The 121896-nt window shown below is 35.8% G+C and overlaps 1 pseudogene; it reads right to left on the bottom strand.

Moving 5' to 3' along the window:
- Positions 1 to 1170: 1170 nt before the first annotated feature.
- On the bottom strand, positions 1171 to 85994 carry LOC128066492 (growth hormone-regulated TBC protein 1-like; annotated as a pseudogene).
- Between the last annotated feature and the right edge of the window lie 35902 nt (positions 85995 to 121896).

Genomic DNA, 121896 nt, shown 5'->3' with positions numbered 1-121896 from the left:
CTCTTTATTTCTACCTACCACCCACCATAGCCTTCTTACCTCTTCTTTAGCAAGCAGTCGATGAGATTCCACTGAGAACAGAGCTTTGATCCACAGACAGAAGGCCTTTTTTTTCCCTTCAAGCAACAATATTTTGAATTAAAGAAATCATATTTAAATATTACTAAAAGGATTAACATATTACATATATACCAAGTTAGAAATACATCCAGAAATCTGGTTGAGGAGAAAGCAGATATGGAATGGATACAAAAAGTTATAAATAGCAGGAGGTATAAATACCTTATGAACAATTACAGAAATGAGGACTGTAGCAAATATTCTTTGTTATATACATATTTGTGTTCATTAACCCTTTTTTCCCTGTCCTCTATCTCTACCATTTTGTGTAAAAGGTATATTTACATTTTAGGACTTACCAGCAAGAAGCACATGTAGAATGTAGCGGGTAAAGAAGAGATCAGTATAGCTCCAGCAGTGATAGCTAGGCAAATGGGCTTTCGACTATGGAGGGTTTCAACTTCCCGTGAATTACAGACTTTTTGTCCTTACATCTCACATTTCATACATTATTAATGTCTCAGATTTTAAAAATTAAAAAAAAAAATCTAGAAAGGTGACTTGCAGCTCACAATGAAGAGAAGAGGTACTTTCAGTTCAGTTCAGTCACTCAGTCGTGTCTGACTCTTTCGACCCCATGAATTGCAGCACGCCAGGCCTCCCTGTCTATCACCAACTCAAACTCATGTCCATTGAGTTGGTGAAACCATCCAACGATCTCATCCTCTGTCGTCCCCTTCTGCTCCTGCCCCCAATCCCTCCCAGCATCAGGGTCTTTTCCAATGAGTCAACTTTTCACATGAGGTGGCCAAAGTACTGGAGTTTCAGCTTTAGCATCAGTCCTTCCAAAGAACACCCAGGGCTGATCTCCTTTAGAATGGACTAGTTGGATCTCCTTGCAGTCCAAGGGACTCTCAAGAGTCTTCTCCAACACCACAGTTCAAAAGCATCAATTCTTCGGTGCTCAGCTTTCTTCACAGTCCAACTCTCACATCCATACATGACCACTGGAAAAACCATAGCCTTGACTAGACGGACCTTTGTTGGCAAAGTAATGTCTCTGCTTTTTAATATGCTATCTAGTTTGGTCATAACTTTACAGAATGATAATTAAATTGCTCCATTCCTGGCTGGAGTGTAGCCGTGTTGTTCTTGGCAGCAGAAAGCAGGTGGAAGCTCCTTTGCCCAGACAGCTGAGTCAGCCCCATGTCTGCAGCCAGGCCGGCAGTGTCCAGTCATGCTGGCCCTGGACAGGCTCCCAAGCTCTGGGAATACTGTCTGCATGACGGTGTGGCACTGAGTCACGAAGCTCCCTCTGGTGATCTTGAAATGTTGGAGACGCTGTTAACTTTCAAGATCAACACCTGATGTTGCTTGTTGAGGGTTAGGGCCTCCTGGAAGGTGACCTTGGAGCCCTCCTTGAACAGACTATCCCAGATGCGAAGCAACGTGGGCTGGAGGTTTACAAACAGGCAGACAAAGCTGCGCAACACGACCGGAGTACATAGCACACTGTGCCTGTCCCTTCCTGGCCACCACCGCCAGCAGCTTCGTCTTCGCCAGCTCCGGGAGGACCTCCTGGCCTGTCTTGGGCTCAGCATCGAGGGGCCGCAGTACTCTGGAAGTATTCCGTCAACTGGGACGTCCAACAGCCACAGAATCAGATATCCCGCTATGAAGTTCACTCCCTGGCAACAACCCACCCCACAGCTGTGGTGCGGGCCAGTTAGCAGCACATGATACAGGGTCCTCTGCAAGCAGGGGCCCGTGTCATGCTGGAACTTCACACTGTCTGGGAAGGCACCGTTCATGCGTGTTCTGAGGGTCTCCTCCAGGCTGTCATTCCTCTCTCCTCCGAGAACACAGTGGTAGTGGCCAGGATTCCACTCCATCTGGGCCAAGGCTTCGCTTCACCGCCACCCAGGCGCGGGCCCAGTGCTCCAGCGGGACGCCCTTCCGGATGTGGTGCTTCACTGTCCTCATCTGGACACCACCGCTTCCCTTTAGCAGTTTGGACCATGTTATGGCCCTTCTGGTATCACCGAAAGGGTGGGGTGGGAGGGATTAATTCTTCAAAAGCTGCATAATGGAAGTCCTCAGGCCTTTCCAACACAAGAACAGATTGATCCCTGGATGCGTTCCCACACCACCTGGGCGCCCCTCTTGCGCGCGCCTGGAGGACCCCGGGCACTGCTGGCGGGCGCGGCGGGGGCAGCGGGGGCGGCGGGGGCGGCGGGGGCGGCGGGCCAAATCCACCACTCAGGACTCACCGCGCCTCGCTTCCTTACAGAACTTTCGCAATTCCGTGCCTTCTGAATGCCTGAATATTGGCAGGTGTGTCTCTTTTATTCCTCCAGCTCTTTCAACAGTTTTTTTTTTAGGCCTATCATTTATGGTACGAACTCTTTCCGCTTGATGTGCCTACCTTGTTTTCTGTTTTCCTGAAGAAAACTCTGTAATACGGGAGAGCCAATATTTTTGAGGAAAGCTCCCTTCCTGTTTTGCTCCTCTCCACGACTTCTTAGAGTTGTTCACGGGACATTGAAAAACTGCGGAAACATTTCCGTGGCTTTGTAGAAGCTTTTAGCCTTGTTCCCCATTCTGTTTACTGCTCAAAATGTAGCATTATTCTGTGAAGGAGAAAAAAAACAACTGACAATACATTTCAGGCATTTGCATTTTCCAGGTTTTTCAAAAGAACCACTGAAAGCTCAGTTGATCTTTCTTTTCTCTATCAAAGGCCCAGAATTCTCCACCCAGAATCAGCAGATATACTAAGGGGAAAATCTTCCTGGTGACTTTTTGCTCACCTAAGAATGGTTCTGCGTCTCTAGATTTTTTTTTTTTTTTCTTTCCATTCCTTCCATGGTTCTCAGATGGTTTTTAAGGCTCTTAGCTAGGTTTTTAAGGTTTTTAGCTACATCCCCTCACCGCCCGCCCCCCCCCGCCCCCCCCCCGCCCCCCCCCCGCCCCCCCCCGCCCCCACCCCGCCCCCCCCGCCCCCACCCCGCCCCCCCCGCCCCCCCCGCCCCCACCCCGCCCCCCCCGCCCCCCCCGCCCCCCCCGCCCCCCCCGCCCCCACCCCCACCCCCAGGTCCATTGGCTAACAGCTGAGCTGCCTTCCAATGTAGTTAACTTTCTGTTACCAGGAATGCTAAACTGCAAGCTGGATAAACATGTAAGCCATTTTACAGGGAGGAATGGGATTATCATGTTGATAATGGAGAGTTAATCTACTCTAAACGTGGTGGGTATTTTCCAATCTGTGGCTTTATAACCATATTTTTAAAGTAATTACTATATTGCTAAAAGTTATTAGCAGCATTGCATATCACGTGTATATTTTTTGTATTTATATGCAATAGAGTTTAATTAAGTTAATCTTGCCAGTGTTATTTTCTCTTGTTATAAATTATTTGTATAAATCTTTCTAGAAAATCAACGATGTGTGCATAGGATATTACATGTTTGGGAATTAAGACAGCAAATATTGATTTGAGAAGGCAGTGGTCTTAAATTTGAACCTGCGTTGGAATCACCTGGGGGATTGCTAAAACATATATTGCTAAACCCACCCTAGAGTTTCTGATTCAGTATGACTGGAGTGGGGTCTTAGTCATTGCACTTGCTAACAAGTTCTCACACTAATGCTGCTTCTGGGGAACACAGTTTGAGAGTCACTGGTGTAAAAACATAAAACAATTGCATGATTGTATTTCTTTTATGTTTTATGTAAACCTGAAATATGAAAAGTGCAAGTGAGGGCACAATGGCCTCCATAGCTTACAGTTCTGCTCTATAATTTGCCCTTACAAATGGCCTGTCAAGCTGGTTATATGATCAACTATTCAAATATTGATGAGACATTTTTCCCCTCCCTGCCGTTCCCAGCTATACCAGCTCGGAACTGTAAGCATATCATTTTGTCAGTTTTCAATGTGCATTACTTTCTCTTTCTCCCCCTCACTGTACCTCCTTCCAATAATTTCCTGTAAAACTTGCTGCTTACCTCTGATGGGAATAGCAGAAGCTCAGGTCATCCATCAAACCAGAGCTCTGTGTCAGCAGCTTCTCAAATGATATAAGGTGATTCTTATATGACATAACCATCAGAAGGCCACAAAGAAGAAGTCACAGTTGTCAACTTGGGTCATAAACCACAGGAAATCTCAATGAGCCATCTAGTACCTGCCAAGACTAGTATTAAAGAGACAGGAGAATGGAAAGATAGCATGGCTACAAATGGCAGGTAAATGTCTTTCAATATTATAGTGCATATGTTACAGCATCTATATTATATCTACTGTTACAACTATGTCACCATTTTCCTGATCTCTAGAAGTGGAATTTATATAAAGCATACCATTCTGAGATAATTCACATGTGGAAAATACATTTTAAAATTTTAACTACAAATTTAAACATCAAGGATTAAATTTAGATAAAGGTAATAAAGATGTTATTGTTTGGGGCTTACTACTTAGGTACATATATTCCTGCCTATAAAATAGCCTTTGTTTTGAATTTTCCACATAAACTATATTTGATAATATGACTAGTCAAGTTTTATTTCATTGTAATTTGATAATTTAAAGGGAATAAGATATTTGTCTTGCATTTTCTTCCTTTACATTTACCTGTTACTATTTTTTTTTTAAATTTGGCATTATTTCCAAACTAGTTAAAGAAAGAAAAAAATATTTAGGGGTTTTTGTGTCTGAATTCATGGAGGTCATGTTTGCCCATGCTTTGTAACATAAAGAACATGTTTTGAAAACTCAGTGGATTAGGTACTATGAAAGAAGAAAGAAACAGAGAGAGAGAGAGGAAAGGAAAAGGGGAAGAGAGAGGAAGGAGGAAAGAAGGAAAGGAGGGAAGAAAAGATGAAAGGAAGGAAGGAAAAGAATAGGAAAAACTCCCTTGACAAAAAATAATGCTGGGCAACACATAAATTATTAAAGTTGAAAAGAGTGAAACAGATATGAAATACAATTTTAATATAAAAGTAGACACTTTCTGAGATTTTTCCATATTATCATAATGGGCAAGGAAAAGTAGGAGAGGAGGGGAGGGAAGCACAGGAAGAAAGGAAGAAGGGAGGAAGGGAAAGACAAGTAAGAAAACTGGAAAAAAAAAACTTCCATTGACAAAAAACAGGGTTGGGCAACCTGTGAATTATTAAAGTTGAAGAGAGTGAAACACTTAGATGTGAAATGCAATTTTAATGTAAAAAGTAGACTCTTGAGATTTCTCCATATTATTATAATGATCAAATGTAGACTGAGCCTCTTTGTCTCTTCACCTTTCCATATTGTTAGTTTCTTTGCTGTGTTTGCTATAAAAGCTGTACAATTATCTGAACATATTTTCAAGGTTTCAAATATACTTTGTTAGTAGTTATTTTCTAATATTTTTTGATTGTGGCTTTAATCTCAAAAGGTTTTATATCCTTTATACTCCATATAGCATATATATATTTTTTTAATTTTTTAAAAATTTATTTATTTATTTTTTATTTTACTTTACAGTACTGTATTGGTTTTGCCATACATTGACATGAATCCGCCACGGGTGTACATGAGTTCCCAATCCTGAACCCCCTTCCCACCTCTCTCCCCATATCATCTCTCTGGGTCATCCCAGTGCACAGCCCCAAGCGTCCTGTATCCTGTATCGAACCTAGACTGGCGATTTGTTTCTTACATGATAGTATACATGATTCAATGCCATTCTCCCAAATCATCCCACCCTCTACCTCTCCCACAGAGTCCAAAAGTCTGTTCTATACATCTGTGTCTCTTTGCTGTCTCGCATACAGGTTTATCATTTTTTCTTCATTTATTACAATGCTTATTAATTGACCTATGTTCTTTATTTCTGAAATTATCTTCCTTATGATATTTTTTCATGTGTATGATTAATTATTATCACTGATATTTACATTTAAGAGAGAAGAAATAGATAATTGGCTGGGTTTCCTGGCAGTCTGAATAGTAGGATCGTTTCTTGACATATTTTTCCATGGGTGGTGCATCAGGAAAAGTAAGTTAAATTATGCTGTAGTGACAAGCATTTAGTGGCTTGACACAAAGGTTTATTCCTTGCCCGTGTTGAATTTCCATAAGGGGTTTGGGTCTATACTGTGTTTTAAATTGTCCTCACTTTGGAACTTGAGCTGCCACAGCACTTCTATTTGGATTTTTATTGATCATTATGGCAGAAAATGAACTCTAATGACTCTTCTGACAACAGTTAAATGCTCCAGTCTGGAAGTGGCGCTGATTGTCTAGAACTAGTGACAGGGGCCACATTCAACCACAAGAAGGCCCACGGATTGCACTGCTGTCATTTTCCCCTTGAAAGTCAGAAGATTAAGATGGGGATTTATAATAGTCATTAATCACTACTATAGGTCAGGATTTGATCAAGAGCTCAACGTATGATAGAATGTGGTATATTGATTCCTAGACCTCAATTTATGGTGCATTAGGTGAGAGAGTTCTGTGAGGAAATGAACTTTCTATGTGCCAGAATGAAGAAGATTTTTCTCTAGGAAACAAAATCTACACTAGATCCCTAGTTTTCTCCAGATTCTTTAATCAATTGCATTAAAGAAAAATGAGTTGCTAGTCTTACTCAATTCTCATTGCCTCAGTTCTGCATAATGAATAAATGGCAGAAAGGGATTGGAGGTGCATGCTTGCAGAATTTTGTACTTGATGAATCAGAACCAAGACCATGTTAGGGTATCAATGTGAGGATTACAATACAATTTCTCTTGCACATCCTCAGAGCTTACATTAAACAGTAACTTTTTATGTGTTTCAGCCACTAAATATGCTCCATCTAACATGATTTGAAGAAATTTGCTGTTATAGGTCGATTCTAATCTGTTTTTACATTTTAGTCTCAATAATGTTTCAGGAGAGAGAGCCATATGTGTCCAGTATCTCTGCATGAAAGGAGAAGCTAAAGTGTGGAGTATTTGTTTGTATTTTTTGGTTTTGTTTTGTTATTTAATTGGTAAATAAGTATTTTATTTTAGAATAATTCAGTTTTATGAAACTTTTATGAAGACAGAAAGTTCCCATATACCCATACCCAGTTTCCCCATTAGTATTTTATTTTATTATAGTACGTATATTTGACACAATAGGTGAACCAATATTAATATATTATTGTCAACTGAAGTCCAGTATTTTAAGTAGATTTCCTTAGTTGTTTGCCTAATGTTCTTTTTGTCTGTTCTAGGATCCCACCCAGGATACCATGTTACATTTTGTTGTTTTCAATCCATGGACTCCTATTGGCTGTAAGAGTTTCTCATATTTTCTTTGTTTTTTGGTGATCCTAGAAATCCTGAGAAATACTGACCAGATATTTTGTAGGGTGTCTCTCTCACATTTTCCCTGTTTTTTCATGGTTATACTGGAGTTTTTGAGATGGATATCACAGAGGTAAAAAAAAGCATCAACTTCATCACTATATATCAAGAGTACCTATTATCAACATGCAGTCATTGTTGATGTTAGCCTTGCCACTCGACTGAGTAATACTGTAAGTTTCAACACAGTAAAGTTACTTTTTTCCCTCTTTCCACACTCTACTCTTTGGAAGGAAGTCACTCTCCACAACCTTACTTAAAGACTGGGGAGTTAATAATCACCACCATGAAGGTGAAATAACTACCTGAATTTAGAATTACTTTGCACAAAATATTCCATCAATCATTTATATAAGTATGAACTAATTTCAACAAATACAGAGAGTAATTTCTGTTTCATTACAGTCTTACTTCTTTGCTTTCTATTCTGTTCCACCGATCTGGGCATGTGTGCCTGCTGTTGCTTCAGCTGTGTCTGACTCTTCACAGCCATGTGGACTGTAGCCCGCCAGGCTCCTCTGTCTGTGGAATTCTCCAGGCAAGAATACTGGAGTGGGTTGCCATTTCCTTCTCCAGGGGATCTTCCCGACCCAGGGATCTAAACTGCATCTCATGTCTCCTGCATTGGCAGGTGGGTTCTTTATTACTAATGCCACCTGAGAAGCCCTCCATTGATCTAGGTGTCTATTATTTTGCTAATGCAATCTGTGTACTGTAACTTTACAGTAAATCTAAAATCTGATACTGTGAGTCCTTCAACTTTGTTATTTTTCAATATTATATTAAGTTATTCTAGGTCTTTTGTCCTTTTGTATATTTTAGACAGACTTCCCTGGTGGCTCAGTTGGTAAAGAATCTGCCTGCAATGCAAGAGACCTGGGTTGGGGAAATCCCCTGGAGAAGGGCATGGCAATCAACTCCAGTATTCTTACCTGGAGAATCCCCATATTTTAGAACACTTTATAGAGGTCTATACAGTAGATCACTAGGATTTCAGTTGGTATAGGATTAGATCTATAATAAAATTCTAGAAGACTGACTTCTTATAATAGGGAGTCCTCCAATGCATGACCAAGGGATAGTTCTCAATTTGTTTAGAACTCATTATTTTAATATGCATGTTGTAGATATCTGAATATATATTTTATATGTACTTTTAAAATATTTACAACTAGGGATTTAATGGGAAATTTTATATAGTATTTTTAAAAATCCAATTGTTTAGTAATTATTTTTGTATATTGATTTTGTATGCTGTGACTTGCTATACTGACTTATTAGAATACCAGAAAGTATTTTTGAGAGTAGATTCATTGGGGGTTTTATACATAGGTACTCATGTCATTTGCAAAACAAAATAGACCAGAACAATTACTTCTCTTTTTCTAATTTGTATAGTTCCTAGTACTTCCAGGGTGATGTTCATTAGTAGTGATGAGAGATAACATCCCTGCACTTTTTTCTGAATTTAGCAAAAATTTTCCATTTTGTCAAACTGTAAAAATAAATTTTGATAGGTGTCCTTTATCAAATTAAGGAAACTAACTGCAGTTCCTATTTTGCAGAGAGTGTTTATCAGAATAGGGATTGTATTTAGTCAAATATCTTTCCTACCTCTAATAATATGTTCTTATGAGTTTCATTCTTTAGCTTGTTAATATACTGGGCCACATATATTACACTTTAAATGTTGAATAAATTGCATTAATGGGATAGATCTTACTTGTTTGTAGTGTATTACACTTTTGTATTAATTTTGCTAAACATATTTCAGCTCTGATTCTCTGCATTCACCTATATCTCTAGAATTTGGGTAGTGATTTACAATCTCAGTTCTTGAATGGATCTAAGTCATTGATTTTTTAGTGTTTCCAAAGTTTTCTAATTGTTAGGATGAACGTGATAACATCTAGGTCTTTACATGTTGGAGTTAAAACCAGTAGCCTCTGTGTACCCCTATAGTTTAAAAAAATTAGTATCTTATTCCTCACAAATTATTGAGTAATTGCACTCCCCAGATCACAATAAACTGTGGAAAATTCTGGAAGAGATGGGAATACGAGACCACCTGACCTGCCTCTTGAGAAACATATACAGGTCCGGAAGCAACAGTTAGAACTGGACATGAACAACAGACTGGTTCCAAATAGGAAAAGGAGTACGTCAAGGCTGTATATTGTCACCTTGCTTATTTAACTTCTATGCAGAGTGCATCATGAGAAACGCTATGCTGGAAGAAACACAAGCTAGAATCAAGATTGCCGGGAGAAATATCAATCACCTCAGATATGCAGATGACACCACACTTATGGCAGAAAGTGAAGAGGAACTAAAAAGCCTCTTGATGAAAGTGAAAGAGGAGAGTGAAAAAGTTGGCTTAAAGCTCAACATTCAGAAAATGAAGATCATGGCATCTGGTCCCATCACTTCATGGGAAATAGATGGGGAAACAGTGGAAACAGTGCAGACTTTATATTGGGGGGCTCCAAAATCACTGCAGATGGTGACTGCAGCCATGAAATTAAAAGATGCTTACTCCTTGGAAGGAAAGTTGTGACCAGTCTGCTGCTGCTGCTGCTAAGTCATTTCAGTCGTGTCCGACTCTGTGCCAACCCATAGACAGCAGCCCACCAGGCTCCGCCATCCCTGGGATTCTCCAGGCAAGAACACTGGAGTGGGTTGCCATTTCCTTCTCCAATGCATGAAAGTGAAAAGTGAAAGTGAAGTCACTGAGTCGTGTCCAACTCTCAGCAACCCCATGGACTGCAGCCCACCACGCTCCTCCATCCATAGGATTTTCCAGGCAAGAGCACTGGAGTGGGGTGCCATTGCCTTCTTGTGACCAACCTAGATAACATATTAAAAAGCAGAGACTACTTTGCCAACAAAGGTCCATCTAGTCAAGGCTATGGTTTTTCCAGTGGTCATGTATGGATGTGAGAGTTGGACTGTGAAGAAAGCTGAGCGCCGAAGAATTGATGCTTTTGAACTGTGGTGTTGGAGAAGACTCTTGAGAGTCCCATGGACTGCAAGGAGGTCCAGCCAGTCCCTTCTAAAGGAGATCAGTCCTGGGTGTTCTTGGGAAGGACTGATGCTGAAGCTGAAACTCCAGTACTTTGGCCACCTCATGCAAAGAGTTGACTCATTGGAAAAGACTCTGATGCTGGGAGGGATTGGGGGCAGGAGGCGAAGGTACAGCAGAGGATGAGATGGTTGGATGGCATCATCAACTCAATAGACATGAATTTGAGTGAACTCTGGGAGTTGGTGAGGGACAGGGAGGCCTGGCGTGCTGTGATTCATGGGATCGCAAAGAGTTGGACAAGACTGAGCGACTGAACTAAACTGAACTGAAAATAGTTTATGTGGAATTATTAGAGATTAATAGCATTTCCTCCTTCAGCTTTTCCATAGTCGCAAGATTAAAATGTTTTTCTTTGTATCTTCTTTTAAATTGCTCACTTTTTTATTCCTTTAATGTGATAATGTCTAAACAAAAAAAATAGATTAAATATGGTCAAGAAAGCCAATCTGTAGTGTTACCAGAAACAATGATTTATTGTCAAATTGCAGAGAGGTTTCTAGACATAGAATTCTCCTCTCAGTTCATACTTGGCCAAGGCATTACTTGCATGTATAAGTGATGATAATATTTGCCAGTGAAAGTAAATGAGAGATTATCCTAGTACCTATGTTAAATCTATATCCCAAAACATATAGATAGTAAGGAATGATAAGTCTAAGATAACAAAATTAAATTTGATTCAGATATCCTATATTATATTCTGAGTCACAGTTACTACAGTGAAAAAAAAATCAAATTCATTTACATTCAACAGACTTCCACAGTTACAGTAAAATGTCCTTCGCATGCATCGTTCATAGAATTTTTAACCACATAAAAGAAAAAGCTGTATAATTATTGTTATAATAATATAAATAAACTGAGGACCCAAAAGTTTACTTTTCGTAAAAGTGAAAGTGAAGTCGCTCAGTCATGTCCGACTCTGCGACCCGTGGACTGTAGCCCACCAAGCTCCTCCGTCCACGGGAGTCTCTAGGCAAGAACACTGGAGTGGGTTGCCATTACTTTTCATGATTCAAAGTCAAATAGTTAAATAGTATTAGAAAAATAATTCAATTTATGCCATATAAACTCACTATGAAACAAAAAGTAGAAATATAGTTTTTTTTTTGTATCACATACAAAGTTGGGTTGAATTATTTGTCGCATACTTATACAAAGCTGGGTTGAATTATGTATTTTGTTTGCTGTTAATGATTTTGTAAAACATTTGGAAATTTTCAGTGTACACAGAGTAATGTATACAGTATGAATAAATACTTGGAAGGACATTGAAAGTACAATGGTTGAGGATGCTCAGAAAAGGTAATGATAACTCTCATCATATGAAAAACGAATGGCTTTAGAAGAATATTGGTGACAGAGTGGGGTTTAGGTCCTTAATTTCTTTTGTTTTATTTCTGTTTTATGTATTAGATCTAAAAATAAATGACAGAAATAAAGGAGAGACTACTTCTTTTAAAATTTTTTTCCTGAAACTCACTGAATGGCAAGCTAGCCATTTGGCATGTGTGATAGGAATCTCCTTCCATTTCATTCTTATTTCCTGGAAAGCTGGCTGGGATCTATATCATCTTTCTTAATGTTAGTAATCCCCTTGGCAAGTACATTCTATCCGTGTGGACACATGTCTAAAAGAGATAAGACATATGAAATATCTGAATGTATTTTTGTCTTTTTGCTGCTTTTTTGTCCGTAATATTCTATTTGGCCAAAAGTTACTATCTAGATAACGGAATGTGATCTTCCAAGGGGCTCCCGGGGAGAGATTGTTAGAAATTAGAATTCTTATTGCAGGAGTAGATAAAGAAAGAAAGAAAATCTGGATTCTTAATTTTATAGCAGTATAATAGTCTGGAAAGCCAGGTAATTTTTTTAAAAGAGAAAAGTAAATTTATCCTTTAGCATTTTTAACAAACCAAGAGTGAGACTTGGACAACCAGATTGCAAACAATTTCATAGCGTAGGAAGAAATTCAGAAATTCATGATATATTAAGAATTTTGCTGACCAGTGAGTGGTAGAAGGAAAACAAACAAGAAAATAAGAGTGTGAAGTAAGAGAGGAAAGCACCGATTAATATTGAACACTCCCTATGCTGATGAATTTGAGGAAGTGTTTGTTATGTTGATAGTTTGCTATATTTGATGTTTGATGAAGAGAAATGCCACGCTGCTCTCCTTTTGGGATTCTGGGAGGAAACCTTTCAAGTGAAGAGGCCTTGCACTGATGCAGGGTGGTCTAGAATGAATAAGCAGAGACAGGGATTACTTAGTAGTCCCAAACTTCACTAATCCTGCATCAAGTGCATTGCACACAGGATTTCTTACATTTCCTTGTTGATTACAGAGGTCAGCCTAATTGAAAGCCTGTTGGTCAGATCTAAATGTCCTTAAATTGCTGCCACCAAGTCTAGCAGTTTCTGAGTTGATGGCACAGCAGAGGATGTGGCATAGAAATCCTGGGCCAGGACCTGTGGAGAGAATGTGAAAGAGGTTTAGGGGCTTGAGGTAAAGGGGACCTAAATTGATTCAGAGGTGTATATGGAGGCCAACTAGGCCTTAAACAAGACAAAAGAATGACCAGATCACAGGTTGAAACAGATAAGGGCTTCAGCAGTCTCTCATCCAGGAAAGGACCAGGCTTATCTTTTCCTATCCAGGGAACAGCTCAAAGTAGCCTCTCCACAGTGGCTACTATAAGGAACCAGTGGACAAAACATCAGTATGTGGATGCCTCACCCCTCTGCTATCACAACGTTATGGAAAGCCACTCTTTTCTCCATGTACGAGGAGCAGGAAGAGGAGAAGTATTAGAGTCAAAGGAACTTATTAGGGAAAATAAATCATCAGACTATCTAAATATAGCACAATGATTTGCTTTCCTTTTTACTCAATCTAAATAAATCAAGGAAATTTTAATCTAGCTATGTCAATGTTTTATTTGTAAAAAACATATGCAGAAATATTATTAGCAGTTTCTTTGTTTTGTTACTGATTTGTTTCAATTTTTTAAAACCAGGATATTTTGTTTACTCATAAGAGAAAATCATGGGGAGGAATGTTTGCTCAGATGTGTCTAACTCTTTGCAAGCCCAGGGACTATAGCCCTCCAGGCTCCTCTGTCCATGGAGATTCTCCAGGCAAGAATACTGGAGTAGGCTGCCATGCTCTCCTCTAGGGGATCATCCCAACCCAGGGACTGAACCCAGGTCGTCCGTATTGCAGGCAATTCTTTACTGTCTGAGACACCAGAGAAGCCCAAGAATACTGGAGTGGGTAGCCTATCCTTTCTCCAGGGGAACTTCCCAAACCAGAAATTGAACCACTGTTTCCTGCATTGCAGGTGGATTCTTTACCAGCTGAGCTGCCTGGGAAGCCCAAATATACTTATTTGGCTATGCTGGGTTTTAGTTGTAGCATGTAGGATCAAGTTCCCTGATCAGGAATTGAACTTGGGCCTCTTGCAGTGGGAGCAAGGAGTCTTGGAAGACCACATCAAGTTCAAACTTTAATTTTATGTACTTTGAGAAAGTTTGAAACAATAACATGCAAAAACTACATATTTCCATGTATCTGTTCCTGATTTTACATTCTTAAATGTATATTTTCAGGTACCTATGTATAAGAAATATTAGCAATGCCAAGATATCATATATATGTTATATTATGTAAAATCAAAGTACATTTTATTGGTAAAGTTATACAAAAAAAACAAAATACTGATTAACTATATTGTCAGTGATCCTTCATCTTTTGTTAAAGAAAAGGATGCTTATTTTCTAACGATTCTGATACAGATTGTTAAAGGATTCCAAGATAGAAAGGAATACAGAAAACAAGTGCTTCTTTTTTATAATATTCTTAAGATCACACAATTTAGCTCACAGTTTTAGGATAATTTGTTTGAATATTGCATGTGCATGCTTGTAGTCTACTAATTATGGAAGACAACTGTTCTTAATTGATGGGTAGAATGTTATTAAATGGACACCTGTCCCCCCGCCACTCTTCCAACGTACAAAAACCAAATGACAGCCCTAATTTTTTTCTGAAAATTTCCTCCATATTAACAAGCCAGCTTCTACTTCAATCCTACTCTTAATCCACATTAATGAGACTGTTTAATTCTCTAATCATGAATAAAAAGATGTTCACCTGAAAAGACACAACACTGTGTAAGCATTCAGACACCTGTTCAACATTTCTTTGTGGGTGGATTTAGCATAAAAATATTCCATGACATTTGTTAATTAAAACTGAAATCTTTAAGTCAGTAGACGTTGAAGGTAATATACAAGCTCTGTGGGAGAGGGAGAGGATGGGATGATTTGGGAGAATGGCATTGAAATATGTATAATATCATAAATGAAATGAATCGCCAGTCCAGGTTCGATGCAGGATACAGGATGCTTGGGGCTGGTGCACTGGGACGACCCAGAGGGATGGTACGGGGAGGGAGGTGAGAGGGGGGTTCAGGATTGGGAACACGTGTACACCCGTGGTGGATTCATGTTGATGTATGGCAAAACCAATACAATATTATAATTAGCCTTCAATTAAATTTAAATTTTAAAAAAAGTTGTGTGCCTCCAACTCTGCCTGTGCTCCTATATACGGTGAAGTTAAATTTTCATCTGTATGTGAAAGTTAGTTGCTCAGTAGTGTCTGACTCTGTGCAACCCAACCGTGTGGACTGTAGCCTGCCAGGCTCCTCTGTCTGTGGAATTCTCCAGGCAAGAATACTGGAGTGGATTGCCATTTCCTTCTCCAGAGGATCTTCCTGACTCAGGGATCAAACCTTGGTCTCCTGCACTGCAGGCAGATTCTTTTAGCATCTGAGTCACATAATTCTAGATATCTTATTATTGTAGGGAACACAGTCAGGTATATTTAATTTGATTGACTCTGGCTTATGACTAGATTGTTTTTAGATTTATTTTATAGTAAGATACAATTATTTACTAAATAAACTCAGTCATGCCCCAGTTTCATCTGGTTGACTGTCCTGTTTTTGTTATTACACTTTTTAACTCCCTCCTTACTCCTTTGTCCTTTCCCTCAACTATTTTGATTTCATCTTTGTTTTATATCTCCCCCAGAGGAATAATATATCCACTTTCTCCCTTTTGGAATATGAAGAATTACCAAGTCACAGGTAACCATTTTATTAGCTTCTCAGCTCCACAAATGAAAAGCATTTTCCCCCCAGGATGCATTATACTCAAATTCTCACTTGTATATAAGACAATTTAACACATGAGATTTAGGATTAATATAAGATTTTAGGCTTTGAGTTGATGTCGTAATATTTTAAGAATTTTGGGATGTTTGGTTGGAGTGAATGTATTTTGCATATGGAGTAGATAATTAAAATATTTTAGAATAACTTCTATAACATATGGTGCATTGATATAAGAAATATCTCTAAGTACTATCCCCTTGTACCTGATAATATGACCTTGTTTGGAAATTAGTTATTTGCATAGGTATTAAATTATGGATCTCAAGATGACATCATTCTGGATTTAGTGTGGACCCTAACTAAAGAGGGCTTCCCAGGTAAGGCTAGTGGTAAAGAGCCTGCCTGCCAGTGCAGGAGATATAAGAGATGTGGGTTCAATTCCTGGGTCCAGAAGATCCCCTGGAGGAGGGCATGGTAACACACTCCAGTATTCTTGTCTGGAGGATCCCCATGAACAGAGAAGCCTGGCAGGCTATGGTTTATAGGGTTGTAAAGAGTCAGACACAGCTGAAGTGACTTAACACTCATGTACACACTAACTAAGCAGTCTCTTGATGAGAGTGAAAGAGGAGAGTCAAACAGCTGAATTAAAACAACATTCAAAACACTAACATCATGGCATTTGGTCCCATCACTTCCTGGCAAACAGAAGGGGAAAAAGGAAACAGTGACAAATTTAATCTTCTTAGGCTCCAAAATCACTGTGTATGGTGACTGAAGCCATGAAATTAAGAAACACACTTGTTCCTTAAAAGGAAAGCTATGATAAACCTAGACAGCATATTTAGAAGTAAAGATTTCATTTTACCAACAAAGGTCCATATAGTCAAAGCTACAGTTTTTCCACTATTCATGTAAGGGTGTGAGAATTGGACCATAAAAAAAGCTGAGCACTAAAGAATTGGTGCTTTCAAATTGTAGTGTTGGGGAAGACCCTTGAGAGTCCCTTGCACTGCACAGAGATAAAACCAGTCAATCCTAAAGGAAATCAACCCTGAATATTCATTGGAATTACTGATCCTGAAGTTGAAACTCCAATACCTTGGCCATCTGATGCAAAGAGTTCACTCATTGGAAAAGACTCTGATGCTGGGAAAGAGGAGGAGGAGGCAGCAGAGGATGAGATGGTTGGATAGCATCACTGACTAGATGGACACGAGTTTGAGAAAACTCCAGGAGACAGTGAATGACAGGGGAGCCTGGAGTGCTGTAGTCCATGGGGTCGCAAAGAGTTGGACGCAACCTAGCAACTAAATAACAACAATTACATCTGGGTTTTAGTGCCCTTATGAGAGACACAAAATGAGAAGACACAGATATACCTAAAGGGAAAAGTTACGTGTAGGCATAGGCAGAGATTGGAGTGATGTATTCAAAAGCATGTCAAGATGCACCAGCAGCCACAAAAAATGAGAATGGAACTGAAAAGATTCTCAGAGACTTCAGAAGGAATTCAGTTCTGCTGACATCTTGACTTTAGACTTCTAGCCTACAATACTGTGAGATGAATAAGTTGATGACATTTTAAGATTCTAAGCTTGTACAAATTGTTACAGCAATACTCAGAATATTTAATCATCTTACCATATGATCTGCAATCACACTCCTAGATATCTACACAGTTAGCTATAAAACTTTTAACCATATAAAACATGTATGAAAAGGCATTCACTAGCTTTATTCATAGTCACCAAAGCTGGAATCAGCTCTTCAATAGGTGAGTGTATATATGAACTGTGGTATATCTACTCAGTGGAGTATTTAGCAATGATAAAAAAAAATGCTAGGAAGTCACAAAAGAAATTGATGAATCTTAAATATGTATATAGTAGGGTAATGAAGCCAGTCTTACAAAGCTACATACTGTATGATTCCAATTATATAGCATTCTGTAAAAGATCAATCTATAGCAATGATAAAAAGATTAATATTTGCAAAGGGTTTTAGTGGGAGTGGTATTGAAGGGGAATTAAGTAGAAGCACAAGGGGGTTTTAGAACAGCAGAACTGTTCTGTATGGCAGTGTAGTGGTAAATACAAAGCATTCAGTTCAGTTCAGTTCAGTTCATCGCTCAGTCGTGTCAGACTCTTTGTGACCCCATGAATCGCAGCACACCAGGCCTCCCTGTCTATCACCAACTCCCAGAGTTCACTCAGACTCACGTCCTTCGAGTCGGTGATGCCATCCAGCCATCTCATCCTCTGTCGTCCCCTTCTCCTCCTGCCCCCAATCCCTCCCAGCATCAGAGTCTTTTCCAATGAGTCAACACTTCACATGAGGTGGCCAAAGTACTGGAGTTTCAGCTTCAGCATCATTCCCTCCTCTCCTTCAGAATGGACTGGTTTGATCTCCTTGCAGTCCAAGGGACTCTCAAGAGTCTCCTCCAACACCACAGTTCAAAAGCATCAATTCTTCGGCACTCAGCTTTCTTCACAGTCCAACTCTCACATCCATACATGACTACTGGAAAAATCATAGCCTTGACTAGATGGACCTTTGTTGGCAAAGTAATGTCTAACATACAATTATTTACTAAATAAACTCAATCTTGTCCCAGTTTCATCTGGTTGACAGTCCTGTTTTTGTTATTACACTTTTTAACTCCCTCTTTACTCCTTTGTCCTTTCCCTCAACTCTTTTGCTTTTATCTTTGTTTTATGCCTCCCCCAGAGGAATAATATATCCACTTTCTCCCTTTTGGAATATGAAGAATTACCAAGTCACAGGTAACTATTTTATTAGCTTCCCAGCTCCACAGATGAAAAGGACTTTTGCCCCAGGATGCATAATACTCAAAATCTCACTTATATATAAGACAATTTAACACATGAGATTTAAGATTAATATAAGATTTTGGACTTAGAGTTGATGTCATAATATTTTGAGAATTTTGAGATGTTTGGTTGAGGTAAATGTATTTTGCATATGGGGCAGATAATTAAAATATTTTAGAAGAGTCAATTCTTCGCATGAGGTGGCCAAAGTATTGGAGCTTCAGCTTCAGCATCATTCCTTCCAAAGAATACCCAGGACTGATCTCCTTTAGAATGGACTAGTTGGGTCTCCTCCCAAGGGACTCCCAAGAGTCTTCTCCAACACCACAGTTCAAAAGCATCAAATCTTCAGTGCTCAGCTTTCTTCACAGTCCAACTTTCACATCCATACATGACTACTGGAAAAACCATAGCCTTGACTAGACACCATACAACTAGATAGCACAAAGATACAACCCTAAAATACATAATTTAAAAAAAAGTAGAAGTTTAGGGATTTCAGGATGGAATGCAGAATGTGACAGAAGTATCAAATTACATTTAGCCATTCTCTTGATGGTGTTCCATGATTCATGTAGGCTTTCTTCACTTTTTTCTTTCTTTCTTTTTTTTTTTTTTTTTTGATTTGTTGTACTCCTAAATAGCTAAGAGAATGGCAGCCCACTCCAGTATCCGTGCCTGGAGAATTCCATGAACAGAGGAGCTTGGTAGGCTAGCTTAGGCTATATGAGGTCGTATAGAGTCAGACACAACTGAGCGACTAACACACACAAATGGCTAACTTCAGATGATCTGTCTGCAAGTTGGTCATTTCTTTTTTTTACATGATCAAGTCTGTTGTTGAAGTTATCTATTGAATTTTTCAATTCTGCCATTGAATTCCTTTGCTCCAGAATTTTTGTTTGGCCTTTTATGGTTTATTTTATTTTTTTAATGAAATTCCTCATTTTGTTCATGCATTGTTTCCTGTTTCTGTTTTGTTGTCTATCTCCATTTTCCTGCATTTCATTCAGTTTCTTTAAGACGATTATTTTTCTTTAGGGGTAAGTTATGCAAACTTCATTAGTTTCCCTTCATGGCATCATATTTACCTGATTTTTCATGATCTGTGTAGCCTAATGGTGTCTGTGCCTTTGAAGTAGCAAACATCTCTTCTAGTCCTTACCCAGTGAATTTAGCAGGTAACAGCCTTCTCCTCTCAGTTCCCCCAGAGTGGTGAGATTACATGTAGAATTGCAGTCTTGGTGAGTTGATGCCAGTTACAAGGCTGTTGCTAAGTTTGCAGTGGGGTATGCTGTTGTCAGGCTTATTTCCAGGCTCCAGATGAGTATATATTATATCGCGTGGGTAAGTCTTCTAAATTCAGTGCCTCCTGGAGTGCAGCTGAGGGGTCTAGAACAAGCTGATGTACCACTTCAGTATCCATACCCAGGGCCAATTCTGTCACCCAACACATGGTGGGCATGACTCCTCCAGGATCTTTGTTATGTAGTACTGGTTCAGACCCAAAGCCAAATGAGGCTGCAGCAGTCCCCAAGGACATGGATGTGTTTCCATTTCTGTAGCCAAGACCATGGGTGGGCAAGCCAGACACAAGTTTGTGAACCTGACTTCTCAAAATGGCCCTCTGCTGTTTTGGACTCTGTACTGAATTTCACAACTCTTCCTGAATTAATGAAACCCCCAGGAAGCTTTTGTGAATATATGCCAAGTTTTTTGTTGTTGTTGAAGAGGAATCTTATTCATCTACTTAGATGACATCATCAGATTTAGATCTATATTTCTTAATATGTATCCTCCTCACATACAGACAATAAAAGAAATTCTTACATACAGAAAATGTTGTTACAATTTAATAATAACTTCAAGTAGTATATCACATTATAGCAACACTTTAATGGTGTTATGGTAGCAGTTAATGGTAGCAAATTTGCTGGTCTGAATTATTGAATGGCTTAATAATGCTTTTGAACTGTGGTGTTGGAGAAGACTCTTGAGAGTCTCTTGGACTGCAAGGAGATCCAACCAGTCCATTCTGAAGGAGATCAGCCCTGGGATTTCTTGGGAAGGAATGATGCTAAAGCTGAAACTCCAGTACTTTGGCCACCTCATGCGAAGAGTTGACTCATTGGAAAAGACTCTGATGCTGGGAGGGATTGGGGGCAGGAGGAGAAGGGGACAACAGAGGATGAGGTGGCTGGATGACATCACTAACTCGAAGGACGTGAGTCTGAGTGAACTCCGAGAGTTGGTGATGGACAGGGAGGCCTGGCGTGCTGCGATTCATGGGGTCGCAAAGAGTCAGACACGACTGAGTGACTGAACTGAACTGAACTGAATAAATATATTAATAACTACCAAAGGATCATGTGAAAAACCAAATTCAAGACAATTTTGGATTACAATACTAGGTATAAAGTCTGCTTACAAAGCGGGTAGTAATACATTGCAAAATTTAGATGAAATAAACATTTTTAAATATCTCATTTTAAAAACATTTATAAATTAGAATAAAGTTAAACATGAAAACAAAGCTAGGTAGTTCAGAAATCAGGTCATTGAAAAATTTGGTTCTGAGACAAAATAAATGCAAGAATAATTACGTTACTTTTTAGTATTGCTAGTGTATCATGTAATTGAATGATGGTTCAGAATATTGAAGACATCTTTGAGTTTGGAACCTACTACAGTATTGTCATGAGGCAGGTGTATTAAATGAAGATGAGTACACTCAACAATTAAATGATATCCAAAGGAGATAGTCAATTCAATATTTTTCTAGAAAAATAAATTTTTCAATCTAAATTTGGGAGTTAGGTAGAGGCAGACTTTGGTTCAATGTAAACCATGAGCCTAAATTCTGGACACTGGAGTTGTGTCAAAATTTGTTCTTGATTACCAGAGATTTTCTACAGTAGATAGAGGGCTCTCTCCCAATTGTAAGATAGTGAGTATCCCTATTTTTTTGTTGTTGTTTATTTGCTAAGTTGTGTCTAACACTTTTGTGACTTGTATTGGGGTTACCTTGGTGGCTCAGCAATAAAGAGCCTGTCTGCAATGCAGGAGATGCAGGCTCCATCCCTGGGTCGGGAAGATCCCTTGGAGAAGGAAATGACAACCCACACCAGTACTCTTGCTTGGGAAATACCCTGGACAGGGGAGTCTGGTGGGCTTCAGTCCATGGAGTCTAAAAGTTGGATGGACACTCTTGGTGAATAAACTACAACATCCCTTTATTGGGTCAGGAATTAGAGCAGATATTTTGTATTATGATGCCTTCTAAATTAAATATTCTACAATTGTGTCTTTTTTTTTTTGCTGAATATCTCAGTGTATAATTATAAATCAGGGGTTATATCATTTGTTTGTGTTCAGTTGCTCAGTTGTGTCCAGTTCTTGGTGACCCCATGAACTGTAGCCCTCTAGGCTCCTCTGTCCATGGAATTCTCCAGGGAAGAATACTGGAGTGGGTTGCCATTTCCTACTCCAGGGGATGTTCCCAACCCAGGGATCGAACCTGCATCTCCTGCACCTCCTGCGTTAGTATGTGGATTCTCTATCACTGAACAATCTGTGCCTTCCTTATATCATTTACATAATTCTTTTCCAGATGTAACTCTCAAATTAGGTTTGATGAAGCAGTGAGTATTCTTGAGTTATTCATGAAACAACATAACCTAAAAATAATTTTCTTCAAATAAAGTTGCCATTATTGAATTATAATAGTAAGAACATTTGTATCATCATAGAATGTGCTTCATTCTTCTAACCAAAATATAAACATATTGTGAATCTGTGAGTTACAATTTTTATTGGTTTTCTTTGCCTTATTTCCTTCCTGCAAAATGAGCTAGAAATTAAAGAGTATTTCTAAGTAAAAATTGCTTATGAAAAGAAATTGTACTTTATCTAATTCATCAGCAGCTTGTCTTTCACCTCTTTAGAACTGAAATAACCTTAAAACATGTATTTGCTTTATAATGAGTAGATGGCAAATACAAAAATTTGAGCAGCATTGTAGGTGGTAACCTTTTTAGTTTCTAAAAGTAAAGTAGATACAAAATGTCTAATAATTTGCCACTTTATGTCAACTGCATTGTAATAAATAGCAATTATTCTGAACTCTCAGCCCAAATTCTAGTTATCAACTTTCTTTTTCTCAAATAGAATTTGGTTCTGAGACAAAATAAACACAAGAATAATTATGTTACTTTTTAATATTGCTAGTGTATCATGTAATTGAATGATGGTTCAGAATATTGAAGACATCTTTGAGTTTGGAACCTACTACAGTATTGTCATTTATTTAATGACAGCATTCTGTATCCTCTCTGTCTCCCCTTGTGATTAAAATTAATTATGTGGAATGAGACTTCCTTTCAATAATGACTGATTTTGTTTCCACTGTAGAAAATTTAGTACTCTTATCCTCTACATGAAAGCATTAAAATATAAAAATATTATTTTCTACATATTCTGTAAACTGATCAATTTAAATAAGAGATGCAGCATTTTATCCTATCATTTCTTATACATGTAACCAATAAAGCAATTAACTAGCCTTTGTCTTTCAAATATATGATTTAATTGCTCCCTCATGCATTTCATCTCTCTGTGAAACCATAGCCAGAGAGCTGATACTTATGTTCATTTTAGAGAGCTCAGATAAGCCTATATTTCATTTCTATTGATGCCAGTTTCTTGATTTCTTATTGAAGAATACAAACACATATATACAATACACAAAACCAACTATAAGAAACTTAAACACATTTTCTAATTGCTGTAAGACAGAATTATATTACACTATAATTACGTGAATGCTTTACTAAAAGTAAAGATATATTGATCAAGAATGCAAAGAGTTTGTAGTACTTTAAGATTTATAATAGTGATTTGATTTACATAATATTTTCATCTCTGATTAACTTTTGTTGTTTTCCAGTAAATTTTACATGTTCTTTTCAAAGGTCTTCTCTGCTTGTTATATGTCAGCAGGGAAATTACTTGATTCAATAACAATTTTTCTATTATTCTTTAGTACATGAATATGAGATCTACCTTTTTTCTCTTAGCCTAGTCCATTGAAGCATACATAATCCAACATATTCAGAGAAAATCTGAATACACTTAATTTAATTTTGTTTATATTCCTAAATTCTCCATTAAAGCTATTCAGACACTTGTATCACAAAGTCTGCCTTATTTTATGCGCATTTACCCACATATACAAAGATAAGCTTAAAAACTGAAGTATATACCAAATTCTAAATGGAATATGTATATACTAATTCATTGACTCATAAGGACATCTCATTTAAACAGAGACTTCCCTGGCTGTCCATGGTTAAGCCTCTGCTTTCAATATATGGGGTATGGGTTTGATTCTTGGTTGGGGAACAAAGATCCTACACATACACCAAAAAAAAAAAAAAATTAAATGTATAGAGATCTTTTCTTTCTCATGACTCTAACTACTTATAAGCTCTAAACCTGTTAATTTCTACTTGAGCACTGAGCATTAAATTTATATGGTTTTATGCAACCAAGCACTTAACTTAGAAGTTCTTGGGGGAAACTGCTGGTTAGCAAGGATGGAATAGGAATAATTTCTAGCCACTAATTTTAATTCTTACACTTGAAAGCATACTGTGGATTCTAAAATATTAGATGACTCTAGTTTCTCTTATAGGAAAGATATAAAATAAATGAATATAACTGAACCCACTTAAAAATAATAACTAAGCCTATTTTGATATGGAATGTGAGAAGCTGTGAAGTAGAAAAAGTGTGGCTGATAGCACTCATAATCTTTCCTGGAGAAATTTGAGTTTTTCTCAGAAAGCCAAGAAGAATGGCCTTTCCCTTCATATTTGGAAGGAGATTACTTTACTTCTCTTATCATCTTTCTCTGTGAAAGCACATAATAAAAATTAATGTAAAATTGAAAGCAGCTCTCCTCCTTCACAAGTAAGAATCAGGTTGATTAAATGAGTAAGACTTTGAAGTAAAACATGAAAACTCTCTGTAAAACTTGCAATGTTTTAATTTTCTATTCAGAATTTCAAAACCTCTAATAGATTCCATGCTATTTAAAACTTGTCAGCAATGCAGTTATTCTGAGGAAATGACAATAAATGTCAGTGAAGAGAAATTTTAATAAGTAAAATAGTTTCTGAGTTAAGCATATTTTCATCCCCTCAGAATTTTACCACCTGCTCAAGAATCACATTATTCTGTCTCAGAATAAGGAATATTCATTTCCTATTTCTTCAAATGTGACAATTAAGCTATTGGAATATTAGAGTTGTTTAAACCATCCAGCTAGCTTAACTTAGCCAAGATAGCCAAGATAGCATAAAGGAGTGGCTCAGGTGCTCTGGGAATATGCTGACTATATTTGTATTGGATCACTGGTATCTCTAATTTTGACATTAGATAGCTTTTCTTAATAACTCTTTGTTTAATCTCTTTACTGAATCTACACAAGGGAAATGTGTGTAATTGCCTAAATTCATTAGCTCTTAGACTAAAAATTGTAATGAGAATAAAATTCAACAACTATCAGAAAGTATTTTGAATATTTAGTAGACTAGATATAGAGGGTTGGCACTTCCTTGTTTCCTTTTTGCATTCATTTGCCACTGAAATTTCAGATGACTTTTTTTTTCATTTCTTACCTATTGTTGCATAACAAAGTATCCCAAAATTAAGCATCTTAAACAACAATTATAATCTCACCATTTCTGAGGGTCAAGTATTTGGGGGTTAACTTAGCTGGGTGATTCTATCACCTTAGGTGATGACAATCCAGATGTCAGCTGGGACTGCAGTCAATTGAGGGCTTCACAAAGCTAGAGAACCTACTTTCAAGATAGTTTTCAGATATAGCTATTAAAAAGAATTCTCAATCCCTTAGTAGCACATGGTAAGAGTTCCACGTCACATGAACAGCACAGGGCTGTTGAGTGTCTTCATAATATCCTTATAGTGAATGATTCCTTAAAGCACAAGGTGGCATAAGGGCTTTGATTACCTGGTCTCACAATCACATACCATGACTCTTGCAATATTCTGTTGATTACACAGGGTGCTGCTGCTGCTAAGTCGCTTCAGTCCTGTCCAACTCTGTGCACCCCATAGATGGCAGCCCACCAGGCTCCGCCATCTCTGGGATTCTCCAGGCAAGAACACTGGAGTGGGTTGCCATTTCCTTCTTCAATTACACAGGTTGATCCTATTTGATCTGGAAGAGAATTATAGAGCAGTATGAATGCCAGGAGATGAGGTTCACTAATGTCCATATTGGAGACTATGTTTATTTTTAATTTAGCTTTATTAAAGTAATATCAAGGAAGTTTGGAAACAAAATTATTGCTATTTTATGCACATCACTTTTTCAGAAGCTCCCCCATTAGAAGTTGATGAGATTGGGTTTTAAAGAATTTCAAACTATCCTTTCAAAATTATTTCTCATTTTCCCCAATTAAAAGGGCTCATCAAGTGAAGAGAGCTATCTCATATACTTTACTCATTTTCTTCATTTTTTCTTCTTAATTTATTTTTAATTGAAGGATAGTTACAATATTGTGTTCGTTTCTGCCATACCACCATTTTCTTCTTTACAGTCAATGTTTTCATCCACTAACTCATATATACCCCCATTCTTCTGGTATTTGAATAATTTCCATCTTTTCAGTCCTCATTAATATATTCCCTAATTGACTATGAGACCACCAAAAACTAACTTACTCTAAGCATTCTAACCATCAGTATGGACACATACTGTGCTTTTTCCATTATTAGCAAATAGTTTCTATGTGAAGATGATTTTTCTTATGAAGAATATAATTTTCTTGAATGGATAACATATATTCTTTTCTGAAATTCCTCATTACATCACTCAGGACAATCCTGAGCACAAAGTAACGTTATTCAGCTAAATCATCTATACAAAGGTAACCATTGACAGCATCTCAGACAATGCTCTGTGCTGAAAGGACTCCAACTTACTGCTGCTGTGGCTCTTCAGCCTACACAAGCCTATTTTCTGTCATTCATTCATGATGACTTTCCTCAAAAATAATAATAAAATAAAAATAAAATTTTCTCATTGATCACAGTATGCTAGAAAAACAAAGTTCTAGTATATATTTTATCGAGCAATTCTCAAGTCAGTTTTACTTTCTTGTTAAAAGATTTCTTTTAAATTTGAACTGCTATTTTCGAAAAATCTTCATCCTGGGTATTTTGCAATAACTCAATTAGAACTGACAGCACATTTCAAATTCTACTTTTACTTGAACAAATTACTGTACCAAACTTCCTTCAGGCTGTACTTTGATTATTAATTAGCACACATATCATGTACCTAAAAGAAGATAGGCTTTTTATGGCAGGGATTTTTGCCTAATTAAGTGTAACAGCTTATTCATTTCCAGTGACTTTGAGGTTAACTTTAAAATCATTTTTTAACTCCTTCTATATTATTCTTAGTTATAGAGGACAAAAATGTCTGTGCATTTCAACTGCACTTAGTGGTGTGGTGAGTATTATTACCAGTCTTTACTCCAGTGGTTATTTTGTCCCAGAAAGGCAGCTTCCCTTTATTAGGTTATTGTTGTCAAGTGTATCTAAGTTTACAAGGCTGTGTAATAAACAGATTTTTTGGACTACAGAAAAAAGTAGAGTCTTCCTAGCTATCTTTTGGAGAAGATAGGTTTCTTGAATTGAATATACACTGTAGGAAATTTTTATTAATTTTATCAGTAGTGACTGTATTCTACTCCTTCAGTTTGAGCTCCAAACTATGTTAGCAGATGGTTTTCAGTCTTACTTATCCTATTCTCCCTCCTGCCTGGCTTTCTGCTTCCTATGACAATTCAGTTCAGTTCAGTTCAGCTCAGTCGCTCAGTCGTGTCCGACTCTGTGCGACCCCATGAATCACAGCACGCCAGGCCTCCTTCTCTATCACCAACTCCCGGAGTTCACTCAGATTAACGTCCATTGAGTCGGTGATGCCATCCAGCCACCTCATCCTCTGTCATCCCCTCCTCCTCCTGTCCCCAACCCCTCCCAGCATCAGAGTCTTTTCCAGTGAGTCAACTCTTCACATGACAATTCAAGAAGATAACTAATCTGACTCCTATTCAACAAATCAGTCAAGATTGTTCCTAAGTTTTGAGCCTGGAGTATTTCACAACCACCAGTTCTGCTGTGTCACCTGTCTTGGAGACAGCTAAGCAGAGGTCTCAAGAAATGCTTCATGGGTGTCCATTGCTACCTCTCACCTTACACACTTTTTCTCATCCAGACAATGAGGCTGCAGCAGTCTCTTCTCTTAGTCACAAGCAACTACTGTAAATGATCACCACCTCTCTGTCAAAGTATAACAGAAAGGAAAAAAAAAAGTCACCTTACCTGTCATAGAGTGGTATGAATAGGTGAGAATATTTCATATAAACTTTGGCCTGACATTTCAACCTAGTTCTAATTAGGTTTAAACTCCCACAGGCAGCTTGAACCATGCTAGATGCCAGTGTTGGCCATATTATAGATGTTGATTCATAGTCACAACTGTTAGTCTGTTTCTGCAGGATCAAGTCCATGGATTTCATTAATTTTTATATTGTGATTTTTTTTTAAATTGGGCTTCCCAAGGTGGCACTAGTGGTAAGTAACCTGACCACCAATGAAGGAAACCCAAGTTCGATCCCTAGGTCAGGAAGATCCCATGGAGGAGCGCATGTCAACCCACTCCAGTATTCTTGCCACAAGAATCGCCATGGACAGAGGAGTCTGATGGGCTACAGTCCATGATTTTTCTATCAGGGTACTCATTACTGAGCAGGATGGCTCACACTCACATGTTTGAAGAAATATACATTTCAGGACCAAGGTTATAAAGTCTTTGTTCTTGCCCTCTAAGAAGACATCTTGGCGGTTTATAATTAATTTTCTCCACTGCTCCTCAGTAATCATTAAGTAAGTGAATATATTTTTTTTTATGCAGAGGAAAACTAAGTCCCTCGTCAGCAGACAAACTGATTACATATCTGCAGATATGCATATCGATGTGCATTTGCGTTAGTTTGTGTGTGCGTATGTGTGTTTGAGTGTATATAAATATATTTTGGCGTTTGTATATAAATATAGTTTCTTGCTTTCTTTTGTTTTGTATTTAATTCATCCGTCATCAAAATTCTAGGTACATACTGGAAACATGTTAAATAAACAGCAACTGCCCATAAGCATAACTTGAGCAAGTAGACAAAAATAAGAGGTTTTTTTTTTTTTCCCTTACTGTGTATGGATGGCACTCCCTACAAGCACTCTACTTATAGACAGAAGTAAAAATAACAATGACAAAGAAAACTTATATAACTGTATGTTTTAAAAGACAAAAATAATACCTTATAGACTGTCTTAGAACTTTAAATATGCTCACTTTGAATCATGTTCTTTGCAAAACGGTAGATCAAACACCTACAAGAACAAATTTTCTGGAGTTTACCTCATCTCCCCATGCCTTGGTTATGATTTTATTAATGACAGGACTCTGTTACATTTGCTATCATGGACTTCAGATCATTTTACTTCACGGAATTGCTCACTGATGCTATTTCAGTTTGTGGTCTAGTAGTGGATTTAATGGACTGCTTAAAATACAGTACACTTTCACCTCATCTGTAAGTTTATCTGCCGTATAATGCAGTCTGTTATTGGCTCCCAAGCATCATAAGCAAAACACAACTAACTTATCTCAACGTTTCAAACAATCTATGTAAAATATGCTAATCACATCTCTCAGTTATCAGATTGTCACACAGTTATATGTTTACAAACCAGCCAATTATGTTTAAACTAATAAATTTAATAATTACTGAATATCTCACTATTTTTAACCCTGGTAACTTAGACAGTAAAGAATCTGCCTGCAATGCAGGGGACCTGGATTCGATCCCTGGGTTGGGAAGATCCCCTGGAGAAGGGAATGGACATCCACTCAAGCATTCTTGTCTGGAAAATCCTATGGACAGAGGTCCCTGGCAAGCTACAATCCATGTGGTCGCTAAGAGATGGACACGACCGAGTGACTAACACTTTCACTATCTATACCAATTGATCAGTGCTAGGAGATATTTAGAAGTTTAACACTTAATGGGTTAATACAACTATGATATAAAGTTGAAAACCAATGAAGCATAGTGATAAGACAAATTACAAGAAAGGTACTATAAATGATTTACCGATTATCCCAAGTGAGAGACATATTAAGTGAGAAAACTGATGAGTATATAATCTTACAACATTACAAACAAACTTGTAAACAGAAGAATCACCTTGCACTTTGTCTAGATAATTTGGTCATTATTATGGTTCAGATAAATCATTATTTATACTTTCAATACGTAATTGCCTGAACATTCTGAGACTAGAAAAGCATAATTCTAATGAAATAGTGTCTGAGTTTATTTATTTGTAGAAATAGAAACAGACGCATGGAAAATGTCTACTCTCTTATCTTCCCACCCAAGAGTCATGTCACCTAATAGCAATGAGGAAGCAATGCATCGCTATTCATGTTTACAATGACGCTAGTTTTGTCACTGTGAAAATGTCCAATGAGGTCTCGAAGGATTAATTTCAGTTTAAAGACTATGTGTTTATTTTCATAGGTTTCTATGCTGTTGTCTTGTTTTTTTTTCCCAGTAATTTATTTTAATGTGATATAAATATGATAAAATGCACAGAAAACTCTACAGATCAGTAAGGTGTGAAAAATGCATATAGCCTTGTAACATATACTTTTTCAAGATTGTTCCCTTCTGTCCCTTCCAGTCGATCTGCTATACCTTCTGCTTCCAGATATTATTTATATCATCATAGATTTATTGCCTGCTCTAGAGCTTCCTAATAGTGGGACTGGATAGTCTGTTCTCTTTTGTATTCCACTTCTATTTCTCACCAAAATGGTTTTCAGTGATTTTTTGGATGCATTTTTATTGTAGCATATATCAACAGTTTGTTCCTTTTTGTTGCTGAGTAGTACTCAATTTTACTAATATCCTACAGCTTATCCATTCTTCTGTTGATGGATACCTAGTGTTGGTTATTTCCAGGCTTTCCCTCTTACAAATAAAGCTACTATGACAATTCGTATTTAAGGTGTTTAGCATTCTTGTTTTTATTTCTCTTAGATAATAACTAGAAGTGAAATTCATAAGTCATAGTTTTAAGAAAATGTCAAGCTATATTTTCATAAAATAGTTTATGCTTCCGTTGGCAATTTATGAGTCTCAGTTGCACTCAGTTTTTTTGAATTACTATTCTAGTGTATGTGTACTGTTACACTATTGTGGCTTTAATTTTTCTTTCTTGCTAACAAATGATGTTGAATATTTTTTATATGCTTTTTGGCCATTTGAGCATATTCATTTATGAACTATTTAAGATTTTCTTACATAGTTTTGTCAATATAATGTAATAACAGAAAGAGTTAAAACGTTAAAAATAGGAAAATAGAAAATTATTTCTATGCCTATATGCTGCTGCTGCTGCTAAGTTGCATCATCCTGTCCGACTCTGTGCGACCCCATGGAAGACAGCCCACCAGGTTCCTCCATCCCTGGGATTCTCCAGGCAAGAACACTGGAGTGGGTCGCCATTTCCTTCTCCAATGCATGAAAGTGAAAAGTGAAAGGGAAGTCGCTCAGTCGTGTCCAACTCTTAGCAACCCATGGCCTGCAGCCCAGCAGGCTCCTCCATCCATGGGATTTTCCAGGCAAGAATACTGGAGTGGGGTGCCATCACCTTCTCCGATGCCTGTATAGTCATGCACAAATCTTTGTTCTACACCTTTGAACTAAAACTGTGTTCTTGGCTTATCTAAATTTTGTAGTAACAAAATAAAATATTCTCTGCAATTTCCCCTTTTATATGTGTATGTTTTCCAAATATATCAATGGATGATAGATATTCTTTAGATTTCAATAATTTAACCAATTTTCTATAAGTCAACAATCCAAATATATTATTTCATTATCATTTTCTTCCTATAATATTATACAGTGATATTTTACATCTATATAATTAACTTTTAAATTCTCTGATTCCAATACTATGAATTTCATGATCATACATTGAACTAAACTATCTTTGACTGTACTCAATACAAAACTTTGTATATAATAGTGATATCACTATATTAATTACATAATATTTAATGTTGCATTTTAAGTAGTAAGATTAATGCACTACACACATACTGTTGGTCGTTCTTGAAAGCTGATATCTGAAATGCTTTTTTGTAGTACCTTAAAATGTCAGGTGAAGAGCATACTGAAGAAACACTTCCTTTATATAGCTAAGATTTCTGTTCATGCAAATCATGCTGGCAACTGTATTTGTACCTATGTGGAAGCAGATGTTGAGAGAATACAAATCCAAGAAGCAGAGATGGGAAACTGGGCCATGGGAGCTTTTAATTTCTGTGTCCAGTGATCTCTTGTTCCAGATGCATTCCGTCTTTGCTATGAAGAGCCTACATTTTTCCAATATGTTTTCTGCCACATGTATGTATTAGACAATAACATAAAGAACAGTTGCTATGGGCCAGGTACCAACAGAAGCATTTTTCAATTATTGACCCAAGAAAAGTTATGAGGTAGATACTGTTATATCTCCAGTAGTACAGATAAGGAAACCTCAGAGAATTTAAGAAATCTGCTCTTTTCAGTTATCTGTTGCTGCATAACAGACCACCCAAAATTTAGAAGGACAGCTGTTTATTTGCCTATGATTCTGTGGGTCAGTACATTAGTCTGGGCTCAACTAGGCAGTTCTTTGATCAGTTTCACCTGGGATCACTCTTGCAACTTTGAACACCTGGTGGCTCTGCTGGGCAGCATGGTCTCAAATGGTTTTGTATATAATTGTCAGTTGATTCTGGCTATCAGCTGCAGTCCTTTGTTCTCTTCTGCAAGACACCCACCCCTAGGGGGCTAGACCTAGTTTTTTGTTTGTTTGCTTGTTTGTTTTACATGGATTCTCTCATAGGAATTGTTCAACACAATGGGAATATGAACCACAATTCTTCCTAAAACTTAGGTTCTACAATTTGAGCAATAAAACATATTCTATATCCTGTTGTTCAAAGCAAATCAAAACACAAATCCAGATATAAGGAATGGGAAAATAGATTATACTTCATTATAGATGTGGTAAACCTACATTATAAAAGTGAAAGTGAAGTCACTCTGCTGCTGCTGCTGCTAAGTCGCTTCAGTCGTGTCCGACCCTGTGCGGCAGCCCATAGATGGCAGCCCACCAGGCTCCCTGGTCCCCGGGATTCTCCAGGCAAGAACACTGGAGTGGGTTGCCATTTCCTTCTCCAATGCATGAAAGTGAAAAGTGAAAGTGAAGTCGCTCCGTCATGTACGACTTAGCGACCCCATGGACTGCAGCCTACCAGGCTCCTCCATCCATGGGATTTTCACTCAGTGGTGTCCAACTCTTTCCGACCCCATGGACTGTAGCCTACCATGCTCCTCTGTCCATGGGATTTTCCAGGCAAGAGAACTGGAGTGGGTTGCCATTTCCTTCTCTAGAGGATCTTCCTAAAGAAGTGTGCATTTAAGGAGAGGGCATTATCATGGTCATTTTTGCAAATATTCTAGCACATTGAACAAAGTACCATAGATAACAAGTTTTAGCAGCCATGGTGGTAATGACTATACTACAATGCTTTTCATGTAAAAAGAACCTAACTTAATAGGACACATACCTACCTTTATAAAAGGAGTATAATCATTTTTTACCTCTCTTTATCTCATGGTATAATATAAAATAAATATTATAGTATATAATTACTAAATTATAAAATAAAAAATATACACATTCATACAGGTACACACAGAGTGATTTACTATTTTATTCTTTCCCTATGTTAAAGTATTTAAGTTTATGTGCTCTTAAATTTTTGCCTTTTAAGAACTGGTATATTTGCACATTGTAGTGGTTAAATTATGTTTTTAGTACATTCACATTTTTAGTTTCTCAGCATTTTAAGCTCCTTGTGATCAATAAAATACATAACAGAAATATAAGAGTGAAATCAGTGAAAGCAAAAGTTGTTTATTTGAAAATATCAACAAAATTGACAAACATTACCTAAAATGATCAAGAAAATGAAAGATAAAATACAGATTTACAAAATTGAGGATAAAAATGGGAGACTCACTAAAACTTGTGAAAATATTTTAAAAAAAGGAAATATTACATTAAAAACTTCATGTCAATAAAATAGTCAATTTAGATGACAAGCAAAAGCTTCTGGAAAAAAAGTAAAATACCAAAACTGAATTGAAGAGAAATAGAAGACCACCTATTTTTCACAAAATCTTTCAGAAAATAAAAGAGGAACACAATATAACTGATTTTATGAGGCAACATCTGCTGGATCATCAAAAAAGCAAGAGAGTTCCAGAAAAACATCTATTTCTGCTTTATTGACTATGCCAAAGCCTTTGACTGTGTGGATCACAATAAACTGTGGAAAATTCTGAGAGAGATGGGAATACCAGAGCACCTGACCTGCCTCTTGAGAAACCTATATGCAGGTCAGGAAGTAATAGTTAGAACTGGACGTGGAACAACAGACTGGTTCCAAATAGGAAAAGGAGTATGTCAAGGCTTATTGTAACCCTGCTTATTTAACTTATATGCAGAGTACATCATGAGAAACTCAGGGCTGGATGAAGCACAAGCTGGAATCAAGATTGCTGGGAGAAATATCAATCACCTCAGATATGCAGATGACACCACACTTATGGCAGACAGTGAAGAGGAACTAAAAAGCCTCTTGATAACAGTGAAAGTGGAGAGTGAAAAAGTTGGCTTAAAGCTCAACATTCAGAAAGCTAAGATCATGGCATCTGGTCCCATCACCTCATGGGAAATAGATGGGGAAACAGTAAAAACAGTGTCAGACTTTATTTTTCTGTGCTCCAAAATCACTGCAGATGGTGATTGCAGCCATGAAATTAAAAGATGCTTATTCCTTGGAAGAAAAGTTATGACCAACCTAGATAGCATGTTGGAAAGCAGAGACATTACATTGCCAGCAAAGGTCCATCTAGTCAAGGCTATGGTTTTTCCAGTGGTCATGTATGGATGTGAGAGTTGAACTGTGAAGAAGGCTGAGCACCAAAGATTGATGCTTTTGAACTGTGATGTTGGAGAATACTCTTGAGACTCCCTTGGACTGCAAGGAGATCCAACCAGTCTATTCTGAAGGAGATCAGCCCTGGGATTTCTTTGGAAGGAATGATGCTAAAGCTGAAACTCCAGTACTTTGGCCACCTCATGCGAAGAGTTGACTCATTGGAAAAGACTCTGATGCTGGGAGGGATTGGGGACAAGAGGAGAAGGGGACGACAGAGGATGAGATGGCTGGATGGCATCACTGATTCGATGGATGTGAATCTGAGTGAACTCCGGGAGATGGTGATGGACAGGGAGGCCTGGCGTGCTACGATTCATGGGGTCGCAGAGTCAGACACGACTGAGCGACTGAACTGAACTGAACTGAATATTACCCTGATAACAAAACTAGATAAAGCCGTGTTAAGAAAATTAAAGACTAATACCTATCATGAACAAAAGATGCAAGTTCTTGAAAAGCCAGATTTAGCAACATGTAAAAATTATTGTGGGCTTCCCTGGTAGCTCAGTGATAAAGAATCCACCTGCCAGTGCAGAAGATATGCATTTGATCCTTGGGTGGGGAAGATCCCCTGGAGAAGAAATAACAACCAACTCAAGTCTTCCTGCTTGGGAAATCCCATGGACAGAGAAACCTGGCAGACTACAGTACATGCGATTGCAAAAAGAGTTGCACAAGACTTAGCAACTACAACAGCAATAACAACAACGATGATTATATACCATGACCAACTGGGATTCATCCCAGGAAGTCAAGACTGGTATAAGACCCTATACTATGACCAGGTATATCTAGTATGAACTATCATATTACATTGTATTATGTTATGTTATAATACAATAAAACACTAGACTTGGACTTTTATCTCAGGAAATTTATATTTTATAGAAAGAGAAATACAAATGAATAAAATTATATTTTGAGATGTTTATAACCACTTTGAAATTAATTGAACAGTTTTATAATTTGAAGGGAGAGGTCTACTTTAGATATTATGATTGGAGAAATCCTCTCTCATATTATTTTCTCATTATCTCACATAATTCATAGTATATATTATGTATTAATAGGCCAGACATCTTTGCTAAATATTTAAAGTCACAAATAACTTAGAATGTTTCCTGCTCAGGTGATTTTTAAGGAGATAAGTGGATATCCACTTAATGAAAATGAAACAATGGAATTTGAAAAGCAGTATTTCAATTAACAGTCACTAATTGTAAACATCTTCGAGATTAAGCATTCATATCAAGACAGACAATGTACTGAGCAAATTGCAAGCCTTATCCCTCTCATATACCTCTCACAACAGCTCTGCCATTATTTTTAGCAGATCCAGAAGCAGGACTTAAAAGACAATAGTTGAAACACTTGACTGAGATGCTCCTGAAGGGAAGGTGTGGATGTGGGTGTATAACCCAATTCCATCTCACCTTACTCTTCAGTAAGTATTCTGTGTTCTGATTGAAAACATGAATAATAGAGCAAAAGAGAATAACGTTCCTAAGGTGAAGTATAATACATACTGGATGAGGCAACAAAAGTGTACCCATGAATTAACAGTTGAACTTGATAACACAAGTGTCATTTGAGATGAAGAATCAAAACATATTACCATTATGAAAGCAGATTTTACTCTATTAATTGCAATTAATATTTTTTTCATTTTGAGATTTCACAGAAAATAGCCCACCTATCTATGTATAATTCTCTGAGCTGAAAGACAGTCATGAAGAATAAAATGTAAACAAATGATGCAGAGGAAATGACACAGAATCGTATGATAGAAGCCTAACTGTGAAATCTACTTCTAAAATCTGCTGACTTTATTGATTATACTACAGTGTCCTCCAGTACAAAATAAATACATGTAAAACTAAATCTCTAAGTCATTATTGTAGAAAGCTTATTCAATTATTTTTTAAAACTCCAATATTAAATTACTGTTTAAATGCAGTTCAATTTTAACGATTCTATTATTATGATGCTTGTATTCTTGATTTTCTAGATACTGTGGATTGTCTTTCTCAATTTCCATTTCTCACTTTCTTCTTAGAGAAGTTGGAAAGCTACAGTTTTATATCTTGCGGTCTCTTGTATCTTTGGGTCTGAATTTAAGAAAAATCTAAGAATGTGCTTAAATTTGGAAGATAAAAATGAAGTGGAGGCCAATATCCTGGATATGTTTATCTTTTGTGATGGCAAAACAGGGTTGTACACATTTGAAGGTTTCCTGTAGCCACCACTTAGTTCTCTTCATCACCTTCTGTTGTGTTAAGAGATACCTGCAGCGTCACTAAGTGGTAGCTTCTTGATACTGGTTTGCATCCCTTGACCTTCATTTTTCAGGTGTGTATGCTTGATGTCATGGCTCCAGTTCTCAGTGGTAGGTAGTAAGAGAATGGGAGTTATTCCTTACTGTTGTCTAAGAACCTGTCCTTCAGTGTTTATGATTTGTGACAGAAACTGTTTAAAACGACCTGTTTAAAAATGGCTTCTGTTTCCTGTACTTGACTTGGCTGATAACAGCAGAGGGTGCAAAAACAGATATTCAAGGATGAGAATATTTTTGTTGTCATTGTTGTTTGTTTTGATTCGTTTTATTTGGCCTGCTTGGATATGAGTTGGTCTGGTGGTTATAACTGGAGAATGACCGATGTACAGTCTATGGAAAGCAGTGACAGAAAAAGTAGTAAGGGAGACATGGCTTTAGTGAAGAGTCCCTGCTCAATAGAGTGTTATGGTGAAGATGAGGATGATAAGAACTGGGAGGTGGGCTAGTTGCCTCTGACCCTACAAAGCTTTAAGAAAGACACCTGCAAGCTCTGAGCTTTCTATTCATAATTTAAGATATATATATATATTTTTTTTTTCTGTACTTAGTAGTGTTAGGGTAAAAAAAACACAGGTCAGATACATGATTTTATCCAGTTATGGAATTTATAAATAAATTGTTGGTCTCTTATGTGAAGACTGGAACACTGACTGGGAAATAGTGGAGTTGGAGAACTGGAATGGAATCCTTTATGTGAAGTTATCTGGATATGAGTTGTGTGAATCCCTAGCCCTTGTTCTTCTCCTGCTAATGGGTGTGCATGCTGTGGTGGAGAGCTTTAGTCTTTCACCTAAGCTTTTTGCTTTGCAATGACACACCAGTTTTTCTCGCTAACTACTCTTACTATCTCATAGCCTCTAGCCAGATAAACTGATTCTGATAGCATTATGTCCCAGAAACTGAAGTGACACTGTTAGTCACTCAGTCATGTCTGACCCTTTGCAACCCGATGGACTGGACTGGAGCCTGCCAGGGTCCTCTGTCCATGGAATTCTCCAGGGATGAATACTGGAGTGGGTAGGCATTCCCTCCTCCAGGGGATCTTCCCAACCCAGGGATCAAACCCAGGTCTATATTGCAAGCAGATTCTTTATTGTCTCAGCCACCAGGGAAGCCCAGGGAATAACCAGAAGTAAGATCAAGATAAATATACTATATGCCACATATTACATTCTTTCACCATTTATTATTGGCAAAAATCTGACAAATTTAGTTGGAGCTGCATTCTAAATGTGACAGAAAAGAAATAAAATGTTAGATTAGGGCAACTTAATATGGCTATACTTGCATACTATTCTAATTGTAATGTGCCAGTCTGAGTGACAGGAGTAGTACTTCAAGCACCTTGTTCAGTTGTTTGACTAAACTAGTCTTACAGTTAGCTCCCACTAAATGTATATGAGACACCAGGCATTTATTGGCACAACTTAAACACGTGTAACTGTTCACTGGCTCCAAAACAATGTTAACCTATGCAGATTTGTAATACCCCTGTGCTCTATCAGAGGTGGGGCTTATAGTCATGTAATAGAGCTTTGGACTGAGCCTTTTTCACAGTAGATTCTGTACTAAAGATTTGCCCTGAAACCTTCCCCTCCCTGGGTTTCTCTGGTGGCTCAGATGGTAAAGAATCTGCCTGCAATGCAGGAGACCCGAGTTTGATCTCTGGGTCAGGGAAACTCCTCTGGAGAAGGGAATGGCTACCCATTCCAGTATTCTTGCCTGGAAAATTCCATGGACAGAAGAGCCTGGCAAGCTAGTCCATGGTTTTACAAAGCGGGGGACATGACTGAGCACTAACTCTTTCATCTTCTTCCCACTCCTCCCTGTCAAAAGAGAACAATAAAAGCAGTGCTGTATTCCTTGGGGAATTTCAGAGATTCTTAGCACAACTCCATTTAACATGTCTGTTTGGCTTTTGAAGATGAAACATTGCAAGAATGGGAGATAACCACATAAAATCTGATGATGACTCCAATTGTTCCAGATGTAGTCTCTTTATAGGAGCAATTAACTTTGCCCCTGGCACCTATCATGCAGCTATCAAACTGCCAAAAGATTTTGCTTTCTATCAATAAGTAGAAAACATGAGCAGCAATTGGCTTTCGACATGTAATGACAGCACTAACACTCTATTATCTCTTTTCTTTTTATAATTCTCTCTCATAATTTAGTTTATGAAATCTAGACTAACCCAGCATCTCAAAAGATATTATGCTGGCCCACCACATTAATGTCTACACATTGACAGGATAGACACAGTTTATATCCTATAACATTTGGCAAGAAAAAAAAATGCTTGTTAAAAAGAGGAATATGTGTGTGTGCTAAGTTGCTTCAGTTCTGTCTGACTCTTTGCAACCTAGGGACTATAGTCTGCCAGGCTCCTTTCTCCATGGGATTCTCCAGGCAAGAATACTGGAGTGGGTTGACATGCCTTCCTCCAGGGGATTTTCCTGACCTAGAGTTTGAACCTGCAATTCCTGCAGCTTCTGCATTTCAGGTGGACTCTTTATCTCTGAGCCACTAAGGAAGCCCTAAAAGGAGATAAAACCTATCAAATTTCAATTTTATACCTCAGTTACGATTATAGGTGTTTCCTGGCCTGAGTCAAATTAGAGTTACTCTAAAGCAAAAGACAAGGATGGTTTCTGTTATACTCCCTAGGACTAGGCAAGTGGCACATGACTCATTTGTCCTCTTTTAACTTGAGAAGTATATGACAAATTAAGTGTGCTGTATTTTGCAAATTAGTTTTTGAAGGCTACAAGGTTTTGAACTTGGGGTCCAGTCCGTAGAAAGACTCTAAGAGCTGGCCCAAGTTTTAGTGAATGCATCTTTGTCACATATGACTTGGCAGAACTAATAATACTCAAACTTTCTGTAGCAAATGAGGAAGTACCTTCATTCTATTGTGAGTTCTCAAAGAGAATTAGAGAGTGGATCCTTAGGGTTTGGAGAAAATCCTCTTTTAGCACTAGGGAAATCTAAAGACCACTGTACACAACTGAACATATGCCCAGTGGGTATTATCTAATTCACGAAGTCACAAATGTATGTGACTGTACCATCACATACATTCCTGCTACAGGAGCTGCATTCCTGTACCATCAAGTGAAAAGTCATATTGAAGAATGGCTTCAAGCTTGTCCCAAAAGTACAAGAAAGTTGCTCATGCTAGTAGATCATGCTCCCAGAGCACCTATGCCTGGTACACTGCCACTCACTCTCAACTTACTGCCATGGTCTCCTATGGAGTTTGCTATGTGTTAACTATGGAAGGTGACAATTTAGTCTGCTTTGCAGTTGGTTCTGCATTGTAAGTTGTCATCAGCTTGAGGTGGAACACTACAGCATTAAAATCTTGTTCATGAGAATAACTGAGTTTACAGTAAGAGGCAAAAGAATGGGCTGATTAGCATGCATTTTACTGGTTTTACTCTGTATTCCAGCCACCTGGGATAGCCATTAGCATCTGGCCTTTCAGAATGCTAGAATGACCTTCTGAAGAATGCAGAATCCAGGTGCCAAGAGAATGGATCTAGGAATGGCATTTTTATATATCATGCAATCCACACATCAGCCATTTTTTATTCCTATCCACAAGGCATTATACATCAACAGTCTAAGATTTTTCTTGGCTTTTTTTAACAGCTGTATTGTGGTATAATTGATATACAAAGAACAGCACACATTTATTGTGTACAATTTAATGAGTTTGGACATGATCAGCACAATCAAGGTAATGATCGTATCCAACACTGTCCAAGGATTTCCCTGGTGGCTCAGATGGTAAAGTGTCTGTCTACAATGCAGAAGACCCGGGTTCGATCCCTGGGTTGGGAAGATCCCCTGGAGAAGGAAATGGCAATCCACTCCAGGACCATTGCCTGGAAAATCCCATGGACAGAGGAGCCTGGTAGGCTACAGCCCATGGGGTCGCAAAGAGTCGGACACGACTGAGCGACTTCACTTCACTTCAACACTGTCCAAAGTTTCCTTATGTTTATTTTGTGGGTGTGCTGTCAGGACACTCAACATGAGGTCTACCTCTTAACAAATTTTGAAGTGCTCGATACCATACTGTTAACTAAAGGCTGTATATTTCACAGCCGATTTCTAGAATTCATTCATTTAGTATAACTGAAATGTTACACCTGTTGAACAACTACTGCCCATTTCTCCCATTCCTCAATCCATGGCAACCAATACTATATTCTCTTCTTGTATGAATTTGACTATTTTGATGCCTTGTATAGATACAGTCATTCAGTATCTGTCCTTCTGTGTTTACTTATTTTATTTCACATGATGCCCTCTATTCTTGCTGTGTCAAATGGCAATATTTCCTTTTTTCTAAAAGGCTGAATAGTATTCTATTTTATGTATTTAACACATTTTCTTTTTTCATCTCTTGAAAACACTTGAGTTGTTTCCATATCTTGGCTACTGTGGATAATACAGCAATGAAACTGGCAGTTATCTCTTCAAAATCCTGATTTTAATTATTTTGGATACACACCCAGAGTGGGATTGCTGCATCACAACATGCATATCATCTCATATCTGTTATGATGGTTATCAAAAAACAAAAGATCACAAGTGTTGTTGAAGACATAGAGAAATTGGAACACTTGAACACTGTTGGTGGTAATGTAAAATGGATTTGTGTCTTTCCCAAATTCATTATATTGATGCCCCAATCACCAAGTGATGCTATTTGGGAAATGGGCCTTGGGAAGTAATTGACTTAGTTGAGGTCATGAGGATGGGACCCTCATGATGGAGTTGGTGCAGTTATAAAAAGAGACACTAGCATTTACTTGCTCTCTTACACTTTCATTTGAGTACATATCAAGATGACAATATCTCTAAGCTAGGGAAGCAGATCTCATCCTACATTCCAGCATCCCTGATCTCAATTTTCAGCCTTTGGAACTCTAAGAAAATACATTGCTGTTGTTTAAGTTACTGATCTATGATATTTTGCTACGGCAGTCCAAGACGACTACCCATATCCCCTTTCTCTCTCTCTATACACACACACATATACATATGGCATGTATATATATATATATATATATACACATAGTCTCTTCATTTCTTATTTTTATTTTGCTGTGCTGGTGGTAGTGAATACTACCAGGAAAATTTAGTTCCTGGACTAAAGGATATCAAGGTCATACTAGATTTTGACAGTTACAGAAAACAAATGAGCACCACCATCTTTCTGCTGAAAATCTATGTCCTCCTTCAGTGAGAGTCTGTTTTGGCAGCAACAAAGCTATCTTTATTCAAATTTTCTGATCTTTTTCCCATAATTATGAAGTTGAGGCAAATAATTGTATATCAGTTGCCTCAAAATAATACATATCTTGATGAGTCTATATTCTGTTGTTTAAAGGGACAGTCATGAACTTCAAACTAAAACCTGCCCCTTCTGACTTTCAAAAGATTTCATTTGCTCAAGGTATGAACAAAAAAAATGTTTCCTGCTTAAAATTTTGATTTTATGCTTTGAAACATGAATAAAAAATTAAATGTGCTCATTTTGAAGAATTATATATGTGCGTGTGTGTGTATATATACATTCAAAGAAATGGAAAATACTCAAAATTCTACTGTCAAAGGATATCAAGAGATAAGCAGTCACTATTAATAATATTTTGTATAAGTATCCTGATGATTTTAAGTGTATTTATGATATTTTAAACAAAAATTTGGAGAAGGCAATGGCACCGCACTCTACTACTCTTGCCTGGAAAATCCCATGGACAGAGGAGCCTGGTAGGCTGCAGTCCATGGGGTCGCTCAGAGTCGGACACAACTGAGTGACTTCACTTTCACTTTTCACTATTATTCATTGGAGAAGGAAATGGCAACCCACTCCAGTTACTTGCCTGGAGAATCCCAGGGACAGGGGAACCTGGCGGGCTGTCCTCTATGGGGTCGCACAGAGTCAGGCATGACTGAAGTGACTTAGCAGCAGCAGCAGCAAACAAAAATTAGAGTCTATTTTAAATACTGGGAAGTACCACAGTGCTTAAAAAAGATTACTTTTCTAAGTATTCTTTCTTTTCTTTCAGACAAGGAAGCCTATAGGAAATATGTCAGTAAAATTAATATGTAGCTATAAATCTTTAAAACATGAAAAATTATCTTGAATTTTTTTCTATTTTTTCCTCTTTATTATCTCTTTCCTAATCAACACATTTAACCTCTTTTCCCTTGATTCACATTTACTTCATTCATAAACACAGCTATCTTCCTCTGCTATTTTATCTTGTCATTAAAAGACACTTTAGATCTTCATTTCCATATTTTTTCCATTTTTCCTGAGTTGATATAGCTTATTTTATCACGGCTTTCATTCTTGAAGTGCTGTAAGAAACTGAGTCAGCTAAAAATCTTCAATATACAATAATCTTAAAATAACAATTTGTCTTTTAAATAAGTCAATGTCACTATTGGAATTTAGGCCAAGCATTCCTAAAATAATGACAGATAAACATCTAACATTTCAATATTTTCATATGATAATACTAAAGAAAACCTAGATAGTGAGTCACAAAAGCAATAAATTCTGTCTTCCCCCCCATCTGCAGACCTTTTACTCGGTGTAAGACTGAAAATATGCAGCAACATTACTGAATCTATTAGATAACCTAGTGACTCTAAAGTATTGTATTGTCAAAATTTGAAATTATAAATATATCTACTATTTTACCTATGTCTCAGATGTTGGTAAATAATGATTTAGAGGATGATAGTGATAAAATAAGCATACATTAAATATATTAAGAAGAGGTGGCAAGAATACACAGAAGAACTGTACAAAAAAGATCTTTACCACCCAGGTAATCACGATGGTGTTATCACTCATCTAGAGCCAGACATCCTGGAATATGAAATCAAGTGGGCCTTAGAAAGTATCACTATGAACAAAGCTAGTGGAGGAGATGGAATTCCAGTTGAGCTATTTCAAATCCTGAAAGATGATGCTGTGAACGTGCTGCACTCAATATGCCAGCAAATGTGGAAAACTCAGCAGTGGCCACAGGACTGGAAAAGGTCAGTTTTCATTCCAATTCCAAAGAAAGGCAATGCCAAAGAATGGTCAGACTACCACACAATTGCACTCATCTCACATGCTAGTAAAGTAATGCTCAAAATTCTCCAAGCCAGGCTTCAGCAATACGTGAACCGTGAACTTCCAGATGCTCAACCTGGTTTTAGAAAAGGCAGGGGAACCAGAGATCAAATTGCCAACATCCGCTGGATCATCAAAAATGCAAGAGAGTTCCAGAAAATCATCTATTTCTGCTTTATTGACTATGCCAAAGCCTTTGATTGTGTGGATCACAATAAACTGTGGAAAATTATGAGAGAGATGGGAATACCAGACCACCTGACCTGCCTCTTGAGAAATCTGTATGCAGGTCAGAAAGCAACAGTTAGAACTGGACATGGAACAACAGAGTGGTTCCAAATAGGAAAAGGAGTACGTCAAGGCTGTATATTGTCACCCTGCTTATTTAACTTCTATGCTGAGTACATCATGAGAAACGCTGGACTGGAAGAAACACAAGCTGGAATCAAGATTGCTGGGAGAAATATCAATAACCTCAGATATGCAGATGACACCACCTTATGGCAGACAGTGAAGAGGAACTAAAAAGCCTCTTGATGAAAGTGAAAGTGGAGAGTGAAAAAGCTCAACATTTAGAAAACGAAGATCATGGCATCCAGTCCCATCACTTCATGGGAAATAGATGGGGAAACAGTGTCAGACTTTATTTTTGGGGGCTCCAAAATCACTGTAGATGGTGACTGCAGCCATGAAATTAAAAGAGGCTTACTCCTTGGAAGGAAAGTTATGACCAACCTAGATAACATATTCAAAAGCAGAGACATTACTTTGCCAACTAAGGTCCGTCTAGTCAAGGCTATGGTTTTTCCTGTGGTCGTGTATGGATGCGAGAGTTGGACTGTGAAGAAGGCTGAGCGCTGAAGAATTGATGCATTTGAACTGTGGTGCTGGAGAAGACTCTTGAGAGTCCCTTGGACTGCAAGGAGATCCAACCAGTCCATTCTGAAGGAGATTAACCCTGGGATTTCTTTGGAAGGAATGATGCTAAAGCTGAAACTCCAGTACTTTGGCAACCTCATGCGAAGAGTTGACTCATTGGAAAAGACTCTGATGCTGGGAGGGATTGGGGGCAGGAGGTGAAGGTGATGATAGAGGATGAGATGGCTGGATGGCATCACGGACTCGATGGACATGAGTCTGAGTGAACTCCGGGAGTTGGTGATGGACAGGGAGTCCTGGCATGCTGCGAGTCATGGGGTCCCAAAGAGTCAGACACGACTAAGCGACTGAACTGAACTGAAGTTTAGAAAACATACCTGTTTAGATGTTAAATATATCAATGGTACAATATACAAAGTCAAATGATATTTATCAAATGATTTTATGAGATTATACCCACTCAACATATTTCTAAAAAGCAATTATATCTGGATAATAAAATGAGAATGATTATAATATATGTTGATTTTCTTTAATAAATCTATTTCTTATCAGGAGGTAAATGATTTATGGACAGTCTCTTCAAAATGAATTAACTAATGTAGACAACATAGTATTTCCAGGATCAAATATTTTTTGTGCTGTTTAATACTTGTTGTGTTTTGAAAATGAAGCTTCAACAAATAGCTGGAATATTAGTATTACAGATTCATGACCACCCAGAGCTCCTCTCGCAGTATCCTTCTGAAAATGGCAACTGTCTTTTCGGATTTAAGCTCAGCATCATCCTGTGCCTAGTTTGGCTTTGCACTAGGCTCTTTCCCAGTGTTTGCTTATTTATATTGACAGATCAATCTCCCCAGGGATAACAAGAGTCTCATTATCTGTGAACACATGTTATTTTCCCATCTTGTTCTCATTCACATCAATAGAGGATAATTCCAAAAGCTGTTTTATTCCTAAGGGAAGAGAAAAACAAGTTTTACCTTTCAAAGAATTTGATGCTTTTGAACTGTGGTGTTGGAGAAGACTCTTGAGATTGCAAGGAGATCCAACCAGTCTATCCTAAAGGAAATCAGTTCTGAATATTCATTGGAAGGACTGATGCTGAAGCTGAAACTCCAATACCTTGGCCACCTGATGCAAAGAACTGACTCATATATATTAACTCCAGCTCCAACTAGCAAATGATTGATGAGACATAGTTGTTGATTGAGGTTTTCTTTTGGGCTTTCCCTGATTGAATGAGGACTATGTTTAGAAATTCAGCTAACTCTGGCAAACCTAATGAGGTATTGTTATAGAACATGGGACAACGACATTAACTACACCTTAGTATATATCCATCCTAAGTGTCCATGAACAGATGTGAAATAATATATACATATATATATATATATGTATAAAGAATACATTAAAGGAGATCTTAAGCTCAGGATAGGAACATTTTTTTAATGATATAAACTTTAGAAATGAACTGCAGTCAAACATGAATGTTTTTATAAGAAAAGAAAGCAAAGTTTAAATAAATTGTGAAGAATTTTCATTAGGAAATGATATTAAAAAGCTATTTGAAGCCCAACCAATTTTCTTTGATCATAACTAATATTACATTCAATTTAAGCAAAATACCACTTACTACAAAATTTAAAAATCGGATTACATTTTTTAATAATTAATGTGAATTCTTGTTACCTGAGTAATAGCTATGTGCATGCTTGTTTTATAGTAATATTGGCAGGAAGTACAATTATCTGTTAGGGTAAGTGAATTTGTGAACTAAAGAGACTCTCGATGAAAGTGAAAGAGGAGAGTGAAAAAGTTGGCTTAAAGCTCAACATCCAGAAAACTAAGATCATGGCATCTGGTCCCATCACTTCATGGCAAATAGATGGGGAAACAGTGGAAACAGTGGGAGACTTTATTTTGGGGGGCTCCAAAATCACTGCAGATGGTGACTGTAGCCATGAAGTTAAAAGAAGCTTACTCCTTTGAAGGAAAGTTATGACCACCCTAGATAGTATATTAAAAAGCAGAGACATTACTTTGCCAACAAAGTTCCGTTTAGTCAAGGCTGTGATTTTTCCAGTAATCATGTATGGATGTGAGAGTTGGACTATAAAGAAAGCTGAGTGCCGAAGAATTGATTCTTTTGAACTGTGGTGTTTGAGAAGACTGTTGAGAGTCCCTTGGACTGCAGGGAGATCCAACCCATCTATCCTAAAGAAGATCAGTCCTGGGTGTTCATTGGAAGGACTGATGTTGAAGCTGAAACTCCAATACTTTGCCCACCTGATGTGAAGAGCTGACACATTTGAAAAGACCCTGATGCTGAGAAAGACTGAAGGCTGGAGGAGAAGGGGATGACAGAATGAGATGGTTGGACGGCATCACCGACTCAATGGACATGAGTCTGGGTAAATTCTGGGAGTTGGTGATTGACAGGGAGGCCTGGCGTGCTGCAGTCCTTGGGGTTGCAAAGAGTCAGACATGACTGAGCAACTGAACTGAACTGAACTGAATTGATATTAAGGTTAAGTTAGCTGTGAGTATGTCACATTGCTACAAACAACTAGTCCATGATATTCATCGGAGGACTGATGGTGAAGCTGAAGGTCCAATACTCTGGCTACTTGATGCCAAGAACCAAATCAAAGGAAAAGACCCTGATGCTGGGAAAGATTGAAGGCAAAAGGAGAAGAGGGTGTCAGAGGATGAGATGGTTAGATAGCATCACTGACTCAATGGACATGAATTTGAGCAAACTCTGGGAGATTGTGAAGGACTGGGATGTCTGGTGTTCTGTAATCCACGGGGTTGCAAAAGTCAGACACGAGTTAGTGACTGAACAACAATGAAAATTTTTTACATATTGATAGCCTACCTATATGTACTAAGATGCCCTCTTTGTTTTCTTGCCAAATCTTTGAAATAGTACAGACCCTATAAATTTAATTTTGTGTTTTAAACTTTCACGTACTATTAAAACTCATTCAAATTTTCATACATATATATTATTTGTTTTGAAAAGAAAAAAAAAAGTGAAAGTGTTAGTCACACAGTCGTGTCTTTGTGACCCATTGACTATAACCTACCAGGCTCCTCTGTCCATGGAATTCTCCAGGCAAGAATACTGGAGTGGGTAGCCATTACTTATTCCAGGGGATCTACATATATATATATATACATATATATATACATATACAACTATATATAATATATTCTCTGTATGAAATGTTTATAAACTTTTAAATCAGAGGATAACATACATATGTAAAAGTTCACAAAACACAAAATATCAGTAAACAGAATTATCAATTATGAGAATAAATATACCAAGAAAATGACTAACGATGTCATAAGATAGAACATTAGCACAAGAGTCTAAAGCTCCTTCCCAGTCACCACTCCCACTCTGTTCCTCATAACTGTTGTTTAGCTTCTAATATAAAAGATTAGTTTTGTCTATTTTTGAAATTTTTATGAATAAAATTAAGCAGCATGTATGCTGTATTTTACATTTTTCACTAATTACTGTGAAATGTATCCATAAATTTTATGTACCACAAATTTTTTTATTACATTAAAATTTTACAGTTTGAGGCTACACAAGTGTTTTATTTTTCATTCTTCTATAGACTAACAATGGGCGTTTATAGTTTGGGGTTATTATAAACAATGCCACTCTGAGTATTTTTATAAATATTTTTGGGATACATCTATATTAATTTTATTGTTGATATACATAGAAGTTAAAGTTCTAGACCATAAGGTATATGTATTTTCAACAGTTTTTACTATCTAATAGACATACAAAAATAATTATACAGTTGTACTTTCACTAGCAATATATAATTGCCATTATTCCATATCCTTGCCTGCTACCTACCTATGGCATTTTATGTTTGTTAATGTAGTTGAGCCCACTGTATGCATATTGGCCATTTAGACAGAATTTCTGAGGAAATGTTTGTTGAAGTTATTTAATAATCTTTCATTTATTTACCTGCTTCACTGTCTATAATTAATTGTGAAGGCATTTTCCAGACGTTCTCACATTTAAGATGTACCGTACATATGGAATTATCTTTGTATATTATGAGAATAATGGGTGAAGATGCTTTTGGTTTTATAAACCCATAGCTCTTTCATTGGCCTAGGATCGTTTTGTCTAAATCATTTTGTAGTAGACTTGTTTGTGTGTATGTATATGTGTGTATATATGTGCACATATATATGTGTGTATGTGTCTGTGTATGTGCATGTGTGTGTAAGTCAGATTCTTCACTCTTTATTTTGCACCATTAGTACATCTATTTATACTTGCTTTATACCATTAGTATATTAGTAATATAATCACACTGTTTTACCATGGTTGTGTAATTAGTGTTAATAGTGCACAGTGAAAGTTCTGCAACTTCTTCTGTAACACTTTATATGTTATTGGACACGTGTATTTCCATGTAAAGTTTAGATCCAGTTTAGATGTATATACACACACAAAATATATTGGGCTTTTGATTTAAATTCAATCTATGTATTTACTTGAAGAACACTGACATTTTTATAATCGTGTACCATTCAATGCATGAATATGGCATAGCAGTCCTATTATTTAGTTTTTTTCTCCTCTCAAAAAGTATTGTAAATTTTCTAATGCAGCTGTCTTTATATATCTGGAATCACTTTTTTTTTTTGACTAAAATAATCCCTTTATAATTTTCTTGATAATAACCTGCTAAAATTAGTTTTTTTCCACTAATTTTTAAAATTTCAACTTCATTTGTAAAATGGATGTTTTACTATATAAATAAATCTTTTAGTTATTTTCTTTCTTTAGAAATGTCATTCCAAATTTTTCTGTCAATATCTTTTTTGAGAAGTCAACATCCAATTCAATGATGTTCTTTCAAGAGAAATTTGGCCTTTTCTTTTGACTATTTTAAAGATTCTACTTTTTCTTTCGTTTGCATTCATTTTCGTATTTTGTACTTACATGTGCTTTCATTTGTTTTTGTCCTATTTCTGGCACTTCAATTAAACATATATTGTATTTTTTTACTGCATTTCTTGCATTATTTTTGAATTCCTTTCGGTACTTTTCATCATATTATTTCACCATCTTCGCACATTTTTTCAGCTGTATTAAGATTCTTTAAGTATAAACACAGATACCATACTAATATTTAGTCTACAAGCTTTACTTCATTTTTCCCATTTTCACTTAATTTCTTGAACATATTTAAAAACATTTAAAATTTTCTATCTGGAAATTTCTGCATATAAATTTTTGCGGTTCCAATATAGTCTATATTTTACTGTTTGGGAACAGTTATTTACTTTTTAATGGCTAATTATTTTTATACTTGCTTTAGTTTTATAAAGTGACAGAGTATCACATTTTGTTGAAAATCATGAAGGCTCTTGGTGATATAATGTTCATCCAGAAACAATTTTGCCAGAGGCAAAACTGAGTGAAAGGAGGGCTTCTTTACTTGTGAGGTCTGGTTCTTTCCTGTCCTTGCTTGCTTCTAGGGTATAGCACTAGAAGAGTCTGGCTATTTATCAGGACCTTCCTTTTAGGCGCCCTGTGGACTCCATTTTTTCCCCCTGCTCTAGTTCTTGTAAGTTAGTTTGCCTCTCAGCCTTTACACTGAAACTTCTTTAGAATTCATAACTGCCTCAAGCAGAGAAGCAGATGGAACTATTGGATTTAATGCTTTTGGTTCACATCCTTATTTCATTCTTAAAAAACTGACTGCCTTGCTAGTTTCTCATTGCCTTCAGAGAGGCATTTTAATTTTTTTCCCAGGTTTTGTGGTTGTTCTCAGCAGATTAACTACAAGCAGCATAAGGAGTCATTACATGAAGGGGAATCAATGATTACCTTTAAATTTACCAAAAGCAGCAACATATATTAATTTTAGAAATTTTAGAAACATGAAAGAAAGAAAGAGAAAGAGGGAGGGAGTAATTTCCTCCAATACATTTTTAAAATCTTTTTGAACTCTTATCCTTCTGAAATCCCTACACTGTGAATGTTGGTATTTTTGATGTTTTCTCAGAGATCTCTTAAATTGTTTCATTTTTTTCAAATCACCTTTTTTTTTGGGGGGGGGGGATGATTTTCATTATTATGTCTTCCAGATCACATACATGTTTGTCTGTATCACTTAGTCTACTATTCATTCCCATTTTTTAATTAATTGTAGTTATTGAATATTTCTGATTGCTTCTTTTTTTTATATATTTTCTAGTTCACTGTTAAAATGTTCAGTGTGTACATCAGTTATTTTCCCTAATTCAATTAACATTTTTATTACCAATCCCTTGAATTCTTTGTCATATAGATTATTTATTTGTTTTTCAAAGTTTCTCTTGCTCTGTCCATTGAGAGAAGTTTCCCTGCCTTTTCACTTTGGTTATCTTTCTTTGCTTCTGTGAACTTAGGTGACACTGTTACCTATTGCACTTTTAATTAGGTGATGTTATGTGGAAGCATCCTTATACAGATTGCATGAGCTCAGTGCTGGGAGAGCTGAAGGCGTGTTTTCCCTATCCCAGTGCTTTTTGTTTTAAATATATATATACATATATATAGTATATATATAATGATTTTTTTAACACTGTTATAATTAATTTTTATATTTTGAGTTTTTTGACATCTTGCTTAATGATTGATTTTCCTACATAAAATGAAAACACATTTTTTCCCCAAAATTTAGACTTTTGTTTCAGATGGAATTTTATTTCACCTATTATATGAGGTTACTGTCTAGTTTCTTTATTTTCAATATGTAAGTCTAGTTATTCTTACTTTTTTAAAGTTTTTGCTTTTTGTTTTGCTTTGGATAGCAGAGCTTTAAATACTAATCTTCAATATTATTTTAGAATACAATAAATAATCTTACCACCATTTATCTGTTTTAGGGGTCTCTGTTTTGGTCACAAATCTACTCTTCACTTAGTGCAGTTCAGTTCAGTCACTCAGTCGTGTCCAACTCTTTGCGACCACATGAATCGCAGCATGCCAGGCCTCCCTGTCCATCACCAACTCCCGGAGTTCACTCAAACTCATGTCCATCGAGTCAGTGATGCCATCCAACCATCTCATCCTTTGTCGTCCCCTTTTCCTTCTGCCCCCAATCCCTCCCAGCATCAGAGTCTTTTCCAGTGAGTCAACTCTTCACATGAGGTGGCCAAAGTATTTGAGTTTCAGCTTTAACATCATTCCTTCCAAAGAACACCCAGGGCTGATCGCCTTTAGAATGGACTGGTTGGCTCTCATTGCAGTCCAAAGGACTCCCAGAGTCTTCTCCAACACCACAGTTCAAAAGCATCAATTCTTTTGTGCTCAGCTTTCTCCACAGTCCAACTCTCGCATCCATACCTGACCACTGGAAAAACCATAGCCTTGACTAGACGGACCTTTGTTGGCAAAGTAATGTCTCTGCTTTTGAATATACTATCTAGGTTGGTCATCACTTTTCTTCCAAGGAGTAAGCGTCTTTTAATTTCATGGCTATAGTCACCATCTGCAGTGATTTACTTCTGAGTAAATATAAAATGTTTTGTTTGCTATACTTTCCCATAAATGTTGCTATGGCAAATTCTCTTCTGTTTCCTCCTTCATCTCCTCTATATCATCTTCTCCTCCTCCCTGATCCCTTCTCTCATTCTGTTCCCTTTTCTCCTTCTTCTTCTCTTCTCCTTGTAAACTAGAATTTTATCCCTCTTAATTTCCATCACCAATATTACTCATTCCCAATACTCAATATCCTCTGGCAACTGCCTATTTGTTTTCTTGCTGTTAAATGTTTCCTAATCTGTTTTGTTTTTAGATTCTACCTTTAAGTGAAATCGAGCATTATTTTATTTTCTTTGCCTAAATTATTTCACTTAGCCTAATAACCTCTCTACTCCAACCAGTAATGCAGAAGAAGCTGACGTTGAATGTTTCTATGAAGACCTACCTACAAGACTTTCTAGAACTAACACACACACACACACACACACACACACAAATGGTGTCCTTTTATCATACAAGACTGGAATGAAAAGTAGGAAGTCAAGAGATACCTGGAGTAACAGAAAAGTTTTGCTTTGAAGAATAAAATGAAGCAGGGCAAAGGCTAACAGAGTTTTGCCAAGAGAATGCACTGGTCATAGCAAACACCCTTTTCCAACAAGACAACAGATGACTCTATATGTGGACATCACCAGAATCAATATTGAAATCAGATTGATTATATTCTTTGTAGCCAAAGATGGAGACGCTCTATACAGTCAGGAAAAACAAGACTTGGAAATGACTGTGGCTCAGATCATGATCTCCTTATTGCAAAATTCAAACCTGAAGAAAATAGAGAAAACCAGTAGACCATTCAGGTATGACTTAAATAAAATCCCTTATGATTATACAGTGGGAGTGAGAAATAGATTTAAGGGACTAGATCTGATAGACACAGTGCCTGAAGAACTATGGACAGATGTTGGTAACATCATACAGGAGGTGGTGACCAAAACCATCCCCAAGAAAAAGAAATGCAGCAAGGCAAAATGGTTGTCTGAGGAAGCTTACAAATAGTTGAGAAAAGAAGAGAAGCAAAAGGCAAAGGAGAAAGGGAAAGATACACACATGTGAATGCAGACTTCCAAAGAAAGATAGAGAAGAAAGCCTTCTTCAGTGAACAAGGCAAAGAAATAGAGGGGAAAAATAGAATGGGAAAGACTAGAGATTGCTTCAAGAAAATTAGAGTTACCAAGGGAAAATTTCATGCAAAGATGGGCACACTAAAGGACAGAAATAGTAAGAACCTAACAGAAGCAGAAAAATTAAGAAGAGGTAGCAAGAATATACAGAAAAACTGTACAAAAAAAGTCTTAATGACCTGGATAACTATGATGGTATGGTCACTCGCCTGGAGTATGAAGTCAAATGGGCTTTAGGAAACACTGCTACAATCAAAACCAGTGAAGGCAGTGGAATTCCAGCTGAACTATTTCAAATTCTAAAGGATGATGCTGTTAAAGTGATGTACTCAGTATGCCAGCAAAGTTGGAAAACACTACAGTGGCCACTACAGTGGAGAAGGAAATGGCAACCCACTCCAGTATTCTTACCTGGAGAATCTCAGGGACAGGGGAGCCTGGTGGGCTGCCATTTATGTGGTTGCACAGAGTCAGACACGACTGAAGCGACTTAACAGCAGCAGCAGCAACAGTGGCCACAGGAATGGGAAAAGTCAGTTATCACTCCAATCTCAAGGGAAATGCCAAAGAATGTTCAAAGTACTGCAAAACTGTGCCCATTTCACACGCTAGCAAGGTAATGCTCAAAATTCTTCGTTAGCCTTCAACAGTATATGAACTGAGAACTTCCAGGTGTATAAGCCATGTTTAGAAAAGGCAGAGCACACAGAGATCAAATTGCCAACATCTGTTGAAAAATACAAAAAGCAAGAGAATTCCAGAAAAACATCTACTTCTGCTGCATTCGCTATGCTAAAGCCTTGACTGTGTGGATCACAACAAACTGTGGAAAATTTTTAAACAGATGGGAATACCAGACCACCTTACCTGCCTCCTGAGAAGTCTGTATGCAGGTCAAGAAGCAACAGTTAGATCCAGACATGGAGCAGCAGACTGGTTCAAAATTGGGAAAGGAGTAGGCCAAGGTGGTATATTGTCACCCTCTTATTTAAGTCACGTGCAGAGTACATCATGCAAAGTGCCAGGATAGATGTATCACAAACTGGAATCAAGATTGCTGGGAGAAATATCAGCAACCTCAGACATGCAGATGATACCACTCTAATGACGGAAGCGAAGGGGAACTAAAGAGCTTCTTGAGTAAAAAAGCTGGCTTGAAACTCAATATTCAAAAAAATAAGATGCTGGCATCCAGTTCCATCTCTTCATGGAAAACAGACGAGGAAAAAATGGAAAGAGTGACACACTTTATTTTCTTGGGCTCCAAAATCACTGTGGACCATGACTGCAGCCATGAAATTAAGACACTTTCTCATTGGCAGAAAAGCAATTACAAACCTAGGCAGTGTATTAAAAAGCTTTAGTAGTTGTGGCAAAAGGTCTCAGTAGCTGTGGCATGCAGTCTGTGGATCATGGACTCAGTAGTTATGGTACATGGGCTTAGCTGTTGCTCAGCATGTGGGGTATTTCTGGACCAGTGATTGAACTCTTGCCCCCTGCATTGGTAGACAGATTCTTAACCACTGGACCATGAGAAAATCTTCATTGTGTTTGTTTTTTAAATATATTGATTTACTTATTTGGCTGTGCTGGGTCTTAGTTGTGGCATTCAGGATCTTTGATCTTCCTTATGGCATGCAGGGTTCTTTAGTTGTAGCGCTCAGTATCTCTAATTGCAGCCTGGCCTGTGAGCTCAGTTTCAACTCCAGCCCCCCTCACTGGGAGTGTAAAGTCTTAACTGCTTCAGCACCAGGAAGTTCCTCTTTGTGGTTTTGAGTTGCATTTTCCTGATGATTATTTATGTTGAGCATCTTAGCATGTGTCTGTTGCTTAGCTGTATGTCTTTGATGTGTATTGAGGTTCTCATCCATTTTTTTTTTAAATCTTCTTTGTGCACTGGTTCAGTAGCTGCAGAGCATGAGTCCAGTTGCACTGCAGCATGTGGGAGCTTAGCTCCCCAACCAGGGGTGGACTCTGTCCCCTGCATTGAAAGGCAGATTCTTAATTACTGGACCACCAGGGAAGTCCCTACTCTGGGTATTTTAACAAAATTCTGTTTATTCAACTTGAAAAATCAGTGGGTTCGAGGAGTGGTTTTTAGGCCAAGTCTCTAGAATTTCCCTCTAAATTAGCACATATGCTCTCACATCTGACGCCTCTATTGGAACCAATGAGAAAATGCATATTTTACTAACACTACTGTGGCTACTGTGACTGTTTCTTGATACCCATGAACAGGTAGTTTGGTACTTCCTGACAGTTTCATAACCGGTGTAAAATATGAAACTCAAGCAAAGGACACTGGAACAAGGAGTATGACCCATCTGACCCCAATTGCCTCTTGACACCAATAAACACTGAGAATTAATTAAAAGTTGAGGCTGCAGAAAAGCCTCATATCTTCATTACTTTTTTAGCCTACAGAATGCCAATTAAAAGGTAGGACATTAACTTTTACCATATTTCTCCCTACTAAGCTGTATGTTACTATAGTTACTTTGTGTAATAACTTATACTTTCCCCAATGATAAAGGAGAAAATGGATGATAGATATTGCTTTACTGTTATTCCCCATCATTAGAAAATAAAATACTCAGTGAAAACAAATATTCTAAAGCTCTTGGGGATAAATTTAAGAAATCTTTTATAATATCATTTTGAAAAAAATATATATATAATATAGAAGATTTATATAATTGGAATAGCTTAACATGTTGGTTGTTATTAAAATTTAATATCATAAAGTAGTGAATTATCCATGTATGCATTTAAAAATAATAATAATAAAAACATATAGGTTTCAAAGTAATTTGGAAAATTTCAAGTGTCTTATAAAAATGTAGAAATACAAGATCAGACAAGGCAGTGTTCTACAAAGAAGAATAAGGGGGGAAAAAAAAACAGAAAATACAGCATGTTTTTACAAAGTGAAAAATAGGACACCACTTTGAATGTTTCTATGGAAATTTTATGTTAATTTTAGCCACAGAAAAACTAACCATGCATATGCTGGTGGAAAGAAACAGAAAAACTGAAACTTTCCAATATATTAGTTACATAATTTCAGTTTCAGCTGAGGTGTTAAGTAATGAATTACATCTTAGAATATAGAAAACATTTTCAGAAAAGCAAACCTACAAAAAAGAGGTACCTTGAAAGATGTGACCAACTATAAAAGGTCACCGTGAGAGAAACAACATGAATCTTACCAATAAGGAATATTCTAAGAAAAGAAGATTCTGTTTCCCTTTTAAAGCAAATATTCTCAGAAGAATTTATACTTGAGCTGTCAGAACTCAAATAATAAAGTCAGCAATTATTTATCTACCTGTGAGCAGAAGTCATCCCAAAGAAATAGAAGCAAAAATATCTTTAGACCTCTGAGGGATATATTTAACATATTTGGTTTACATCTATAAGAAATGATGTTGGAAATCTAAGGTAAAAAAGAAGTACTGTCTAGCATAAAAAAGAAAACAATGGAGAATAAATAAACTATTTTAATAGTCTCAAGGCAGGCATAAGGAATATTTGATTTCATATCAAGGATACATGTTGAGTTAAAAAATAAGAATAATTCCTAAACTAACTCAACATAAATGTAAGTGAACTAAGTAAATTGTATTTTCTTCCTTTTATCATAAGCATTTAATCTCATAAAAATATATTCTAGATGGCTAGAATATCAAGGTCATATGATAGTGTCAAGAAATGCAGATGGCACAATTCTGTTTTTCAAAGCTCATGTTTCAAGTTTAACATTTTCCTTTAAGTTTTAGAAACTGCATCTAATATATATTCTCAAATCAAAGTGGGAAATAGCATTATTGAAATTAATTGAATTTTAAAAATCTATTCTATGGAAATTAACTTAAATTTTAGTTTTTTATGTCTTTATCAATTCACTAAATGCCTAAGTAATATTTCCTTTATACACATGCATTCAAACAGCTAACTTCATAAAGCACATGACAGCTATCTTAAATAAGATTTTAAACTTAATACTATATTAATTTACAGTCAGGTAGATAAGTAACTTACATGTTGTAAATAAAATAGAATTTTATCATATTTTTAATCTCCAGTGTTACTACTAATAATATAATATATAATACAGATCATAATTAAGGATTTGTATAGTCATACAAAATTTGTTCAGTATGTCAGATATTATTTTGAAACAGAAAATTTATAAATAGTGATGTATATAGTTTGGGGGTATTCTACCTTGAAAAGATAATGAGACTTATTTGCTATATATTTTGGCATTTTTAGTTAGTACTGATTGAATGCCTCCTTAAATATTTCGAAGCTATATTTGAATGTGTAAATAGTATTTTGAGTTACCCTGCTATTAGAAAATAACAAAGAAAAATGGAAAAAGAAAAAGAAAGTAAGTCCCAAAATGATTTATTTTATTCAAAATTAAAAATCTTTTTCTGGCATCACCGACTCAATGAACATGAGTTTGAGTAAACTCCAGGAGTTGGTAATGGACAAGGAGGCCTGACGTGCTGCAGCCCATGGGGTCGTAAAGAGTCGGACATAACTGAGCAACTGAACTGAACTGAACTGATTTGGCATGACCATATAATATGGATAAATATAAATGCTAAAGTGAAAATATTTTATTTTTCTATAATTAAAATGGAAGCCATTGTGTTCATTCTAATGACAGTGTTATATAAAATGTTAAGATGCAGCTCTGAAAAATATGTCAAAATGCATGCATATTACTATTTAGAGGAACACACTTGAAATTTTTATTTCTAATTTTAAAACTTTAGTACAAAACTTTGATGTCAATACACTCCTTATAGGCAATATTTATTGAATGTCTATACTACAAACAAAACAAAACCCCCAAAAAAGGATCATTACAATTCTTCAAGTAGCATAGTGTCATTGCATATATTAACCAAATCACTCATAGTAGTTGACTTAATAAAGGTATACAGATTATTATATTTTCCATTTTTACAATGTTATATTCTTGATAATTCATCATAGCTCAGACTCACACCAACCTAATTTTGACTAAAACACTAAGAAAATATCAAATAAATTTGTCACAGCTCCAGTCAAGGAGCAATGCTATATTGTTAAATTATGCATATAATTTCTATTCAGTTGTAATAGGTACATAGAAAATTAAAAATTTAAGAAGACATTTCACATTCACATAGAAATACAGGGCAGATATGACTGCTAGGCTGTATCTTTGACCCACATTACTTCTAGCTTTCTCTTCCCACACTAAAGATATGGCTTTTATCCTCATGATATAGGATGCAGCTCAGCCAACAACCTCTAAATGTATAAATAATCACATTAAGTTTAAATGTCCTAAACCTAATTAAAAGGCAGAGGTTATCAAGAAAGATAAAAAAAAGCAAATTCCAACTCTATGATGTCTATCACAAGTCTCATTTTAGTATAAAAGTACAAAGGCATTAAAATTTGAAGAATGAAAAAGGATATATAACCCAAAGAAAGCTGGATTAATTGAGTTGATAGCAAACAAAGTATTTAAAAACAAAGTAGGGAAAGGAGGGTTATAAATTGACAAGGGCGTCAATTTAGAGAAAAGACGTAAGAATTGTGTTAATGAATCTAATAGCAGAGCTTCAAAATACATGAAGCAAAAACAGATAGGAATGTAAAGGAAAAATCATCAATAGACAAGTCCACAATTTTGGTCATGGAATTAAATTCCTCTCAATAACTGATAGAACAGGTGGAGAGAAATCTATAAAGATATAGAAGATTTGAACAATGTTATCAACAAAATTAATATATTTTACATTTCCAGAACACCCTACCTAATATATATTAGGTGGAGAGATAGTATATATATATTCTTCTCTAGTGCATATGAACTTTTTTCAAGAGAGACTATATAGTAAGCCATAGTAAAAAGTTTCACTAGATTTAGAATATCTACAGATATTAAAATGATATGTTAATATCACAGTAATTAATGTCAAAAAGTTCAACAACATGGATAAAATGCATACATTTTTTTGAAAGACACAGGTACCAAAATTCACCCAAAATAACACGTGTGTTCTTATATTTATTAAAATAACTGAATTTGTAGTTAAAACTCGTCCCACAAAGAAATTGGGGAGGGGAATTCTACCAATTGCATGTATACTTTATCTCTAAAGTTGAAGCATAAATACTATGCTACTAATGAACTTACCATTGTTCTGAAATAAGAACCAGGAAAGCTAGTGTGTAATATCAGTAAAATGGGCAGTAGCAGAAAATGTGCTTATCCCACATGTGAGACTCTGCAGTATCTCATGAAAATATATGGTGCTAAATTAAAGATGAGTAATATAAACCTGAGCTGTAGATAAGAAGCCAATAAATATTTGAAATGAAATGATAAAAATTACTCAATCCAGAAGGGGGAACTAAGAAAGAGAAAGCTGATGACAGAAACAGAAAGTAATTACTGATATGCTATATTTTTTTAAAAAAATATATTAATATATACATTAAATGTAAAGGGCTAAGGAATCCAATGAAAAGTGATTTCAAGAAAAGAAAACTACAAACTCATGGGTATAGATACAAAGATTCTTTAAAAATTTTAAATCCAGTAATAATACAAATTGATAAAATGTTACAACCAAGTGTGGTTTATTACAGGAATTTAATGTTGATTTAACATTTTGAAACCAATGAATGCAACTCACCACACTAACAGACTAAAAAAATTAAAATATATGATCATCTCTACTGATGCAGGAAAAGCATTGTACAAATTCCAACAGTCATTCCCTACAAGTTTCACTAAACTAAGAATAATAGACAAAGTATTTCCCAATGATATTTCTCAATATGATAAAGGGCAACTTCAAAAAAGCTCACTATTTGGCTGGCTTCTATTAAAAGCCACTGATATGGCTTCTATTAAAAGTTATGGTGAAAATTTACTCTCAAAAATAATCACAATATTTATTATTACAGCATAAAATTTCTGTGACACCTTGGTATAGAACCTGCTTGCCAATGCAGGAGGCACAAGAGACCTAGGTTTGATCCCTAGGTTGGGAAGATCCCCTGGAGTAGGAAATGGCAACACACTCTAGTACTCTTGCCTGGAAAATCCTATGGACAGAGGAACCTGGGGGCCTACAGTTCATGGGGTGGCAAAGAGTTGGACATGACTGAACACCAGAGTACAGCATACAATCATCATATAAAATCAGATGATATCTGATGCTTTCTTTAAATCACTTCAAATTCCTTGCCTCCTGAGGAAAAAAATAATCACTTATATTTTTAGATAAACATATCTGATTTTTTAAAAATTCCCTTGCATCTTAAATATTTTTAAAGAGGTATACATTAGTGCATAAATTATTTTTTAAGTGTTACTTAAAACTATGAGGTATGTTTTTCCTTTTGCTCAAATACAAAAAAAAAAAAAAACGATGCAGCTAACTTTTCATAACTATAGTTATGATCTTACATTGTGAAATGTACCATTTCTCTCAACAGTACTCAGGTAGAAACTAAAAACTTGACTATTTGACTGCCTTTGAGTCATTTGCCCTAATTTTCCATAAGAATAATCTCATAATAAAAATCAAAGAAAAATATGGGAAAATAAGCCAGTCATTCCAGGATTTGATAGCAACATTTTCATTGTCCTGTTAAATTCAAAGTAATATGTTACAGTTAAGGATTATAGTCTTCCACACCTGAAAAATATTCCTAAGGCTAATTGTACTAGTATATGAATAAATTGTATTTATTCTGTTACTTGAGTATATTTATAGCTCTTTATACCTGTGTGTGTGTGTATATATATATATATATATATATATATATATATATATATATGCGAGTAGTTTTTAGGGAATTTTGAGAATAGAAAATATTTTTTAAAGTTTATTTATGATTATCTAACTTTTCATTTGGGAAAAGATAAGGTGTTGAAGCTTCTTATACAAGTTTGCATATGGCAGATTTCCTCTACAGATGGTTTCCTTGGTAAGAGAAGAGCCAAGGTCATTTTAATGTTTAGCATTCTTACAGCAAGTATATTTTGGCTCATTATGTGTCATGAATCAAAAATAATGTTATGCTGGTCAAGATGACCCAGACAGATTTTTTTTTAATTAAACTGATCTCTCCAAGTGATATATAAAACAGTTCCACTACACATACTTAGATTGTTACACTTCCTCTGATTCCTGAAAGCAAATAAGACAAAGAGGGAAACTATTCATTTGACCTATATTTTCAGGGAAGAAGTGTGAACATTATGAAAAATGTGTAAACTTAAAAATACAGAGATAATGTAATTTGAGCAAGATGGACAGTTTTCGCAAATGTCTGTTAAATCTGCTCTATTAACCTGATATTCTGAGTTTGAGTATTGTTCCTAGAGCTCTACTAGGACTGGAGAGACAAAGCCACGTGCACTCATGGTTCAGGACTAAAGTTAAACCTATGTAGCATAAACTTTCCATTCCAAGGGTGAACATGCTGAGAGTTTTCTTTCTACAAGGCAGAAATAAGAATTGCTGCTCCGGATCTTTCCAGGATCACAAAGCCCTTACGTCTTTTCCAATGTCTTGTGTTAAATGATGCTTAACCTGTTTATTCACAGGAAGATTGCAAAAAATGTGTGTAAAAGTTAATGAAGTTAGTACAAATAAATCATTTTGAATATAAGAATTCCCATGCCTCAGTTTAATCTGATAACAGAATAAGTTCATGATTAAAGTTCATTTTAGGCTGTGCTTGAGAGTACATCTCTCAGATTTAATTTTATTCTTTAAATGTCTCCTCTGAAAAACTGTCACACCTTAAATGCTCCTAGAGGGATTTAACAAAACTATCTCACAGCTCTTCAGTGACAATTCTATGATAACTCAATCTTTAAAAAACATTTGTTGAGTTCCCACTGTAAGAAGTATGCATCTTTGTTTCTGAGAATTCAGATATAAACATAGTATTCTGTTCCCATTTTATAAATGCAGTTTCAATTTGCTCGATGTCACATATCTACCAGCTGTTGGACTGAGACATATATAGGTGTATCTGATTTCAGAAAGCCATGTGCTTTTATGCTTTAACTTTTCTATATAATTGCCAAGTAGAAAAGCTTAAAATCATGTGGGGTTTAGGAGAAACAGTAAAGAAGGAGGAATTTATGCAAAACAGAATAAAATGAAACTAAAAGGCAAAAATTCAATTAGACAAATTATTCAAAATTTTATAAGTTCTCTGATTTACTGGGAAGATTGAAGCTAATAAGGTAAGATTTAAAGTAATGCTCTAACAGAAATGCCTTGAAATCTCTTTATACATTTAAAAAATTTGGTTGTATTGCTTTATCAGAGAATGCTTTCCTTCTTCTAGGAGATGATACTCCTGTTTTATAGTTAATAAACTAAACAAGGATCAGGGGAAAACCTGCTGGTTGACCGTTAGTGGTCATATATAATATATTTTAAGTAATTGTGAAGAATGGACAGGGGTGCAGGTTAAATTATACCAGAGTACTACTGTAAGAGCTAAAATAAAAGTAAAATGATAGTTATATATAATTTGGACAGAATTATGCTAGCTTCAGGATTTTAACACTTTTTAAACACATTTACATTTATATACAAAGTCTGCTAATACAACAGGATTTATATGGTCAAATTTTCAGTTCATTTCAGTCGCTCAGTCGTGTCCAACTCTTCGCAACCCCATGAATCGCAGCACGCCAGGCCTCCCTGTCCATCACCAACTCTCAGAGTTCACCAAGACTCGTGTCCATCGAGTCCGTGATGCCATCCAGCCATCTCATCCTCTGTCGTCCCCTTCTCCTCCTGCCCCCAATCCCTCTCAGTATCAGAGTCTTTTCCAATGAGTCAACTCTTCGCATGGGGTGGCCAAAGTACTGGAGTTTCAGCTTCATCACCACTCCCTCCAAAGAAATCCCAGGTCTGTAAGGAACTGCAAAGATACAGCTTGAAATATAGGTTGATTTTGGAATAATGATAAAGAGAAAACAAGATTAAAAGTTTAGAAAATGACTCACAAATAAAACGGTATTAATTTTTGACAAATTTTTCACTGCAGAACACTGAGGGATTTTATTCTTTTCAGTAAAAGTTGCTGGGTCTAGAAAGTGTCCAAATGGACAAAGTATACCACTAACCTACCTCAATCTCTAACATAAAATTAAACTCTAGGTGGGCTCCCAATCTAATCTGTGAGTAAATAAAACACAAATGTTTCATGACTTTGGGTTAAAGAATAATTTTTAAAATCAGTACCCCAAAGAAAGAGAACCTAGGAAGTGTCCTAATCATTAAGAAAAAGTCTGTGAATTTAGGCTACATTAAAGCTAGAAAATTCTGTTAATTAAAGCAAAAAGACATCTTTACCAAGATGAAAAGGAAATTCAGAACATGAACATATGTAACAATATAGTAGCAAGTTCTTATATCCAGAATATATTGATAATGAAAACTCTGCTAAGCTTCAGCAATATGTACCTCCCTAAGGAATCTTAGGCCTGCTGGCTCTTATGCAACTCATATCAGATTTGTTTGAAACCAGATTTGCCAGCATCTGTGATGTGAAAACTGAACATGTCGTCAATCACAAAGAATTTACAGTCCACCTTGTCAGTTGAGACTTGCATTTAGAATATTGCCTCATTTGGGATATATGCTTTTTTTTTATTATAGCCCTCTCAAACTTCTGTGTGAAGTACTGTGCAAGTTTTGCCTTGCCAAATAAAGATAAATTTCACTTAATTTTAGAATCTTATTGGGACATCTTTTTTAAAATTTAGTAACAATTTAATTTAATCCAAAATAAATGCAAAAGAAACTGTAAAATAAAAAAAGTATGCAATTGGTTGATAAAAACTGAAAATGTGGTTCACCTTCCATAATGATCTCGAAAACACATATTAAAGCAGTATAGGGAGGCAAAATTCACCTATAACATCTTAGTTACCCACCCTGCCCCCCGGGCTTGATAATTAAATTGACAAATACAGATCTACAGGAGAAAAAGCATAGTTAATGCAAGCTTTATGTGACATGGGAGCCTCCATAAGGAATGAAGATCCAAAAAACTGCAAAACTTAAAATGCTTTTACACAAGGCTGAATAAACAGAGGAAGTTGAATAAAAAGAGGAAAGTAATTAAATATTTGATGAGCTGAAGGCAAGTAAAAATCATTTTATCAAGATCTGTTCGTACAGAATTCTTTCCAACTCAAGTTCCCAGTTAGTGATAAGAATGTTACATGCCTTCTGGTATAGGGTGTATTGCCCTTCAGTTAGGAATTTCATCTCCTGATTTAAAATTAAAAAAAAAAAGGAAAGTCAGAGTGTTCTTGCATCTGCTGTTTTTCAAGTGTCTTTAACTCAAAATAGTCAATATGCCAGTGTGGCATATGTAGGGATACATGTTCTGAACTCTTTAAACAACAGTATAAGGTAACTACACTTCCACTGGCATAAAACCTATTGCTAAACTTAACTGAGATTTGACAAGAAAGTATGAAAATATGTAGTCATTGTTTGTGTTAGTCACTTAGTTGTGTCCGACTCTTCCCTACCCCATGGGCCATTGCCTGCCAGGCTCCTCTCTCCATACGATTCTCAAGACAAGAATAATGGAGTAGGTTGCCATTTCTGTCTCCAGGGGATCTTCCTGAACCAGGGATCAAACTGGGTGTCCTGCATTAAAGGCAGATTGTTTACCAACTGGGCTACAAAGGAAGCCCTGATGACATCTACTAGAGTTAGATACTGGAGAAGGCAATGACACCCCACTCCAGTACTCTTGCCTGGAAAATCCCATGGATGGAGGATCCTGGTAGGCTGCAGTCCATGGGGTCGCTAAAAGTTGGGCACGACTGAGCGACTTCACTTTCGCTTTTCACTTTCATGCATTGGAAACAGCAACTCCACAGCATTCCACTCCAGTATTCTTGCCTGGAAAATCCCAGAGACAGAGAAGCCTAGTGGGCTGCCGTCTATGGGGTGGCAGAGTCGGACATGACTGAAGTGACTTAGCAGCAGCAGCAGCAAAGTTAGATACATGCATGCCTTATCACCAAACAACTCCCTTCTGGAGATACAACCAACAGAAATAAGTGTATATTTGGACCAAAGAGAAGGAAAAAGTGCATTCACAACAATATAATCTATAGTCCCTTACATTGAAAGTAATCAACAGAAAAATGAACAAATATATTGTGGCATATTCATAAAAAGGTAATATTTTACAAAAGTAAAAATGAATAATGTATGGATACAAAAACATTGTGGTGATAAGAATATTCACAACGAATTGTTACCAAAAGCGACAAATCAAGAGGCAAAAATAGGGACAGATTCCATGCATTTAAAGTTAGAAGCAATATATTATAATGCCATTATTTGTTAAAAAGCCATATAACCTTTGGAGACAGAGGTGAGAATAGTGGTAATCTTTGGAAGGTGTAACAACTAGGGTGATTGAGAAAGACTTTTGTAGTTATGATAATGTTCCATTTATTTTTTCAATAGTAACAGTGCAGTTGTCTGAATTTTGTAAGAATTCAAAAACATATAAGCTTATGATGTGCTCATCATTCTGCATGTATGCAGTTCAGTTCAATTGAGTTCAGATGCTCAGCTGTGTCTGACTCTTTGTGACCTCATTGAACCACAGCATGCAAGGCCTCCCTGTCCATCACCAACTCCCGGAGTTCAACCAAACCTATGTCCATAGAGTCGGTGATGCTATCCAACCATCTCACCCTCAGTCATCCCCATCAACTCCTGACCTCAATCTTTCCCAGCATCAGGGTCTTTTCCAATGAGTCAGCTCTTCGCATCAGGTGGTCAAAGTATGGGAGTTTCAGCTTCAACATCAGTCCTTCCAATGAACACCCAGGACTGATCTCCTTTAGAATAGATGGGTTGAATATCCTTGCAGTCCAAGGGACTCTCAAGATTCCTCTCCAACACCACAGTTCAAAGGTATCAATTCTTCAGTGCTCAGCTTTCTTTATAGTCCAACTCTCCATCCATACATGACCAAGGGAAAAACCAGAGCCTTGACTAGACAGACCTTTGTTGGCAAAGTATTGTCTCTGCTTTTTAATATGCTGTCTAGGTTGGTCATAACTTTCCCTCCAAGGAGTAAGTGTCTTTTAATTTCATGGCTGCAAGCACCATCTGCAGTGATTTTTGGAGCCCAAAAAATAAAGTCAGCCACTGTTTCCACTGTTTCCCCATCTATTTCCCCAAAAGTGATGGGACCAGATGCCATGATCTTAGTTTTCTGGATGTTGAGCTTTAAGCCAACTTTTTCACTCTCCTCTTTCACTTTCATCAAGAGGCTCTTTAGTTCTTCTTCTTTGGCAATATCCGCTGGGTCATTGAAAAAGCAAGAGAGCTCCAGAAAATCATCTATTTCTGCTTTATTGACTATGCCAAAACCTTTGACTGTGTGGATCACAATAAACTGTAGAAAATTCTGAAAGAGATGGGAATACCAGACCACCTGACCTGCCTCTTGAAAACCTATATGCAGGTCAGGAAGCAACAGTTAGAACTGGACATGGAACAACAGACTGGTTCCAAATAGGAAAAGGAGTACGTCAAGGCTATATATTGTCACCCTGCTTATTTAACTTCTATGCAGAGTACATCATGAGAAACGTTGGGCTGCAGAGGCACAGGCTGGAGTCAAGATTGCCGGGAGAAATATCAATAACCTCAGATATGCAGATGACACCACCCTTATGGCAGAAAGTGAAGAGGAAAAAAAGCCTCTTGATGAAAGTGAAAGAGGAGAGTGAAAAAGTTGTCTTAAAGCTCAACATTCAGAAAACGAAGATCATGGCATCTGGTCCCATCACTTCATGGGAAATAGATGGGAAACAGTGGAAACAGTGTCAGACTTTATTTTTCTGGGCTCCAAAATCACTGCAGATGGTGATTGCAGCCATGAAATTAAAAGAGGCTTACTCCTTGGAGGGAAAGTTATGACCAACCTAGATAGCATATTGAAAAGCAGAGACATTACTTTGCCAACAAAGATCTGTCTAGTCAAGGCTCTGGTTTTTCCCGTGGTCATGTATGGATGTGAGAGTTGGACTGTGAAGAAAGCTGAGTGCTGAAGAATTGATGCTTTTGAACTGTGGTGTTGGAGAAGACTCTTGAGAGTCCCTTGGACTGCAAGGAGATCCAACCAGTCCATCCTAAAGGAGACTAGTCCTGGGTGTTCATTGGAAGGACTGATGCTGAAGCTGTAACTCCAATGCTTTGGCCACCTCATGCAAAGACTTGACTCATTGGAAAGGACCCTGCTGCTCGGAGGGATTGGGGACAGGAGGAGAAGGGGATGACAAAGGATTAGATTGTTGGATGGCGTCACCAACTCGATGCACATGAATTTGAGTGAACTCCAAGAGTTGGTGATGGACAGGGAGGCCTGGCGTGCTGTGATTCATGGGGTCACAAAGAGTCAGACACGACTGAGCGACTGAACTGAACTGATGTTAAATAAAATATTTTTGCCCCTGTTAAAAGAGTAAGGAAGATTTAACCAAGACTATCAAGGTAGATATCAAAACTGTCTCATTAGGAGAGAAAGATCAAATGCAACTCTAAACACTGCAAGGACAAGTGGGAATTCACTGCCAAAATAGAATCACAGGGTCAGGGGATGGGAACTTAATAAGAAGAGCCATTAAGTGTAAGGAGATGCTTGCCAAGCCAACTTAATAGGATTCTTACTAAAGGCAGATCAGGCTGATAAAATATCAAGGTTGGGAAGATTCTCACTAACCTGATTTAGTAGCAGTCTTGCTATAACTGGGAATGTAAATCCAGCAAGAAGTAAGCTAAGGTGTAAACCTTAGAAAGCACAGGGGAACTTCACTTAAGTTTGGGTCAAAGAATCTTTGTCACCCATAATGTGAAAAAATGTACCATTTCTGAATGAAGGGGAAAAAACTGGAAAAATACATCAAAATTAGTAAATGAAAACAAATAAGAGGACTAAATATCACAAAACTAAAGAAAAACCTTTTTTTTCATAGTGAAATATTTTAATTAAATCACCAGTTTTTAAAATATTATTAAAAAATCTTATTTATAAAATTTTAGTACATTTTAAGTAAAATGATATTTTACTTAACAGAATTATTTAAAGGTTTTATGTTGAGCATGTTTTGTTGCTACTATTATTTAAAAATAATATATGTATATAGATTAAAAAACAATTAACTAACCACTTTTGACACTAGATTTCCATGATAATACCCAGAAGCAACTCTGTTGACTATTATTGATTATTTTTCCAAAAATATTATTTTAGGTTTATTGAGATATAACTGCATATAACATTGGATGAGTTCAAGGTGTACAACATGCTGATCTGACACGTTTACATACTGCAAAATGATTACCACCAGAGCCTAGGCTAACACCTCTCTCATATCACACAATTACCATTTCTTTTTTATGGTGAAAAATAGTCAATGTTATCAACTTTCAAGTATATAAAAAGTATTATTAGCTGTAATAATGATGCTGTACATTAGATTCTAAGAACTCAAGCTTATTCTAAGTGGAAGTCTATACTCTTTGAACAATGTCTCCCCATTTCTCCCATTCCCCAGTCTCTGCTAACTACCACTCAATTCTTTGTTTCTACAGGTTGAGCTTTTTAAAACTTTGTATTTAAGTGATATCATACAGTATTTGTCTTTCTCTGACATATTCCACTTAGCTTAATGCCATCAGGATCCATCCATGTTGCTGCAAATTGAAGATTTCCATCTTTCTCATGGGCGAGGCTGAATAATATTCTTTGTGTGTGTGTTTCTGTGTGTATTACATTTTTTCTATTCATTCATTTGACAGACACTTAGGTTGTTCCCATATATTGGTTATTGTGAATAATGGTGCAATATACATGGTAGTGCAGACATTTTTAGTTTTTGGAGGAACCTCCATACTGGCTGTACTGATTTACATTACCTCCAACAATACACAAGGGTTCCTTTTTCATTCTCATCCTTGCTAGCACTAATTATCTGTTGTATTTTTGTAATAGCAAACATAAAAATGTGAGGTGCTGTCTCACTCTGATTTTGATGTGTACTTCCGTAATGAATAGTGATGTTGAGCTTCTTTTCATGCTTTTATTGATCATCTGCAAGTCTTCTTTGGGGAAAAAAATATCTGTTCATTTCCTTTGCACAGGTTTAATTGTATTTTTTGTTAATGTTGGATGAGTTATTTATATATTTTGGATATTAACTGGTAAGATTGGAATTGGAGAAAATATTTGCAAACCATCTATCTGGTAAGTGGTTAATGCCCAAATATATAAGAATCTCCTAGAAGCAAGTATCAAATATAGCCAGGAGCTCACTTTAAAAATGGGCAAAGTACTTGAATAGACATTTCTCTAAAGAATACATGCAAATGATTACCAGATATTAAAAAAATGTCAAAATAACTAATTATCAGAGAAATACAAATCAAAACCACAATTAATATCTTTTCATGCATGTTAGGATGGTTATTACAAAATAAAAACAAAAGGTATTAAAGTGTAACCAAGGATGGGGAAAAACTGAAACCGTTACACACTACTGGTGGGCATGCAGAATGGTGTTGTCACTATAGAATACAGTAGGAGATTCCTCAAAAAATTAAACATAGAACTATCACGTGACGTAGAAATTATATTTTTGTGTTCAGTTCGGTTCACTCACTCAGTCGTGTCTGACTCTTTGCAACCCCATGAATCACAGCATGCCAGGCCTCCCTGTCCATCACCAACTCCTGGAGTTCACTCAGACTCGCGTCCATCGAGTCGGTGATGCCATCCAGCCATCTCATCCTCTGTTGTCCCCTTCTCCTCCTGTCCCCAATCCCTCCCAGCAGCAGGGTCTTTTCCAATGAGTCAACTCTTCACATGAGGTGGCCAAAGCATTGGAGTTTCAGCTTCAGCATCAGTCCTTCCAATGAACACCCAGGACTGATCTCCTTTAGGATGGACTTCTTGGCTCTCCTTGCAGTCCAAGGGACTCTCAAGAGTCTTCTCCAACAACACAGTTCAAAAGCATCAATTCTTCGGTGCTCAGCTTTCTTCACAGTCCAACTCTCACATCCATACATGATCACAGGAAAAACCATAGCCTTGACTAGACGGACCTTTGTTGGCAAACAACTATCTCTGCTTTTTATTTTTTTATTTTTTTATTTTTTTATTTTTTCTGATTTGATGAACTTTATTTTTTTTTTAATTTTAAAATCTTTAATTCTTACATGTGTTCCCAAACATGAACCCCCCTCCCACCTCCCTCCCCATAACATCTCTGTGGGTCATCCCCATGCACCAGCCCCAAGCATACTGTATCCTGCGTCAGACATAGACTAGCGATTCAATTCTTACATGATAGTATACATGATAGAATGCCATTCTCCCATATCATCCCACCCTCTCCCTCTCCCTCTGAGTCCAAAAGTCCGTTATAGACAGCTGCATCTTTTTTCCTGTCTTGCATACAGGGTCGTCATTGCCATCTTTCTAAATTCCATATATATGTGTTAGTATACTGTATTGGTGTTTTTCTTTCTGGCTTACTTCACTCTGTATAATCGGCTCCAGTTTCGTCCATCTCATCAGAACTGATTCAAATGAATTCTTTTTAACGGCTGAGTAATACTCCATTGTGTATATGTACCACAGCTTTCTTATCCATTCATCTGCTGAGGGACATCTAGGTTGTTTCCATGTCCTGGCTATTATAATCAGTGCTGCGATGAACATTGGGGTACATGTGTCTCTTTCAATTCTGGTTTCCTCGGTGTATATGCCCAGCAGTGGGATTGCTGGGTCATAAGGGAGTTCTATTTGCAATTTTTTAAGGAATCTCCACACTGTTCTCCATAGTGGCTGTACTAGTTTGCATTCCCACCAACAGTGTAGGAGGGTTCCCTTTTCTCCACACCCTCTCCAGCATTTATTGCTTGCAGATTTTTGGATCGCAGCCATTCTGACTGGTGTGAAGTGGTACCTCATTGTGGTTTTGATTTGCATTTCTCTGATAATGAGTGATGTTGAGCATCTTTTCATGTGTTTGTTAGCCATCCGTATGTCTTCTTTGGAGAAATGTCTATTTAGTTCTTTGGCCCATTTTTTGATTGGGTCGTTTATTTTTCTGGAATTGAGCTGCATAAGTTGCTTGTATATTTTTGAGATTAGTTGTTTGTCAGTTGCTTCATTTGCTATTATTTTCTCCCATTCAGAAGGCTGTCTTTTCACCTTGCTGATATTTTCCTTTGTTGTGCAGAAGCTTTTAATTTTTATTAGATCCCATTTGTTTATTTTTGCTTTTATTTCCAGAATTCTGGGAGGTGGATCATAGAGGATCCTGCTGTGATTTATGTCTGAGAGTGTTTTGCCTATGTTCTCCTCTAGGAGTTTTATAGTTTCTGGTCTTACATTTAGATCTTTAATCCATTTTGAATTTATTTTTGTGTGTGGTGTTAGAAAGTGATCTAGTTTCATTCTTTTACAAGTGGTTGACCAGTTTTCCCAGCACCACTTGTTAAAGAGATTGTCTTTACTCCATTGTATATTCTTGCCTCCTTTGTCATATGCTATGTAAGTTGCATGTATCCAAAAAAAAAAATGAAATTAGGATCTTGAAGAGATATCTGAACTCCTATGTTCATTCAGTATTATTCACAATAATCAAGATATGAAAATAAGCTAGGTCTTAATAAATAAATGGATTAAAAAACGTGGGATATACATATGTGCCCAGTCACTCAGTCATGTCCAACTCTTTGTTACCCCCCGGACTTAGCCCACCAGACTCCTTGTCCATGGGATTTTCCATGCTATAATTCTGAAATGGGTTGCCATTTCCTTCTTCAAGGGATCTTTCTGACCCAGGGATCGAACTCATGTCTTCATTATTTCCTGAATTGGCAGACATATTCTTTACCACCGAGCCACTGGAAAGCTCCGAATATTACAAATACAATGAAATATAACACATACAGTGAAATATTATTAAGCATTTAAAATGAAGGAAATCTAGCACTGAGACATGGATGAACCTAAGGAACATTATGCAAAGTGATATAAGCAGTCACAGTAAGACAAGTACTGTATGATTCCATTTACATGAAGGTTTTAAAATAGCCAAAATTATAGAAGCAGAGAATAGAATGGTGATTCCCGGAGCAGAGGGAGTAGGAAATAGGAAAGTGTTGCTCAATAGGCATAAGGTTTCAGTTACAAATTGAATCCTAGAAATTTGCTGTGCAACACAAACTATAGTTATTAATACAGTGCTGTGTATTTTAAACAATATAAAGGAGCTAGATCACATGTTATGTCCTTAACACAGTAAAATAAATGAAAATAAACACACATATACAGCCCAAAGAATATAGGAACATTTTTGGAGGTGACAAATATGATTATCTACCACCTTGATTGTGGTGATGGTATCACAGGGGTATGAATATATGCAAATTCATAAAAATATATACTTTGAATATGCATAACTTTTCATGTATCAATTTTACCACAATGAAATTTAAAATTTTTATTTTGGTGAAAATCGATGAATTTCAAGAATAAATAGAAAATATTACAATCTTCTAGAGAAATAGTACAGTTTATTTATAGGGTAAAGAAAACCATATCATATTCAGGTTTCTCACATGTAACCAGAATTCAGCACACTGAAGAGCAGCACCCACAATCTCTGTTGAGAAAAGAGTTCCTCAAGGACTCTCTGCCCAACAACATAGAAGTTGTACTATAATTTTTAGGGCAATTTTTAAAAATTTACTCTTATAAAAGTCACTATGTCTATAAAAATAATCTGAAGGTTAAGAATAAACCAAAACTTGTAGCAATTTACCTGACCAAATAACCATTTAATTAGAGCAGGATTTCAAAATAGGCAAAGAAAATATTAAAAGACTAGAAAACAGAAAAAATTGGTCTTATGACATGTTTGATAAACTTGAAATGAAATATGATGTTTCTTGAAGATTGTGTGAAATTACTGTATAAGAATTATTGAAATAAAGAGATACAACAATGCTAATGACGTTAATACTATTAACTAAGTCATGAAAATTCAACCTCATAGAAGTTTACAGTAAGAGCATTCTATTTTTCACTTGATTATGTTGTACACATACTAAATTTTGTGTTAGAATCTATTTAATTTTGTGTGATTCATAATTTATTAATAGAAAAATGTAACTGTGATGATAACTAAATTTATTTCAATAATCATTTTTAAGTATATACATGTATGAAATCATTATGTTGTATGCCTTAAGCTAATATATTATGCTTCAATTATATATCAATAAAGCAGGGGAAAAAGTTTATAAAATGTGATATAATTAAATACACTTTTTTGTTTGATATAGGAACAAGAAGGCAAACACCAAAAGAATTAAAACACATCGTAGATATCAAAATAAATAAGAGGACAGAGTCAGCTAGAGGACTAACCGGAGACAATTAACTAAGCAAGGTGAAACAGAGAAGGAATAGCAGTAAGAAAACAACTGAAATAAACAGTTTGGGGTAGTAGTTTTATGCTACTGAATTTTAATAGGCAAAGTTGTTTCTTATTGGCAAACCCCCAAAATAAATCACGCTGTTGTTCATTGGACCTATAGAATTTTGTGAATCACATATGGAGCAGAAGTTGAAAGTACTGTGAGAAGTCCCAAGCTCTACACACCAGATTATCTGATATTCAACAAGTTTTCTTGTTTTGTTTGTTTGTTTTTTTCAACAAGTTTTCAGTGGTGTTAATTTGGGGGAAAACTGCTTATAAGCAACAGTATTACATATATATTTAAAAAATCTTTAAGACTGGTATTGTCACTGAAAATGCAAGAGTCAGATTGCTAGAGGTTAAACTCTGATTCAGTCCTTCACTAGCTATGTGATTTGGGTTTTTGTTGGCTGATGTGTGCCTTAGTTTCTTCATCTGTATAAAAGAGATAATATCTTTATGTTTCTCTCGGAATGAGTAAGGTAAAATGGTCACTGCCTCTAAAGCACTCAATATCTGTCACATAGCACTGCTACCATAGTTCCCTACATCTTCCTCAGAGTTTCACACCAAGTATACGCCCTGCTCTCCTGCCACTTTCTCCAAAGCTGTGGAAAGCTAGTTTGCTCAACACTGGTACACTCTGAAAGTGTGGGAGATTTGATAAGTCCAGAAGGAACCATTAACCTATGGAGTATATAAGGTGGTAGATAAGTTTTCCAGGCTTCTTGTTCTCTGATAGTACAGTTTTAAGGTGAATTCCAAACAGTTAACCAAATGGTCCACAGAAAGAATAAGCCTACCTTTTCTATGGTTATGACCAGCTCAACAAACTTTTTTTTTTTTTTTTAACTTTTATCCGTTCTCTCTTACTTTTCACCACTTCCTCAGTTCTGCTCCTTGGGTTACCTTCCAAGTAAGCCAGCTGCTACCATATCCTTGATTTAGATGCTTTCCATTTCCTTTCATTCTGTGCGAATATGTTCATAATTGATTACACTCAGATATGAAGTTTTTAAAGGTGTAAATTAGGAACAAAGTTGACAAACAAACAGTAAATACCCATAGAATAACTAATTCCAAGTACATTATATAACTCAGAGTCTAGTCTCACTTTATTTTAATATTTAATATTGATGAGTCCCAGAGAGACCATGTGACTAGCCTAAATTATATATTTAGTTCAGCTCTAAAGGGTGTGCTTCATTACAACATTGACATTGAAGTCGCTCAGTCGTGTCTGACTCTGCGACCCCATGGACTGTAGCCTACCAGGCTCCTCCGTCCATGGAATTTTCCAGGCAAGAGTACTGGAGTGGGTTGCCATTTCCTTCTCCAGGAGATCTTCCCAACCCAGGGATCGAACCCGGGTCTCCCACATTGTGGGCAGACGCTTTACCGTCTGAGCCACCAGGGAAGTCAAAATTATATATTTAGTTCAGCTCTAAAGGGTGTGTTTCATTACAAATAGCAACCCAAATTGACAGTGAACTTCAGTAAAATGAAGAGAGGGGAGGATATATAGACATTAATTCAAAACAACAAACACTCAGACATAATTCCATAAAGAGGACTAGACTCAATATGTTACCATGGCTATCTGTTTTTTGTTGTGTTTTTTTTTTAAATTCTGTAAGAATAATAACCCCTGGGACACAAAATTAAATACTTCATAAAATTTTAAGATTCATGTTAAAATTTTTAGATTTGGAAACCACAAAAAATACTTTCTTTTCTAAATGCTATGGAATTAATAGCTGTAGATATATAACATTCCTAATTATATTAACTAGAGTAAGTAAGAAGAGGCTCATATATTTGCAATCTGTTGGCTAATATTTCCAGTAGAGAAGACAAATTATCTGCTGATTCAAAGTAAGTGCAAAGTAATGCTTTTCAGAGTTTGCTAAATGGCAGACACTGTACATTTATATTCTTATAATCTCTAGGATAGATATTTTCCTTACATATGGAAGGAGACAGGCCATTGGTCACAAGGTCAAAATTTATATCCCAAGTCTTTCTGATTCTAGAGAACATGTTATTTTAAACATGAAACACTGCTGTCTCACAGAAAATAGTCACTATGATGTAGAACTGATTGGGTTTGCGCTAGTGCTGTTTTAACTATTTGCTTTATAATGAGCTATACTGGATATGAATCAAGATATTTATTTATCAAAGAACATACTTTCTTTTTTGAGCATTTTTAGATTCACAACAAAATTGAGTAGAAGGTACAGACAGGGATTTCCCATAAACCTCATGACCCACACATGTATAGAATTTCCCATTATCAGTGACTCCCACTAGAGTGGTAGTTTTGTTATTATTGATGAACCTACACTGACACCTCATTATCACCCCAGATCCACAGATAACATTATGCTTCCCTTTTATTACTGCACATTCTATGGATTTGAAAAGAACTTCATAATGACATGTATCATATAGAATGGTTTCACTGCTCTAAAATTTTTCTCACTCTAATTATTCATCCCTCACTCTCCCTAATTCCTGGAAATCACTCATCTTATTTATCATCTCCATGGTTTTACCCTTTCTAGAATGTCATATAACTGGAATAATGTAGTATGCAGCATTTTCAGGTTGACTTTTTTTTCCTCTTAGAAATATGCATTTTAGTTTTCTCCGGTTTTTCCATAGTTATGACTTGCTAAAATGATAGCATCTTTTAGCACTGAATAATATTCTATTGCAAGGATGCACCACAGTTTACTTATCTATTTTCCTACTGAAAGGCATTTTAGTTGTGTCTACGCTTATGTAATTATGAATAAAGTTGCTATTAATATCCATGAGCAGGTTATTGTTTAGACCTAAGCCTTCAACTCCTTTTGAAAATACCAAGGAATGCTGGATCATATGATAAGAGTATATTTAATTTCATAAGAAGCTGCCAAACTGTCTTCTAAAGTGGCTGTACCATTTTACATAACTTTAGTATTGAACTAGAGTTTCCATTGCTCCCTATCCTCACAAGTATTGGGTATTGTATTTGTATCTGATTTTGGCCATTTTAATAGAATCACAGTGGTAGCTCATTGTTTTAATTTATATTAAGCTAACAACACATGCCGGGTGTTCATTGGAAGGACTGATGTTGAAGCTGAATCTCCAATATTTTGGCCACTTAATGCAAAGAGCTGACTCATTTGAAAGACCCTGATGTTGGGAAAGATTGAAGGCAGGAGGAGAAGGGGATGACAGAGGATGAGATGGTTAGATGGCATCACTGACTCAATGGACATGAGTTTGGGTAAACTCCGGGAGTTGGTGATGGACAGGGAGGCCTGGTGTGCTGCTGTTCATGGGGTCACAAAGAGTCGGACACTACTGAGTGACTGAACTGAACTGAAATGAATGCTGCACTTCCTATTATGTTCTATTGTTCCATTCATCTCTCTATTCTTTTGACAAAACATCCTGTCTTGAGTACTGTAGCTTTATAAGAAGTCATGAAGTTGGATAATGCCAATCATCTCACTTTATCCTTTTCCTAATCTGTGTTAGCTATTTTGGATCTTTTCTTTCTCAACATAAATTTTATAATTTTAATCTGATCTACAGATTTTTTTGATTGATATGGCTTTGAATCTACAGATCAGAGTGCAAATAACTGACACATTATAATACTGAATCTTCTTATCCCTAGAACATGAAATATCTCTCCATTTATTTAGAAATTGATTTGCTTTATCAGAGTTTTTTGTTTTTCTTCTTATAGATTATGTATGTATTTTACACAAAGTTTTCACCCAATTGTCTCATTTTTATTTGTTCATGTATATGGTTTTGTGTTTTTAATTTCAAATCTCCCTTGATCACTGCTGATATATGGAAAGGCCATTGACTTCTGCATATCAACCTTGTATATTTCAACCTTACTATAATCAGTTATTAGTTCCGAGTAATTCTTGTGTGTATGTGTGTGTTACTTTGGATTTTTCTACATAGACTACCATTTGTTAACAGTAGCAGTTTTATTTATTCCTTCCCAGTGTGTATACCTTTTAATTTATTTTTCCTGTCTTAGCTAAGACTTCAGTATGATGGAAAAAATGTAGTGAGAAGGATATATTTGCCCTGTTCTTAATTGTGGTGGGCAAACTTCAAGTTTCTCACCATGAAGTGTTACATTAGCTGTGGTTTTACTATCTATGTGCTTCATCAAGTTAGGGGACTTCCTCTTCATCTCTAGTTTGCTGAAAGTTTTCATTATGGGTACATGTTGAATTTTGACAAGTGCTCTTTCAGAATCTACTGATATGATCATGTTTTTTTTTTCTTATTTATCATGTTGATATGATGCATTACATTAATTGGTTTCTGAATTTTGAAAATGCCTTGCAAATGTGGGATAAATCTGAGTTAATCATGTTGAATAAATCTCATATGTATTTTGAATTTGATTTGAGAATATTTTGTTGAGGATTTTTACATCTGTTCATGAAAGATATTGTTCTGTAGTTTCTTTCTTTGTAATGTCTTTGTCTGGTTTTGGTGTTAGGGTTAATGCTGGCCTACAGAATGAGTTAGGAAACATTCCCTCTGATTCTATTCCCTAAGGAGACTGTAGACAATTGGCACAATTCCTTTACTACTTCTGTACTCAGTGAAATCATCTTGGACTGGTGTTTGCTGTTTTGGAATGTTATAATTGGGGTATTATTTTAATAGATACAGGTCTATTCAGATTTTTTACTTCTTAAGCAAGTTTATTTGATTGTGCTATTGAGAAACTGGTTTGTATTATCTTGGTTGCCAAAATTATAGGCCCAGAGTTGTTCTCAGTATTCCTTTATTATCACTTTAGCTCCATAGGACCAGCAGTAATGTTCCCTGTTTGATTTCCGATATGAGTAATTTTTGTCATCTTTTGTTCTTAGTTAGCCTGGCTAGAGACTTACTAATTTGTTGATATTTTCAAATAACTTTTTTATTTCATTGATTTTTTTCTATTGATTTCTTATTTTCTTCCTTTTATCTGTTCTATTTTCTTTTATTATTTCCTTTCTTCTGCTTTCTTCTAAAGTGATTTAAATGCACTTCTTCATCTCTTAGATGGAAGCTTAGATGATTGATTTTAGATCTATTAATATCTTTTCTAATTTACATTGTCAATACTAGAAATTTCCCTCTATGTACCACTTTCATTGTATCTCACACCTTTTGATAGGCTGTGTTTTCATTTTTATTCATTCAAAATATTTTAATATTTCTGAGATTTCTCCTTTAACCCATGTGTGTTTCAGAACTGTGCTATTTAATCTCCAGGTATTTGGTGATTTTCCAGCTATCTATTATTGATTACCACTGTGATCTGAGAACAGATATTGTGTAATTCCTACTGTTTCAAATTTGTTAAGATGTATTTATGATTCACAATTTGATCTTTCTTGGTGAATGTTGCAGGTAAGCTTAAGAAGAATATGTATCTTGCTTTTGTTGAATAAAGGAATCTATAGATGTCAGTTACATTCATTTGATCAATATGGTTGTTAAGTTCAATTATGTCCTTCCTTATTGATTTTCTGCCTGTTGAATTTGTTAATTTCTGACAGGAAGGTGTTAAAACCTCCAACTCTAATACTGGATTCATCTATTTCTCTCACTGGTCTATCAGTTTTTACCTCATACATTTTGACACTTCATTGCAAATGGCATGCATGTTAAAGATTATTATGTCTTCTTGGAGAATTTTACCATTAATGTAATGCCTTTCTTTATCCCTAAAATCTCTCCTTACTTTGAAATCTAATATGAAGTAACCTAATCTTATTTTCTTTTGTTTCGTTAATAAATTATATCTTTCTCTATAACTTTAAATTTATACCTGTCTTTACATTTAACTTGAGTTTCCTGTAGACAACATATACCCAGATTTTTCAACCCACACTAACAAGCTCTGTCTCTTAACTGGTGGATTTAGAACATTGATGTTTAAAGTAATTACTAATATAGTTGGGCAAATATCTACCATACTTGTTGTTTTTTATTCCTCACTGCTTTTCCTTGCTCCTATTTTTCCTTCAGCTCTTTTCTTCCTTTAGTGATTTTAATTAAGCATTTTTATATGCTTCAGTTTTTTCTCCATCCTTGGTATATCAGTTGTATATCTTGGTTTTTACATTTTTTAATGGTTGCCCTAGAGTTTGAAGTATATTTAGTTACAACTAATCTAAATTGACTTTCATATAACTCTACACTGTTTCAGAAGGAGTGTGAGCACCTTATGATACCAACAAAGGAATATATTATATAAATTTTCAGATATATTTATAAAACATACATAATCAAATACATTACTGCAAGTACTATTTTGCTCAAACTGCTATTCATTAGAGTAAGAACAAAATATTTTACCTTTTCTTATTTATTTTCTAATGCTCTTCCATCATTAGATCTGAATTTCTGGCCTATGTAATTTTCATTCTCTCTAAAGAACTTTTAACATTTCTTGCAGGGTAGATCTCTTGGCAACTCATTTTCTATTTATACCTGTCACAAAATTTTTTTTTTCTTCCCTTTTGAAGGATAGTTTCACATGGTATAGGATTATTGGTTGTTGGATTTTGTCTTTCAACATTTTCAATATTTCACTTTACTATCTTCATGTTTGCATAGATTAGTCAGATATAATTATTATCTTTTGTTCCTTTATGTGACAGATTTTTTTCTCTCTGCCTTTGTTCATGATTTTTCTTAATCTTTGATACTCAGCAGTTTGAAAATAATAAGGATTATTAATATTTTGGTATTTATCCTGATAGTGTTCTTGAGCTTCCTGAATATATGGCTTTATTTCTGACATTAATGTTAGTATTCCCTATCATTATTGCTTCTCATATTTCTTCTGTTATTTTCTCTATTTCTTCTCCTTTGGTATTCTCATTATACATGCTACACATTTCACAGTTGTCTCATTATTTTGATGTACTATTGATTACTTTTTCTTTTTCACTTTTGACAGTTTATACTTTGCTATCCTGAGTTCAATAAAATTTTCTCAGCCTATCCAACTAACTTTTTATAAGTCCTTTCAAAGTATTCTTCATTTGTTATAATGCTTTGGATCACTGGTGTTTCTTTTTGATTCTCTTAGAAGTTACATTTCTCTATTTAGATTTCCAATATGTTCTTTTGTGCTGTGTACTTTATCCATTATAGTTCTTAGTACAGCTGTTTCAAATTTTTAGTCTGATAATACCAATATTTCTGTCAGACTGACAGTGGTTCTGATACTTGCTTTGTCTCTCAAAACTATTTTTTTCTTTTGGCATGTATTTTTTCTTGATAAATGGACATGATATACTAGGAAAAGGTGCTATAAATACACCTTGAACAGTGTAGTGGTAAGCTGTTGGAAGAGATGATGTGTTCTAGAGAGTTCTATGCTGAGGTCTTTTAATAAGACTGTGCCTTTCTATGTGAACTTCACAAGTGCTTTTCAGTCCATACTTATCTAGGTGGGGCAGGATGGTCAGAATGGACTGAAGTTGGGCATTTCTTTCCTTTATCTGGAAGGCGAAAGACATCCAGAGGGGTCTTTCTCTTTTCCCAGGTTGATTAGACTCTGATTAAATCACATCAGTTTGGATCCTGGATAAACTGTTTCTCCTGAGTCCAGACCTTATGAAGAACAGAGTGCCCTGACATAATCAGAATGTTTCATATACCCCTCCCCTCATAGAAGTAAAAGAAAAAAAAATATGATATTCATTTATAACTTGGCCAAATCCCTGCTGTTTAAACTCAGAAAGGTGTGGAGTCCTCCTATGACTGGGTTCTCTAGGCATTTTTTTTTTTTTTTACTTGCCAATACTGTATTGGTTTTGCCATACATTGACATGAATCCGCCACAGGTGTACATGAGTTCCCAACCCTGAACCCCCCTTCCACCTCCCTCCCCATACCATCTCTCTGGGTCATCCCAGTGCACCAGCCCCGAGCATCTTGTATCCTGTATTGAGCCTAGACTAGCGATTCATTTCTTACATGATAGTATACATGTTTCAGTGCCATTCTGCAAAATCATCCCACCCTCTCCCTCTCCCACAGAGTTCAAAAGTCTGTTCTTTACTTCTGTGTCTCTTTTGCTGTCTCACATACAGGGTTATCATCACCATCTTTCTAAATTCCATATATATGTGTTAGTATACTGTATTGGTGTTTTTCTTTCTGGCTTACTTCACTCTGTATAATAGGCTCCAGTTTCATCCAACTCATTAGAACTGATTCAAATGTATTCTTTTTAATGGCTGAGTAATACTCCATTGTGTATATGTACCACAGCTTTCTTATCCATTCATCTGCTGATGGACATCTAGGTTGCTTCCATGTCCTGGCTATTATAAACAGTGCTGCGATGAACATTGGGGTACATGTGTCTCTTTCAATTCTGGTTTCCTTGGTGTGTATGCCCAGCAGTGGGATTGCTGGGTCATAAAGCAGTTCAATTTCCAGTTTTTTAAGGAATCGCCACACTGTTCTCCGTAGTGGCTGTACTATTTTGCATCCCCACCAATAGTGTAAGAGGGTTCCCTTTTCTCCACACCCTCTCCAGCATTTATGGCTTGTAGACTTTTGGATCGCAGCCATTCTGACTGGCCTGAAATGATACCTCATTGTGGTTTTGACTTGCATTTCTCTGATAATGAGTGATGTTGAGCATCTCTTCATGTTTTTGTTAGCCATCCGTATGTCTTCTTTGGAGAAATGTCTATTTTTTGACTTTTAGGCTTTTGCAATTGAACGTCTGGCAATTCATTAATTAAAGATTAGATTTTTTTCTACCCAGCAGTGGTTCCTGCTGTAAGTTTCTGCTTCAGTAAGTTGGATTCTGTTTGCTTCTCCAAATTTGGAGACAGCTATTTGTACTATGATATAACTCTATTTCCAGATCTAAGAGGAGGTTTTTTTTTGTTTTGTTTTGTTTTTTTAGTTTGTATTGGCTTTTACTTGTTAAGATACAGTGGCAAATTCCAAGTTTGCTACATATCAGACTAGAAACCAAAAGTTTCTTCATTTATTTCAATTTTCTTTTATTTCTAGCTTTATGGAGATATAATTGACATATAGTGCTGTATAAGTTTAAAGTGTATGATATAATGATTTGACTTACATTTATCATGAAATGATTACAATAGTGAAGACCCATCATTTCAGAAGACATACTATTAAAGAAGTAAAATAAAAATTTTCCCTGTGATGAGACTCTTGGAACTTACTCTCTTAATAAGTTTCATAACATACAACAGTATTAATCATATTAATAATGCTGCACATTGCACCCCCAGTACTTATAAGTGGAATTTTGGACCTTTTGACCACCTTCATCTAATTCTCCTGCTCCCTTCTCTAGTAGTCACAAATCTGATCTTTTTCTATGAGTTTGTTTGTGAAGTATTACTGGCCTATATACTATGTTAATTCCTATTATACAACATACTGATTCACTATTTCTAAACACTTAAAATGTTCACCACAATAAATTATAATATGTGCATTTATTTTTACAGAATATAATGCTGGAAATACTTGATTGAAGGTAACAAGCTTTTGTTTGGTTTTACTTTATCCAGGGTTGTATAAAATAGGAGTTTTAACTAGGTCAAATAACATTTCTGAATTACTAAGGATGGATAATATTAATTTTTTAATCGGCCGAGTTTTCCTATTTAACTTATGTTACCTTGAACTCTGCATTCTTAATTCATAATCTACAATTTTATGTATATATAATAGCTATATTAAATTCATGATCATTTTATATACACTTTGTTTCTGGTGATAGCTTTCTATTTCTGTCTGAGATTTTAAAATAAAGTGATTTTAGACCGCATACAATTTAAACAAAAAACAGGGAAATCTCAGATGTCACCATAGTTCTAATTTACTTTCATGTTTCTTTTTTGGGAATCCATTTCTCTGAGAATATCTTGATAATTGTTCATGTCATGTTTGATTTCCTTTTTGAGCTTAAAGATAAACAATGATTTACTAGGCGAATGTGTTTCAGGCCTAAGAAAATGAATATACTGAAACATGTTGACACAAGAGATGAATTCTCCTCTGCCAGCACTTTTGTCCAGTCTCTAATCTTGCTTTATAATTAATTAGCTGTCAGATTTGCTAAAGTGCCATGAAGAGACTACACAGATGTCATGGCAAATTGTTCCTGAAATTAAGATCTGAACTGGGAACGTTCTTCATTCTGACCTTACAATTCTCTTTATTGATATCACTGTCATCTTCACCTGTTCAGAACAGAAAGAAATGGAAATGATGCTTTATTTGTTTTTAAGAAGGAACTGTCATGTAACAATTGAAGAAATAGTTTAGTGATCATCTCAAAAATTATATATGTGTGTGTCTATGTATCTTTGAAGAACAACTTATCACTGAAGAGCTGAAGTAGCAACCTGAATGTAAGACTATATATTTTGCAGTTCTGATGATGTTTAACATTTAAAATAGATTTCTAAAATAAAACCATTGAAAATAAAATTGGAATAAAGTATTGAAACAAGACTTGTCTGCTTCCTATTATTTAAATATAGATCACTTCATTTATTAGTTGTTAAATTATTGATTGTTATTTGTATAGAAAACAATTTAGACATTTACATTTCCAATGCAAGTCCCACAGCACATTTTGGAGTCATTTGGGAAATAAAATGTTCTCTTAATGTCTTAATAAGAAATTATTAAAGTATTTGATAAATATTGAATGGAAATATGTAATTATTTGAACATATATGTGTATCTATACATATGCATATCTATAAATAAGCACATCTTTAATACCTCACTGTACTAACAAATTCTAATTTTCACCTGTGTGTTCAGTGCTGAGTCGCTTCAATACTGATGGACTCTTTGTGATCCCATGGACCATAGTCTACCAGGCTCCTCTGTCCATGGGAATTTTTCCAGCAAGAATACTAGAGTGGGCTGTCATGATCTCCTCCAAGGTATCTTCCCTATTCAGTGATGGAACCCTAATCTGCTGCCCCTACTGCACTGTAGGCAGTTTCTTTGCCACTGAGTCACTGGGAAAGGCCCTTTAAATTTCTCAATGAATATTAAATATTTAGAATGTTCTGGTGGCATTAAAAGGTCCATGTAAATATCATTTTTATTGCATATTATTCCACCATAAAAATTACAGTACACAGGTGTTACAATGACACACTATTTAAGAATTCAATATTTATGAGGCTTTCCAATGTAATGCCCTAACAGTGTTAGGGCAATGTAATGCGTTAATGCCTTCTTATATATATATATTTGTGCTTTTAAAAATTACTCCTTTAAAATGGTTTTCTGAAATTGAGTTGCTGCGCGTAAACCTTGGGTAGTATAAAACCCCTCATTCATGGAAGTGTATAAATTACCTTAAAAAAGTACCTAAAGAAGCATACAAGCGCACCTTCGACCCTTTCACCTTTTCTCGGAGGAGCGCCTCGCAGGTGCCGACTCTCACCCACTTCTCATCAGGCGTCCAGTTCACGGATCTCGCGAGCATACGTCACGGATCTCGCGAGCATACGTCACGGCTCCGGGTAGCCCAGGTGCATGGCGGAGCGCTTGTGCTGGGCCTGCAGCATTTAGTAGAAACGTGTTTTCCAGTTTTTAGTAGAAACGTGTGTTTCAGTGCACGCACGTGAGCGAGGCTCTGCTGCCCTCAACCCGCCGGCAGAACGTGACCTGTAAAGGTGCCCTGTCAGCACACACCGCCGCAGAAGGCCAAGCAGGCTGCCATTCCTCCTGAGAGCCCTGTGGCAAGCGGAGGCCCAGGAACAGCCACTGGCCAGGCGGGCCTGTTGAAACTTCTGCAGTCTGAATCCAGTCACCCAGCATGGTACCTTGAGTTCACAGTGTTCACTGACTGCCTCCTGCCTTCTCTCTGTGCGGTCCTTCCATACCAGTGTTTCCTTCAACCTAAGGAATGAGCTACTCTCTCAAAACCAGGTAGGAGTATACTTTTCTTAGCTCACTCACTAAGTTCTGTAGATTTTTAAATATTTGTTTGCTTTTAAAAATGACTTGTCAGATATTTGAATATAAATGTGAGGTCTGAAGTGTTATTCTAGTCTATTCATTATTGCAGTGGTAGAACTGTTTAACTTCTGGCAGTTTGGGGCTTGTTTTTGCTGTTTAATTCCTGTTAGTCATTCTTGCCTGGAAAATCCCATGGACGGAGGAGCCTGGTGGGCTGCAGTCCATGGGGTCGCTAAGAGTCGGACACGACTGAGCGACTTCACTTTCACTTTTCGCTTTCATGCATTGGAGAAGGAAATGGCAACCCACTCCAGTGTTCTTGCCTGGAGAATCCCAGGGACGGGGGAGCCTGGTGGGCTGCCGTCTATGGGGCCACACAGAGTCGGACACGACTGAAGCGACTTAGTAGCAGTCACTCAGTCACGTCTGACTCTGTGCGACCCCATGGATTGTAGCCGGCCAGGCTCCTCTGTCCATGAGATTCTCCAGGCAAGAATACTGGAGTGGATTGCCATGCCCTCCTCCAGGGGATCTTCCTGATGCAGGAATCGAACCCGGGTCTCTCTCATTGCAGGCAGATTATTTACAGTCTAAGCCACCAGGTTATAATTCCTAAGAGTTAACTAAGAAAAATGGAGAATATTTAAAAATAAGATCTGTAGGAAGCTATCAGAAGACCAACAAATGGAGAGGATATGATGGGTCAAGATCCAGGGGTAAAGAGTTCTCTGAGCTAAATACAACTTATGATGTGACTTTTTTTTCTTGTGTCATTTGGTAGCTTGAAAACAGGGCCTTTATAAGTATGAATAGATATTTTTCAGTCATCACCTGGGGGCTTGGGGAATACAAATTAGAATTAAGGATCTGTTGAAAAAGGACACAACATAGAATTAATAGTAAACCATTCAGTAACCTAATTCACATTATTGAACTTCAGTTTTGAATCAATTCAGTCATTTAATAAGTGCATCTAACCTTACAACTTGCTGGTCAAAAGAAGCTGTCACTACCTTTGGAAAGCATATAGCATCATTCAGTCTTAAACTGATACCACATACGTTTAAACAAAATGTTCAGCAGCCGAAAAAAATAACCAGGTACACTAAAGACTTAAGTATAAAATGAGACAAGAGGAGCAGATCCTTTTAAGACCAGATATGAGTTTATTTAGGTAGACTTTAAATTATGTGTTTTATTTGTTTAAAAAAATGAGCGGTTAGAGAATTTCAGCTGAGAACTGGAAACTATAGAAATAAATTGACTTATTAAAAAATATATGATAATAGAAGAACTCAGTAGAAGCCTTTAACAATATGTTAGACAAAGGTAAAAAGAGCCTGAATGCATTGAAAGATTATGAAAATATCCAAACTAGAACAGTGAGAAACAAATACAGAAAACTTACATAAAGTGCTGAAAAGGAACTTGGAGGAAAGATGTAGTAGTGAGACCCCAGAAGAATGGGGGAAAGTAAATAGGCAGAAGCAAGGTTTTAAGTGAATATGGCTGGAGAAAGTTTTTAGAACAATAGGATCCTTAGCCAAATATTCAAAAATATTGCAGACTCAAAGCTGAATATATACAGAGATACCACATGTGGACACATAATAGTAAAACAGCTATAATTTAAATTTTAAAAGCTTTAAAGCAGTTAGGGCAAAAAGGAAACCTTTTATGTATTTGTAGAATAAATATTAAATATTTGTATTATTTGTATTAACAGTACCGACATTGTGACAAAATGTAAGTGTAATACTGTGCTTCTGTGTGTCATACTGTTTGCTATGAGAGTATTGTCAAAGACATTGGTAATGCCCCACCTCTATTCCCACCAACCTGACAGCTAAGCACCCGTTCTTTACTGAGACGTTCAGATTGTATGTCCAGTGATTTAACTTGTTTTAAGGCGACGGCACCCCACTCCAGTACGCTTGCCTGGAAAATCCCATGGACGGAGGAGCCTGGTGGGCTGTGTTCCATGGGCTCACAAAGAGTTGGACACGACTGAGCGACTTCACTTTCACTTTTCACTTGCATGCATTGGAGAAGGAAATGGCAACCCACTCCAGACTTCTTGCCTGGAGAATCCCAGGGATGGGGGAGCCTGATGGGCTGCCGTCTATGGGGTCACACAGAGTCGGACACGACTGAAGTGACTTAGCAGTAGCAGCAGCAAGGACTATCAATAGCCGAAGACTGACCCAAAACACCACCTTCTTTGTCCCTTGTGTTGATAAATGTAAATGGTCTGTTATAGTGACTCCTGGAGTTCCTTCTATAGTTTGGGGTTCCTGACTTGATTCTTTACCCTTTGTTGGCTGTGTCTCCTGACTTCTCTCAGTATTTGCCTTTCCTTTATATAAGTGATAAGCTGCTCACTCAAAACCAGGTGAAAACCCTTACCTATCGCTGATTCATGTTGAGGTTTGACAGACAACAACAACATTCTGTAAAGCACTTATCCTTCAATTAAAAAATAAGTAAAAGAAAAACCAAGTGACAGTGTACTTCTAGAATATTAAGTAAACTAAGACAAGGATAACTTTTCTTTATGGTATCAATAATAAGGCAGTCTAAAGGACATATTAATACATTTAGCATTTTTGCTATTCTAGTGGTAAATTAATGATGCCTTATTAAAAGTTTGACAGTGATTGAACTTGCAGTGTGAATTAATTTTAATCTCAGCTCTAATTTATCACAGTGATAATGATACCTATAAATGTGATATCTTTACTTTTGGCTTATAGAGTAAAATCAGCTTACATAGACGTTCATACTCATTAATAATTTCATACAATCATACATTATCCCTGCGTGTGTATATACTGAAATAGACAGACATATGTGTGTGCATATATATATATATATATATATATTTAAAGGAACTAGTACTACTGCAACCAGTGTTTCTCTGTTTATTAGCATTGTCCTTATTCTTCAGTAATTTAAATTTATTTAAACTAAATTTGCTTTTCATTTGTAAACAACATTTTTTCAATATACTTTTAATGTCATTACAATCTTCAAAGTAAAGCAATTGCTTTTTTCTACTACTTTAACACAAATATTTTGTCAGCTATTTTTGTATACATAGAGCAATAACGTCTAAGTCGTTGCTTAATACTTTATTACATTGGCCCCAAATATAAAAATGTATGAAGTTAATATGATTATAGAGGTACCCTTTTCTCATTCTAAGTGAAAAGTGAAAGTTTTAGTTATTTTTAGTTGCCCAGTCATTTCTGACTCTTTGCGATCCCATGGACTATATAGCCTGCCAGGCTCCTCTGTCCATGGAATTCTCCAGGTAAAAACACTAGAGTGGGTTGCTATTCCTTCTCTAGGGAATCTTTCCAACCTAGGGATAGAACCCAGGTCTCCCACATTGCACGCAGATTCTTGACCGTCTAGGATGTTAAATATGATAGTCTTTTTTTAAATCATTTAATTAACTTTTATTAATGTATATATTGATAGAGTTTTAAAAAGACATGAAATTGAGTCCCTGAGGTGCCTGTCCAGCTTCATTGCTTTTACAAATGATATGAAACTACTACTATGAAATATTCAGATTTCATAAAGTGGTTTTATAAATGCAGTATACAGTAAAGGAATTATATAGAAAGTCTAGTAATATAGTAATAAAAAGCAAATTTAAGGCTTTGTTCTGATTAATAATTTAAACAAAAAATTCTTCAGAAAATTTAATGAAAACATTCTATTCATAATGAAACACTATAAAGTACACTAACACTCTTAAGTTACAGTGCATCAGCATGTTTTTACTTTTATTAAACAGTAAAAATGAAATTCAGTTTGGGAATTTTTAGTTCTGTACCTTGGTTATATTTAGTAAACAGATATATTTTTTTTTATCCCCTCAAGGAAATTTGACTCGCAGTAAACACTGAACTGAACTGAAAGCCTTTTATAAGCAAAGGTTTTATTAAGGTATATAGATAAATTAATTATTTCTGGTATAGAGGGAAAACACTGATGTATTTATCAACATGTTAGCTTTGCCTCAGTTTTAGTAATGTGTACATTGAACTACTGTTGCAATTAATTTCTATTAAAATCAAGTAATAGGGGAAAAATAAACAAAAGTGTCACCATTTGATTATTTGTCTCAGATCATCAAGCGTTTAGTTCTGTGCTGGAGTATTTTATGTTTTCTGTACATACTGAGCATGAAGGTTTTATTTTTTCTCACTGTTTTGCAGTCTTAAAAATCCCTTAAAATCAGTTGTTTATTTCATTCATTTCTTTTAAGTAAGTTAATTTTTAAAAACTTTGTTGCTCCTACAACTTAAGCTTTATTAAAAGTTAAGGTTAATCTTATTTTCTTTCATTTAAAATAAAACTATTATTTAGCACAAAGAATCTATATCTGCTAGGTGGCAATGGCGCACTTAAAAGTTCTCAGAGTTAAACCAGTTAAAACTGCAGGTTCAGGATATGACTTTTATAGTTAGCAGCTAAGTTTTATATTAGAAAAACAAATATTTGTAGTGTTATAATTTTAAAAATAATTTTGAATCCTCTACTAAAGATAACATTTAATTCTCTGTAGTCTCTATGTTATATAAATGAAGCATAATAAAATCATATATGATGAGTGATCAAGCATTCAAAATGTACTTCATCCTGAAAGTAATAGAAAATGACAAATGTATTTCAGAGATATATCTTTTTTGGTCTTTTGGATTATATTGGGTATTACATAAGAATAATATTAGATCTCCTTTTAATTTATTAATGGCAGACAGAGCCTATCAGTTGTAATATAATACCATTGTCTTTTGTAAATTATGGAAATATGACTTCTATAAAGTGAGAATAACCTGAAAAATTGTCACTCAGTTTAGTTCACTCGCTCAGTTGTGTCCGACTCTTTGTGACCCCATGGAAAGATTGCCAACTGGCTAATAAATAAAACACAAAGTTTATTGACATTCTTGGCTTTTGTTAACAGCTTTATTGTGGTACAATTGATATATACATATTATGTATATTTAAGGTGTACAGTGGGATATTTTGATACGTGTACACTGTGAAATGTTCACATAATCAAGAAAATATATCCATCACATTCACATAGTTTTTGTTTTATTTTTCTTCTCTGTTTTGTGGTAAGAAGGCTTGAATATCTACCCTCTTAGCAGATTTGACATATGCAATACAATACTGTTAGCTATAGGCAGAATGCTATACATTAGATCTCAAGAATTTGTACATCTTGCATATCTGAAACTTTGCACATTGTGACCAACATCAACCTGTATCCCACTCTCTCCAGGCACTGATAACCATCTTTCTATTCTTTGACTCTATGGTTTTGGCTATTTTTAATTACACACATAAGCGAAACCATGCAATATTTGTCTTTTTGAGTCAGACTTATTACATTGTGTTTAATGGCCTCCACATTCATCTATGTTGTTTTAAACATAATTGTTTCCTTCCTTTTTAAAGCTAATTAATATTTCACATGTTGTAGTAAGTTCATACAATATGTAATATAATATTACATAATGCATAATAATAAGATATGTAATAAGATCATATAGCATATTTATATAGTATGATAAGCTTATTATATAATAATAGTCAATATAGACCACATTTTCTTTATCCACTCATTCATTCATGGATATTTGGATTGTTTCCGTATCTTAGCTATTGTGAATACTGCTGTAGTGAACATAGGAGTGCCGATCCCTCTTGAAGATCCTGATTTCAGTTCTTTTAAATAAATAGCCTGAAGTGGGATTGCTGGATCACATGGTACTTCTATTTATAATTTTCTGAGGAACCTCCATACTGGTTTTATAGTGACTGAACAGTTTACATTCTCACTGACAGTAAACACGGGTTCTAATTTCTCCATATCCTTGTTAGCATGTATTTTAAAATGCTATCTTTTTAAGTAATAGCCATCTTAACAGATGCAAAGTGAGAGCTAATTGTGGTTTTGATTTACATCTTTCTGATAATTATTGATGTAGACCATCTTTTCATGTGCCTGCTGGCTATTTATATGTCTTCTTTGGAAAAATGTCTATTCAGATCTTCTGCCCATTTTTAATTTCTTTTTTGCCATTTTTTTTTTTTTTTTTGCGCTTTGGTGTAATTCATTTATTTATTTATTTTTATATTTAAATTTTATTTTTTATGTTTTTACTTTACAATAGTGTATTGGTTTTGCCATATATTGACATTTGAGTGTGTATGTGTGTATATACAGGTTATTGGCCCGTTATCTGATACTTGATATGCAAATATATTCTGTTTTGTAGTTACCTTTACATTTTGTTGATTGTTTCCTTTGCTCTGCAAAAGCTTTCTAGTTTGATGTAGTCCCATTTGACTATTTGTGCTTTTGTTGTCTGTGTGCTTGGTGTCATGACCATGAAATCATTGCCAAGAACATTCTCATGACAGTTTTCCTCTAGATTTACTTTTAAGAATTTTCTGATTTTTTTATATTAAAGAATATTATTAAATTCTGGACAGTCTGGGAAACTACTTAATGTTCAAATAATAAAACCAATGAATAATATACTGTGTTTCTTATTAATTAATTTTTAATTCATTTAGTAGTAATCCCTCAGGGAACATCATTTTATTATTGTGCTTCAATAATCACTAAGGCTTCATATCATTCAACATAGCATTCCCCTGTCAAGTAGAATATTAATGTCAAAATATCTTGAATTCTCCCTTATACTTAAAAGGATGGGAAAAACAGCAATAACTCCTTCTGTCTTTAGAGTGACAAAGCAATTCTTTCGGAGTCTTAAGAATGTTAGAACTTTTTCAAAGATGCTGTGGACATCTCACCCCTCAGTTATTTTTCTTCTTAACCACTCCCTTGTTTGCCCAGATTGATATTAATTCCTCAGGCAGCTGATTGTTTTTGATAAATGCTTTGAGAATAGGTCTTTTCCATCAGATATATTAAATAAGTTTCCTGAGTTAGACCAAATAATGAGAAGCCCAGTGAATGAGGTCTTCCAGAAAACTTTTAATACAAGCCAGAGATTGATAGTACTCTGGAGATAGAGATTTGAGAAGATCCAAACCATTGTCCACTCTCCAATGTATGCTAAGCTTTATGCGTATAGGTTACTATGTACCTGAAAACCATGTTTTCCCATTTCAAAAATATTTCTCTGTAGTTATATTAAGATATATTTAAGTTGTTAAGAGGTGAAAGTGCTGAATTCCCTTTAATGTTTCACATCTTAAATTTTCAGTTTTCAATAAAACCAAGCTCATTGTTCTAACTGAAAATCAGCAGGCTTTTTTTTTTTTTTTTTCAAATGGTTATATTGTCCTTGGATGGTTGCAAGCCTTAGGTAAATTTCCAGAGTTCTGAATAGGTCAACTTGACAAGTTTTCCCAGTGTTCTTGCTTTTGTGGAACAGCAGATACTTAGTTTTTATTCTCCCATTTCAAAAATATTTCTCTGTAATTATATTAAGATATATTTAAGTTGTTAAGAGGTAAAATGCTGAATTCACTTTAATGATTCACATCTTAAATTTTCGGTTTGGGCAGAGGTAAAAAACACTAAGGGTTAATTTACCCGTTAATTTTTCTTTTACATAAACAAATTATAGACATATATTTCTGATATTCTAGAATAAATAGGTGTTGACAAATTTGAATAGCAAACTTGAGAAATCTCATCATATTATAATTGATTTCAGTTTATTTTGTGGGTGAAGAGAGTGTTTAGAAGTTATAATGTTGTTAACCTTACTTATGGAATAAAAAAGAACCCAAACATCTACTTATTTATTCATTTCAGCTGAAAATTCTGTGACAGTTTTATTAGATTCTAAAACTCCTAAAGGAAAACAATAGATATATAATGAATACATAAATATTCAAGTAACCCCTTGTAAACACATGAAATATAAGAGTAATTTACATATCCAAAGTATGTACATTCTATATAGAGATCATTACAAATAGATGCTATTTTTTTCTTTAAAAAACTGCTAATATTTACCTATTTATGATGTATTTTAATTTTTTGGATTATAACCTGGACTGGATTCAGTGTGAACTTAAGTAGGGAGAATCTAGAATATCAAATCATTGATAAGTTAATAGGTGCTTGAAAGAATATTAATAATATTGACATCTAGATTATTATGAAATAAAATTATATGAGAGCAATCTATAATTTAGTAACTTTATTTTTCCTAGTGCTAGAATCGCAATAATCAGCTAGCTTCTAGAAAGCTGACTTGTTCTGTCATGCTACATCAGATATGGGCATGGCTTTATGTCCCCCTTACTCTCAAATGCCTTTCCTCTACCTTCAGACACTTTTCAAGAGACTTCAGAGCTTTCTAACTTACTGAATCTCATGGATAATTTTCTCCAAGGCAATATAATGCAGTCTTGAAATTACGTTACAAATGCTGCAAGCATATACTATGTACAAGATGCGATGTCATATGTTTAATTCTTCATTATCAGCCCTGTTTCACAATTCTTATTAGCAATATCTACATGCTTAAAAATATACTTATTTTCCTTTTCCTATTGAACATTCATTTTGAAACATTTTAAAATTCTTCAGTAGTCTAGGATTCCTTCTTTTCCTGAATGGAAAAGTTTTGAGCAAATCAAGAGAAATATGTAACACAGTGTGAATCAACATTACTCAGCTTTTAAAATTTGCTTTATGCATATTATTTGACTACATATTAATTATCAATAAATATTAATTGTAATTAAATATGGTAAATTGAATTAAGAAATAAGAGAAAGTATAAAAGGGAACTTTGCAAACTACTGTAAACTAAACCAAAATTGTCCTTTTTTATACTTATAATTATCCAGGAATGCATAATTATGGAAGAGAAACAACTCTGACATAATGGATATTTAACTGGCAAATCAAGGTATAAAAAACCTGGAATATAATCTTTAGATAACTCGGTGCTATCATAACAGAAACTTGCATGCAAATATCTTGTGTCTGAAAATCATCATTCCCTGCTTTGAGAGACTACAGGATTTCTCTATACATCAGTCCTTCTGTGTTTAATAAAGATAAATGTGTGCTGTTAAGAACTTCAGCTTGAAATGCTTTCTCCACCATATATTAACTTAGCTAATTCTTAGTTTGTTCATCAACAAAGTAGTAATTATGTAACTATCTTCCTCATATGTTTAGTCTGATGACTAAGTAAGTACTTAGAATAGTTGTTGTTACATGGTCATTACTTAATAAGTGCCAGCTAATATTGATGTTTTCCTACCTCCCTTCTGCTAAAAAATCTGTGAGATAATGTTCTTTTCCTACTATACAAATGAAGTATTTGAAAGCCAAACTATCAAGTGACAGAGTTAGGATTTTAAAACCATATGTGTGTGATTTTGAAGACTGTTCTTTTTGCAGTGATTATTGCAATAATTATCTGTTAATAGTTAGTCAGAATAAGAATGCTATCAACAAGCTGAAAGAAAGTAGGAAAGTATATATTTTGAGATAGGAGAATATATATATATATATATATATATATATATGTCTGTCTGTCTGTCTGTCTGAATTTGTTTTTAAACCAAGTTAGGTGATTCTACTAATCCATGAATAAATATTAAAACTGTAGATGTTCTATAGTTATATATAGCTCCAATTTGGGATTTCCATTTCCCATTTGTTTTTGTTTAATGTCATTTTTTTCCTTGTAATAATCTACCTTTTCTGCTAATTATTAAAGTATGGACAAAATTAAAGTTTTAAAATTTTAATTTACTAAAGTTTAATATTGAGAGTCTTTACTACAGAAGTAATATTTTAGTAAGTTATTGTGAAGATCTAAAAAATTAATATAGTAAAATATCACCATCTTCCTTATCACCATGTCTTATCTCAATACTGTCAGTTTTGATTCATTTCAAAAGAGATCTTCACTTTCTCTTAATATCAAAACACAAGTAAATTACTATATGAAAAAATTGCTATTTCTTTTTACAATCTTTGATACAGTAAATACACCAAGGGGAATGGAAATGCCATTTGGAAAGTGTTATATGAACACTTTACTTACTCATTTATATGTGAAATTTCAAAGCTATTTATCAAAGATATGTGATGTGAAACATTTTCTTGAATGATAAGATGCTTCTTATCTAGGCAGTGCTACTTGAAGATTATAATTTGAGATAATGTCTTTGCAATTTTTATTTCTGTTTATAGGATGTTTGCTTTGAGTCATTCCAGTTTAGAAAGATACTTTTTCAGCAATTAATTTTATGATAAGTGTTTATGAGAATTTAGCATGATCTTTGGAAACATTTATTGATTATCTTATTCATAACATAACTCTATTCTTACAAAAGTTAACGTTTTATGTAACATTTCAGCCAATACAACCAAAATCCAAACAATTTGTACTATAAAATGCATCTTGTAAATACATAGCACTGCTAACTTTATGTATACAGTCTTACAGATACTTATTTTTCTATTTTATATACCTGATGCTGGGAGGGATTGGGGGCAGGAGGAGAAGGGGACAACAGAGGATGAGATAGATGGCTGGATGGCATCGCCGACTCAACGGACAAGAGTTTGAGTAAACTCCAGGAGTAGGTGATGGATAGGGAGGCCTGGCATGCTGCGATTCATGGGGTCACAAAGAGTCGGACACGACTGAGCGACTGAACTGAACTGAACTGAGTGTGTGATGTAAGAGCATTTTGTAGAATATGTTTGGATGAGTGCTGCGTTCTTGGGATGCTTTTAGATTTTGATTAGAAAATTTAGATCTATGTTCATAATAATTTTATATGTACAAATTCTTTACCTCCAAATATATTAGTTTATATAAGATATCTTTGCAAATTTTTTAACTTCATCTAATGTAACTTCTTCCATTCTATGCTGTAGCCATTCAGGCCAAACCCTTTCTTGTATCTGGGATTTTGATCATGATATTTTCTCTATTCATAGCCCTGTTCTAAACTTTTTTCAAGTCATTTCCTCCTATTCATCTTCTATTCATTAGTTTATGTGTCATTTTCTGTGGAAGGACTTCTCTATCAGTGAAATATACGTTAAGGACCCTCCCCACATAGTAGTGTTATTTTCACATCTGCTGCACTTTGCATAACTTGTAGTTGTTTATATTAATTTAAAATAGATAAAATAAATATTAAAAAAATGGTGGATCAAATGGAAAATACTTCAGGAACATACTATGACTTTCAGAATATGTAAAATGCAACACACAACTGTAGGCTTCTTTCTAGAGCAATATGCTACATATAAGGACATAGAAAATTTTCACAGTAAAAAATATATCTTGTAAGCACTTAACAAAGCAAACATACTCTGTTAAGAGTGGTCAAAGTACAAAAACAAAAATGCATCACAGAAGAGGACAGAGAAATATTTTATAACTTAAATAAATTAAAAAGAACACATCACATTTCAAAAGTTGTATGCACAAAATAATAATAGATATTAAATATTTAAAGCACACTTAGAAACGTATTAGATATAAACATATATTTTTATTATATCTCCTATATAAACTCAAATTATAATGGGAAATATTCATACATTTCTTGTATTATACCTAATATAATAAAAAAAATACTAGGGTAGATGTATAAACAAAAGTAGCAAAACTATCCTAGTTTTTTAATAAGGTAAAACTGCACTCAAGCAAGACAATGCACATTATTTTCAAATGCAAATGGAAAAGTTACTAAAATTAAATGCTGCTGCTAAATCGCTTCAGTCATGTCCGACTCTGTGCGACCGCATAGACGGCAGCCCACCAGGCTCCCCCATCCCTGGGATTCTCCAGGCAAGAACACTGGAGTGGGTTGCCATTTCCTTCTCCAATGCATGAAAGTGAGAAGTGAAAGTGAAGTCGCTCAGTCCTGTCCGACTCTTAGCGACCCCATGGACTGCAGCCCGCCAGGCACCTCCATCCACGGGATTTTCCAGGCCAGAGTACTGGAGTGGGGTGCCATTGCCTTCTCTGAAGATTGGATGAGGATATTATAAGTCAAATGCTAATAAATTTTAAATGCTTTGTATCAATTTTTTTCTGAATATAAGTTCAGTTAGCAGGGTGGCGATACAGCCTGGGCGCACTCCTTTCCCAACTTGGAGCCAGTCTGTTGCATGTCCAGTTCTACCTGCTGCTTCCTGACCTGCACACGTGCTCCTCAAGAGACAGGTCCGGTGCTCTGGCATTCCCATCTCTTGAAGAATTTTCCAGAGTTTGTTCTGGTCCATGCAATCAAAGGCTTTAGCATAGTCAAAAAGGAGAAATAGATGTTTTTCTGGAACTCTCTTGCTTTTTTGATGATCCAACAGATATTGGCAACTTGATCTCTGGTTCCTAAGTCTTTTCTAAATCCAGCTTGAACATCTGGAAGTTCACAGTTCACGTACTGTTGAAGTCTGGTTTGGAGATTTTTGAGCATTACTTTACTAGCATGTGAGAAGAGTGCAGTTGTGCAGTAGTTGGAGCATTATTTGGCATTGCCTTTCTTTCGGATTGGAATGAAAATTGACCTTTTCCAGTCCTGTGGCCACTGCTGAGGTTTCCAAATTTGCTGGCGTATTGAGTGCAGCACTTTCACAGCATCATCTTTCAAGATCTGAAATAGCTCAACTGGAATTCCATCACCTCCAATAGCTTTGTTTGTAGTGATGCTTCCTAAGGCCCACTTAACTTCACATTCCAGGATGTCTGGCTCCAGGTGAGTGATCATATCATCATGTTTTTCTGGGTCATGAACGTCTTTTTTTTAATACTTCTGTGTAGTCTTGCCACCTCTTCTTAATATCGTCTGCTTCTGTTAGGTCCATATCATTTCTGTCCTTTATTGTGCCCATCTTTGCATGAAATGTTCCCTTGGTATCTCTAATTTTCTTGAAGAAATCTCTACTCTTTCCCATTATATTGTTTTCTTCTATTTCTTTGCACTGATGACTGAGTAAGGCTTTCTTATCTGTCCTTGCTATTCTTTGGAACTCTGCATTCAAATGGGTATATCTTTCCTTTTCTCTTTTGCCTTTCACTTCTCTTATTTTTACAGCTACTTATAAGGCCTCCTTAGACAACCATTTTACCTTTTTGCATTTCTTTCCTTGGGGATGGTTTTGATCCATGGCTCCTGTACCTGTACAATGTCGCAAACCTTCTTCCATTGTTTTTCAGGCACTTTGTCTATCAGATCTAATCCCTTGAATCTATTTGTCACTTAGCTTCCCTGGTGGCTCAGAGGTTAAAGCGTCTGCCTGCAATGCGGGAGACCTGGGTTCGATCCCTGGGTCGGGAAGATCCCCTGGAGGAGGAAATGGCAACCCGCTCCAGTATTCTTGCCTGGAGAATCCCATGGGTAGAGGAGCCTGGTGGGCTGTATAGTCCACGGAGTCACAAAGAGTTGGACATGACTGAGCTACTTCACTTCACTTCACTTACTGTATAATCGTAAGTGATTTGATTTAACAATATGAACATCTATCTTACTTTTCTATGATATCTCTTCCTTACATGACATAAAATTTACTGTTTTACTCCTTACAATTTATGTTCTTTCTTTTTTTTAAATTTTTATTTTTACTTTATTTTACTTTACAATACTGTATTGGTTTTGCCATACATTGACATGAATCCACCATGGGTGTACATGCATTCCTAAACATGAACCCCCCTCCCACCTCCCTCCCCATAACATCCCTCTGGGTCATCCCCGTGCACCAGCCCCAAGCATACTGTATCCTACATCGGACATAGACTGGCGATTCGATTCTTACATGATAGTATACATGTTTCAATGCCATTCTCCCAAATCATCCCACCCTCTCCCTCTTCCTCTGAGTCCAAAAGTCCGCTATACACATCTGTGTCTTTTTTGCTGTCTTGCATACAGGGTCGTCATTGCCATCTTTCTAAATTCCATATATATGTGTTAGTATACTGTATTGGTGTTTTTCTTTCTGGCTTACTTCACTCTATAATCGGCTCCAGTTTCATCCATCTCATCAGAACTGATTCAAATGTATTCTTTTTAATGGCTGAGTAATACTCTATTGTGTATATGTACCACAGCTTTCTTATCCATTCATCTGCTGATGGACATCTAGGTTGTTTCCATGTCCTGGCTATTATAAACAGTGCTGCGATGAACATTGGGGTACACGTGTCTCTTTCAATTCTGGTTTCCTCGGTGTGTATGCCCAGCAGTGGGATTGCTGGGTCATAAGGCAGTTCTATTTGCAATTTTTAAAGGAATCTCCACACTGTTCTCCATAGTGGCTGTACTAGTTTGCATTCCCACCAACAGTGTAGGAGGGTTCCCTTTTCTCCACACCCTCTCCAGCATTTATTGCTTGCAGATTTTTGGATCGCAGCCATTCTGACTGGTGTGAAGTGGTACCTCATTGTGGTTTTGATTTGCATTTCTCTGATAATGAGTGATGTTGAGCATCTTTTCATGTGTTTGTTAGCCATCCATATGTCTTCTTTGGAGAAATGTCTATTTAGTTCTTTGGCCCATTTTTTGATTGGGTCGTTTATTTTTCTGGAATTGAGCTGCATAAGTTGCTTGTATATTTTTGAGATTAGTTATTTGTCAGTTGCTTCATTTGCTATTATTTTCTCCCATTCAGAAGGCTGTCTTTTCTTATGGTTTCTTCCCTACCTTCCTGCATCTCAACACTCATTTAAAATTCCATCTCCCAAACTTGCTACTCAGTTACTGTACTTTTATTCCAGTCTGACATATAGTGGCAGATGCTTTGGGTCACACAGACAGTATTTTCAGCCTATTCACACAAATGGAATAAAGAAGGTTATTTTGTTTCTCCAGAGAAGTAGAAATTATTATTTCTATTGAGATCATCTCTTTAACCTCTCCAACTTTTCATCCACTAATTTTCTTAGGAATATTATCATTTCCAGATCTGTTATTACTTTTCCAGTAATAGTAATATTATTGCAAATGAAAGAGCATTTGAATATGCAAATTGTACTAGGATCCAACTCTCATAATTATTCTATACTTTCATTCAAGCTATCATTGCATTGAAAATAATATATATTCTTGAGACTACTCCACTGTCCTACTAGTTTCTGTGCAATTTTGGTACAGCACAAAAGGCAGGGTAGTTGTGAGCAAGTGAAGTGAAGGATTTGGTAAAAATAATATTTATTAAATGGTAGGATGTTGTGGTAAAAGAGAGAAGAAATAGAGGAAAAACTAGAAGATAAACTTTGCGTGTGATAGTCATGATTGAGTATCAGTTCTATAAACAGCAAAAATTGATTTCTCACTTATTTGGAAGGGAGTGAGTTAGCAATATGGGATGCTTTCATCTTGTTGTACCCAAAACTCAAATTGAAATCTGCTTAGAGACCATAACTGGGAAACGAAGAATTGCATAATGAAAATTTAGTTTTATCTAGAATTAATTTGTTGTCTTTCTTTAAAGCCCACTAGTGAAACTAGTCAAAGGCTTTTCCTATATGAAATGAACATGGGAAATTAAGTCTACCAATTGCCACAGAGGTAGGATTGCTGGAAAACAATACAAGATATCCAGTTGAACTTTAATTTTACACACAAAACTATTTTTAGAATAAAAATTGTGAATACTTATATAAAACATCTTTTGTTTATTTGAAATTCAAATTGAGCACATTGCTAAATTTGGCTGCCCTGTCCAGAAATAAAAAAGAACTAAATATTGACAAACACCATTAATGTCTATTATAATCCATTTTTTTATGGCAAACTATTTGGTTTACTCTCTCTCACACGTTGAATACATTCTCTATGGCAGACAACCCAAAGCCTATCCAGTCAAAAGGGTTCCTATCCAGTTCAAAAGTCCTGGATAGTGGAAGAGGTGCTGCCATCTCTCCATCAAGAACATTTCCTTTAGACATACACTCTAAAAAGAAAAGCTATCTGTCTAACACACACACAGAATGGGTACACCAACTGCAAGGAACATTCTCAAATAGAAAAAAGAAAAATGGGTGACATGTTAAATACTGGTTCTGACATCTCACTAGACAGACACTACAAGACTGCCTATATTGGGATAAAGATACTCGTTAATCATTCCCTGATGCTCATCTCTCTGAAAAGAGTTGTAATGCACTATGCACAGTTTTATTGTTGTTTTCACTCTTTCAGTCTTTTTAGAGTTTCTTCTTTCATCATATTTGAAATAAATGGTGTGTCTGCCCTTTTAAGGGCTTCATAATGTTAACAGTGATGTATTAACTTTTAAGTATTGAAGCATTATTTTAAAACTCAGCATTTTGCTTGTATTTTGTATACTATATATACCTAGCCTATATACAAACTACTACACTGTGTTTGCATTATTTCATTTGTACAAAGGTATCAACAATTTAGCAAGCAGTTTTTTCATACATTTGCTGCCAGCATGTATAGTTGTCATACATTTTTTTTTCCTGACATAATCCATGAGTGTAATAAGTTCATGATGGCAACATAAAGGCCATCTGAAACATTTAGTTTGGGTGCAACTTGACCCCCAAAGACTCAAATTAATACAAAGCAACATTAAAAAAAGTGCATTTTGTTTACTTTTGCTAAAGAGATCCAAGAGTCAGCAAAGCAAAATGTACGAACATCCTGACTTTTCCCAATCAATTCTTCCATAGCTACACACTTAGTATGTAGTGTGTACTACTACACACTACGTTTACATGTAAATTAGTAAGTTAGAAGGTGTACATCCTAAGTTTTTGCAGATGAAAGTTTTGGATATTTTTGTTTTTTCTTCAGTCTTTCTTCCTTCCATTTTATGATATTAAGTAAATTGTTTTGGAAATAGAATTATTTTTATATACCACTTTGTAAGATATATGATTTCATGGTTTCATATTCAGATATTATCTAGAAATATACATATATATGAAATCTAATATTTAGAAGTACAAAAATGATAAAAAACTGAAAGTTTGTGGTTGGTGACACATTTAGATTTTTTCTTCATGAATTGAGAAATTAATCAGTATTTAAAAAATTTTTCAGAAGTTGAAGCCTTCAAAATTTACTACATATAATGACATTTTCAGGAAAAACATATCTAAAATAATATTTATTTTATAATTAACTGTGTACAAAAATGACTCTGCCCACCTGAAGAGAATGAAAATCTTTTAGATTTGATTCATTAAGATTATCATGTTCATCTGATGGAAATTATATTGGACAGCTTAAATTGCAGTTCTTGTGAGAAGAGCAAGTTTTACTGAATAATTTACTGATAAATATTATACTCCTATTAAATATATTCCATCTGCAATTTAATTATTCTATTTGAATATATTTTCTCACTTGTATACAGAATGACATTATTGTGGATGTCAGTGGGAGATGTATTAAATATGAGCAATAAAAATGAAATGAGAAACATTTGGAGTAGTTCAGATGAGTATTTATTGGACTGCATATTGTGCGTGTGGTGTGTGTGTATGTGTTTAACATCTTAAAAGTCCTGCAAGACACCATAGAACAAGAGTTTTACATATGATGAAAATACTTATAAGGAATTATCTTTATAGTTAGTTGCTTGCAAATTATATATTAATAATTTATAATGTAGGAAAGTCTGAAAGATGCTGATCTCATTTGTGCTTTTGAAGTGGAACTTTTTTTTTCTTTTCCAAGGGCTTTGCTTGTGGCTTAGCTGGTGAAGAGTCCTCTTGCAATTATGGGAGACCTGGGTTCAATCCCTGGAATGGGAAGATCCACTGGAGACGGGAAAGGTTACCCACTCCAACTCTGGCTTGGATAATTCCATGTACCATATAGTCCATGTGGTTGCAAAGAGTTGGACACAACTGAGTGACTTTCACTTTCACTTTTCTTTTTCCAAAACGTGTCTTTATTCAGTTAAAACTTTAATTAGCATTGATAGGACTTGGAAATTTTACCTGGCTATCATTGAACCCTATTCTATAAAATAGCAATTACAAAAAAAGTCCTATGTTTCCATACAAGTTTCTGGTTTAAAGTATCCTTAGAGAAATATTTTCTAGTTAAGACTTAATATTCAGCCTTAAAACTGCTGAAATCATTTTAAATCACTATACTTTAGAATGGTTTCCCTGGTGGCTCAGTCAGTAACGAATCTGCCTGCAATGCTGGATACCCAGGTTTGGTACGTGGGTTGGGAAGATCCCCTAGAGAAGGAAATGGCGACTTACTCCAGTATTCTTGCCTGGGAAATTCCATGGATAGAGGAGCCTGGCAGGCTACAGTCTGTGGTGTAACAAGAGTTGGATGTGACTTAGTGAGTAAACCACCACCATAGTTTTTAGAAAAGATCACTATACATTGCCAGAAATCAGGATATTCCTTTATTGTTCATAGTGAGTTGGAGCTTTAACAAGATTGATTCTGTGATGAAATTATGAAAGGAAAGTCCTTTATATTGTTGACAATTTTGACAAGTTTTACACGATGATAAAGACTTATTATGTATTCCTTCCTATATATGAGTCTACTCTTGAGTTTTCCATTCTGTACCATTGACTTCTTTCCACTGTTATGTCAACAGCTCCACATTGTGTAAATTATGGTGGATTTCTGACATCTGAAAAGCTAGCCTCCCTTCATTCTTCTTTTTTGAGAGTTCCTTGTTAAATATTACATATATATTCTCCACCTTTCTTGTTTACAAAAATAGCTTCATATGTTTTTACTGGATTCAGTATCTTATATAGATTATATAGTAAAGATATAAAAAATTGAATTTTTACCTGAATTATAGTAAAACTATAAAAGAATTGAATTTTTACCTGAATATTTGTATTTTCATTTCTTTAAGGCTTTGATAAAAGCATATCAATCTTTTAAGTTTTTTATATGTGTTCATATTAAAAAATCATTTGTATCAATTTATTGTTTTTGTTCTTCTAAGTACAATCTTTAGTTTTATTTTTTTTCTGAAGAGAAAATCAGTTGATTTTTCTAAATTCTAACTTCATTAGTATTTTTTAAATTCTTTGTAATATTTCCAGTGTTTTATAATTTTTCCATTTTATAAAGCTCTATCACCAGTGAATTCAATGTCTAGTTGATAAAATACTTAAACTACCTCTGAAAATTTTATGCTATGTGCCAATTTCCTATTGCTGCTTTATAAATTTTCACACTTTTAGTGACTGAAGTAAAACAAATTTATTATCTTACAGTTCTGGAGGTAAGACATCTGAAATGTTCAGCTTGGGCTAAAATGAGGTGTTGATAGGTATGAATTCCTTTCTGGGTTCCATAGAAAAGAATCCATCTGTCTTTCTGACTTTCCAGAAGCTTTGCAGATTCCTTCACTCGTCTCCTTCCATTCTCTAAGCCAGCAATGGCCAGTGAAGTGTTTCTCGTACTGAATCCATTCTAATACTAACTTCTCTCTCCAACTTTCACATTTAAAGGACCCTTGTGATTGCAGTGGGCTCATACAGATATTCTATAATAATCTCCTTGTTCTAAGGTCAGTGAAATAGCAATCTTGTTTCTGGTTTTAAATTGTATTCTCCTTACCAGGTAACATTGTCACAATTTCCAAAGACTAGGACATGGACATCTGGGGGGGGCATTATTTTTCCTACCACAATTATTATTTATTATTATTTTCTCTGGTCTATCTATGCTGATAGGTAGATGCATTCAATGTTAAAAATGTAGTGTGAAAGGACGCTTTCTGTTATATTTTGTTTCATATGCATGAATATTGAAATGTAAGGACACAGCCTATATTCACATTTTATTAAAAGTTCTATATAAATGAAAACTGAATGTTGAACTTCAATGAACATAGCCTTAGTATCTATGCAGATAATCCTTTGATATTTTTCTCTGAGTCTCTTAATTTGAAAGATATACTCCTAGGTCTCCTAGTATAGAGCTATATTTTTTTCCATGTAAGAAGCCTATTTGGTCTTGTAATACAGTTTCAAGGATCTGATTTTATTTTGTTAATTTAATTTGAGATTTTTGCTTCAGTAGCTGCAGGTGTGACTGACCAATTGTTTCTATTTTCAAGCAGTTAGTTTTGATAACAAAACTCACTTTTTACTTACTTTTTAAATAAAACATATAAGCAAAGATTATAAATCTGTTCTATGTATTAGTATACATATTCCTATAGTGTGATATTTTAGACTTGTATTAATTAAGAATTATCTATAAAAATGAGGCTTTCAGTGTGACTGCAGTGTAATACATCTGTGACTACTCTATTAAACCAAAGTGTGAAATCAAATTATTATGAACAAATAAATATATTAATTATTTTATGAATAAATAAAGAATGTACTCATTAATTTATTTATTGGTGTATTTATGCAAATATCACTTTTAAAATCATTTCTTTAACACCCATTATTTCCCGTTATGGTTATTTTTTATTAATTTCTGGGGTTCTTTTAAATGAGTTTCATCAGCTCAGTTCAGTCTCTCAGTGGTGTCCGACTCTTTGCAACCCCATGAATCACAGCACGCCAGGACTCCCTGTCTATCACCAACTCCCAGAGTTCACTCAGACTCATGTCATTCGAGTCCGTGATGCCACCTAGCCATTTCATCCTCTGTTGTCCCCTTTTCCTCCTGCCGCCAATCCCTCCCAGCATCAGAATCTTTTCCAGTGAGTCACCTCTTCACATGAGGTGGCCAAAGTACTGGAGCTTCAGCTTTAGCATCATTCCTTCCAAAGAAATCCCAGGGCTGATCTCCTTCAGAATGGACTGTTTGGATCTTCTTGCAGTCCAAGGGACTCCCAAGAGTTTTCTCCAACACCACAGTTCAAAAGCATCAATTCTTCGGTGCTCAGCTTTCTTCACAGTCAAACTCTCACATTCATACACGACCACTAGAAAAACCATAGCACTGAATAGATGGAACTTAGTCAGCAAAGTAATGTCTCTGCCTTTCAATATGCTGTGTAGGTTGGTTATAACTTTTCTTCCAAGGAGTAAGCGTCTTTTAATTTCATGGCTGCAGTCACCATCTGCAGTGATTTTGGAGCCCCCCAAAACAAAGTCTGACACTGTTTCCACTGTTTCTCCATCTATTTCCCATGGAGTGATGGGACTAGATGCCATGATCTTCATTTTCTGAATGTTGAGCTTTAAGCCAACTTTTTCACTCTCCTCTTTCACTTTCATCAAGAGGCTTTTTAGTTCCTCTTCACTTTCTGCCATAAGGGTGGTGTCATCTGCATATCTGAGGTGATTGATATTTCTCCCAGCAATCTTGATTCCAGCTTGTGTTTCTTCCAGTCCAGCGTTTCTCATGATGTACTCTGCATAGAAGTTAAATAAGCAGGGGGACAATATACAGCCTTGACGTACACCTTTTCCTATTTGGAACCAGTCTGTTATTCCATGTCCAGTTCTCACTGTTGCTTCCTGACCTGCATATACGTTTCTCCAGAGGCAGGTCAGGTGGTCTGGTATTCCCATCTCTTGAAGAATTTTCCACAGTTTATTGTGATCCACACAGTCAAAGGCTTTGGCATAGTCAATCAAGCAGAAATAGATATTTTTCTGGAACTGTCTTACTTTTTCAGTGATCCAGCAGATGTTTGCAATTTGATCTCTGGTTCTTCTGCCTTTTCTAAAACCGGCTTGAACATCTGGAAGTTCACAGTTCATGTATTGCTGAAGCCTGGCTTGGACAATTTTGAGGGTTACTTTACTAGTGTGTGAGATGAGTGTAATTGTGCAGTAGTTTGAGCATTATTTGGCATTCCCTTTCTTTGGGATTGACCTTTTCCAGTCCTGTGGCCACTGCTGAGTTTTCCAAATTTGCTGGCATATTGAGTGTAGCACTTTCACAGCATCATCTTTCTGGATTTGAAAGAGCTCAACTGGAATGCCATCACCTCCACTAGCTTTGTTTGTAGTGATGCTTTCTAAGGCCCACTTGACTTCACATTCTAGGATGTCTGGCTCTAGGTGAGTGATCACACCATCGTGAGTCTCTTGGTCTTCAAGATCATTTTTTTACAGTTCTTCTGTGTATTCTTGCCGCCTCTTCTTATTCTTCTGCTTCTGTTAGGTCCATACCATTTCTGTCCTTTATTGTGCCCATCTTTGCATGAAATGTTCCCTTGGTATCTCTAATTTTCTTGAAGAGCTCTCTAGTCTTTCCCATTCTGTTGTTTTCCTCTATTTCTTTGCATTGATCACTGAGGAAGGCTTTCTTGCCTCTCCTTGCTATTCTTTGGAACTCTGCATTCAGATGCTTATATCTTTCTTTTTCTCCTTTGCTTTTCGCCTCTCTTCTTTTCACAGCTATTTGTAAGGCCTCCTCAGACAGCCATTTTTCTTTTTTGCATTTCTTTTCCATGGAGATGGTCTTGATCCCTGTCTCCTGTACAATGTCATGAACTTCCATCCATAGTTCATTAGGCACTGTACCTATCAGATCTAGACCCTTAAATCTATTTCTCACTTTCACTGTATAATCATAAGGGATTTGATTTAGGTCATACCTAATGGTCTAGCGGTTTTCCCTACTTTCTTCAATTTGAGTCCGAATTTGGTAATAAGGAGTTCATGTTCTTAGCCACAGTCAGCTCCTGGTCTTGTTTTTGTTGACTGTATAGAGCTTCTCCATCTTTGACTGCATAGAATATAATCAAGCTGATTTTGGTGTTGACCATCTGATGATGTCCATGTGTAGAGTCTTCTCTTGTGTTGTTGGAAGAGGGTGTTTGCTATGACCAGTGCATTTTCTTGGCAAAACTCTATTAGTCTTTGTCCTGCTTCATTCTGTATTCCAAGGCCAAATTTGCCTGTTACTCCAGGTGTTTCTTGACTTCATAACTGCATCTAATTAAGAAATGTTTTCTTTGATTTCATATATTTGAGGTTTATTGAGCTCAAAATGGATCCTAGTGAATCCATGTCCTCGTGTTTTTACATAAAATGAAACTCAGTCTTTGAAAAGTGGCAGTATCATTTACTGTTTTTAGAAATTACCACTTAAAAAAGCTGGGTTAATTCCTTCAGCTCCAGTATATTTTATCTCCATCTCTTTCTACAATTTTTATCATGTTTCATAATTCAAGACTCATTTGCTTTTTACCTCCCTCCTCTGGCCACTCCTTATACTACCGAGTTAGAGGTATCCAATCTGAAGTATGATTTAATAACCATACTAAGTCGGTTCAGTCGTGTCCGACTCTGTGTGACCCCATAGACGGCAGCCCACCAGGCTCCGCCATCCCTGGGATTCTCCAGGCAAGAACACTGGAGTGGGTTGCCATTTCCTTCTCCATCTGTTTAATAACCATAATACACTGTAATAGGAAAAGATAAATTAATTCAGTGTTAAATACAGAAGTTACTACTTTAGAAATTATTTGTTGAAAATAATTGTTTCCAAATAAGAAAGAATTATTAGAAATCCTCTAATAACTTGTTGATTGGCAAAAGGTATTCTTTTGCCTCCATCCATTTGTGGTTTTGGTTTAGTTTTCCTCCATGGTCTCATCCCTAGCATTTTTGTTGTTCAATTTTACACCTAACCCTATGTGTTACTTCAATAGAAAGTTAGCAGATGGGGAATTTTTTTAACACTAAATTTATATTTTAAGTAGAAGTCCCTTATCGCCTTTTAATTCTCTTAAAACTTAGAATTCAGTAATATGATGATTCTCCTCCTACTTTGATTATTTCAGCTTCTCTATTCTGTTTTTCCTTAGAATCTTTCTGAAAATTTTCATTTTTTACATCGTTTTCATAGTACACATCTCCTTAGAAATTTTTCTCTACCAGTGACTTTAGTGTTGATACGACCTATTTTCTCATGACTTTTGCATCTTCATAGGCATAGACATTGGCCTCCCAGGTGGCTCAGTGCTGTAGAATAAACCTGCCAGTGTAGGAAACGGGACTAATCCCTGGGTCAGGAAGATCCCCTAGAGAAGGAAATTAAACCTGCTCCAGTGTTTTTTCCTGAGAAATCCCATGGACAGAGGAGTGTGGCAGGCTACTATCTATGGGGTCCCAAAAGAGTGGGATGCAACTTAGCAACTAAACAACAATTCATATGCATTCTAAACTCTCTTAACTTTCTTATAAACTTCAAATACTTATATGCAACTACCTGATAGATATTAATCAGTATTTCAAAAATCTGTGTGTTTGTGTGTGTGTATATGTAATTGCTTATACATTTTATATATATTTCATATAAGTATACTTTTTAATATAGTAGACCTTTGGACCATATGCAAAAGACTATATATCCAAGAGCATTTGTTTGTAAAATAGCATTTATGTTTAGAAGTCCTATGATATATTTGAAGCATTTTTACATATATGATAAATGCATAAAATCAAAAAAATCACTGAAGTCTTTTTAAAACAGTAATGATTTGTCTCTACAAAGTTATTTACAAGGATAATGCATTATATTTTATCAAATATATTTATTATAATATGCATTATTAAATATGTAAAATCTCCATTATTTAAATTGATATTTTCATATTTAATCTCATCAGTCAGTCAGTCCAATCACTCAGTCGTGTCTGACTCTATGCTATTCCATGAACTGCAGCACACTAGGATTCCTGGTCTATCACCAGCTCTATAGTATTTTTATAGAGGCTTTTTTAAAAGTAAATACTTTATGATATTTTTATTTTACTTTAAATATCATGCATAAATTTTAAAATCACATGATAGAATAATGTAAATAAATGTATGCTTTCTTGGACTTGTCTCAGGGTAATTTAAGTTTGGGACAAGATGGGCAAGTGGATGTTGACCATAGTTGAAAAATTTCAAATTTGAGTGATGGGCATACTGTGGTTGTTACGCCTTTCTCTGTACTTTTTAACATATTTGATTTCTTAATATAAAGTTTTATCATTAAGCTTATATCATTTCCTTATAGCTAGTTCATAATTTATTGTTCAGGATTATATCAGGTTACTGAATGCTATAATATTTATTGTATATTTGTTTGAAATGCAAGAGCATTTGTGAAATAATTTTCCACTTCTTTTTCAAAATTCTTTCTAAATGTATTCAACCCTGTTATTTGGTGAAAAGCCATATGGCATCTGTCACGTGTGTTTTGTTTTTTTAAAAGGGCATTCAGTTTCTTCTCATCTGCTGTCACTATCTTTGAACAAGAATAAACATGACAGATTCATACTTGGAGGTCCCAGGAAAAACAACTTGTCAGTCATTCTTGAAATTGTATTTGTGTATCAGTACACAGAAGAGGCTGAATGGTAGTGAAGATTATTTTGTTAATATTATTATTGCATATCATTTGCTGGTTTTTCATTTTAAATAGATGTTTACTATTTTAATTAGAAGTATTCAAATTATTTTAGATGATTTAAATATTTATCTAAATTGCATTATAATACATTTAGCTTATTGTTTCTGTTTTTCAAACTATTTCAAGCTTAAAGGAATAAAACAGAGAATGTGTAAAGAAAGTTGGATTATAGTCCTAACTCAGCCTACCAAAAATTGTTTTTCAACAAAAAAGACTTAAACCATTTCTTTACTCCACTCTACACACACATCCCAGGGTAGTTGCAACAAGTAAATATATAATAATGCACAATAGCATGATAAAATTGTTCTAAATCAGAAGAAATATTGGCATAATGATATAAATTAAGAAGGGGTGATTGAAAAAAATTACAATATAGGGCTAAGTTAGTTAGAAACACTTGCCAATTTACCAATGTTTTCGGACATTGAAGTTGTTTGATTTACTTTCTTAAACATAACTACATGATTTTCTTTTCAAAATAACCATGCACAATTGAAAAAGTCAAAGTCAGAAGGCCGTTATGGTGGTAAACAGCCATAAGTTATGAAACAATGAATAAATTACCTATCTTTCAGGAAAAAAAAAATTCTTAAAATGGGTCAGTCACTGAAATTATGTGTCAGGTTTCTTTTTCTTCCTCTTGAGATAGTTATTGCCTTCACCTAATAGCTACCATTTGTTTTGTGGAATGCATGAATAGAATGTAAAATGGAAAGCATACTACTGAATTTATTTAACAAACTTGCCAGTATTCCTTGGAAGGAATTAGTTTTAAAAGTCTATTTAGTTTTAATTCTATGGTAAATAATTTTCAGAACCAAATGCTTCATCAATATTTCAGGTTTCACCCAAGTATATAAAATAATAATTATTATAATGTAATTTGCATAATTATTTGGTGCATATACCTTGGAAATTTAATATGATTTTACTGAGGGAATATGACATGTAAGAAAAATTATATATATTAACTGTTATACATAATTATATAATTGATCAGAATATCCTGATGGTTCAATCCCAGATATATAGTAAGTGATTAAATATAGTTGTTCAGCTAGAATAATACTGAGTTATAAAAACTACTTTAAGTTATTTGAAGCCCCAGAAACCATTTTTGAAACAAGATTGCATGTGTGTTTTTTGTGTATGTGAGAGAGTATGTATTTTTGTGTGTCTGTGTGTATGCCATTGTCTCCCTACTATACTTTTGAAAAAGTTTGCTAACGACATTCACTTTTGATCTGACAACACAGAAGCTGAGTGACTTTCAAAATATAAGGCACATAATATTGCTCTTGTCCCTACTTTCTTCAATTTAACTCTTAATTTGGCAATGAAGAGTTCATGATTGCAGCTACAGTCAGCTCCTGGTCTTGTTTTTGCTGACTGTATAGAGCTTTTCCATTTTTGGCTGCAAAGGATGTAATCAATCTGATTTCAGTATTCACCATCTGGTGATATCCATGTGTAGAGTCGTCTCTTGTGTTGTGGAACAGGGTGTTTGCTATGACCAGTGCACTCTCTTGGCAAAACTCTGTTAGCCTCTCAGTTTAGTTCAGTCACTCAGTTGTGTCTGACTCTTTGTGACCCCATGGACTGCAGCATGCCAGGCTTCCCTGTCCATCACCACCTCCTGGAGCTTGCTCAGACTTGAGTCCATCAAGTCAATGATGCCATTCAACCATCTCATCCTGTCTTCCCCTTATCCTCCTGCCTTCAATCTTTCCCAACATCAGTGTCTTTTCCAATGCATCAATTCTTCGCATCAGGTGGCAAAAGTATTGAAATTTCAGCTTCAGCATCAGACCTTCCAGTGAACATTCAGGACTGATTTCCTTTAGGATGGACTGCTTTGATCTCCTTGCAGTCCAAGGGACTCTCAAGAGTCTTCTCCAACACACAGTTCAAAAGCATCGATTCTTTGACCCTCAGATTTCTGTTAATGTTTACCCTGCTTCATTTTGTACTCCGAGGCAAAACTTTCCTGTTAATCCAGGTATATCTTTACTTCCTAATTTTGCATTCCTGTCTCCTGTGATGAGAAGGACATCTTTTTGGTGTTAGTTCTAGAAGGTCTTATAGGTCATCATAGAACCATTCAATTTCAGCTTCTTCTGCATTCGTGATTGCAGCATAGACTTGGATTACTGTAATAATGGTTTCCCTTGAAAATGAACAGATCATTCTGTCATTTTTGAGATTGCATCCAGGTGCTGCATTTGAAACTCTTCTGTTGATTATGAGTATACTCCATTTCTTCTAATGGATTCTTGCTCACAGTAGTGGATATAATAGTTATCTGAATTAAATTCACCCATTCCAGTCTATTTTAGTTCAATTATTCCTAAAATGTTGATGTTCACTCTTGCCATCTCCTGTTTGACCACTTCAAATTTATCTTGATTTGTGGACCTAACATTCCAGGTTCCTATGCAATCTTGTTCTTTACAGCATCAGACTTTACTTTCACCACCAGACACATCCACAACTGTGCATCATTTCCCCTTTTGCTTATCCTCTTCATTCTTTCTGGAGCTGTTTCTTCCCTTTCCAAGCAGGATATTGGATACCTACCAACCTGGGGGACTCATTTTTCAGTGTCATATTGTTTTGTCTTTTTATACTGTTCATGGGGTTCTCAAGGCAAGAATACTGAAGTGGTTTGCTATTGCCTTCTCCTGTGGGCAGTGTTTTGTCAGAACTCTCCACCATTAAAATTCAGTGTAATTTTAGTGAGCATCAGATATGTTTTCAATATTTTCTCTTAGATCATATAATATATATTCCCTAATGATGTTAAATTATTTGTAAAATAGTTCCAGTAATTTGGCCATTCATGGATTTATTTCTGTTGACTATTTTTTACCCTATATATGTATTTAACATTTTCCTACTTCATTGCTTTTATTATTTTCCAGAATCATATGCCAAACAAAAATGGATAATTTTTATAGTTGTTTGTATTCAGAAAATGACATACACCTAAATTGCAAACATCTATGTGAAAATATTTTTATGAGAAGAAATCCAGTCAGATCCGTAGTGAAATCTGGATTTTGTTGCAGCTTTTTTTATATTTAGTTCAACACTGGCATTAAAAATTATTAAGACAGGATCACTGCTTCTGTTTAAGTAGGATCTGCATCTTTGCTGTGGTGAGATTTCATAGAACTCTTTATACTTTGCATACAAGCTACTGTATACATTGCAACCAACTCATTAGTTGGTTTAGAATATTTCTCTCTGATATATAGCATGATAGCTAGACTTTGGGTTCTTGAAAATTTTCTTCACACAGAAACAAACCTTGAACTCCTTGGTGCTTTGGAATTTCTCTTTGTTTTTGCTACCTTCTTCCTTCACCCCACTTACCTTTGTCCATGGTAGTGTACTTTAGGAAAGTCTAATGTGCCTTGGAAGGATGTCTCTCATTTCTTCTCTCTCATTTTCATCGTTCAAGTGAGATGACGGATCCCAGTGCCTCAGGGATAATTTTGATCAGCTTTCCTTCCCAGCCTCAATTCTTTGTGTCCACAGCCTTGTACTCAGTAGGAGCACTGTGCACTTTATAGAAGGGTTATCTTGTAGCTAGATCTCCGGAACAGTTTCCAGCGTACCAAGGTTATACCATATGCTCTGAAAACATCAGTGGAAGAAATGGCAGGTGCTAGCTCATTGTGTAATTATGGCTCCTTGGGTTTCCAAGTCATCCCTTTTCTTTGACAGTGGCTAAAAGTTGGGGTGATTTCTCTTTACCACTGTTCATGTTGTATTCCCTCCTTTTCTTGCTGACCTTTTAGGTCTGAAAACTGCCATGTGTTGCTTATAAGGGCTTCCCTGATGGCTTATGTAATGGAAAGATATGAAAGATTGCTGAAAACTTAATTCATTTAGTTTCAGTCAGTTCAGTTCAATTGCTCAGTCATGTCACACTCTTTGCGACCCCATGGATTGCAGCATGCCAGGCTTCCCTATCTATCACCAACTGCCAGGGCGTACTCAAACTCATGTCAATGCATCAATGATGCCATCCAACCATATCATCCTCTGTCATCCCCTTCTCCTCCCTCCTTCAGTCTTTCCCAGCATCAGTCTTTTCCAGTGAGTCAGTTCTTTGCATCATGTGGCCAAAGTATTGGAGTTTCAACTTCAGCATCAGTCCTTCCAATGAATATTTAGGACTGATTTCCTTTAGGATGGATTGGCTGGATCTCCTCACAGTCCAAGGGATTCTCAAGAGTCTTCCCCAGCACCACAGTCCAAAAGCATCAATTCTTTGGCACTCAGCTTTCTTTATAGTCCATCTCTCACATCCATACATGGCTACTGGAAAAACCTTAGCTTTGACTAGACAGACGTTTGTTGGTAAAGTATTGTCTCTGCTTGTTAATATGCTGTCTAGTTTGATCATAACTTTTCTTCCATGGAGCAAGCATTTTTTAATTTCATGGCTGCAGTCACCATCTGCTATGATTATGGAGCCCCCAAAATAAAGTATGTCACTGTTTCCCCATCTATTTGCCATGAAGTGATAGAACCAGATGCCATGATCTTAGTTTTCTGAATGTTGAGCTTTAAGCCAACTTTTTCACTCTCCTCTTTCACTTTCATCAAGAGGCTCTTTAGTTCTTCTTCACTTTCTGCCATAGGGGTCATATCATCTGCGTATCTGAGGTTATCGATATTTCTCTTTGCAATATTGATTCCAGCTTGTGTTTCATCCAGCCTAGCGTTTCTCATGATGTACTCTGCACATAAGTTAAATAAGCAGGGTGACAATATACAGCCTTGACATACTCCTTTTCCGACTTGGAACCAGTCTGTTTTCCCATGTCCAGTTCTGTTGCTTCCTGACCTGCATACAAATTTCTCAAGGGGCAGTTCAGGTGGTCTTATATTCCCATGTGATTCACACAGTCAAAAGTTTTGGTATAGTCAATAAAGCAGAAGTAGACGTTTTTCTGGAATTCCCTCGCTTTTTTGATGATCCAGCAGATGTTGACAATTTGATCTCTCGTTCCTCTGGCTTTTCTAAATCCAGCTTGAACATCTGGACGTTCATGGTTCACGTACTGTTGAAGCCTGACATGGAGAATTGAGCATTACTTTGCCAGCCTGTGAGAGGAGTTTAGTTTAGCTTTTTTTTTTTTTTTTTGAGTGCTTATCACCTTGTTTGTTTGTTTTTTAGTTTTTTATTTTTTTAATTTTAAAATCTTTAATTCTTACATGCGTTCCCAAACATGAACCCCCCTCCCACCTCCCTCCCCATAACATCTCTGTGGGTCATCCCCATGCACCAGCCCCAAGCATGCTGTATCCTGCGTCAGACATAGACTGGCGATTCAATTCTTACATGATAGTATACATGATAGAATGCCATTCTCCCAAATCATCCCACCCTCTCCCTCTCCCTCTGAGTCCAAAAGTCCGTAATACACAGCTGTGTCTTTTTTCCTGTCTTGCATACAGGGTCGTCATTGCCATCTTTCTAAATTCCATATATATGTGTTAGTATACTGTATTGGTGTTTTTCTTTCTGGTTTACTTCACTCTGTATAATCGGCTCCAGTTTCATCCATCTCATCAGAACTGATTCAAATGAATTCTTTTTAATGGCTGAGTAATACTCCATTGTGTATATGTACCACAGCTTTCTTATCCATTCATCTGCTGATGGACATCTAGGTTGCTTCCATGTCCTGGCTATTATAAACAGTGCTGCGATGAACATTGGGGTACATGTGTCTCTTTCAATTCTGGTTTCCTTGGTGTGTATGCCCAGCAGTGGGATTGCTGGGTCATAAGGCAGTTCTATTTGCAATTTTTAAAGGAATCTCCACACTGTTCTCCATAGTGGCTGTACTAGTTTGCATTCCCACCAACAGTGTAGGAGGGTTCCCTTTTCTCCACACCCTCTCCAGCATTTATTGCTTGCAGATTTTTGGATCGCAGCCATTCTGACTGGTGTGAAGTGGTACCTCATTGTGGTTTTGATTTGCATTTCTCTGATAATGAGTGATGTTGAACATCTTTTCATGTGTTTGTTAGCCATCCATATGTCTTCTTTGGAGAAATGTCTATTTAGTTCTTTGGCCCATTTTTTGATTGGGTCGTTTATTTTTCTGGAATTGAGCTGGATAAGTTGCTTGTATATTTTTGAGATTAGTTGTTAGTCAGTTGCTTCATTTGCTATTATTTTCTCCCATTCAGAAGGCTGTCTTTTCACCTTGCTTATATTTTCCTTTGTTGTGCAGAAGCTTCTAATTTTAATTAGATCCCATTTCTTTATTTTTGCTTTTATTTCCAGAATTCTGGGAGGTGGATCATAGAGGATCCTGCTGTGATTTATGTCTGAGAGTGTTTTGCCTATGTTCTCCTCTAGGAGTTTTATAGTTTCTGGTCTTACATTTAGATCTTTAATCCATTTTGAGTTTATTTTTGTGTGCAGTGTTAGAAAGTGATCTAGTTTCATTCTTTTACAAGTGGTTGACCAATTTTCCCAGCACCACTTGTTAAAGAGATTGTCTTTACTCCATTGTATATTCTTGCCTCCTTTGTCAAAGATAAGGTGTCCATATGTGTGTGGATTTATCTCTGGGCTTTCTATTTTGTTCTATTGATCTATATGTCTGTCTTTGTGCCAGTACCATACTGTCTTGATGACTGTGGCTTTGTAGTAGAGCCTGAAGTCAGGCAAGTTGATTCCTCCAGTTCCATTCTTCTTTCTCAAGATTGCTTTGGCTATTCGAGGTTTTTTGTATTTCCATACAAATCTTAAAGTTATTTGTTCTAGTTCTGTGAAAAATATGGCTGGTAGCTTGATAGGGATTGCATTGAATTTGTAAATTGCTTTGGGTAGTATTCTCATTTTCACTATATTGATTCTTCTGATCCATGAACATGGTATATTTCTCCATCTATTAGTGTCCTCTTTGATTTCTTTCATCAGTGTTTTATAGTTTTCTATATATAGGTCTTTAGTTTCTTTGGGTAGATATATTCCTAAGTATTCTATTCTTTTCGTTGCAATGGTGAATGGAATTGTTTCCTTAATTTCTTTTTCTACTTTCTCATTCTTAGTGTATAGGAATGCAAGGGATTTCTGTGTGTTGATTTTATATCCTGCAACTTTACTATATTCACTGATGAGCTCTAGTAATTTTCTGGTGGAGTCTTTAGGGTTTTCCATGTAGAGGATCATGTCATCTGGAAACAGTGAGAGTTTTATTTCTTCTTTTCCAATTTGGATTCCTTTTATTTCTTTTTCTGCTCTGATTGCTGTGGCCAAAAGTTCCAGAACTATGCTGAATAGTAGCGGTGAAAGTGGACACCCTTGTCTTGTTCCTGACTTTAGGGGAAATGCTTTCAATTTTTCACCATTGAGGATAATGTTTGCTGTGGGTTTGTCATATATAGCTTTTATTATGTTGAGGTATGTTCCTTCTATTCCTGCTTTCTGGAGAGTTTTTTATCATAAATGGATGTTGAATTTTGTCAAAGGCCTTCTCTGCATCTATTGAGATAATCATATGGTTTTTATTTTTGAATTTGTTAATGTGGTGAATTACATTGATTGATTTGTGGATATTGAAGAATCCTTGCGTCCCTGGGATAAAGCCCACTTGGTCATGGTGTATGATCTTTTTAATGTGTTCTTGGATTCTGATTGCTAGAATTTTGTTGAGGATTTTTGCATCTATGTTCATCAGTGATATTGGCCTGTAGTTTTCTTTTTTTGTGACATCTTTGTCAGGTTTTGGTATTAGGGTGATGGTGGCCTCATAGAATGAGTTTGGAAGTTTCCCTTCCTCTGCAATTTTCTGGAAGAGTTTGAGTAGGATAGGTGTTAGCTCTTCTCGAAATTTTTGGTAGAATTCAGCTGTGAAGCCGTCTGGACCTGGGCTTTTGTTTGCTGGAAGATTTCTGATTACAGTTTCAGTTTCCGTGCTTGTGATGGGTCTGTTAAGATATTCTATTTCTTCCTGGTTCAGTTTTGGAAAATTGTACTTTTCTAAGAATTTGTCCATTTCTTCCACGTTGTCCATTTTATTGGCATACAACTGCTGATAGTAGTCTTTTATGATCCTTTGTATTTCTGTGTTGTCTGTTGTGATCTCTCCGTTTTCATTTCTAATTGTATTGATTTGATTTTTCTCTCTTTGCTTCTTGATGAGTCTGGCTAGTGGTTTGTCAATTTTATTTATCCTTTCAAAGAACCAGCTTTTGGCTTTGTTGATTTTTGCTATGGTCTCTTTTGTTTCTTTTGCATTTATTTCTGCCCTAATTTTTAAGATTTTTTCCTTCTACCAACTCTGGGGTTCTCCAGTTCTTCCTTTTCTAGTTGCTTTAGTTGTAGAGTTAGGTTATTTATTTGACTTTTTTCTTGTTTCTTGAGGTATGCCTGTATTGCTAGGAACTTTCCTCTTAGCACTGCTTTTATAGTGTCCCACAGGTTTTGGGTTGTTGTGTTTTCATTTTCATTAGTTTCTATGCGTATTTTGATTTCTTCTGTGATTTGTTGGTTATTCAGAAGTGTGTTGTTCAACCTCCATATGTTGGAATTTTTAATAGTTTTTCTCCTGTAATTGAGATCTAATCTTAATGCATTATGGTCAGAAAAGATGCTTGGAATGATTTCGATTTTTTTGAATTTATCAGGTTTAGATTTATGGCCCAGGATGTGATCTATCCTGGAGAAGGTTCCATAAGCACTTGAAAAAAAGGTGAAATTCATTGTTTTGGGGTGAAATGTCCTATAGATATCAATTAGGTCTAATTGATCTAATGTATCATTTAAAGTTTGTGTTTCTTTGTTGATATTCTGTTTAGTTGATCTGTCCATAGGTGTGAGTGGGGTATTAAAGTCTCCCACTATTATTGTGTTGTTATTGATTTCCCCTTTCATACTTGTTAGCATTTGTCTTACATATTGCGGTGCTCCTATGTTGGGTGCATATATATTTATAATTGTTATATCTTCTTCTTGGATTGATCCTTTGATCATTATGTAGTGGCCTTCTTTGTCTCTTTTCACAGACTTTGTTTTAAAGTCTATTTTATCAGATATGAGTATTGCCACTCCTCCTTTCTTTTGGTCTCTATTTGCGTGGTATATCTTTTTCCAGCCCTTCACTTTCAATCTGTATGTGTTCCTTGTTTTGAGGTGGGTCTCTTGTAAGCAGCTTATAGAGGGGTCTTGTTTTTGTATCCATTCGGCCAGTCTTTGCCTTTTGGTTGGGGTGTTCAACCCATTTACGTTTAAGGTAATTATTGATAAGTATGATCCCGTTATCATTTACTTTATTGTTTTGGGTTCGGGTTTATACACCCTTTTCATGTTTCCTGTCTAGAGAATATCCTTTAGAATTTGTTGGAGAGCTGGTTTGGTGGTGCTGAATTCTCTCAGCTTTTGCTTGTCTGTAAAGCTTTTGATTTCTCCTTTGTATTTGAATGAGATCCTTGCTGGGTACAGTAATCTGGGCTATAGGTGATTTTCTTTCATCACTTTAAGTATGTCTTGCCATTCCCTCCTGGCCTGAAGAGTTTCTATTGAAAGATCAGCTGTTATCCTTATGGGAATCCCCTTGTGTGTTATTTGTTGTTTTTCCCTTGCTGCTTTTAATATTTGTTCTTTGTGTTTGATCTTTGTTAATTTGATTAATATGTGTCTTGGGGTGTTTTGCCTTGGGTTTATCCTATTTGGAACTCTGTTTGTTTCTTGGACTTGGGTGATTATTTCCTTCCCCATTTTAGGGAAGTTTTCAACTATTATCTCTTCAAGGATTTTCTCATGATCTTTCTTTCTGTCTTCTTCTTCTGGGACTCCTATAATTCGAATGTTGGAGCATTTCATATTGTCCTGGAGGGCTCTGAGATTGTCCTCATTTCTTTTAATTTGTTTTTCTTGTTTCCTCTCTGATTCATTTATTTCTACCATTCTATCTTCTATTTCACTAATCCTATCTTCTGCCTCCATTATTCTATTTGTTGCCTCCAGAGTGTTTCTGATCTCATTTATTGCGTTATTCATTATATTTTGACTCTTTTTTATTTCTTCTAGGTCCTTGTTA

This window comes from Budorcas taxicolor, chromosome 21 (assembly GCF_023091745.1).
Source record: "Budorcas taxicolor isolate Tak-1 chromosome 21, Takin1.1, whole genome shotgun sequence".
In the NCBI taxonomy this organism is placed as follows: domain Eukaryota; kingdom Metazoa; phylum Chordata; class Mammalia; order Artiodactyla; family Bovidae; genus Budorcas; species Budorcas taxicolor.
Note: the sequence above shows the minus strand (reverse complement) of the source record. Positions and strands in the feature narration are given on the sequence as shown.